General features: G+C 41.6%; 1 protein-coding gene across 1 annotated transcript; it reads right to left on the reverse strand.

The window, feature by feature from the left end:
• Positions 1-26,993: 26,993 nt before the first annotated feature.
• Positions 26,994-116,805, reverse strand: MYZAP (myocardial zonula adherens protein). The gene is made up of 15 exons (XM_048867034.2): positions 116,616-116,805; positions 108,158-108,247; positions 88,525-88,683; positions 84,506-84,598; positions 79,830-79,943; positions 78,739-78,891; positions 76,225-76,350; positions 75,204-75,332; positions 72,528-72,613; positions 71,482-71,587; positions 53,375-53,458; positions 52,768-52,868; positions 30,424-31,134; positions 28,938-29,160; positions 26,994-27,692 (listed from the first exon to the last, which is right to left on the reverse strand). The coding sequence occupies exons 1-15, from the start codon at positions 116,697-116,699 to the stop codon at positions 27,552-27,554; spliced, it is 2,400 nt and encodes a 799-aa protein (XP_048722991.2). The 5' UTR covers positions 116,700-116,805; the 3' UTR covers positions 26,994-27,551.
• Between the last annotated feature and the right edge of the window lie 27,374 nt (positions 116,806-144,179).

Here is a 144,179-nt window from a genome sequence, read left to right on the forward strand (position 1 = left end):
CGATATCACTACTAGGAATGTGCAAACATTACAGGCATAGATAGGCCCCTTAGGGTCATCCCTAAGCTCTGCTGCAATCAGTTTGATGATTAGAGTTTTAATACAGTGCTATGGGTATACAAGGACCCTGCAGAGATCAGAAGCATATAAAATACCCCAGCTACTTCCAGACTAGGAATGTACAGAATTACACGGTAATGTATTATATTGTGAAACAATTCCAACCAAAGGGAGCAGCATGACAGAAAGTGGGAGGATAATGAGCTTGAAGATGATGAAGAGAAAGACAGGAAGTTGGTGGAGGGGTCTGAGAAGTAGGCTGACAAGGTGTGAAGAATGGGAGAGGAAGATTATTTTAGCAATAGCATTTGAATAGATTGTTAATGAGACAGACAAGAAGGTAGGCCAGAGAGAAGGAGTCCAGAGAAAATGAGGCCAAAGTTAAGGCCTTTAGACTGGTAGGGTAACTCTTCCGGCCTGCTGCAGACTTAGAGCTCTTGGGTTAAAGCATATTTATCAGAGTTAAAAGCAGAGTCAGTGTTTCAATTAGGTAGGGCATTTCCATTCAGGAAAATTCATAACCACAGCTTTCTCAATCAACTGAGAGGGAGAAAGTGTGATAACATTCTTTAAAGATTGCACAAATGTACCAATGATCTCAGGAGCTGACTTTTTCCAGGTTGGTTTAAATTGAGGGACGAATGAACACTCTAAAGAGCATTTTCAGGCACCCTTTGGTTTTAAATCAGCAAAAGCAAGAAATAAGAGCTATTTTAAAAGGTCTTTAACATATGGACTTCCCATATCCTGACAGGAATATAACACTAAAAAACACAAGAAAAATGCTAATGAACTACACAGGCTCCTTCTTCATTGGGCAGTTCATACCTACCTAGACCTATCCTTCATTCAGTGGCTACAGCTTTTTCATTGGAGTGAAGGTATTTGGAGTTACATTCTTTTAACTTAAAGAAACAAATTAAAACTTGTGCTGTGTCGAACCCCCAGCAAGTTCTGAGATTGTAGCTCAAATGGATTTCCATGATCCAATTTGCCATTTACAGTTAGCATGATTCTATACCCATTCAGTCTTGATTCCTTCAGAACCCATCTGTCAAAGGTGAAACCCAAAACAGAAACATGAGCACAACTCTGTTGATTAATTTTGTTAACAGTTGTTGACTATTTAGTGGTAATTCTTGAGCTTGGCTAAGCAACAACTAAAGGAGCCCATACCATTCTACCAGTACATCAAAGAGGAACAGGTACTCTTCAGTGATACAAAGAGGATGAAAATCCTGGCCTCATTGAAATCAATGAGAATAATAATCAGGAGAAATGAGATGAACGTAAGAAACAGAATACTTAGGTTGAATATTCAATGAGGAAATATTACCACACATCTGCACGAAAATACTCAAGGTACACACACAAATCTGGTAGATGTGTATGCATTGGTCAGTTTAGGACCCAAGTGGGGAGATGTATGTAGAAATAGCAGATTGCATAAGACTGCATTGTGCATAAGTTAGGTACATATAAATATGAGGACACAGTTGTATGCATATAACTTTGATAATCTGGCCAATAGCGTAATGCCCACTTATCTGGGTGCACAACTTCCTTCTACAAGTTCAAAAACGTTTATTTTTCACCATCCTGTACTTCTCAAACCTGCAGCACCCACACACCAGAGAAATCTCACATAAAAAGATGTTCCTGTGCTCAGCCAATATGTAAACTTTGTGATAGTGGGTTCCACAAGTGCTGTAAAAGAGGTAGCCTCATGAAAACCATTGCCATCGTCCCTCTGAGTTAGTAGCATGCTCAGGTCCATGAACAAAAGCCCCTCTTTCCAGTGGAGTCCTCCCAAAACCACAAGGAGCATGGAAATATATCTTAAGTAATGCATCTTAAAATTTTCAGGGTATATTATAAACACAGCTGCACAAACATTAGCATATGAAAAAAAGAATTTCAGCCAATTAGCACGCACTCCACCATTTAAAAGCCCCCCGGTGTCATTTTTGTTTCAGTAGGAAGAACTTAAATTTCAATTGTAACTACTCCAGAATTTTTCTTTCATGGTAATCTGCTTTTCCCTAATTTGAATTTATTTTATTTTCATTGCAATAGATGTTTCTAAAATGTAACATCTGGCTAAAAACAAAGAGTCTGAGCACTGTTTGGCTTTGTCTTCTGTTTATGAACCCAAGGTGAAGTACATATCAAAAGGAGAAAAGTTGTCATTGGTTTAATTCTACCTGCAAAGTAATTTTTTTCTGAGGTAGAAATATTGCATTAGTTTTCTGTGGGATTCAAAGGCACAACTCATCCTGAACAAATAACATAAAACACTGATTGATGTATATATACATTTTCACGCAGCATATTTATTTTCATACACTGCTGAATTCCGCTATTACAAATTAGGAAATATTTATTGTAAGTTCCTCTTTGAATAATATTTCATTCTGATTTCACTAGAAACATGTTGACATTTTATCAACAAGATTTTCACCATGTGTATGTTACGAAAGTCTTTTTAACAAAAACTATCATAGTTTATGAAAGATGTCTCCCTTGGTTGAGTGTTCAGAGTGGAAAGCAAATGATAAGGGGACTTTAAAAGGGTTTTAATAAATGTGTTTGTGGGAATGTTAATAAGAATGAATTAAACTGCAACTGTCAAATATTCTCTTTATTTAGGCAGTGCCTGGTCCATCTAAATGCTTTATTCAGAATATTTATGTAATTTCTGCTTCACTGTGGAATAAATTGATGCTAAAGGAATTAGAAAAATAAATATAAAAAGATTATGTGAAAATAGCATTGGCAGTTTGAAATAAATGGAAAAACTAAAGCGACAGCTGGCACTTTGCCCTAGCATCTAGTTCTGTAGTTGATTTATTACAGTCTTGCAGAGATGGTAGCGATAGATGCCCTTTAATGGGATGTCAGTGCTTCCACTTCCAAAAATATGGAAAGCTATAAAACTTTACAGGTATCTAGAAAACACATTTTTTCCCTCGTGCCTCAGGGATTGATCTACTGCAGTAGAAATATCTGAAAGCATCATGGGGTTTTAAATTAAGCCTGTTGAATCAAAAACACCACTTTATGCAGCACTTTGGTGTTCTTTAAAAGACTCCCGTTCCAGTTCTGACCAAGGTCAAGCATGTGATAGGATCACAAAAAATGATAACGCTAACCTCTTCTTGTATGAGGATATCACCAGTGCTTGGCTGCAATGAATGTGTTTCCTCCATACGCGCAGGATGTTTAAGGTTTTGAAGTTAAAACAAGCCTCATGTCTCAGATTAGAGATGCCACAAGAAAACTCAGCACTAGTAGAAAAATCTGATGGAGGCCTAGTAGAAGCAGTGGATGCCTTGGTACTAGCCAGAGGCCCCGATAACTAAATAGAATGGTACTTTATGGCCATAAAGAAATTCTTTACTAATCTGGGGAGCTTTCCTTGGTGATTCTCAATGCCACTTTAGGCTTGGTCAGAGAAAGCTGCACTTCTTGGGCTCTGAAAACTGCTAGATGCTCAAGTCCAGATTCTTTCTAGAAGGGTGAGCTCCTCAGGAGAGACCGGGGAACTTTGTCTGAGATCCTGCACTGTATTCCTACCGATCAGCTATTGACTCTTTCTTTTGCACTGCACCAAAGTCAGATTCTTCATTCTTGCTTTTGAGGCCCTAAATAATCTTGCCACACCCACCTCTCTGCTTTTATTTCTTCCTGCTCCCCCTCTACACTCCTCTCTGTTCCTCTCATTTTACTGCTCCCTTAGTCTCTGTCTCCCGCTTTGTTCCTTCAAGCCTACTGACCACTATATTTGTGAGCACAAAGCACCCATCCTCTGAAAATCAGGACCCTTTACAGTGTCTCAAACTGGACACCCAGAATAACTTGTCATTTTTGAAAATTTAGGCTGTCAGAATCTCCCCTTTTCCTGCAGTACCCATTCTCCCTTTCTTGAACTATTGTCCCATGTCTTGCACAGGTTTGTCTTTGTCCTGTCTACTGTAAACTGTTTAAGGCAGAAAACGTCTTACCCTGTGATTGTTAAGGGCTATTTATATTTACAGTGCTGTACAAGTGGATCTTATTTATAAATAGTTACATAGAATAGCCTATTTGCTCCAGAAGATGCTGCAGCTACGTGAATATGAAAGCACATTGTTACCGTACAATGGATGTGGGTGTGGGGCATGGTGAAGGAGTCATATCCCTTATGAAATGCCATTTGACCTATGAAGAGAGCTACTAAACAGGCACCAGCAGACACTACAGTTGACCCCGATTTGAAGAGAGAGTAATTTTTCCACTTTTTATCTTGTTCTCTGCTTGTGTACAAGCAGCTATTCCTATTCATCATTTGAGAGCCCAGTGAGCATTTCGAAGATATTGCTGAACCTTTTTCTAACTTGATGGAGGTCAGCTGGTGAGGATCTTTACCTGTAGAGCATTATTGATCAGGACATCGAATATGGATAATTTATCAGATGACCTCCAATTATAATATTCATTTCTATAAATGGACCTCAGGGCACACCTTCTGTATATAGAGACCACCACTTCAAAGGTAACAGACCATGTTCCCCTACCTTGCTTACCTATTCACATAAAACGCTGGAAGGCTACAGAAGCTTGTCTGGCAGAAAATGAAGACTACTTTATAGTGCCTTTCTCTCAACAGCTCGCTCCAGCCTCCACTGCACTGGGTCCCACATTCACCTCACACAGCTTGAGAAGTACAGTTTACTTTTAGATTTGCTCCACATTGGCTTCTTCTTTGCTGAGGTCATTCTGCATCAACACTGATGGTATGAAATAAAGAAATCTTAGGAGGCAGCTGAAGCAGAGTTGTCTGGGCTGTTATGGAACATAAGATCAGTGAGTCGGGGGTTCTTTTGATTGATCACAGCCCCTGGGTGTCTGAGCCCAATAAAGTCTTCTATTCCTCCTGATTTTTAGGGAATACCTACAAACATAGCTGGCCTCACATCTGTCCAGCATGCACAGCTTTGCACCATTCATAAACCGTGCGCAGTGGCTGCATACAGCACTGACAAAGTGACACCTCCCTCCCTCTACCACAGACGCATCTGTTCTGTCCTCTCTCACTCTGCTTATCTTGTGTTGTGTTTCAGGCCCTACAGATGCCTATATCTACAGTACAGTAAATAGGGCCCCTGCAGGTAGATCACTGCAGGAACAAACACATCGTTATTTTTCCTAAAAGGAAAAGTTCTTGGAGTGGTACTTTAAACTCCTGAGCAGCTAGTTAGCTCCACCTTCAAGACCCTGGCTGCTTCACCTACATAAATTGCTCTTGTCACAGCTCCGCAGGGCTTCCGTAGGAGAAAGAGTGAAGGGAACCACTGGAGCAGCCCTGGTTTAAAACATTACAAAATAAGAAAATAACTTCCTGGACTGGGCATGATGGGTCACATTCACCCACATGCATAGTGCCCACATAAGGCCCACATCCAGCAAAGTCTCTCTGAAACCCTTCCAACAGGCTTTGTGCAAGCTCGCTACATGAGGTGAGCTTCCCCTTATTTACATATTGCTGTAAGCCACTAACATGGTGTTATTTCAGCATGGATTTCTCACCCAACGCTAGCTCATTCAAATGAACTAACAGTGAGCTTGGCCATTAACCCTAATAACACATATCAAACAGGCATACATCTCATACGTCCTGGCTCAGTTCTTTGCCACGATGTTTGCCCACCCTGAACAGTAGATTTACTTTCTCAATGTATTTCATCAAATGGTGGACGAACATCAAGCTGCTGGCCCTCTCTGGCTCCTCCAGTGGGACTGGGGATTGAGCTCATGGCCCCATTCTGGCTCCCTGGGTAGCTAAGGCAGTAGGAATCATAACTATACCACGATGAGCATATGACTTGTATGCAGCCACACAACTGAGTTTGCATGTTAGCCTGGATTCTGTCACAACACATGCATTATATAGAAATGCCAGCTGTCCACAAGAAAAGCCCGGGCTGGTTCATGAGGAAGAACTGAACAAGTGAAAGGAGGGAGATAAATCCTCTGGCAACATTAGTGGCAACCTTACAGCTTTCTAGAGATAAAGCTGAGAAATTTTGGCTTAAGAAAATGGCTTTCTAGTGCTCCCCTGAAAGGGAGGGCTAGGCGGAGGCATTCCTGTCAGAACGAGGCCTCAATATTCTCCACAGCTTGCATGCTGAATTTCTTTGCTTTCCAGAGTTGCAATTCATGGTGGCCTTTTAACACTTGTCAATTTGCTTAATATACAGCACTTTAGGTGACCTTACTGTATTATTTTTATTATTAATAATAGTCATGCTTATTACTTTAGTGCTTAGGGGCAATCAAGGTCAGGACCCCACTGTGCGATGCACCCTACAAACGCAGAGCAGAAGACAGGCCCTGCACTGAGGAGTTAAGTAGACAGACAAAGGATAGAGGGGAAAGATATAACAGATACACAGAGCGATCAGTGTAATGGTGGCAAGTGTCACGCTAGTTCCACTAATTCAGGCGGGGAGGAGGGTTAGGGAGGTGGGATTTCATTAGGAGAGAATGAGCTAAACAGAAAGACAAGGGATTGCCTTGCCTTCCCTACACTTACTACACAGAATACCTTGAATACGACAAATACTGAGGTTATCTAATTACAATACTTATTTAACCATCAGAGACATTTGTCAAGTTTGTAAGTGTAGCAACAGTATATTGCACAAGATGGGTGAAGTCCTGGTTCCTTTGGCGTGAATGATAGAACTCCCACTGATTTCAATGGAGCCAGGATTTCCCCTGAGAGTTCACAAGAGTGAAAATAGTGCTAAGCAGGATACAAACAGCGTATATCACAAACCCTTAAACTTGCACTTCCCCTCATTTGCATGTGGTGGTTTTATAGTGTTGCAGATCAAGACGCCACCACAGCGTTCTGGAGTTCGTTTAGCTTATGCAGCAATGAGGCACACTCACTGTTTGGTTTTCAACCAAAAACACTGCAGGGGTTGAAATTAGATAAAACCTCATAATTCCCCAAGTTTTTCCCCTCAGTCTCTATTGTAATTACCTGTTTGTTGCAGCTCAGTTAGCAATATTTTTCTCAGTTCCAAAAAGGTTTCAAACTCTGTTTCCTCAGCTTCAGTTACACACACAGTACAAGACCTGAAATTCTGTCTCCCTTATCGGTAGAGCTTAAACTGCTTCCCCCCGCAATATGTAAGCAATCTTTCAAACCTGTTTATGGATAGATTGCACCCCAGATAAATACAGCCACATCTCCCAGTGTTAAACATGGGAGGGTTTCATTAATTTTCTTGGGGCAGCACACCTGATTGACATCAAATTCAGGCCCTCTGAGCCCCAGCTACATAGCAAAGAGAAGGAGAAGAATAATTCTGCCTATGGACTGTGTGGATGGGCAGAGCCTAACCAGGAGCTGTGAGAAATCTCACACATGTTTGGTTTTCAGGGGTTCATGTGAACCTTTCCTTTGATTCTCGATTTTACGTGGTTTTGTCCTCCCTGAGTTTCACTTTGAGTTTGAGGTTTGAACAAAAACTTTAAAAGCTCAAATTGAAACTCAATTGAAACCACCACGTTTCATTTTCAAAACCATAAATGGGCTCCAGGTTGATTGAAAGGTGCAGATTAAGGAATTTAAGTGGAACCTTCAACAGCTCTGGGTTCATTTTTGAGTTTATAACAAAACTTGAAAGCAGGCAAGTTTCATGTGGTTCTGTCAGGAACATTTCACACAGCAGTTCTCTGGGCTTACTTTTGGCAGTGGGGGGACAAATTTTCTCCCCTCTCTTGCCAAAGATGTTGCAATCCCCTAATTTGCCAAATTATATTCCTTTAAAATTTCTGCTCAGTGGATCTCCTCCTTGCTCTCTCTGGAACAGGAAAAGCATAAGACCTTGAGGCCACAGATCTTTAAAATTCAGCCCTCAGAACTCAGTTTTAGAACATCAGTAACTCGTGGCACATACTAACACGTCATGTTGTCATCGCCAAAGGTCTCATTGCAGAAGATGGCAATCAGTTGGGGGCAGAGTTGGAGACTGCCACTCAGAACAGGGTGCTACAGGATGCCTGGTTTAGCATTCTCTAGGCACAGGAGATTCGTACACTCAGAACAGGGAACAGCCTCCACAGCTGCAGAGCACAGGAGGCCCAGAGAACTTCCTAAGGCCAGCAGCTGTGGAAGGAAATTTTGGCTGGATTGATCCATTATTGTTGATGCACACGAGGCATGAAACTCATATTCAGGAAATGGTGCATAAGCTGGAAAGACTTGCTGACTTAAATCATATGTTTAGTTATGCAACTGTATAGTAGTTGGACCCAGCTTTGATGTGGAAACTGTTATATCAGTATTGTTGGTATAAGTAAAAGCTTATGCCAGCCTTTCCACTCAAATCGTCCATTACATATATACATACACACATAAATACACACACACACACACACACACACTCTCCTCACAGCGGCCAGAGCAATTTCCCACATCATCTACATTAAGCCATTCGTCCAGTAGTCAGTACTTGCAAAAGTTGTTACAAGCATAACCTATGTAAAGTTAAAGATTTCTCCTTTTCATATTATGAATGAAGCAGACATGGTCCAGCATTTACTCTCACATGTAAACTATTTACCATTCCAGACTACCCACCAATCTGGCAGTCTGCCTAGCAACATAGCCAAAGTCTATCTTCCAGAGGTATCTTAGGTGAGCAACATGCAGATATCGAAACAGAACCAAAACTATGCAGCATCTTTGCACTTTGCAGTACTTTTGTATCAATCGTGAAGTGCAATGCTGGGGACCAGGAGATCTGTTACTACTCTGCTTCTGGCTTTCTGTGATTTCTTGTGACACCTGGGCTAACTCACCTGATCTCTCTGTGCCTCCTTCTGTAAAACAGGAATAATCCTTATCAACTTCATAGGGGTTGTATGGTTTAATTAATTAAAGCCTGCAAACTACTTTAATATCCTCCGATGAAAAGTGCTATGGAAGTTCAAAGCATTAATGGCATCAGCACAGACACTGGGAAGGTTGGGAGGATATTTGACCCACAGCTTTCAGCAGTGTCTTTTCCCCCCTTCATCTATGATGAAGAAATAAAATAAGGTCAGTTCCAGTCCTATATGAACTGCTGTGTGAAGCAGCAGACTCGACACTCTCCATTCCCTCCCCTGTAGAACCACCCACCAGTTCATGAGCAGAGTTGCTCACCAGCTGCAAGACAGCAGTAGCACCAGACACCCAGCAGACAGCGCCAAGGAGGAAGAGCCAGCTTCCTTCCTGCTGGCTACAAAGGAAGGTGGAAGAAGAGTCCTCTCCTCACAACCCTACAGCACCTTGTCAGAGGCAAAGAACACCCATCAGACCCACTTCCAATGAGGATGAGGAAGGAACTGCTGGGAAGATGACAGATACGCCCTATTGGGAGACTGTGAACTCCCCCACACACAAAAAAAGAAAGGGGAGTGGGACAAAGAGCACTGGGGAGAGATGGGAACAGAGGACACTAATGGGGGAGACCCAATATTAGGTACCACGGGAGACAGGACGCTGGAGGTGTCAGAACTCCAGGGAATGGGGATGCAGAGCACAGGGGAGGGCAGAGCACTATGGGAACAGCTGAGGGTCACACAGGAAGGGACAGCGAAGAGAGAGATCTTGGGATACAGCCCTGATACAGGGCACTGGATGACACTATAACAGAAAGATATCCACATGTGCACACACACAGGTGCATATGACTTTATGGTGTAAATATATACAAGGTGCTAAGGGGGGGCTTTTGGGAGGACAGGAACTGAGCTCAGCTGTGGAGGCAGTTCTTTGTATATTTGGGGTCAGAATTACTCCATTTGTTCACTGTCCCCCCAAACATTCTTTGTGGTTCCACCCACGGTTAGTGGGATCTGGAGCAATTTGACCCAAGGTCTGCAGTTTGGCTCTATCCCCATCCCTAATGAACAAAGGCTGTTACAATCTGATGGTTTGGGGATGGCCAGTGGGAGGTGAATTTGGTGAGACAAGTGGTCTCAGCCCACTTCCCAGTGAACGAGTGTCCACATCACAAGAAACAAGCAAGCAAACACCACCAATGGACTAATTAGCAACCCTGCACAATTGCGAGCAAGGTGTAAACAAGCCATGGAGACTCAGCTATTGTTTATTCATAGAGGTGATTTCTCCAGGGTATGGTTGAGGGGACACATTGGCAGGGCAGCGTAGGGAAGCTTTCACTGCTGCTGCCTTTGCTATACCTGTTCTGTGACAGAATAAGATTTCGTTCTCCAGAACTACCAATCCAGTTCTTCATCTCACCTTTCAAAACCTCTAAAGAGGAATGGGAAAGAGAGAAATGTCCGAACCAAAGAACACAGAAACACACAGTGTCAAAAGAGGGTCGGAATCCAGCTGGATCACATGTGAAGGAAGGTACTATATTCAGGCAGTCCAGGAAACAATGGGACCCTTCCAGTCACTCACTCAAGCAAGTAAATATCAAAGCAAGAGCTCTCTCCTTCCCATTTAATATAAAATATACATTTCTGAATATTTTTGCTTATCTCATAAAACTTAAAGTGGAATTAAATGCTTCTGTTAAGCAGGAAAAAAATTCTACCGAAAGGATTTCATTCCATGTCCTTCCTTTGCAATTGTGTAGTCCTGAGGGCCCAATCCTATTCCCAATGGAGTCAACAGGATGTTTGCCACTGACTTCACTGGGAATAGGATTGGGCCCCTTTTTTGTAGCAGAGAGTTAACTAAATGTAGTTGAAGCTATATTGTAGGAGACAGGAGTAAATCAAATTATGTGAAAACATTCCCACGGTTTTGATTTACTTCACAGAAAGAAGCAAAATATTAGACATCTTATATTACTTCACATTTGCCTTGGGGGCAGTATGTGAGGTAAACTTGCTGAAAATTCTAAAAATGTAGCAATAAGCCCTTTCCACCAAGTTCTGTATGATTGTTGCTTTGTGGAGAATACATTTTTTTCTTTTACAATGCCAAATGGTAATTTCTAATCCCATCTCTATTATAGACAGAGGCCAATAGATTTGACTGGTTTAGATTGCTACTCCTATGCAAAAGTGAAATTGTAAAAATAATTAAAATTGTAAACAGGACTTGCTTGAAGCAAGAATACTTGGAATGGTTGTAGTGTTGCTGACATCTACTGAGGAAAAGTGAAATAGCACCTCTTGAAGAGTTGATTAGAGGGAGGGAGTTGGACTCTGCTCTTGTTTTTCAAAAAATCTGCATTATATTATTTATCATCATGTATTTATTTAATATTTATACTCTGAGCACTCAAATGTATCAATCAGGATAAGGTACCATACAAACACATACTAAGAAATGGCCAATACCCTGAAGAAATTACAATCTAAGTCCGTGATCCTGCAAATTGTTCTTGTGTGGGTACAGAAGTCTGAGTGCATGGAACAACTTAACTTGCAGGGAAAGGGCTTAAAAAGACTAGTGCAAATGAAGGCAGAATCTGGCCCTGAGTGCAAAAGAGTGAATGCCCATGCTGCACAGCTGATAATACCTGTAGAACATGATGGACATTCAAATATAATTTGCCTCATTGTGAAAAGGGAATTTCAGATAAACTACACCAGAAACTAAAAAGGATAAAAATATCCTCATTGTGAAAATGTTAATTCAAATAATGATACAAAGGGGACCTTTTGGGTAGAAGATAATTTTCTGCTGCTGTAACTGCTGCTCATGATGCATGATCATTAAATGCTTTCAGTCAATTCAGGAATGTAGTAATGTTTTTGCTAGGATTATGCATCTCATAAAGTTCATTTTTCCCAGTCCGAACATGGAACAATTTAGTATTATCCATTATTACAGCGCTTATCTAGTTACGAATTTTATTTACCAAAAAATAAAACAAAAGGTCTATATATCTATCTCAGTATATGATAATGATTATGAACCCTTGTTTTAAAAAAATGACAGCTACATCATGCAAAGGTGTAATAGCTCTAAAAATTCTTTGAGAATCTTGATGACTGTGATCAAACTTGTGTATATCCCTTCTACTGGGCAAAATTCTCATCACTGAAGTTATTATAAATTTACAGGAGCATAGATGAAATTAGAATTTGACCCAGTAAGTGTTTGCAGAACAGAGTGACACAGTCACATTGTTAACAAAACAGCTTAATTAATTTACCTTTTATAACACACACACATGCACACACTAATTTGAATGTGTGATTATTACATTCATTAGGAAAAAACCTAACATTCAATAGGGCCAGGATTTCACTCACTGCCTCCAGTATATATTTCTCTATATGTGTAATTCTCTTTTGTTCCTGCATATTGTTTAATGGAAATATACATTAATGGAGATCCATATCCTGCATATCCTATTTGCATAAATGTATCACTCAGAGATTTTTAGTTATGCAGAACCAAATCTTGCTTGCCTTTTTCACATATGTAGTTCCAGTGATTGATGGAAAGCCTCTTAAAGAAATATTATACATTTATACTCTTAAATCCATCCAATTTTAAAGGACAGCCCTTACATTCCAGAGCACCTAAGTATTTAGTGGAGTGAAATCCTACAGCCTGGCCTTTTAGCTTCTATAACATTCCAATATAATGTCTCAAATAAGAATTACATTGATTAAAAATTGAAGGAGGAGGAGGAGGAAGACACAGCTGAGCAGCCCTTCATTATAAACTGAACAAAAATGACTTCCTTATTGAATTATAAATCAATTTCAAATTACCTAAAGAGAATGTTGAAACATTTGGCTTGTTAGAAATAACCCAGTTCCAAAGATGAGTCCCTAAAAGAGCTTGTTCTGGATTGGGCTCAGATTAATATCAACATTTTGGAGATTCTAATAACAAAAGACTGCCAGAAATATGTTATCTATCAAATGTACACAGAAGAAACATGTGAGAATATTAAGACCAGATGTCACAGATATCTTAGAAAATACTTATACTCTCTAAGTACTGCGCAAGGCTAGACGTCTGAAAAGTTATACAAGATAAAATTAATGTAGCTTTTTTCAGATTCCTTCCAAATACCTATAAGTTGTTATAGACCAATTTATGCTTGATGACACCATGGTGGAAAAGAAGGTTTGTATGTTTTTTTGCCAGTGGCTCTAACCCTTAAGAGTCCTGAGCGACAACAGTTCAAATAAATAAATAAAGTCACCTTTCCTTGTCTGTTATTCAAAACATCAAGCTCTGTTTTAGAGAAAATGTATCAGACTGTTCAACTATCCATCACCATCCAGCTGTTTAAATTCTAATTCCTCCTCTAATGACCGGGAGACATTTTTTTTCTACATACCTAAGTGAAAGGGGCCCAGTAGAAGAGTGACTGCAAATCTTACTCAAAGTAATTAGTGCATTAAAAAAAAAAAATAGAGGCTAAAAACAAAAGGCCATTTAGATCAGGGTTTTGTGACCCAAAATTGGATCACCAGAATGCATCAAGGGGTCACAGTATTGGCTGGGCTCATCTCTCCACCCCAGGCATTGTACTCTGGTGCACGGGGTCACAGCACCACTCAGATTTAGTCAAGCTGCCCCTCCATCAGGGGCTAAATTTGAGTGAGTGGTGCTGCAATCCCATGCACCAGGTCACAATGTCACTTACATAAATGTGGCCTGGCCAGCGTCGCCGTCCCCCAACAGGAAGGCTGGGCCAAACCTGAATAGCACTGCAACCTCGGAGGTCACAACACCAGGGGCAGAGAGCCAAGCCCAGCCAGGCCCACAGGACAGGAACCCCATCTTCCATATTCCGACACTGCAAGACAGTAAAATCACCAGAGTTGGCAGTACTGTATTTCTCATTGGAGGAGTTTTTTAAAGTCAATAACCAATAAATAAACCCAACACAACAACTTGGCATGCATGGATTTGAGCACATTCTTAAAATTAAACACATGAATCAAGGCCTAAAATATTACAAGTGAAAAAATATGCATCCTCTTCACAATTATAAGATGTGAAGGCACACATGGCATGTATTAATGGCTTAGTGTCTTCCTTTTGAATAATCTGATATCCAGTTTCTGTAGCAAGTGGAATAGGGTTTACATTGTTTTTTAATTTCCTTTGTTTACTAATAAAGAGCAGTCAATGTGTCTTATTTACCTCATGGAATATAGCAGAGCAAGAAGGGATGCTTCAGTCTCCATCAGTGGAATGTGCTGATGGGAGTAGAAGGAGGTGCTGAGGTTTTATTTACTTATTTTGTTAGTATCTTTAGGCCCCAGGGCCCCATTCCTGCTCACCTTGGCTGAAATTCAGATCAGGGCTGTCAGCTTGGGAGAGCATAATACCTTCAGGTTATGGACCATTTAGAAGTTTTTCTCAGCTCTCACTGAAATTTTTTCCTTGGCTCAGTTAGCCAGTGAAGGACACAGTGGTTCCCCAGGTCCCTCCAGTCATTCCCTATTAATTCAGTTGCCACCTCTGGTGTCAACTTCAGAGACTGCACCCTAAGAAGGAAGCTGTGCTTGAATGCCTCATGTGGCGTATGATCCTGCAACCCTTCCTCACAGATATAGTCCTCCACTACGAGCCTTCCTGTGAGTAAAGGTGGCAGGACTTGGGTCCTTCATGTTCCACAGATGTATTTCCCTCTCATGCTGGCATAAATCCATTGACATCAGTGGACTTTCACTCATGTAAAACTGGTGTATAACATTCAGCCTCTTAGTTGGGTGCCTGATCCCAGGCAGCCCCAGGACATACATTATTACTATAAACATTTAATCACCATAGCTTTCTAGGTGACAATGCATGAATTTCATATCAAGTTCCATGATGAAGAGCAAATTGACTCAGTGCTCCTGAACCTCAGCAATAAAGCTACTTACTTAGACCTTGATTCAGCAAGGACCTTCAGCAAATACTTAACTTTAAGTACGTGAGCCGTCCCATTACTTATTCATGCCCCTAACATAGGTTAAGAGAACGCCAGCTAGACGAGATGCCCCAATGATTGCCTTACTCAGGCATAGGCTGGTCTCTGGCAGTACTAAATTGCACAACAACATCAGAACCTTTTGGAGTTGCCCTTTCCTGCACCTTGATTTATCGACAGCTTTAGAATTAAAAAGAAAAGAAAAGATACTTTTCTGCTTGTTACGTTTCATATAATCAGACATATCAGACCGTAACCTCCTTCCCTTTGCAGGCGGACTCTGGCATCTGTGGAATGCCGTGGTCATTTAAGGTTAGAACCTGAGCTGCTGTTCTCTTCTCCCCCAACTGAAGGACTTCAACTGATCCTCCATGTGCCTAGAACCAGGAATTGCATTTGGAAGCTGGAAGAGCTGCAAGTTCAGGTTACAGTCTATGTCATATCACCATTTGGATCCCCTCACAAATGCCAGAGTCCTCCAGCAAAAGGGGGGTCTGATATTTCTAATGAGAAAGAAGAAGCAGACAGGAAAAACATTTTTGTGGAAGAAAAGAGTGATACTTCATAAAAGAACACTAGTGGGCAAACCTTGTAATGTAAAACTTTGCAGATTCCCTTTATGATAATGGCAATAGACTTTATGGGTCAAATCCTCAGCTGGTGAAATGGGATACAGCTCAACTGAAGATCCAACTGAGGATCTGGCCCACTTTATTTATTTTATATAAGAACTGTGGTATCTTAAGTATAATATCTGTTTACTACTATGATTTTATAAGACAAACATATTTTAAGTTGTATTTAAACACTGCAAAACTTTAGAACTGTCTCTTGTTAATACTGATGTAAATCAGGGATTTAATCAAGGTTAAGATTTTTTCTGCATCTTAACTTATACTATTGTATAATGACAGGTTTCAGAGTAGCAGCCGTGTTAGTCTGTATCCGCAAAAAGAAAAGGAGTACTTGTGGCACCTTAGAGACTAACAAATTTATTTGAGCATAAGCTTTCATGAGCTACTTATGAAAGCTTATGCTCAGACAAATTTGTTAGTCTCTAAGGTGCCACAAGTACTCCTTTTCTTTTTATACTGTATGTCAGGCAGCTTTTAAAAGGCATATATGGAATAGATTGCTGCGTATTTTTAAAATAGTTAATTAAAATTACATCCCTGCAAAACTTTAAATATCACTTTAGAAATGAAAAATAAAGACACCACATTTAGGAATGATTTAAAAATGTAAATATGCTGGTATTAAGTATCCAATATTCATCAGGCTAAAACCATAAAGCACCATTAAACGGACCTTCACTATACTACGTGGGAGTTTGCAGGTCAAAAGAGGGGTCAAGGCAACCAATATGAACACTTTTCGCCTATATACAAAGAACGCATTAAAAGAAATGTAGGCATGTAAATTATTTGTGCTTTATATAAAAACAGCTTGAAGTGGGTTTTACTACTGTTTTCCATCAGCACTTTTCAGTGAGTTATCTTCCTTTTCTTCAGGAATGAGTAAACTATCACTTGGGGAGAATGCTATTAATAAGTAAGAAAATTACCCAGAGAATCCAGTCCCTGTGGTGAGATTGGATGGCAAAGATGGCCAGGGTAACTTTGACAGTCAATTTTCAGAGTAGCAGCCGTGTTAGTCTGTATTCGCAAAAAGAAAAGGAGTACTTGTGGCACCTTAGAGACTAACCAGTTTATTTGAGCATAAGCTTTCGTTAGCTACAGCTCACTTCATCGGATCCGATGAAGTGAGCTGTAGCTAACGAACGCTTATGCTCAAATAAATTGGTTAGTCTCTAAGGTGCCACAAGTACTCCTTTTCTTTTGACAGTCAATGCATTTCAAATTAAGGGCCTAGGTGGCAGTCCTCATTGAAGTACAACTTCCGTTAATTTCAATGGGAGTTACAAGACAGCATAATCAGGCCTTAAGTTTTTCCCCACATATAGAAGTGAAGAGTATTGGTGCCTCATAAGAGAGAAGTATTTTTCAAATATGGAATGAGACAGTGCAACATATATAGAATTATAGACATCAGTAATAAGAAACATTGGTTAGCTCCTCCAGTTCTACCCTTCACCAATGCAGAATTGTTCCCTATAGTGCATTTATTAGCACTTTGTCCAATTTAGTTTTAAATATCCTGCCTCTGCACAGGGGGCTGGACTGACCTCTTAAGGTCTCTTCCATTCTTACATTTCTATGATTCTGTGAAAAATGGGACTTTCCCTTAGGAGACTATTCAACAGCTAACATACCTTAGAGTTAGGAAGTAATGCTTGATATTCAATCTATATTTTCCTTTTCTTAATTTCATCCTCTTGCTCTTATTTATTCCTCCTCACACCCCAAATACACCACTCTCAATACTTCCTTTCCCTCATCAGTGTTTATACAAGAATGAAATGAATTACATTGCATCAGCTACAATGCTGACAGCTTATGGTGCACAGTTTTAACAGTAAGAAATCAAGTATTCTAATAAATATGAGGTTTATAATTAATTTCCCCTACTTATAAGCTATAGATCAATTAGCAAGAAGTGAAATTGCAAGAGTGAAGCTTTTAGATTATCATACTTAAGGTTGATTTGTAGCTTTCTCTATACTCCCCTACCCATCATTTTTATAGTATATAGAAAAGGCCTACAAAGCACAAATTGCATTTTGTTTAATTAACATGGAAATTTTAAACAAAGATTCAGATGAGAAAAACCAGGATAAGTTACTGGTTATTTTTAGGATATCAAAGCAGAAAATGTATTTTACAGATCTCAGAGTTGTGATAACGTAAAATAAATTCTCTACATCGTACATATACCTGCAAACCTGCATCTCACTAATTCACTCCGCCCACCCCCCATGATTGGCACACACAAGACAGCAGACTTTTCCCTCTTTTCAGCACACTTTTGATGGCAGAGGGCCACTTTGGGCATCTCTACAATGCAGCTGAGAGGCGTGATTCCCAGCATGGGTAGACAGACTTGTTCTAGCTCTGCTAGCTTGGGCTAGCCATGCGAGCACAGACCATATTCTTAACACTATTACTTTCACAGAACTAAGCAAAATCAGAAAAGACCCTTTTAAAAAGATATTGGGAAACAGCTTTTTTTTTTAAAAAAAAAACTGTAATCTTCTTTCACCATTTTAGTGGGCTGCATGGCTGGAATGAACTATAGTGCATGGCCAGGGTTTTCAGAAAAGGCCCTTCCACCCAAGGAAAAGTTCAGTTGCATTCTGCTTTAATAGCATTTGGCAAGCTTATGCTATTGTTTTTGTACAAACAGAAGTAAATTTGATATGAATAAAAAACTGCATTTAATGTGAATGAAACAAAAATCAAATTCTGTAACCTTCAAAAGAAATTATATACTTGAATGATTAACTATGATGTATTTATAAAACTAGAATAATTGAAAACAGGATTTTAAGGTGATTCATGTAGGCTGTGCTGAAATATTTATTATTGCAAGTCCAGAAGATCTGTCTGGGTTTTGTCACTGGAAATGTCTAAGCTCAGTGTCCAGATGTTTATTTAAGTTGCTCCCACATAGTTCTAATGTCAATTACCAGAGGTTATCAGAGAGCATCACTGTGTATCTTCCTTGACTAATATTCTCATTTCTTCTGCATCTTTGATGTTTTCTTTCATTAAAATTCCTGGCCTACAGCCACAAAAATCTGCTGTGCTAGCAAAAAAATGGTCTGCCGGCATGACATATGATGATGCCCTATGTCTGTGCAAGGATAATATTTATCATCAGCTATCATTTAAGTAGTATTATAATCAGTACAGTGCCATTTTGGAACAGCTAAAATGAATAATATGAAATTAGGGGCTGAGAACTTATAACTAATATGAGACAACATAAGTCAGTAAAGAAAATATTCTTTCACATAATGAGGATTTTGGGAATCCATATATTTATCTTATTCCTTAAGTGGGAGGAAAAACCAACTGAAGACAAAGGCATTTCACACATAATTAGGAATGGATCTCATGGATCTGTAACTCCAGAAAACACAATTGCACCAAGAAGCTCTCCTGAGACATTTAGGAAACTGTGGAACTTTCATAGTAACCAGGAGGCAACAGAGCATTCATAATCTAACAGAGACTTGAACACGTCTGTCATCTTACACACAGACCTGAGGTCTTTCCTAAATTCAAATGAAAATATGAATAATTATTGTCTTGCAGGCTAACTGCTTTCTTTGAAAGCTCATTTATGCTCTTCATCCCCTTGGAGATCAGCAGTCTCCTTTGGCACGTATTAGTTATGAATAGGGCCTTATCAAATTCACATCCGTGAAAAACACCTCACGGACCATGAAATCTGGTCTTTTGTGTACTATTACCCTATACCATACAGATCTCATAGGGGAGACCAGCGTTTCTCAAACTGGGGGTCCCAACCCAAAATCGGGCCATGGGGGTGTTGCAAGGTTATTATAGGGGAGTCATGTATTGCCACCCTTACTTCTGCACTGCCTTCAGAGCTGGGTGGCTAGAAAGTGGTGGCTGCTGGCCAGGCACCCAGCTCTGAAGGCAGCACTGTCAGCAGCAGCGCAGAAGTAAGGGTGGCAATGGGCAGCTGGAGAGTGGCAGCGGCTGGCCGAGCTCTGAAGGCAGCAGCGCAGAAGTAAGGTTGGCAATACCATACCAGGCCATCCTTACTTCTGCGCTGCTGCTGGCGGGGGCTCTGCCTTCAGAGCTGGGTTCCTAATCAGCAGATGCCGCTTTCCAGCCGCCCAGCTTTGAAGGCAACACTGCCACCAGCAGCGGCGCAGAAGTAAGGTAGGCAATACCACAACTCCCCTACAATAACCTTGCAACCCTCCCACTTCCCTTTTTTGGGTCAGGACTCCTACAGTTACAACACGGTGAAATTTTAGATTTAAATATCTGAAATAATGACATTTATGATTTTTAAAATCCTCTGACCATGGAATTGACCAAATGGGCTGTGAATTTGGAAGGGCCCTTGTTATGAAAAATGTATTACAATTAAGGCTCTCAAGCAATTTAAAAAAATTAAACACAGGATTAATCACGCTGTTAAACAATAATAGAATACCATTTATTTAAATATTTTTTGATGTTTTCTACATTTTCACATATATTGACTTAAATTACAACAAAATACAAAGTGTACAGTGTCCACTTTCTATTTATTTTGATTACAAATATTTGCACTGTAAAAATGATAAACAAAAGAAATAGTACTTTTCAATTGATCTATTACAAGTACTGTAGTGCTATCTCTTTACCCTGAAAGTGCAACTTACAAATGTCGAATTATGTACAAAAAAACCTGCATTCCAAAATAAAACAATGTAAAACTTTAGAGCCTACAAATCCAATCAGTCCTACTTCTTGTTCAGCCAATTGCTCAGACAAACAAGTTTGTTTACATTTGCAGAAGATAATGTTGCCTGCTTCTTGTTTACGTCACCTGAAAGTGAGAACAGGCATTTGCATGGAACTGTTGTAACCGGGGGCGTCGCAAGATATTTACATGCCAGATACGCTAAAGATTCATATGTCCCTTGATGCTTCAACCACCATTCCAGAGGATACGCGTCCATGCTGATGACAGGTTCTAATCAATAACCATCCTAAGCAATACGGACCGATGCATGTTCATTTTAATCAGCTGAGTCAGATGCCACCAGCAGAAGATTGATTTTCTTTTTTGGTGGTTTGGGTTCTGTAGTTTCAACATCAGAGAGGTGCTCTTTTAAGACTTCTGAAAGCATGCTTCACACCTCATCCCTCTCAGATTTTGGAAGACATTTCAGATTCTTAAATCTTGGGTCGAGTGCTGTAGCTATCTTCAGAAATTTCATATTGGTATCTTCTTTTCATTTTGTCAAATTTGCAGTGAAAGTGTTCTTAAAACAAACATGTACTGGGTCATCATCCAAGACTGCTTTAACATGAAATATATGGCAGAATACAGGTAAAACAGAGCAGGAGACATACAATTCTCCTGTGTGCAGTCACAAATTTAATTAACCCCTTATTTTTTTTATTGAGCGTCATCAGCATGGAAGCATGTCCTCTGGAACTATGGCCAAAGCATGAAGAGGCATATGAATCTTTAGCACATCTGGCACATAAATATCTTGTGACACTCGTAAATGTAAACAAACTTGTTTCTCTTAGTGATTGGCTGAACAAGTAGGAGTTGAGTGACTGAGTGAACTTGTAGGCTCTAAAGTTTTACATTGTTTTCTTTTTGAGTGCAGTTATGTAACAAAAAAGCCTACGTTTGTAAGTTGCACTTTCATGATAGAGACTGCACTGCAGTACTTGTATGAGGTGAATTGAAAAATACTACTACTTTTGTTTACCATTTTTACAGTGCAAATATTTGTAATCAAAAATAATATAAAGTGAGCACTGTACACTTTGTCTAAGTCCCATTCAAATTCAACAGGATTTAGGCTCCTAAATCACTTCAGCGCTTTTGAAAATTATATCCACAGTCCCTATGACAAGGAGCTTACAATCCAAACCAAGTGACAACTGCAGGGCCAGGGATAACAATCACATATAATATTTTTTTGCTAAAAAAAGTTTGTAATAAAATATCATCTGCCCCTCAATCTGGGCTCACCCACTTCGCAATAGAAGCGGTATTGGAGCTCTACATGGTTACCACAGCACATCAGCTCAGCCCCTGGCTGCCACCAGCCTTCTGCAGTCTGGCTCAGACCCTCTCATCACTGCCAGTCCTGGAAGGACAGAGCTTTACGCAGCTGCCACATACTCCCCCAGCAACTGGACGCTGTCTATACAGGGAACCTGAACATCAAGCCTTAGTAGGCATACATTTCTCCTTACTCAGGCCTTTCACACTGCACTTCCAGGGAGGACTCAGCAATGTATTATGAAAACAATCACCAACTCATAAATCTAAGTAACATTGTCATGGAATTGTGGGTTTCCTGCCACAGAATTTGAATTTGTGTCACAGATTAGATAGGGCCTGGGGTTTAAGATAGCAGTGGGGGAGATGGTAGAACTGCAGTTCAAATATTGGTGCAGCAGAGGAGATTATGTTATAACCAGCACAAGGCTAATCCTATCACTACTGGGCAGTCTTTTAAGTAAAAGATATCACTACCGTGAGGGTTTCTCTTAAAAGACATTTCTATGATCGACATCAAAAGAAAAGTATAAACAGAAATCTTTCAGCGAGATGGGCAGTCAGCAAAAGTATACAAAGGGAGTCTTATAAAGTGTTCATCTTTAGACTAAGACTAGATTTTGGATTGCAACAATTTAAGCCTGTTACAAATACACAATTATATTGGACACCTTGATCTAATAACTAACTACATTAATACCATCTGTGTACACAGAGAGGGAAGAAATATAAATATCTAAACTAAACATTATGGACTTCAATGACCTCAGTGATGACTTCAATGGATGTGCACTGATTTACACTAGGTGATGACCCAGTCCATAATGTCAAATTTAAAATGTAAGCTGGAGGGATACTACTTAGTAGAAATTCCTGTAACTTCCCATGGTAAGAAATAACTCTCACCACATACTGGTATCAATTGCCAGTTGTATTTCACTGTTTTAATATGAGTGTTTCCATTTTCCTGGTGAATTTTCATCCTAAAGAGCCATGGCGGTTTTGGTAAAATCTTTTATTGGACCAACATCTGTTGGTGAGACACAAGCTTTTGAGCTTACACAGAGCTCTTCTTCAGATCTGGGAAATGTACTCAGTGTCACAGCTAAATACAATGTGGAAAAGATTGTTAGACTGTTGTAACAAGCCAGAAATCTAGTGTGTCTATTCAGTCCATAATTTTTAGTATCTAGCAAAGTTATGCATTTAAGCTCCCAGGCTCATCGTTTGAAGGTGTAGTGCAGGTTTCCTCTGAGGACAAGGACTGAGAGGTCAGATGCAGAGTGATCGCTCTGTGAAAAGTGTTCACCCAAAGGTGATCACTCAAAATCTGGCCACTCAGACTCAGAATGAATCTGTAGGGGAGGAAGTCAGCCTGGTCATGGGATTTCAGCCAGGGACACACCACAGCACAAGAGCAGGAGCTGAGGAAGCAGATGTTGAGGGTAAACCAGGCTAGCAGTTGGCAGAACAGACCTTATGATGGAAGAGAGAGGAGCAAAAGAGTCAAGGGTGGAGGAGAGTGAAACATGGAGAGAATCAACAACCATATGGACAAAAGACAGGGACAAGAGGACAAGGAGGAAAGGGCTGAAAGCAGATGAGAACTCATTAAAGCTGATGGACTGGGTATTACAGAAAGGCCAAGACACAGGGCATGCTGGGGGAGCTCATGGGCAATGCTGAGACCAGATGATAGTCATGGGGGAAATCAGCTAGAGAGAGATCAGAGGAAGAGCACTGCTAGTTGAAGAGCTAGGCAAGTCAATGGCCTTTTTAGTGAATGAGAGAATTGAACCAGGGCTGTGTGGTACAACAAAGAGATGAGGGTGAGGAAACTTTCAGAGAAGGGGTCAGGTGGGTCATCAGCGTGGAAGCTGAAGTCACTAGAGAGAGATAACAGGAGTCAAAATCAGAGAAGCAAGCTGATGGGGAGGAGTTGGGTGGATGGTAGATGACGGCAACACAGAGGGGAGAGGGAAGAGTCAGATGCAGGGCTGTTCAAAACACAGAGTGGGAAATAGCGAGAAGTTGGAAGCAGCAGGAACAGAAGAGGAGAAACTCAGCTCCCTCACCGTGTCTGATCCAGGGCAGGAAGTCAGAGAGAAGGACAGGCGTTTATGGCTATGTCTGCACTGCAGCCGTGAGGTGTGATTCCCAGTGCTGGTTGAGACTTGCGCTAGCTCAGCTCAAGCAGGCGCACTAAAAATAGCAGTGTGGATGTTGTGGCATGGGTGGCAGCTTCAGCTAGCTGCATGACCTTGGACCATGGGGGTCAGGTGAGCTTGAATCCAGGTGGATAGCCTGAGTTCTGGCCCGTGCTGCAACATCCACACTGCTAGTTTTAGCCACTTGCTGGAGAATGAGCTAGTGTGAGTTTGTCTACCTGCGCTGAAAATCCCAGCTGCAGTGTAGACATACTCTAAAAGAGAGGGCAGCTGCAGAGCCAGTGTCAGATGAAGGGATTCTAGTCTCTGTGAGGGACAGGAGCCTGGAGGGAACAAGATATGGAGTGGTCCTAGATGGCTGTGATCTTTTCAGAGATGGAGTGGGTGTTCCAGAAACAAGAAGAGGAGAAAAGGAGTAAGATAGATGCGTGGTTAGGAATGACTGACTAGAGGGGCAGAGGAAGTTGCATAGATGGGTGTGGGAGGTGGAGAGGATGAAGATGGAGGGAGGACCAGGGCTGGAGCAAATCTCACCAGAGATGAAGGGGAGGAGGTAGAGGAGTGTGTGGATGTGAGAGCTGGATTGGTGCTGAGGGAAGAAGGCGAGCCTTTTGGGAGCTGCACAGCTTGGAGAGTCAGAGTGGGACAGTGGGGCTGAGGAGGATACTGGGACAGAAGCCTCTTCATAGTGGAAATACGTAATAGGGTGCAGCAACAGTACTTAAGCTGAGAACCTGACGTGATGAATATTGTATCCAACTGAAACTGAAGAGGGACTTTATATATGCAAAATCTAGTCTCCAGAGCATCCTTACTCTTAAGAGAGACCTGAGATCTACATTGACTAATAACTTGACATTTGGTGGCGCTGAGCACCTGCCACTCCCATGGACTTCAACCGAGGTTGCTAAGTTTTAACGTTCTGAAAAATCAGATGTTAAATGGTCAAGATTACGGGATGTCCCTCGTAAAAGATGAAAACTTCAACAGTATCCCTTAAGAGCACAGTCAGACATTGATTCATGAATGACTGAATGCCACTTATGAGCTGCCAGCACTTCCTGCACCACCTGGCTTTGTCCTTGGGAGATTCTCTGCTTGCCCCTCCCAGTCAAGAACTGAGCTTAGAAGAGCAAACCAGATAGCAGTTTAAAGTGGTATGGTTGCAAGAATCACCAGTAACTAATGCATAAGAAGGTTTAAGATTAGTGTGGGTGGGACTTACATAATTAAACAGGAGCAAAATCCAAACTCTTCTGGCAAGTTTGCTCCTAAAACCCACAGGATCACAAATTAGACATACTTACACAGTTCCATCCCTTTAAACATGGGGCACTGAGGAGCAGAGTGTCTGCTATTCAATCTTTCAATATACTGGAAAGTTAGTTTATTGCAATTGTGTCAGAAAACTTGCAGGATTCCCAAACTTTTAAACAAATATAACCAATTTCCAGTCAGTTTGCATTCTAATATAATTTTTAAAACCTGAAGATTCAACATATGTTTTCCTAACCAGTTCAACTGAGTTATTTTTGTACTAAAGGTTAACTGTCACTAAACAGAATAAAATTTTAAAAGCATGCATAACAGAAGTCAAAATGCTGAAAGTTTTGGATCTAATCGGATGCTTCATTATTCCAGAATGTACAAAACAACTATTCTGATTACATCCTGCAAGCCAAGGCTTTTCTCCTTTTCGATTAGCATCCTCCAGTTTCCTAATACAGCAACACAATTTCAGAATTATCCTTTAGATCAGAGGTGGGCAAACTACAGCCCGACTGTCCTACCCAGCCCTTGAGCTCTCGGCCAGGGAGGCTAGCCCCCGGCCCCTCCCCGTTGTCCCCCCCTCCCCTGGGGTGATGCCACCGCACAGCAGCTTGCACCCGCCCACCTCCCAGGCTATCCAATAAGCCTGTCCTGCAGCTCTGAGCAGCATGGTAAAGGGCCAGGAGGGTTGGATAAGGTGCAGGAGGTCCCGGGGGGGCAGTCAGGGGACATGAGGCGGTTGGATGGGGCGGAGGTTCGGGGAGGGGGGCGGTCAGGAGCCAGGGAGCAAGGGGGGGTTGGATGGGGGTGTGGTCCCGGGAGAGCAGGGGACAGGGAGCAGGGGAGGTTGGATAGGGGGTGGGGTTCTTGGGGGGCAGTTAAGGACGGGGGTCCTGGGAGGGGGTGGTCAGGTGACAAGGAATGGTGGGGTGGATAGGTTGTGAGTCCCGGGGGGCCTGTCAGGGGGTGGGGGTGTCGATAGGGGGCAGGGCAGTCAGGGGATGGGGGGGTTGGATGGGGGTGGAGTCCCAGGGGTTGGTTAGGGGAGGGGGCGGTCAGGGGACAAGGAGCTGGGGGGGGTTGGATGGATCAGAGGTTCTGAGGGGGGGGAAGTCAGGGGGCAGGAAGAGGGATGGGGAGATAGGGGGTGGGGGGCAGGCTGTTTGGGGGCACAGCCTTTACTACCCAGCCCTCCATACCATTTCCCAACCCTGATGTGGCCCTTGGGCCAAAAAGTTTGCCCACCCCTGCTTTAGGCAATAACCTTGCTAGCTATGATTTAGCTTGTTACTTATGTTTGGAAGCTAGAAAGGAATCTGATGTTCAGGGTCACATATTTGAAGGACACAATGCTTGAGGCTTCAGAAACATGCATCTGTACACAAGACAGGTAGCTATGTACGATTTGCACAAAGCGTGTTTTATGGGTGTGAGCTTACTTTTACAAGTATGGCACTTCCATGGAAAGGCCCTTAAGTTTCCAGGTGTCAATCATTCAAAGCAGACTACACTATAGTATATTTAACACTAGTGGACAAACGAAAGTCTTTTTACCTGCCATGGCTTGAGTTCTCCTACTACAGCTAATGCTATTCCCAATAACTAAGTCAGCAGCAGGGACCTGCATTCCTTATGCTGCAGAGGAGTTTTAGAACCCAGATCTTGGCAAGGAAAATAAAGAATTTTCTATTATTTTTTATCTGAGCTGTATTTCTTTGCAATTAAGAAAAGCTTTTCACTGGGGCTCTCCACTTTCAAACGTCAGTTGAAGCAAAGAAAATGATGCTGTGTTTGAGAGATTTTTGTTCTTCAAGGGTTGGCTAGTTTGCATTACTGAAAAAACACCCAAGACTTTATTTCTTCCAATGAAACTAGAGGAAGGATCTCTTCTATTAATTTCAGCAGACAATAGTATTCCAAAAGTTTAATCAATGTACAAAAATAGTATGAAGAAAAAGAACACCAAGGCCTTTAATAGAAAATATTAGTCTTCAAATTAATTAAATCGTTAGATTTGCTTAAAAAGGATCACCATAACTGGAGAGAATGTCCCTTAGAGCCTGAAGAGGATTTAAGTTATTTTATAACTCAGAGTTCTTATCTATTCACAATAGGTTTAAGGGTGGAAAAATATATTATTCCTTTTACGTTCATTTTCCCTCCAACTATAACCATCTTCTTGTAGACACTCTATCACTGCTTGAACAGCTACTTTAGCTGAGCTATATGAAGCCCAATGGGCAATTTTCAGAGGCACTGAGCACACACTCTGCATATGAAAATCAGGCCACAAACACCAATATGATTTGTACTCAAACTATTAATCCCTTCCCAGAGCTGCAGTGCCACATCTCCTCTAGCAAACACAACAATCTACAAGGCCAAGAATCCTGGTTATCGAGTTTTTAAAAGGATAGCGCAAGAGATCAATTACACTGTCCATTGCCAGATATTTTCCTTTTTGAACTCAGTCTTCCAATGAATGGTAGTCTTCCTCATCCCTCACTTCTCTGTATTTCATTGAAGTTTCCTCCTCAGGTTCATACCTGACCATTTTAATATTCAACCTTTCTGCTAGTTTTTGTGCGGCAAGTTTTGCTTGCATTTCCTAAAAACGAACACACACCGGAAGGAAAGAGAGACAAGTTAAACTATAATTTGTTATTCATCCTGGATGTCAAAAATCTACTAGCTAAAAAATAGAAACATTACAGAGTAACTTGCATGATCACATTAAGTGTCAACCCAACTATTCTTAGTATCTGCAAGAAACAGTGGACATTTCCTTAAATTTAAACAAAAAGATCTTTAATATTTTGATTTAGAAATGATTCCATTTTATTACTTGAGCAGCAGTTTCTCCATGCTGCAATTCTTACATAAGACCTGCTTCCACTTGAACAAGATCAGGCCTATGTAGAGATGTTGCCTACCAGAGTCATGTGAGAAACAGAACTCCCAGCTCCAACAAAGACTGTGGCCTTTGGCAACTCCTATAATTTCTCCAGTTCCAATTTTTCCACCCCCCTGTAAAAAGTTCTTGTCTATTCACAATAGGTCTTAGGGCGGAAAAATATATTATTCCTTTTACATTCATTTTTCTTCCAACTAACACCACCTTCTTGTAGACACTCTGTTATTGCTTACTACAGTATGTTGAACATACTTTAGCTGAGCTATTTACCTAACTCTCAGGAACGCTGAGATTATTAATTGGCAAGTGCTTGTAAAATATTAAGCAGCACCACACTGAAATTAAATAGCCCAACACCAATAAGTTTTTACTAGCTGTCCAGTTTTAAACGTTACCAGTCTGTCATCATATGGAATTCAATGCCAAAATCCAGTGCCAGAGGAGATCTCTGTTCAAAATGAAATTTCCTTAACCTCCAGTGACTACAAAGAACTTGGTCGTTGCCAGTCACAGTGCAAAGAAAATCAACGGTAATTACGTGCTCGCATTTTTCAGATCTATAACACTGGATACTTCTTTTGCCTTTATTAGCATGAATGGGGCATCCAGCATACACTAGTGACTGGTATGCTCGTTACCGAGCGTACTTTTTGAGTTCAAAGCACAGAGGTGACAAGTGACACTGCAACGAATTGATCATTACTATATGCAAAGAATAAGGCTAAATTTTATTTACTGCTTGATAAACAGCTCTAAAGACTGAATTTGAAAACACCACTGACAGAATCAAATAGAAAAATTAATCTGACCTTCTAAAGAGAGTCTGAGAGTCTCGACTGACTAACATATGAAAGGCATACCCTTTATACCGTGGCTTTCCAGAATGGTCTCAGCAATATAATTACATTTTCCAGTCCAAACAGTAACACTGATTCATACCTCATATATTTCTTTTTGCTGTGTCTGAAGTGCTACTGATTCTTCTACAGATAACAGTTGGGTAGGTGCATGATGAAGTGGTGGCAGCCGGGCTGCTGTGATGTCATCCAGATGTTTCTTATCTCTAAGACGTCTTTCTTCTTCGGAAATTGAAGATCCAAGTCTCCTAGGTGAACGACTAGGTGAGGAATCATGAGATGAGCCACTCCACTCAGCTGGTAATCTAAAAGGGATCAAATGTGAAGTTGCGACCCATATTTGCAATGTGAATTTAAGATGTAGTTTTTAATTCTAGAAATAGTCATTTCTGATACAGAAAGACTAAGAAAGAGACAGTATAAATCAGGTCATATTATAATGTACCACATAAGTGAACAATAAGTTGAACTTTCATAGTGCTTCTTCATGTAAAAAGGTAATTAATTTTCACAGCACTTTTACAAGGAAGGAAACTTTACCAATGAGGAAAAATTCATGGACAGGTTAAGTGACTTCCCCAAAGCCACACCGTAAATCACTGCTTTCGCAAGGATTAGAATGGAAGAGTTCCCAGCTCAGCAATAAGTCCATTAGAATATGCTGCCTCTCTCAATCTACTGAATGCTATCTACTTCAATTAACTTCCCTGAGGTTGAGGACATTCATTTTTTCACAGGAAATGCTCCAGCACATTGAAGGATCGTGCCCTACTTAAGTACAATCTCTCTCTACATACATGTTTCTAATACTAACCATAAAATCACATACTACACAGACACCTGGAGTCACTCTTTCCTGCCTTCCTCTGTGAATATCTGAAGTTTTTAATCAATGGAAAAAATGAACTAGTGATTTCATACAGCTTGTAATCTTCTAATGTAGTGATCTGCAGCTACAATAGGTTAATCTTTTCAATTATATGAAGGCACTATGATGATGCTCCATGATGCATATCAATTGTTTCCAGAATAGCACCTAGTAAAGGTGCAAAACGCTATCATGTCACCAACTTGTAGCAAATATTCTTTTCGGGGGGAAAAAATCTCTGCCAGAAGTTGTACTTCTAGTTCTATGTTTCTGTGTATTTTGTGCCCATAAAATAGCAATGGCTGGGAGTCAGGGAAACTTCAGGCAGTCACTGTTGAAGTTTCCAGACAATTTTGCCAATATAGAAATTAAAATTCAGAGTGATCCTGAAAAAGCCACCTGCTATTACAGTTCAATTGTAGTCCTAAAGGAATATTTGCCAGTTAAGTAATAGCTTCGTAGCGTGAACCAAAAAAACCTTTCAGGATTGATGATGATTATTTATTACTCGTGGAATCAGGAGACTAAGCGACATTTTTTGATGATAACTTTTGAATCAGGATTTTAGCCCCAGTCTCCAGATGTGGGGGACTAGCACATTAAACTAGCATGACACTAAAGCATTTACAGTCGCCAATTTTATATAGATAATAGTTAGCCCTCCTATTTATGAGAAACTTCTATATTCTGCAATACTTACACGTTGGTTTTAAATTTATTTTTAGCTCTTGGGTTCTTAGCTCTTGATTCTAGAACTTCAATATAATGTGGCTTTTTTGATGCCACGGTGGGAAAGCTTCCAAAGGGATTCTTCTTAAATTTAGCAATGTTCTGTTCTTTTTCTGATTTTCTTTCATTGTTATTCCCATCTCCAACTGCAACTCTTTCAAAGGCACCCACCAGCACATCACCACTGCTGCCTGAAGCATCCACTGGACTTTCTGTTTCACCCAGAGAACTGTATTTAGGTATCTGCTGATCAATTTTCATCAGGCTGATTGTGGATGAATTTAAATTGGATTCACTTTCGTGAGATTTTGCATGGTCTTCTATCATACTCTCTATTTGATTAAGTTTTTTGTGGCCCTTTGAAGAAGCTGTACGTGTGTCTCTTTTCTCGGTACATTCAGCTTCCTTGTCTTGCAAAACAGTTGTAGAAGTTTTGTTTACAAGAGTAGCAGAGTTTTCATAAATAGATGAGAAAACTTTATATGTTGATTTGTTCTCACTCAGGGCAACTCTTTGCTTGTTTGTATTAATCGCCTCTTGTTTTGTCTGAAACTCCAGTCTAACAACAGACAACAGTTCAGTTGTCCTCCTTAATTCTTCCTGCTGTGCTATGGCAAGCTTCAGCTTTTCAACAAAATCAGAGATCTTTTTACCTTTATCTGGAAGTCTATAAATAAATGTCCTAAAAATAAGAAAGAAATAGTTATGTGACAAGCCTCAGTCTTATTTCTGATATTCACATATGTAATATCAGATGGATAAAGTTAATAGTTTCATGAAAATATTAAAACATTGCTGGTTCCATGACATTAGAATTCTAATGTTTTCAGAATGCTTTAAGTTTGCATAAATGCATGACATCTGTAGTTTTATAAGTTCATGACTATAGCAGAAAAAAAGTAATCATTTTGCCAAACCAGTGAAGATTATTCTGAGCTGAAATAATGATTTGACAAATATTTTACAACGATTTCATTTAAAAGATCACAGAACTGGGAGGGGAAAATACAAGACTGAAGTGAACTGTGCTATGATTACTGAAGATATTTATCAATTGACTTTAGAACTGTGAATTTATAAAACTTGAGTATACTTCTAAAACTGTTGTCTTGACAGCCTTACCCAGAATAGTCTTCACAACTCTATTATGTTATCAAAGCTATCTGTAGCAAATTAATCACAGAAGTGTGTGCGTGTGAAATCCAACCTATAAAGTGATGTGATTCTGACACAAATGAGTAGCATTCACAACCAGTAAATTGGGTCCAAGAAAGTTTTACTAACTGATTTTATGGAAAAATCAAGTGAAGTATCAGTAAGTAGATCTCTTAGGTGTAGTCTACACTAGAAAAGGTTTGCTGGTAAAGCTATACCAGCAAACCCTCCTAGTGTATACACAACTTACACTGGCGAAAATCTGTTTTTGCCACTATAGTTTATATCAAAATAAGCTATATTAGCAAAAGCACTTCTATGCCAGTATAACTGCATCTTCACAAGGGATTTTGCTGGTATAGAAATGTTGCAAAAAAAACCAAAAAACCAAAATGCCCTTACCAACACCAGAAAAGATTTCAGTGTAGACCAGACCTTAGAGAATAGGGCTAAAATTGCACATTTGTGCAGGATATATGTTTGTTCTAGTTCTTCCTTTTCCCCACTCTTTAGTTTTCCTTCACTGGAAGGAAAAAAAAAAAAAAGATATGTCTTTATACTAAGTTAGCTACCTCACTGTACATTTTTTAGAGGGGACCAGGCACAGAAGTTTCTACCTCACCATAGCTAGTTGTAATCAAAGCCCCACTGATTGGGGTTTACCTCAACTAGCTACACTGAGGTATAAAACTACTTGTGTCTTGTCTCCACTACAATTTTACATCAAACTTGCTATCTCAATGTGAAACAAGACATATCTTTTTTACAATGAAGACATAGCCTAAGTTTTAGACACCACCCCGCTATATTTCCCCCATAAATTGATGAGTGACACCCTCCCCACTTTGGCCTTTACTCATTAACTCTGTCTCTCACACACACTCTTTTTATTGAAAGAAGACTTGAAAGCCTCCTTAAAAACCACGTATTTCTGTAGATGACATGTTATATTTGCAACTCATTAAAGCCCTGACCCCGCAAACATGTAAACACGTGGGGTGGTTTTACTTATGTGAGGAGCCCCACTGACTTTGAATAGAGTCACTCATGCTTAAGTGCTTGCAAGATCAGGCCCTACTAACGGAAAAGCATCACTTATTTATTGTTCTTCACTGGTTCTTGCTCTCAGACTCAAGATCTAAGTGATCACCATGTGTTGGGTCAGGAAGGAATTTTCCCCGAGGTTAAATTGGCAGTGACAAACTTTTTCACCTTCCTTTGCGGTGTGTGGGTGCAGGTTACTTGCTAGGATTAACTGGGTCTACTGAACAATCACTTTCCTGGCTTTGGGCGTTGATGTACCTCACTCCCACCTATTCTCTGCCTGTGGCACCTAACAGCCTAGTTTCCCGTAGACTGTAATACTTTGGTCATTGGGTTTAGCATGTGGGTGCTGGGTGGCGTTGGCGGCCCGTAATATACAGGAATCAGACCAGATGATCCGGTCAGCCCTTCTGGCACTGAATTCTATGATTGTCTGATTCTGTATTGCTTGGACTCCCAAATCCTTCTGTCCTCTATCAGTGCACTCTCTGTGCTTGGCACAGCCCCTGTGAAGTGGCCCCTTCAATAGGGGAAAATTCTTACGGCTGTTGGGCCTGTTCTGCCCACCAAGTCCAATCTGTGACCTGGCTGTTATCCCTCTCACAAGAACTCGGCTCCTGTCACTGTGGTATCCACCATCCAAAATGACAGCAGACAGTGGGGGGACAGGTGCTCCTGCAAAGTCATTGGCAAGATCAGGCTTCACTGTGTCATGTCTGCGTGTCTTGGAAATGGTGGTGGCTGTGGGTGGGTGAACAGGAGGAAGGCAGCTATGAGTGTGCACACGCGTGTACGAGTAGGGGGGATGATAGCGGTGTGTTGGTCTTGCGGTAGTGGTACCTCTATTTCTGTGTGTGATGGAGGTGGTGGAAGCTAGGGGCTAAGGGACAGGACGCAGGGCAGCTCTGTGTGTGTGTGCGTGGTACGTGTGTGGGGGGATGACAATACCGATGGGGTAGTGGTGTGTCTGTGTGTGCGTGCGCGCGTCTGTCTGTGTTTTAGGTGGTGGCGGTGGTAGTTGGGGAGATAGGAGGCAGGGCAGCTCTGTGTGTGGAGCAGCGATGACAGCAATGTGTTGGGGTAGCAGTGCGTATCGCCGTGTGTGGGGGCTGGGGGGACCGGAAGCAGGGCAGCTCCGTGTGTGGGGCGGGGGGGGAATGAATGAGAGCGGGGTGGTGGGGCAGCTCCGTGTGTGGGGCAGCTCCGTGTGTGGGGCGGGGGGGGAATGAATGAGAGCGGGGTGGTGGGGCAGCTCCGTGTGTGTGGGGGGGGGGAATGAGAGCGGGGTGGTGGGGCAGCTCCGTGTGTGGGGCGGGGGGGGGAATGAATGAGAGCGGGGTGGTGGGGCAGCTCCGTGTGTGGGGCAGCTCCGTGTGTGGGGCGGGGGGGGAATGAATGAGAGCGGGGTGGTGGGGCAGCTCCGTGTGTGTGTGGGGGGGAATGAGAGCGGGGTGGTGGGGCAGCTCCGTGTGTGGGGCGGGGGGGGGAATGAATGAGAGCGGGGTGGTGGGGCACCAGTGCATCTCTCGGTGTGTGCGGGGGGGGATTAGGAGGCAGGGCACCGGGGGGGGGGGCGGGGATGGCAGCAGGGTGTTGGGTGGAAGGCGCGCGAGGGCAGCTGTGTGCGTATTGGGGGCGGGCAGCTGGTCACGGCGGGAAGCCGTTACGCCGGTTACCCGTCTCCGCTGCGCGGGCCCGTGGCCGGGGAAGGACGGGCTCAGCCCAGCCCCGGGGTGGTGGCCGCCGGGCGCTATCCCGCGGTCTCGCTCCCGGCGGCCCCGCGCTCACCGAGCGGCCAGCAGCCTCTCCTGGCGCCTCAGCATCTCCTGCAGCTCTTGCAGGCTTCGGCCCCGCAGCTCCCCGCCTTCCCCTGGCGGCGATGACATGCTGCCAGCCGGCCGGGAACAGGCACCTGTCGCTGCAGGGGGTTCCCCAGCGCCGGCTCCGCCAGCGGCTTCCGCCGCACACAGTAGGCCGCCATGTTACCGGAAAGGACGGTACGGCAGCAGGGTCAGAGTTTATTGAAAGGCGGAGCTGTGCGCCGCTGATCCCTGGGCCCTTAGCCGGTCGTCCCGCCCCTCTTTAGATCCTGTTCTTCTACCAAGCGCACACCCAACCCAGGCCAGATGGGTCCCGCCCCCCCCATCCGTCACGCCTCCATTTCCGTCCACACACTGTCACCCCACCCCCGTCTCTCTCGCGCCCCCATCCCAAACATGCCCAATCCCCCTCCTCTGCCCCTAAACCTCCACCCACCTTCCCACTGCCGGACCACTGACCAGACACCCCCCGCTCCATCAACCCCTGCACCCCCCACAGACATTATACCCCCATCAGTTCCCCCCCCCCAAAACGAGTCCCAGGCTCCTCCCTCCGCACAACCCTTCTCCAAACCCTGATCACCTCCCGCTCTACATGACCCCTGCTGCATCCCATGCACACAAATATACCAACTCATCACCAAACCCCACGCTCCTCCTCCCTCCATGCCCCCTTATCTCTACCCACAATGACTTTGGGGTCTAATATCCCACGGCCCTGCCAACTGCACTCCCACTTTGCACAGAACTCCGCCCTCACCTTCTAGATAACCGTGTAAACGGTCATACATTATAATGCAAATGTACTGTTTGTCTCTACCATAGATAAAACTTTGTGGGGCACTGTGTCTTAAAAATAAACGGTGTCAAAGATGATGTTGGAGTTGCGGATACAGACTAACACAGCTGCTACTCTGAACCCAGTTGTGAATGCGATCCTCAGTCACCCAAGTGTGTTCTACCTGTTCAGACCAATGATGCAGCCAGCTTAGAGTCTGCAACGTTCTCTCTACCGCGATCCTGATGTCTCACTAGATATTAATGCAGTGTTGTAATTCATTAGGGACAAATGCTATTCATTCCTCCCTCCATGACTGTAGGAACAAAGATGTAGAAGAATCAGTGTGGTGGTTTTACTGCTCCAAGGGCAGGATTAGGGTGGTTACTCAAGTCTGAATTGTGGGGACTTTTACAAAGTCCCTCCACCTCTCAAATTAGCTCCTGGTAATAGCTGAAAAAGCAAAAACGATGGGAAAGGACAGCATCTATACTCTTCGTTCAGCACCCTTAGCAGCCTGCATGTATCAAAGTGGAAAAGTTGTTCCTTTCGCTCCCCCAACCTTGGTGCTTTTGCGGTTAGAAAGCAGACGCCTACAGCCAGATAGAAAATGTCCTCATTCCTGAAGCCAGGCATTTTGTTAAACTTTCTAGTAGTACTTTAAATAAACAAACAAGAATGACAGAAAGTAGCTGTCTACCACCCCAAAAGCAACATTTATATAATGCTGTCATATTCACTCAATTATTGTGCAGTGGGGCAACCCTTGTAAAGTGACTGGTGTAAAGAAGAGATACCAGCATGAGACTCAAAATGGCAATTTTCAAATGCATCTGTATTCCCCCAAAATATTAACACAAGACAACCAGCAAAATAGGAGAAATGCACTCAAGACTACAGGGAGTGGGACTTAAACAGCAGGAACCAGGAAGAAAGGGGTGGGTTAAGAGAAGAAGGAAGGGAATTGAATGAGGATGGTAGGGTGGCGCCAGTTTCCTATTTCAAGCTGAGTGGTGCAGATGTTTGAAAAGATCTGTGGCTTGTGAACCACAGGTTGCTGACTTCTGCACTAAATAAATCAAGTGACCCAATTGAAGCAAAGGGCCCTCAGCCCATCAGAGTTCAACTCAAGATGGATCCCCATGTCACACAGTCTGCATTCTTGAATGTGGTTATTACGTTCATTGGAAGAAGCACATTTTGTAGTAAGCTGGATGAAAGAAATAGTAGAGAACAGCAGCAGATACTTGTGTCTGGTGTTCAACAGTCAGTTTACTGAAAAAGTAGTGAGGGTCTAGATTTCTTACTAAAACTGATTTGCACTTTTCACTGGTAAAAAAATCTAGCCCCTTCCATTTGTTTAAATGGACATTATCTTTTAGCTGACCATAGGATCTTACTAGGACTCAAGATTTTTAATTGTCAGGGATTGCTTAAGTAAGGGTAAAGGTGGAGATTACAGGGATTTTTGCAAATTGACATTTTCTATTGACTATTTTTAGTTCGGCCACAAATTTACATTTTGAAAATACAGGTTTTTATAAAATGTAGTGACAATGAATACATTTCTACCTTTTTAAAAAAATTCCCAAATGAGAACAGATTATTTGAAGTAAATAAACATTCCTCTTCACAATGCAAGAGCTAAACCTTGCAACACAAAAGAAACCAAAAGTGAAACTGACCTCATTGACTTTCATTGTCCAAACAGAGAAATGCAAAATCTAAACAAAGAACATAGATGAGACTTGTTATGTCAAACTTGTTTTAAAATATCTTTGTGGGTAATACACAAGGTAAATATAGAACTTCAGACTCTGTTGGTTTGCTTATTTTGTTTTTTCTCAACTGGTTGTTATGAGTGCCATGATATTTATTAAACCCACTCCATCTAGTAGTAATAATAATAAAGCCATTAGCTGAATGGTGGTTCCCAGGTGGCAGATTTGGGTCTTTTAAAGTTTATCCCAATAGAGGCCGCTTGGTCCAAGTACGAGTAAAGAGACATTTCTCAGAGATTGTTAAAACAGTTGTTTTATGAACAGGATGAACTGAAGGCCAATCCCAGAGGGATTGAGAGAGGAAGCATGTTAAAATGACTATCCACCCCTTTGTTTGCTCAGCTGGAAGGTGAATGGAAAGGCTGAGGGCTAGGGGAAATGAGATTAATCAAGTCGGCAGCTACCCATTGGAAAAAAAAATACCATGATCAGGGTGAGAAAAACCCAACTAAGTGACTAGTGAGTGGACTGTCTTAGTGCCCCCAGCCCAGATCATCCCGTCCTACAGAAAATCCTACAGGAGAAGGAAGAAATCTCTGTTTGCCCCATTTCTCCCTGATCATTCAGTCAGGGGAGGCAGGTTTTGCCTCTGACAAATAGGCAAGAATACTCCCCCTCCCCAATTTAGGTGATCCCAGGGAAGCTGTAATAGGCCAAATAAAGGCTCTATTCCCCTGCATCTGCTCTGAATTCTAGCCCCTCCTCTGGCCAACTCCCAAGCCCCAGTAACCCTTTAGACCTATAAGTGGAAGTTTTTTAACTTACTCTTCACACAGCCAGAGGCAGGATGATGCGTATCCCTCAGCTCACCCCCTCCTGCCCTATATCTCCACCTCTTCTCCTTGTGCAAACCACAGAGAAAAATGTGGCAATGTCATGGAAAGAGAATGCCCCCTTTTTCTGTAGGGGAACAGGGAGGCGCACATACAGAGGGTTCTTTTCATGCACAGGTCTATGCAGGATGATCTACAGCTCTATCACTATTATACTTTGAGTTGCTGCTGTGTAACTTCCGTTCAATCATTATTACATGTGCAGAAAGGTAATAGCATTTACAATTTATATTTCTAACTCTGAACTGCAGCACCACCGTGCAACAGTAGGAGAAAAGGTGATGGGAATGAAATCTCATGTTGCAAATTACCAACATGAATCATCAGCGATGATGTGCTGGATACAAAACATGTGAGTTCCCCTATGGCATCACTCATAAGGACAATCACTCAGACTGTGACATTCATCTATCTTTAGCTAGCATCATTAGGAAGAATACTGAGTAGATGATGCCTGTATTAGGATAAGATTTAGAATTCCCTTTATGGTTTAAGTGTGATCAGGAATTTACGTGGAGGTCATCAAGTGATCCACCTATAGAAAAGAATGGGGGTGAATATACATTTCTGGTCAAATTTGATCTTGTCACTTATTCAGCAGAAGCCATTATGGATGCCTAGGCAGTGGAAAGTAGATGCTAATGCTCAAAGGTAGAAGTGGATCTGAAACACCCTCACCCTCCCAACCCCTACCCTTACCTCCCTGCTATGAACTGGCATCCGGAGCAATTGCAGGGAAGGGGAAGGCCGTGCATTCTCATGCCTTGCCAGCTGGGAGTACAGAGAACTGTTTTGCAGGAAGGAAACCCCCCAAACAGCCCTGTTTCGAAGACAAGTAGATCTCATCAGACAGAACGTGGTCAGCCTAATACAATCTAGGGACTTTGGCCACTTCTTTTTCTACTGGGGTTCAGAAGTAACATATTTAAGTTGCACATCAGTAGGGTTGCTGATTTTGATATGATGAAATCTCCAGGAATACATCCAATGACAATCTTTAATTAAAGATTAATCTTTATTTCCTGGAGACTCCAGGCCAATCCTAGAGGGCTGGCAACCCTACACATCAATAGTATTTTCACAGCTTCTCTTGAAGAACATTCTCTTTGTATTAGAGCATGTTTTGCCTCCACATTAGAGGGGAATATTTCTTCCAGTCACCAACTGTTTTCTTGAACACTTTGTTCAGCACTCATATAAGGTGCTTATTATTTCACAGGATTGGTCCCTTTGTTTCTTATTATAGTAGATTTTACTATGCTCCCCACTTTGGATATTGTCCCAAGAGAGGGTGCTATTAATAACAGCTGACTGAAGGCGATAGTCTGTTTTCTGTCATGTCTGAAGTCAAATGCAATTTATTCCTCAATAGTATGAGAACAGTTGCTATGCAATTCAGTGTTATTTGTATGGCAAATATCTTGGAACCTACAAGAAGATCCAATTATAAGAAGAGCAGCAGAGAAGAAAATCCACTCTTCTGATAAATAAAATAGAATAAATGAGGTGACAGATGAGACAAGGATAGGAGAGAGGAATATTGCTCTTTATATAGGGAGATTAGGCTTTCAAGTAATTAGGCAATGTATCCAAAAGTATACTGTTTGACATATTATACAAGTCACTGGGGACATTCTGATAGAGATAGATGTTTGCATGTGTGAATTTTTAATACTTCTGGAAGGTACCAGAATGAAGCTCTCCATCCAAAGGATAGAAATAGGAAAAAGGCCACAGGATTAAAGCCGGTCAATGTTTTTCAACTAAAAAGTTTTATTGGAAAAATGTGGATGCATCAAAATTTTTGATTTACCAACTGGGAAGTTCTAAAAAAAATGAAAATCTTAATTTAAATTGATATTTCAAAGCAAAACTAAAAATGTTAAATTTTGACTGGAAATGCCATTGACTTTTGGGTTTTGGAAACAAAAATTTCAGTTTTCCATTTTTTATTTTTTTCCTGGTATCTCCTACTTAAAAAAAAATAAAATAGATGTTTCCATTCTCTGCCCCTCCACCCACTAGTGGTGTGTGTTCCTGCACTGATGATGGTGATATCTCCAGCACAGCCTATGGGTTTAGTAAAGGGCCAAATCCTACACTCCTAAGTTTCTACACTTTTTAACCTGCTCATCCACTCATAAAAACCCCCAATGTCAAAACCTCTCCAGCACATCAAAGATCTTCAACCTATCCTGAAGGACGATCCCTCACTCTCACAGATCTTGGGAGACAGGCCAGTCCTTGCTTACAGACAGAACCTGAAGCAAATACTCACTAGCAACCACACACCACACAACAAAGCCACTAACCGAGGAACCTATCCTTGCAACAAAGCCCATTGCCAACTCTGTCCATATATCTATTCAGGGGACACCATCATAGGACCTAATCATATTGGGCACACTATCACAGACTCGTTCACCTGCACATCTACCAATGTGATATATGCCATCATGTGCCAGCAATGCCCTTCTGCCATGTACATTGGCCAAACGGACAGTCTCTAGGTAAAAGAATAAATGAATCAGACGTCGAGAATTATAACATTCAAAAACCAGTCGGAGAACACTTCAATCTCTCTGGTCACTCAATTACAGACCTAAAAGTTGCAATTCTTCAACAAAAAAGTTTCAAAAAACAGACTCCAAAGAGAAACTGCTGAATTGGAATTAATTTGCAAACTGGACACCATTAAATTAGGCTTGAATAAAGACTGGGAGTGGATGTGTCATTACACAAAGTAAAACTATTTCCCCATGCTTATTTCTTCCCCCTACTGTTACTCACACCTTCTTATCAACTGTTGGAAATGGGCCATCCTGATTATCACTACAAAAGGTTTTTTTTCTCCTGATGATAATAGCTCACCTTAACTGATCACTCTCGTTATAATGGGTATGGCAACACCCATTTTTTCGTGTTCTCTGTGTATATATCTTCCTACTATATTTTCCACTGCATGCATCTGATGAAGTGGGTTTTAGCCCACGAAAGCTTATGCTCAAATAAATTTGTTAGTCTCTAAGGTGTCACAAGTAGTCCTATTCTTTTTAAGATTTTAGTAGTGCATTTTGGCAATTTACAGGAAAACCAGAGTCCACGTCTGAGAGGCACACCAAAGCTATCAAAATTGCGCATACAAAAGGACATCTAAGACGGTATTAGCTAAGCTATAACACTTTACAGAACTCATCTTAAGAAACCAAACTAATAATACTGCTCATCATTGATTAGTCACTGGTTCTAATCTTTGCTATTGCTTGCATATTTATAAGGCTCTTTGGATGCAACATATTATTTGCTTCATTTAAAATATGTTTTTAGAAGACAATATACACTCAATGTGTGTGATGAATAATGGAAATTTAAGTTATAAAAAATGGGCCAATTTATTCTAGTGGTATAACTCCAGTGAGGTCAATGGAGCATCGTCCCTGATGTACTTGGGATCTGTCTTAATCTGTCCTTGGTTTAGACAACAGAATGGATAGTCATTTTTAGAACAGTTTTTTTGTGTTTGTTTGAGGGACAAGGGACCATTATGCCAGTTATTTTGCATACAAAACAAGTTCTCTTTTCTTTAATTAAGAGCCTCATCTATTTGATACTTAGCTCAAAGAGCAATTTTCAGTCTTAAACAAGGGAGTGATTTCCTGTTCTCAAGAGTGTATCTGCCAAAGGAAACAGTAACAAGAAATTCCAAGAGCCAAACAAATCACTTTCAAATTAATACATGTTTTGCACCTATAAGGGTTTGTAGGATAAGTTGTTTCTATGATTTTTATGGTAAGCTTATGTTATATTCAAATTAGTGTTGAGACACTAGAGTATAAAAATTCCTATAAAATACACAATATTTATTGCTGTTTATCCTTTTCAAATCCTACATACCATAGATATTAAAATGTACAATGTAACTATTATTTATACAGTGTATATGCAAACTGAATCCCCAAGTGCTTTCTTGATTTACATACAAGACAGCTAACAACATGGTTTAAATTACAAAAGAATATGGGCTACAAACACTGTATTGTGATCTAAATAAAGTGATATAATTTACTCTTACATATTCAATGCACTTTATAGGACCTAGCTACATGGATCTCATTGACTATTTCCTAATTTCCAGTGTTGTAGGACACATTTATCCAAACCAGCGTTGACAAACAGGATATTGAAATATGAAAACAATTTTTACAGTTTGACTTACGTTCATATACTCAAAGGCAGAAGGACCCACTTATCACCTAGTTTGACCTCCTAACAGTGGAACTATGCTGATTTACACCAGCTCATGATCTGACCCTAAATCTTTAGCTGATCTCTGAGTCACAAACTTTTTTCCCCGTCTCCCTCCTTCTCCACTTTCATCATCAAGACCACACAGTACCCATCAATCAAGTTTGAACAAAATTCAATTATAAAATCCTTGTCTGTTTTTAGTCAGTGATTTCTATGCAGCATATCAGATATCAAGATGTCCTTTAACTAGGACTGAAGAAACTGTGTACTTCTCATTTAGTTTAGAAATTAATCCATATTTCAAATTATTCTATAAATTATATTTTTAAGAGGAAACTTCTACAAGGAAGACCCAAGGCTCAGTTGCTCTGAAGCAAGCCCAGTGCAGTTTCACAGTCAGAGTGGTTGATTTTTTTGCTTTACTCAGAGTTAATGAGGCCTGTATGACATATTCAGAAGAGATTCCATTGAACCCTTTGAAAGCATAATGAATTTCCTTTTGATATTTATAATAAAATACTGCCCAACCTTTCCCCCATTCTCTCACAATCTCCAAGCAAATGCCATTTGCTGAGAAACTCCCCAAATGACTCTTGTTTCTCAACCTTTGCCTGTGTAACTTCATTGGGCTCCATTATGACTTAGGGGGGAAAAAGGTTAACATCTTTTGTAACCATGCACCTTTCCCCCATCTTTTAATTCAGTCTTCATCCAGCCACCTGAAGTTTAAAGATTGCTCCCATATAATAAACCAGCCTCATCACATGATCAAACTGCTTGTGGAGCCATCTTGCCATGTAAGAGGTCAAGAGGTGCTTGTGTAATGGACTGTGACTGCGAACCCATGAGGACACCAGAATCACAAGTGCGGTTCAATTCAAAAATCCTCAACATCAAGAGCAGAAGCATCTATCCCTTGAACAAAGTAAAAACATAATGAGGGCCTATCAACGCTTGAAACACTACAGCGACATAGCTGCAGCGCTGTAGTATTTCAGTGTAGGCACTACCTGTGTGGATGGGAGGGGTTCTCCCATAGGCGATCCACTTCCCTGAGAGTGAGTAACTAGGTCGATGGAAGAATTCCATCGGCCTAGCACTGTCTACACTGGGGTTAGGTCGACTTAAATACATCTCATATGTCTACACTACAGAATAAGGTCGAATTTATAGAAGTCGTTTTTTTAGAAATCGGTTTTATATATTCGAGTGTGTGTGTCCTCACAGAAAATGCTCTAAGTGCATTAACTCGGCGGAGCGCTCCCACAGTACCGAGGCTAGAGTCGACTTCCGGAGCGTTGCACTGTGGGTAGCTATCCCACAGTTCCTGCAGTCTCCGCTGCCCATTGGAATTCTGGGTTGAGATCCCAATGCCTGATGGGGCTAAAACATTGTCGCGGGTGGTTCTGGGTACATATCGTCAGGCCCCCGTTCCCTCCCTCCCTCCGTGAAAGCAAGGACAAACAATCGTTTCGCGCCTTTTTTCCTGAGTTACCTGTGCAGACGCCATACCACGGCAAGCATGGAGCCTGCTCAGGTAACCGTCACCCTATGACTCCTGGGTGCTGGCAGACGCGGTACGGCATTGCTACACAGTAGCAGCAACCCCTTGCCTTGTGGCAGCAGACGGTACAGTACGACTGGTAGCCGTCATCGTCATGTCAGAGGTGCTCCTGGCCACGTCGGCTGGGAGCGCCTGGACAGACATGGGCGCAGGGACTAAATTTAGAGTAACTTGACCACGTCATTCTCTTTAGTCCTGCAGTCAGTCCTATTGAACCGTCTTATGGTGAGCAGGCAGGCGATACGGATTGCTAGCAGTCGTACTGTACCATCTTCTGCCAGGCAGGCAAGAGATGAGGATTGCTAGCAGTCGTATTGTACCATCTTCTGCCAGGCAGGCAAGAGATGAGGATGGCTAGCAGTCATACTGTACCATCTTCTGCCGAGCAGCCATGAGATGTGGATGGCATGCAGTCCTTCTGCACTGTCTGCTGCCAGCCAAAGATGTAAAAGATAGATGGAGTGGATCAAAACAAGAAATAGACCAGATTTGTTCTGTATTCATTTGCTTCCCCCCCTCCCCTGTCTAGGGGACTCATTCCTCTAGGTCACTCTGCAGTCACTCACAGAGAAGGTGCAGCGAGGTAAATCTAGCCATATATCAATCAGAGGCCAGGCTAACCTCCTTGTTCCAATAAGAACAATAACTTAGGTGCACCATTTCTTATTGGAACCCTCCGTGAAGTCCTGCCTGAAATACTCCTTGATGTAAAGACACCCCCTTTGTTGATTTTAGCTCCCTGAAGCCAACCCTGTAAGCCGTGTCGTCAGTCGCCCCTCCCTCCGTCAGAGCAACGGCAGACAATCGTTCCGCACCTTTTTTCTGTGCGGACGCCATACCAAGGCAAGCATGGAGGCCGCTCAGCTCACTTTGGCAATTAGGAGCACATTAAACACCACGCGCATTATCCAGCAGTATATGCAGCACCGGAGCCTGGCAAAGCGATACCGGGCGAGGAGGCGACGTCAGCGCGGTCACGTGAGTGATCAGGACATGGACACAGATTTCTCTGAAAGCATGGGCCCTGCCAATGCATGCATCATGGTGCTAATGGGGCAGGTTCATGCTGTGGAACGCAGATTCTGGGCTCGGGAAACAAGCACAGACTGGTGGGACCGCATAGTGTTGCGGGTCTGGGACGATTCCCAGTGGCTGCAAAACTTTCGCATGCGTAAGGGCACTTTCATGGAACTTTGTGACTTGCTTTCCCCTGCCCTGAAGTGCATGAATACCAAGATGAGAGCAGCCCTCACAGTTGAGAAGCGAGTGGCGATAGCCCTGTGGAAGCTTGCAACGCCAGACAGCTACCGGTCAGTTGGGAATCAATTTGGAGTGGGCAAATCTACTGTGGGGGCTGCTGTGATGCAAGTAGCCCACGCAATCAAAGATCTGCTGATATCAAGGGTAGTGACCCTGGGAAATGTGCAGGTCATAGTGGATGGCTTTGCTGCAATGGGATTCCCTAACTGTGGTGGGGCCATAGACGGAACCCATATCCCTATCTTGGCACCGGAGCACCAAGCCGCCGAGTACATAAACTGCAAGGGGTACTTTTCGATAGTGCTGCAAGCTCTGGTGGATCACAAGGGACGTTTCACCAACATCAACGTGGGATGGCCGGGAAAGGTACATGACGCTCGCATCTTCAGGAACTCTCGTCTGTTTCAAAAGCTGCAGGAAGGGACTTTATTCCCAGACCAGAAAATAACTGTTGGGGATGTTGAAATGCCTATATGTATCCTTGGGGACCCAGCCTACCCCTAAATGCCATGGCTCATGAAGCCGTACACAGGCAGCCTGGACAGTAGTCAGGAGCTGTTCAACTACAGGCTAAGCAAGTGCAGAATGGTGGTAGAATGTGCATTTGGACGTTTAAAGGCGTGCTGGCGCAGTTTACTGACTCGCTTAGACCTCAGCAAAACCAATATTCCCACTGTTATTACTGCTTGCTGTGTGCTCCACAATATCTGTGAGAGTAAGGGGGAGACGTTTATGGCGGGGTGGGAGGTTGAGGCAAATCGTCTGGCTGCTGGTTACACGCAGCCAGACACCAGGGCGGTTAGAAGAGCACAGGAGGGCGTGGTACGCATCAGAGAAGCTTTGAAAACCAGTTTCATGACTGGCCAGGCTACGGTGTGAAAGTTCTGTTTATTTCTCCTTGATGAAACCCCCCGCCCCTTGGTTCACTCTACTTCCCTGTAAACTAACCACCCGCCCCTCCTCCCATCAATCACCGCTTGCAGAGGCAATAATGTCATTGTTGCTTCACATTCATGCATTCTTTATTCATTCATCACACAAATAGGGGGATGACCACCAAGGTAGCCCAGGAGGGGTGGTGGAGGAGGGAAGGAAAATGCCACACAGCACTTTAAGCACAGCACTTTAAAAGTTTACAACTTTAAAATTTATTGAATGACAGCTTTTTTTTGGGCAATCCTCTGTGGTGGGGTGGCTGTTTGGCCGGAGGCCCCCCCACCGCGTTCTTGGGCATCTGGGTGTGGAGGCTATGGAACTTGGGGAGGAGGGCGGTTGGTTAGAGGGGCTGCAGTGGCAGTCTGTGCTCCAGCTGCCTTTGCTGCAGCTCAACCATACACTGGAGCATACTGGTTTGGTCCGCCAGCAGCCTCAGCATTGAATCCTGCCTCCTCTCATCACGCTGCCGCCACATTTGAGCTTCCGCCCTCTCTTCAGCCCGCCACTTACTCTCTTCAGCCCGCCACCTCTCCTCCCGGTCATTTTGTGCTTTCCTGCACTCTGACATTATTTGCCTCCAAGCATTCGTCTGTGCTCTGTCAGTGTGGGAGGACAGCATGAGCTCGGAGAACATTTCATCGCGAGTGCGTTTTTTTTTCTTTCTAAGCTTCACTAGCCTCTGGGAAGGAGAAGATCCTGTGATCGTTGAAACACATGCAGCTGGTGGAGAAAAAAAAAAAAAGGGACAGCGGTATTTAAAAAGACACATTTTATAAAACAGTGGCTACACTCTTTCAGGGTAATCCTTGCTGTTAACATTACATACATAGCACATGTGCTTTCGTTACAAGGTCGCATTTTGCCTCCCCCCACCGCGTGGCTACCCCCTCAACCCTCCCCCCTCCCTGTGGCTAACAGCGGGGAACATTTCTGTTTAGCCACAGGCAAACAGCCCAGCAGGAATGGGCTCCTCTGAGTGTCCCCTGAAGAAAAGCACTCTATTTCAACCAGGTGACCATGAATTATATCTCACTCTCCTGAGGATAACACAGAGAGATAAAGAACGGATGTTGTTTGAATGCCAGCAAACATACACTGCAATGCTTTGTTCTACAATGATTCCTGAGTACGTGTTACTGGCCTGGAGTGGTAAAGTGTCCTACCATTAAGGACACAATAAGGTTGCCCTCCCCAGAAACCTTTTGCAAAGGCTTTAGGAGTACATCTAGGAGAACCGAGAATGCCAGGGCAAAGTAATCCTTTCACATGCTTGCTTTTAAACCATGTATAGTATTTTAAAAGGTACACTCACCAGAGGTCCCTTCTCCGCCTGCTGGGTCCAGGAGGCAGCCTTGGGTGGGTTCGGGGGGTACTGGCTCCAGGTCCAGGGTGAGAAACAGTTCCTGGCTGTCGGGAAAACCGGTTTCTCCGCTTGCTTGCTGTGAGCTATCTACAACCTCATCATCATCATCATCATCATCTTCTTCGTCCCCAAAACCTGCTTCCGTGTTGCCTCCATCTCCGTGGAAGGAGTCAAACAACACGGCTGGGGTAGTGGTGGCTGAACCCCCTAAAATGGCATGCAGCTCATCATAGAAGCGGCATGTTTGGGGCTCTGACCCGGAGCGGCCGTTCGCCTCTCTGGTTTTCTGGTAGGCTTGCCTCAGCTCCTTCAGTTTCACACGGCACTGCTTCGGGTCCCTGTTATGGCCTCTGTCCTTCATCCCCTGGGAGATTTTGACAAAGGTTTTGGCATTTCGAAAACTGGAACGGAGTTCTGATAGCACGGATTCCTCTCCCCAAACAGCGATCAGATCCCGTATCTCCCGTTCGGTCCATGCTGGAGATCTTTTGCGATTCTGGGACTCCATCATGGTCACCTGTGCTGATGAGCTCTGCATGGTCACCTGCAACTTGCCACGCTGGCCAAACAGGAAATGAGATTTAAAAGTTCGCGGTTCTTTTCCTGTCTACCTGGCCAGTGCATCTGAGTTGAGAGTGCTGTCCAGAGCGGTCACAATGGAGCACTCTGGGATAGCTGCCGGAGGCCAATACCATCAAATTGTGTCCACAGTACCCCAAATTCAAGCCGGCAACGTCGATTTAAGCGCTAATCCACTTGTCAGGGGTGGAGTAAGGAAATCGATTTTAAGAGCCCTTTAAGTCAAAATAAAGGGCTTCATTGTGTGGACGGGTGCAGGTTTACATCGATTTAACGCTGCTAAATTCGACCTAAAGTCCTAGTGTAGACCAGGGCTCAGGGGTGTGGATTTTTCATACCCCTGAGTGACTTAGCTGGTCGACATAACTTTTTAGTGTAAATCAGGCTAAGTTATGAAATAGTCTGAATGATTGCTGCTATCAGCCGCTAGAGGGAGTCATGATCACATGCACTAGGCAAGCATACCATATATGCATTTTTCAGAGTAACAGCCGTGTTAGTCTGTATTCGCAAAAAGAAAAGGAGTACTTGTGGCACCTTAGAGACTAACCAATTTATTTGAGCATGAGCTTTCGTGAGCTACAGCTCACTTCATCGGATGTATGCATGTATGTATACATCAACCACCATTAGAAGAGTTCTGTGTAGCTCGAAAGCTTGTCTTTCACGAACCAAAGTTGGTCCAGTTTAAGATATTATCTTACCCACCTTTTCTCTCATCATCATCTCTGGCACATATTAATGTATTTGAAGATCCTGCCAATAGTTTCATTTCTCATTTATAATTCTGATAAATTTCAAACTGGCTGTAAGATGGTAGAAGCCCAGTTCAGCCAGCTTAGTCTTTCAGAAACCACCAGGGCACCAAGTCTCAGGCACCACAGTGTAATTCAAGGAAAGATCCTCCACACAAGATTAAAACAACAGTTACCACTGATCTCAGGGTGTGAGTAGTTTCAGTGTACTTGCTACCTGGTCACATGACAATTCCTCTGGTTTGCAGTATAAATATAGCTCCTCATTTCAGGGGTCTATAGAAAGTAACCCATTTTTCATAAAAAGTAGGGGGGCTTGTCTTCAGGCCCTTTGCCAGTGGAGCGATTTCTATGCCTTTTCACTACGAGAAACAGATTTATCCCTTCACTGGCATTAATGTAGAATCAGTATTTTAGGATTTTTTTTTAAAACAAACATTTAAGAGCTACTTCTATGGTAGCACAGATTAAAATAAAACACTTTAGATAAGCAGATATTATACAGATCTCCATCCAACTGTATTTGAAGTAATTTATACATTCCTTGATTTTTTTTTGTGTGGTGGGGGAGGAAACAAACACTTAATATACTGAACTTTGCTTTTTAGAAAATGAACACTTTCAGTGTTCAGAAGCTGAAGTCCAGGTTCACTAGGCCCTACCTCTGCAGATTCACACACACAGTGAGATCTACTGTGTATATGAACTTGCAGAATTGGTGCCTTAGTTGATATTCCATTCCATTGCTTTGGTCTCTTCGAACAATTATTGTTTCTGCAAGTGTTCCAAACTATCCACACCAATGCAGACACTTGTGATTCCATACTGCAAAATGTGCTATTTTATTTGCCAGTTACAAAGTGCAATTTCAAGACAAACTTCTCTAACAAGCATCCAAAAACATGAAAAACTTGGGAGTAAGCAAGGCATTTATTACATGTAGATTATTGATAATTTTAATTAAAAACACGACCTCTTACTTTGTTTCTACAGCTGGTGCCAAAGTTTAAAATCTTGGGTTAAGGTTGGGGAACACATTCATTTTGTGAAACCCTGAGGCATGCCTATTGTCGTCCAGTAATAATATGAAATGCTGGAGCAACATTAAGTAACAGTACATTTTTAAAAATAAAACGCAGCTGTGACTATAATATAAAGTTACTCTGTTTAAAAACTAATTTTAATAAAACCATAAGAAAACATTAAAAATAAAATTAGCATTGTTTTTTAAATTCTGGGATTATAAACAGGGTGTGAAAAATCATCTCTGTATTAAAATACTCGCAGGTAGAGCAGATGGAGTAATTTCTGCTGGTACATGGAAGCTGGGCATGAGATGTTAAGCCAAATTTTGAAGAAATGGTCTTCTGAATCAGAATCCAAAATCACATAATAGAATAATGCAGCTACTGCCTTTGAAGGCAAAATTCTGCTCTGTAGTTATCATTCCTGTTTCTGGGGCAAAATGGACCAAGAACAAATCCAAATCCAAATGTAGGGCCTTGACTACAAGACTTGGTCCTGATTCTACAAACATTTATCACTGAATATAATTGCTTACAGCTAACTGTAGTAGAAACGGAGGTCTCAATCCAACAAAGCAGTGACGCTTTAGTGCTTACTCCTGAGAGTAGTAAGCAATACGTTCATTAGCAAGTGTTTGTAGGATCAAGTTCTTTGATAGTTACCTAAGGTACACAACTCCGCTGTAAACATTCTGCAAAAGAATGTTGGATACTGGTGAATCTTTTTTGGGCAAACAGAGCCCTTAGGACTGTAACAGGTGACCCATCCAAGAAGAAAAGAGATGGCTTGCAAATCAACACCCTTTTGCAGGAGAATTATAGATTTTACACCTAATTATATTAGATTGAAAATAAAATAAATTACAGCTTCATTTTACAAAAAGATTTACAACACACAATCAGAAAAACTATACAACTGTACAACAGTCTCTCCTTCAATGTGTTTGAAATATGTAAAATTGCACTATACAGCTTCCTCTCAAGAAGCAATACAGATTGCATTTTCAATCTGCTCTTCTTCCAAAACCCCATGCAAAACACTAATGTCAGTAGCAACTTCAGATATGGAGCTACTAAAAAGTTGCACACAGAAAATGTTGAGCAAGACTCTCTGCGGCTAGTCTTCTCTGTGGCTGCTTAGCTTAATTCTTATCAGACGTCAAGCTGCACAAGGCACTTGCTTATTTGTAAGGAATGCATTGACTTGCGTGTTTAAGATGTATTATTCTTCACACTAAACTCCAGGACTCTCTTGAATGGGGTGTACGTCCTCACAGGTCTTGAAGTTTCAGGAGACCTTCTGCTGTCGATGTTTGTACTGCTAAGAGATGGAAAGACATTTTAACTGTCAAAGTCTGTGGGGTTCAACTTGTTTTGCTTGACATGTCAATTTGGGCAGCTAGACACAAGTTCTTTGCAGTGAAGTTTATGTACTGAAGGTTCTTTTTGATACTAGCTCTAGAAGCTGTAATGCACATTAGATACACCCCAGATGTCTTTTTAAATGTCACGAAGAACTCTTGGTAATCTTATGCCAGATAATAGCAAGTTTGGGATGTGAGCATCAACAAATCACATATTAGAATATATACCAACACAGGTGCTCTAATTTAGCATGCTGAAGTCTCCCTAAAGCCATAAAAACTAGTGACATGGAATTAAAAAATAAAGTTGACTGTAAAAACGTAGTTTCATGAAAACTAAACCAGGTAGATGTCACAGATAAATTTAAAGAATGGGAGAAATCTGAAAGCTATGCAAAGGCTGCTTTGAGATCTAAAGGGGCCCCAAGAAGCACCACAAAGAAGGGTTTGTTAGCTTCATAGTGCCATTAAATTACACTCTAGGCTCAAAGTTGCCAAACAAGCTGAAAAACGGACATGGTAGTTTTTATATTATGAGGGCAAATTATATTAGACAAGATAGTTTACTGATTTCATGTGCCTACTTGCATTCCTCAAAATTAAATATTTACTTTGCAGGGCTGTTAAAATGGATTATTGTACTGCTGGGCATTTTAAAAATGGCAACGCTATTGGGCTTTATTGTTCATGGACAATTACTACTTTTTATTTTAAGTGAGTTTTGAGCAAGTTCTGTCCCCCTCCTGATGCAAGTGCACGGAGCCTTGGTTATAGAAGAACTAACATGGTTCCAGTGGAGCATGTAAGAGAGAGAGAGTGTAGCCCATACAAATGGGCTGTGAAGACACCCTTCCCCTCAAAGAAAATAAAGCAGTTTAGATGCAGGCTCAGGAGATAAAACAAAACTAAGCAGATCCAGTGGCCAATCCCCATGCAGGGCTGGGGGCATGTAGAAGAACTACAGCAGCCTTAAAAGGAGCTCTACTGCCACTACTCAACCTTCAGAAGGAGTTGCCACTTTTTCCTCCCACCCCTGAAGCTTGCATTGGTCAGGCTTGTAACAGGATTCACCTAGCTACATGCATATAGTCCAACAGTTAATATGTTAATAGTTATATTGTAATAGCTTTCAGAGGAGCTCTTACTGCAAACAGTGATCAACAATACGTTATTTCCTATATTAGGTTCCTGTAGTATCTCAAATAATATCTAGCAATTTTAAGCTAACACTGACTTTTTAAAATAGTGATGGACCATGTATGTTACGAATACACAACATTAGCCTAATCTGAATTATGGAGCAGCCAAATTCCAGTACTGCCTAACATACTTTACGCAACCCAACTGAAGTGCTAAAGTTCTGCAGCTATGTTCTGCTGCACTCACAGTAGGAAAACTTGAACACTATTTTTCCTATAGGTCACAAGAACAGTTATTTGATATCCCCCCAAAAGGTGGAACTCTAGGGGGCCTAGGTTTAACTCCCTGCTCATTTCACCCTTTTGTAGTTAAATACTCCAGGAGCCTCTACCATGCTCCATCATTTAAAGGAAAGAGACATGTTTGTTGTAGGTGTCAGAAATTAAGTCAATGGTAAATACCATTTCCATGCTACACACCACTCTGTATGCCATGAAGAAAAAGATCATTAAATAAAAGTACATTAGCCATTAGGCTGCAGATAAGTTCTTGAGAAATTACTGTTGGTAGATATAAGTGCTGTTGTTCCAAATCCATATTCTGGATAGATTTATTGACAGTGATTTTCTGTGGAGAACCTTTCCAGTAAATTATCTGAAGCTCTGAATACCTGGATGGAAGATCACATCCTACTCCGATCTCTCTTGTTTCTACATTAGTCCTTGGCTGGGTTTCCATTAAGTAGTCCAACCTGTCTTGTAATTCTTTATTCTGGAAAAGAAGGATTTTCTTCATGACCTTTCAAGTTGCATTTTCCGAGAAGACAAATATGTTTTAATGATTTTAGCTCATTAACATTGTATTTTCTCTTTTAAATTAATAAAGTCCAGCATAAGGCTTTCTTCATCAACATTCCAAAATTATTATTTAGAATACACAAAAATTTTGGAAAATAAAGTTACTGTGACCGTAAAAACACAAGTCAATCAATGCCCTACATACAGAATGCTAGATTTTTTAAATGTCTCTATAGTGTAAATGCATAACTATGTTACAGAAGTTCAACATGAATGTGAAGATTATTTGTTTATTACATGCATTCATGATGATCCTGATGTTACAGATATTTCTGTTTCCATATTCAAGACCAGTTACTACATACAGTGAATTTACATAAATAAAACATCAGACAGCATAGCTCCAACTCTAACAGTTCTCGTAAATCACATCAAATCAATTTTAACCCTTAAAAGAGTAAAGCTAATTTAAGTCCTTACCTCACATTCTAGGAAAGAGATTTTTTCTAGAAGCTGCATTATAAACAATTCCTTTTGCTTGATCTTTTTCTTTAGTATTTCGATCTATGAATGAAAAAAAAAAAATCAGGAATATCTTAAGGCAAAGACGTTAAAAAAAAAAAAAAAAGAAGAAACAAAAGACTATTCCACAAACCGAAACCAAAACTCACTGGATTTCAGTGTGCAGCCAATATTGTACTTTCTGTTCTAGAATGTGTACATATTCCAAAACAGTTTGAATTCAAAAGGGTCAACTTGGGTGGTTTACACCATAATCACAGACATGCACTAACATGGCTTAATGCAGATGCCATGATCATACATGTGTACTAACATGGCTTCTGACACTTCATGCATTTTTAGTCTTTGGAAAGTAAACAAAAGTTTTCAAGTAACAACTAGCCGATATAAAAATATGTAAAAAAATAAAAAACTAAATTACAGGGTTCAGGGGACTCTGCTCTCAGGTTTTAAGCTCACCCAAAACTTTTATTACATGGTGCTAATCTCTCGCCCTTATTTGGCATAGCATGAAAATTCAAATATTTCTATATGAAAACTTTTATATTTCATAGTTGGGGGAAAAAGTCATCATCAACAATTGCTTGTCAGATTGATGATAAAACAACAAAAAGAGGCCACCTCAACAATAATGTGACATTTTCTGGGCTCTGTAGGGAACAATATTAACATCAATACAGTATTAATAACTTCAGATTCCCCCCTTCATTAGGGCAACCTTTCACCACTCAATTTGTGCAAACTTGTCTTAAAAGCTAATTTACCCAGCTACAAGATGATCTCCCTGAGTAGTGGGATCTTTGCATATTATTGTAGCAATTTTTAATCACACATCCCTCCCAGCCACTACTGCAATGGGTGTGGCCAGAGAAAGATGGGCATGACCAGGATGCCACAGAGCTCCCCAGTTGCAGTACCAGTCCCTTGGGGTCATTGGTAGATGGCTCAAGGCTGTTCTTAAACTGGGGGGCTGGTTTAGAGCAAGTAGCCTCTGAAAGCCTCTGTTGTCTCCACTTCTGTCCCCCTGCCAAGTTATGCTGATGCTGCTTGCCTGCAGCTGAGGTTCTGGCCCAACATGTGCATTTCTGTCTCTTGTGAAGGAGTATTTTAAGAAACCTGTTAACTGATTGCTTAAGTGAGTTCCACTGAAGTCGATCTGTATGTTGTTTAGAACAGAACACTAGTATAACAGCTCAAAACACAAAATGGAGTAGACAAGATTGAAGAGATGAACACTGAAGGCTTTGCAAAAGTACATTCTAAGAACCTAAAGGAGAAAAAGGGACGCTGCTTGTTGTGAGTGTGTGAATATGATGTAGTTTCAGGCACAGGAGAGAGATGCAGCACCAAGAGTGACAGAAAACAGTTCAGGTTACACCTACATTCCAAAAACTACACTTTTCAAGAACAGCTTCAGGTTAACTAGTTGTGCCACGACAGTGGAACTGGTATAGCCTTAAAACATTGTTTTAAAACTATACACAATACAACTAAGCCATGCTAGCAGTGATGGTTTTTAGTATACAGTTTCCATAGCATAGGCTAGTACAAAGAGAGAATTTTGGAGGGAGGCTTGAGAGGAGCAGAAATGGACATTTTCCAGTACTTACTACATGTATGTAAGAAGTGATACCTGAACACTTTACATAGAGTGCTGCAATGCAAAACCAATGCTACATTCAAAGTACATGAATTACTCGATTGTTCCAGATTTGTATGTTGTATTAAAGGGCCATTGTCTAGTCAGACTTTAGACCTGAAATTTAGGTTATTAGTAATATACTAATATGTATTAGTAATAAATAACAATACACCAGACTGTACCCCTTTAAGAACAAAATGACACTACTCAGTTATTCATCCTATTAACAAATAAATATTTTAAAATTAGTTTTTAAGTTATTAATGGTATTTTGTAAACTGTTAAGGATTCCTTAATGGTCTGCATGAAGAGACACTGACAAGTTTTATGTTACTAGAACCACTCCCCTAGATTATTAAAACGGAATTTTCTTTTAAATCTAGTTTTTTTATTTACTATATATACTTTGTTTACTTAATTTTTTTTCCAGCCTGGACAATAATAATGAAGTCAAATTAACTTTCAGGTAAAGCTGGTAGAAATTTTTCAATGAAAAGATCTTGGGTGAAAAACAAAAACAAAAAAATTAGTGAAATTTTGACTGGCTCGGCTTTCAGCTTCTGAATGCTGTAATGTTTTGCTTCCACTGCCTGGAAATACTTAAGAACAACCTTTTCTGGTGGTTTTTTTGAAAGGTCACATTTCTGTTTACATCCCAACTATATTTTGGAATTTGAGTCAATGGTGCCTCTCTAAAATAAAATACAATTGTTGGTATAAACATAGCTTTTAATCTAAAAATAATATATTTTAAAGGGTGCAGGTCATGTCCTAGGTGCAGAAGAAGGGCTGAAAGCCAATAATATTTACTGAATTCTGCACTCTGTATGAAGCTAAGTCATGTCAGGACTTAAACAGTTAAGTTCCAGTCCACCTTTACTGAATAATCAACCATTTAAAAAAAAATCAAAAGATCACACTAACAATTGCATTCTGGTTTCACTGAAGTCAGGATGAATTTTGATGTTGGACTTCTGTGGAAGCAGAATTAGACATCAAGTTAGAGTTTTAGCAAACCTAGGCCCCATTCCTGCCTACTTCTGCATGTAGGTATATATCCTCCTGCTCATGGAGTACCCATTGACATAAGTGATTTTACTGTTACCCGTAGATGCTGGAATACAACATATGAAAAAAAAGTCACTCATGCAGATTCTTCTTTAGACCTGCTATACTAGTATACAACCTAGCACTGTGCAGATGAAGGAAGGGGAATGCTACAGGAGCTGTCACTCAGCAAAACTGGATATGTCATAGCACAAAAACCTGAACATTTCCCCCCCGCCCAATTAAATTCAATAGTTTGGGCCGTGAGCCAAGAAAAATTTCATAAATGCCTATAACTGTTGCCACAAGAAAATTATAAAAATACTCATGAGCAATAAAAATAGGTATTTTCTATAAAATTCTCATTAAACTGAATGGATTTTATCCTGTCAGATTGCTGAATGGCTGTGACCTTTACATATAAAATTTTAAGGAAAAAAAAGTAAAAACTATTTATTCATAGAAGTGCAGTAAAATTTTATTTTAAATTAATTAAATTTAAAAAACAGCCAATCAGAAGGCAACTGAAGTTCCAAATAATTCAATTTTCCACTTATAACTGTCACTGTGGTACACTGGAGAGATAAGGTGTTTGAGGTAATATCACTAATATGCATCAGAGTAAAACAAATTCCAAAAGCCTGTCCAGCTCTCTCTCCCTCTTCATTTCATCTCCCCCCCCTTTAAATTTTTTTTATTAAACTGTTTTTTGCTATTAAAAACCCCTTCTATGTAAAGCTCTCCAGCATATCTGAAAATAATCAATAAAAAAGGTCTCAGAGAAAGAGGAAAAGAATCTGAAAAATTCAATTTAAATATTAAATACAATGGCCATCACTTTCACAAAATATCCATTGCAAACCAATATAAAAAATTAATGAGTGCAAAAAACCCCAAAACAGTTCTAAAGAGAAAGACCTGGAAAAGGTTAGAGTAAAACACAGATGAATTAAAAAAAAGGCAAAGAACTTAAAACATAAGATTTGTGAAGACAATAATAAAAAGAAGTACAGCTAACATGGGTATTTATCTTAATAAAAGTGATGTGTCTAATTTGTATTTTTAATCATTTATTTTCAATAAATGTGTCATACATAGAAGTGGCAATTCAATTATTGAAAAAAGGCAAGTGTAAATTCCATACTGTAAATTTTTCAACTAAATGATAATGATAAAATACACAGCAGTGAAGAAATGCTATGATCAACTCATCCATTTCTTTGCAAATAAGGGGTTTATTTTCAGTTCAAGCTGGTGCTCCTTCATCTGTCTTTCACTTTAAATAGCAGATTCTTCTCTGGCTAAAATATAGTTCCATTAGCATTGTCATTTAAAACTAGATTTTAAGTGATCTTTTCAGCTTTCATATCTTCATATGAAAGTAATGTTTATAGCACCTGCAGACACTTGACAGCTATTGATCCTGGTCTTTAATTATTGCTATGTCTAACACTATAATTATAATTATAGTTCAGCCAGCATTTTTGTTATAAGTGGGTTTAGTCTTCCCACAATTTTGAAAGTGGAATATACTGACAGTATAAATTGTTTTCTTATGGTGGTATTTGGCATTAACATTCTGTTCCCCTGCCATGCACAGAAGGAAATCATTTTGGTATCAGACATCTGTATGCGTAGTGAGAGCAGACTTTCAGCTTGAAACCAAGTACAGCTGTGTAATCAGAGGACAATTTTTCCCTTACTGAGGCAGATCCTGTTACTGGAGATATTACACAGTAGTTGGTGCCAATTCTGATTTTTAAATTAATTTGGAAAACAAATGTTTTTATTTAGAGTAGTAATCTAATTGGACACCAATAAACATTTCTGAAAGCCAACTAGGGCCTTACACCTCTACCTTTTCATAACAGCTTATTTTACTGGTTCACAGAGTGATTATAATTCAAAGCCTTTACACCATGAAAGTTAAAATTGAGCAAAGAAGATGGTTCAGTATCACACTGTCCGGTACAAGTACATGTAGTCTGATTAAAATGGAATCTACGTATATATTCATATATATTCCACATCTACTCAGAATTAACACTGTATATACAGATCTGAATGATCTGAAAATGGTCTAGGGAGATTATACCTAGAATAACAATGAAAATGCTAGAATTAAAAGGAACATATTGAAATCCAGAACAGAACACTAAGATGGAAAGCCTGATGGATTCTTCCACCTCTCCCCAACATGGTATTGATTGATTTTCATTCAACTAGTATTCTATGATTTGGCATCAGATTTACTGCATTTGTGTTCCAAGGCAGGAGCCACTAACGGCTCTGGAGTTCTGAACCATACACACCAACAGCAACATTTCTTGGCTCATTTTAACATGGCTTTATGGCTGCAGTTCAATTCTATTCATCCTTTTCTTCAGTTCCTTTGGAGGACTGTGCTAAAATTGTAATCTACTAAGTATAAAAGTGTGTAAGAAAAGCAAAGATTCCTATGGCCTAAAAGCTTATTTGTTTATATCAGTAAAAATAATATGGGGTAAGACCAATAGAGGATCTGGTTGGACCATGTGGATTACACTTGCAGTGAGCTGTTACACAAAATACCTGACTCCCCAAATCCTATAACACTGTTATTTTATATATTATATATAAGTGACACTTCATTCAATCCAAGATTTTAGGTATGTTGACTAAAATGATCCTAAATCCATTAGGGGTGAAACACACCCAGCAGTGGACAAGCCACAGACGTCTCTCCACTGTGAAGGGAGGAGGACAGAGGTGTGGAAAGACTTTGCACCCCCTGAATGTGGCAGAGTTATTCTCTGTGCCAAATGCACATAGGCCAGCATGGAGGATGAGCAGGAATGTAGCCAGTGAGCTTGCAGTTATTCTGACCCTTTGAAAGGGACAGTCAGGTTCTTGGCAACTGCTGCAATCCAGGACCTGGAGGAGCCACCACAAAGGGGCTATAGAGCTGCTGAAGCCTTGTCCAGGAGCTGACAGTGGATTTAGACCTCCACTAAGAGGCCATTCACTGCATCTTTGGATAAAAGGTGTTAAATTCCCACCCTATGGCCTTTCATGTTGGGAAAAGACATTAAGAAGCAATCAAACCTGATCGTATAAAAACTTTTAGGGTACTATGATACCCCGATGAGGAGATGCTACATTTAAAGGAAACATGGGAAAGGAAGCAACAACTTTGGATGAGTATAAAAGATATATTAAATAAAGCCTTAAATTAAACACAATATATATAGGTACAGTACATTGATATAAGTAACACTGCATAAAGTGAAAGTGTGATCTTCACTATGTTAGGAATGTAACAAGGGTATTGGCTCAAATACGCATACTTTCTGGTAAAATGTTCTTAAAATAAACAGAAGGGATACTTCAAACTTCCATAGTGCTTTCCTTTTTGCAAAGAGCTAGACAAACATTAACTCATGGAATCTAATCTAAAACACACACAACATCCCAACACACAGAAAGAGATGGTCTCTGCCATGAGCACTGGCAGTGTAAAGTAGACACACAGTATGTGGGGCAAAAGACCAAAAAGCCATGAAGTCAGTTTTCATGTAGGGATATCTTGCAGAAAGAAGTGGGTTTTAAGCAGCCTATTCAAGGCATAGGTGAATATGCATGGAGAGAGAAGGAGCATGACAAATTAAAGATGATAATCAGGCTGAGAGCCTGACAGGAGGGATGGCAGAATTATCCACAATGAAAGATGTGGGTGAGAAGTGGAGCAGTTTGGGACAAAAAATAATCCTCCAACTCTTCTCAGACTCACTCCTGGATCCACTGCAGTCTGGCTTCTATCCTCTGCATTCCACTGAAAGTGTTATCACCATGGTCTAAAAAGGACACCTTTCTGGCTAAGACTTAGAGCCTCTAATCCAGGGGTTGTCAACCTTTCAGAAGTGGTGTGCAGAGTCTTCATTTATTCACTCTAATTTAAGGTTTTTCGTGCCAGTAATACATTTTAATGTTTTTAGAGGGTCTCTTTCTATAAGTCTTTAATATAACACTAAACTATTGTTGTATGTAAAGTAAATAAAGTTTTTAAAATGTTTAAGAAGCTTCATTTAAAATTAAATTAAAATGCAGACACCCCGGACCAGTGGCTAGGACCCAGGCGTGTGAGTGCCACTGAAAATCAGCTCGCGTGCTGCCTTTGGCACGTGTGCCATAGGTTGGCTACCTAATGGCCTAATGGTTGGCTACCTACCTGCTCTAATCCATTCTTATCCTTGATCTTTACTTAGCCTTCAGTACTGTTGGTCACTCCCTACTAGAAATCCTGTCCCCCCAGGTAGTTTTCATGGCATTGTCCTCTCACCATTCTCTTCCTCCTTCTCTGACTGCTATTTTCGTATATCCCATAACCCCTCTCTGGGGGAGCCTCACAGGGCTCTAACCTAGCACTCCCTTTACACCTTATCTCAGCTGTTCTTATCTTTTCTCACAGTTCTACCAACATCTCTACATAGAGTCACAATTGTTCCTCTCTTCACACCCATACTGACTATTTCTCTAACACTGTTATTTGTATTACAGTAGACCCTAGCGATCCTAATCAGAGCTGAAAGCCTCACTGGGTTAGGGGATGCACATCATTCTGGATGGTTAGTCATCAGCTCAACTTTAATATGGCCACTTTAAAGCCCTTTATTTTTCTTCAGTGCTCACCATCTTACCTCATTTTCTGTTGTCATTGAGCGCACCCCCATCCTCCCTGTCCTGCAATGTCACAGTCATCTTTCACTCTCAATCTCTCAGCACACATCCAGATCATCATCAAATCCTGTATTGTCTCTCTCTCCACACTTAGAAAATCCAACCCTTCCATTTCATCCCATCATTTAAGATGCTTGACTATGCTCTTCTCTCTCATCTTGGATACAATGACCTCCTCAAATTCCCTTCCTTGCTAAAACAGACTATCAATCCTCTCTTTGAAAAATTGTTCCCCTGACATCTCCTGGCATAGTCACCCCAGTTTAAACCTTTCACTTTTTGCTTCAAGGCCCTACAAAACTTCACCCTGAACTACATCTTGGAACTCTACTTTGCTCTCTTTCATGTGAGCAAAGATGCTGGTTTTGACACCTACTTAATTTCTTTTGCCCTCTCCTGTCCTCTTCTATACTGCCCTCTGTGCATGGAACAAACTCTGAAATTCAGAGCATCAGGCTCACACTCCTCTTCCCAATCTCTTTCGCAGACCCACTCTATCTGAAGCTCCAAACAAGATTGTTTCTTTTAAATTATTCTCAATCTAATACAACTCCTTCCCCTGGTTCTCCCAGAGTGTCCTGTCTGTACTGAAAAGTTAATATTAGTTTTATACAATTTGCTCTTGAGATGGTGAGACACATCTGAAAGGAAATAGCCAGAAATGAAAGGTTAATGGTAGAAAATTAGATTTGGGAGTCATCAGCATAAAGCTAGGACTCTGAACCCATAAGAGTGAATAAGATCATTAAAAGAAGAGGAGAAAGCAAAGGACACTACCCTGGGACAAAGATGTGGGGAAGGAGCAGAAGAAAATCTGCCAAAAAAAATGCTGAAGGAGCGAAGAGTGAGGTTAGAGAAGAATCAGGAGAGTACAAAGCAATTCAAAGCCAAGGAAATGAGAAAAATATTTTCTCTTTTTTGTCATTCTCTAAGAGAATGATAAAATAATTGCCTTTTTTAAAAAGGGGTTGTGTAAATGGCACAACCTTGACATATTGGTTTTTTGCTAAATATGATCCATTTCAGAGCTGGAGGCTTGAAAATGTATATTGATTTATCAGGTTGGAGTAGATCCAGCAGTTATTTAAATTCACCCAAGATTTACCACACAATGATATCATCCAGTTGAAGTTATTTCTCAGTACATCACATTGTACATTTATATGAGTATTGTATATTATAAAAGACATTTATATTTTACTGTTCATCTGCCATTAGTGAATTTGACACCTGTAACATGGTGATACATGACAAACAAAAATGGACAAACCAGTTATAAACATGACTAAACTTATTACAAACACACAATGGACTAAACAATACAGGACAGACAAGACATCACAACATTGACTAGAATGCTCAGCCTTTGTCATCTTTTTAGGGAGACAGTGGCTGTACAGGAAAGACCAGATTTCATTCTAAAAGTCTAATGTTTCATTCAACTTTATTTTTTAAATAAGCCAAGTTTATTGTATTCTAGGCATTAGAGCTGAGATTTTTCCAAGGGGCTCTATCAAAAATCAATAAGAATGAGCATCTTATTCCCTTAGGCCCCATTAAAAACTCCAGACTCAGATAATATCTTCTACTTTTTTTTATCATCAGTTTTCACACTCTCTCTCTCTCATATATATTATATACACATACACACACATACACATATACACACACACATCAGTAAAAACAGATTTAACATAGTTGTAGTAACAGATATTATTACTCAAACTAGGTTTAGCGTAAATTATTGCACTAATTTAAGGGACTTTCTAATCTGTCTAGTTCTAGCAATATTAAACCAGTGTTTGATCTCAATCTACTGCTACAGTAGCTCTGAGGAATCACTGGTGTTCTAGTGTGTAAGAACTGTTTGTACAGTGTCTAGCATAACTGGGTACTGACCCCCTTGATTAGGAACTACCATAATACAATAATAACGTGGGTTTAAGTATGCTAGCTGGTTTGCTGCTCCAATCCAAGTTGCAGGCGTCAATGCTTTGCAAAGTGGATTCTATAGATGAAGCTGGACCAGAAATGACAGATTGCCTCTGCCACAAATACATGAATGAACGTTTCCACCAAAGATCTCTGGTGGTTCTATTTTTGGTTGTCTGTTGAGGTCTAATACATTCCATGTAGGATGTTGGACTGTATAGCTTCGTTTTTTAGATTCACTGAGGCATTCCACAAAAAGAAAAGGAGTACTTGTGGCATCTTAGAGACTAACAAATTTATCTGAGCATAAGCATTATGATTCTCTGCCATTTATGCTTTGAAGTTGCTCTTCTTAAGCCATGTTCCCATATGGCTTTTCTTTCTACATGTGGGCTCCTTTGTTGAAAAATATAGAGATGTTGTATCCCACACAAGTATAGAGTTTTGTTAGTAAAAATACAGCATCCCAGTTTGGATGGTGATTCCACAGTCCATGTTTCAGTGTTGCTTCTTTTACAGTTTTAAAAGTATTTCCATATTAAAACTGGCAATACCATATAATATGCCTGGAGTTTCTGAAACGTCTTGAGTAAGCAGTTTTCAGCTGGTCATATAGCCTTTTTTGTCACGCTTCCTTCTCTTTTCCATTTGTTCAATATAATGTGTATCTTCATTATTTGGGTTAGGATTCACTCCTTAGCAGATCGTATACAAATATTCTCTCTTTCATGCCAATTTCTGCTACAATAAAAAAAGGATATAGCTTCTTTTTCTTATGTCTGGCCGCCACTTATCTTCCAATGAATCTCAGACTAAATGTGGAGAACAGCTCGTGTGCCATGACCTGGAGACAGTTCAATTCAGTAGGTTAGGGGAATGTCATTCTAAATTTCTATTCTGTAGATATTTTCTTGCCAAGGAAAAAAACCCCTTCTTTCCCCTTTAAATCTCTCTCTCCCCCAAAATGCTCAGTTTCAAATTTCAAATTCAATCCTCTCTCAGTGATGAAATGCTTTATTATGTCAAATAAAGTCCCTTGTGTAATGAAAATGTGATCTTGTTTTTACAGCATAATACTCAAAAGCAAAGGAAAGAAACTTCAAATCTTTTAAATGTCACCAGGTTGAAATTTAGCACATAGTCACTCCGCCTAGATGAATACTTTTGTTTGTTTAAAAAAAACCTAAAAATAATTTGATTTAAATTTTTATGTTTCATTTTAAGTTCTTTTAACTTGTTGTTTTTCTTAATAAAGTCCCTGCAAAAGGTTTTGGGGGGACGGAGGCAATTACAGCTATTCTCCACCATGGCAAAAGAAGGAAAAGATCACTTTAAAGAGCAAGATTTCACCCATGTCCATGCATTTAAGTAGACAAAAAAAGTGAGGCAAAGGTTTGGCAGCAACACCATTACCAGGTCAGAAGCACTGCTATCATCTTGCCTCAGGTCTCATAAGTCTGCATCTGCCTGTCCAGTTCTGTCTCATCTTATTGGTGGCTGATCTCTCCAGTGAAAGTGTTTGGAAGAAAACATTTCTGCCCACTTCAATGTAACAGTTCTGCCTAAGAGTTTCACCATCTTTGACTTTCTTTCACTGCATTAGGCATTAGCCTGTCTGGTTAATAACCAAGTGTTACTTTAAGATGTATATACAGGGAGAGCAAGAAGCAGACTATTGATAGTCTCTCAATTTCTCCCATATTAATGCTCACTTCGATTTATCCACTGAGATCCAGATGATCCACCTTCTCTGACACTTCCTTTCCTAAAAGAACCTGCACTGTAAACTTCCTAAAGTTGGCACAATTTCTTCTTAAAAATATAAATATGCCATGCCACCAGACATTGAGATTCTCCACCTACCATGGTGCTGGGGTCTTTCACATGCAGCCATTGGCATGGTAAGTAAAAAGGAAGTACAGTATATTGTGTAACAGGGCAGGGCCAGATGACTATAGGAAAGTAATGAGAAACAGGTACATTAGCTCTAGGCTAAACAAATCCCTGTTACCATGGTAACCAAACGGCAGTTGCTTCAGGTTAATCAAGACACCTGGCTAATTAAGATCCTTCTAGAAAGCAGTGGAGACAGCTAGGTTGATTGGGACACATGAAGCCAATCAAGGGCTCACTGGAACTAGTTAAAGGCCTCCCAGTTAGTCAGTTAGAGGTGTATGTCAGGAGTAGTAGTAGGAAGTTGTGCTGCTGGAGAAACTGGGCAGGACCAACCCGATCAGGCACAAGAAAGGGGGCCCTGAGTTAAGGATAAAGTAGATGTTGAGGAAGTGGGTGCTGCTGCGGGGAAGTGGCCCAGGGAATTGTACTTGTCCTGTTTCAAAAAGTCAGCTACAAATAGCTGCTACTATTAGGGTCCCTGGGCTGGAGCCTGGAGTAGAGAGTGGGCCCAAGCTCCCTCCCCCGCCCCCACTCTCCCCGATTAATCACAGAGACAATGAGACAGACTGTGCGAGGGAGGGTTGCTTCTTCCCACCTCCCTTGCTGGCTTATGATGAAAACGGCTGAGTAGGCTCTGACCCTTGCCTCTAGAGAGAGAAGGGCAATGAGGAAGGTCACAGTTAGCCTCTGAGGCTAGCATAAATCTGCCTGGAAGCGTGGGACCCACTGAGACAAGGTTGGAGCTTTGTCACAATTGGAAACACATTTATTTAACAAGTAAGTTCTGCTTTGAGAAAATCTGTCAGTGTTATATCATCTGCGGTTCTTCCCTACTTAGAACACCAGACTTTACCATGCAACAACAACAGCTGGCAAGAAAGTTCTCTAACCAACTATTCTCTTTGTGTCTCACACAATAAAGAAACCCTATGAGGCTGCAAAATGGCTTTGTGTGGGGTCTAAGGCAAAGAGATGTTGAAGATCACAGATCCAGTCAATTTCCATTTCATCTCTAATTTAAACATTTATTTTCCTCTGGCAGTTAGTTTCTGTGCTTCTGTTTAATTTATGTCCTGAAATTACAACTAGTTTGTCTAGCTCAAGCTGACTAAACTTTTACTATAGCATGTAAGATGAGGGTTTCTTTTAAAATAGGGAGAACTTTGGCGAAAACACTCCTGGCATGTCGAACACAGAAGGCTGATCTTGGGCTTGATTTTTGGTCCCACTGAAGGCAATGGCAAAACTACCATTGAATTCAATGCCAGCAAGATTGGGGCCTCTGTGAAGAGCAGGGTTTAATAGCATTATTTTAAAGTGACTCCTTCTGCATCAACTCTTAGTCACTCTGTTCATCTGTCCTCACTGCCTCCTACATCCATGCTTCACTTCAGACTGCTCCTTTTGGACATGTCTAGACTAGGGTTGACCACAACCTGCTAACGCTTTTTTTTTAAATGCTGGACACTGTCTACATTTGTGTTTAAAAACATATTAGTGAAAGTGTACTAGCTAGCATATTTCCTAATCTAGACAGTGTCTCCTTCAGCCCCTTCTAGTTTCATGCAACCCTTCTTGCTTGTAGCATCCCCTTAATTATTGTTTGCCAAGTGTCCTCAGTCTCCTCCTACAACAGAACTGAAGATCCACCTATTATGTGGAGCACTCTAGCCATAAAAACTCATTTCCAGTCTGTGCTTGCTCAGTTTTGGATACTTCTGTATAGAACCTGTATTTGCTTTTAAATTATATAGACTCCCTGGGGCAGGGTCTCTTATTTATTTGGCACCTTCTACACATGGGGCACATGGAATATATGGGATTTCACACAAACTCTTGGTACAAAGAAAGGTAAGGGCTAGCACAAAGCTGCCTCTATATAGGAATAAGTATTGCACTACAATGGAGCTAGGCTGAAAAACTGTTAAAAGGAAATATGTTAACTTTTTCGTACAGGAAAATCTTATGGCAAAGGGAACAGGAATTGGGAAAATAGGCAAAGAAATTGGGTAGACGGGTCTAAGTTTTGATATTTGCTTCTCAAGGTCCCTCAAATCCTGGTGTGCACAGTGAAAACAAATCCCCACGGGGTTGACAAATCTGGTCCCAGGTGCCCCAAAGTTGGAGTGCAGTCTTGCCACCAGAGCTATATCCTATTAGAACCTAAAGGAATTGGATCAGGCAGTGTCAAGGTTCTTTCCCCACTCTGAACTCTAGGGTACAGATGTGGGGACCTGCATGAAAAACCCCCTAAGCTTATTTTTACCAGCTTAGGTTAAAACTTCCCCAAGGTACAAACTATTTTACCTTTTGCCCTTGAACTTTATTGCTGCCACCACCAAAGTCTAACAAATATATAATAGGGAAAGAGCCCACTTGGAAACGTCTTTCCCCCCAAAATCCTCCCCAAACCCTACACCCCCTTTCCTGGGGAAGGCTTGATAAAAATCCTCACCAATTTGCATAGGTGAACACAGACCCAAACCCTTGGATCTTAAGAACAATGAAGAAGCAATCAGGTTCTTAAAAGAAGAATTTTAATTGAAGAAAAAGTAAAAAGAATCACCTCTGTAAAATCAGGATGGTAAATACCTTATAGGGTAATCAGATTCAAAACATAGAGAATCCCTCTAGGCAAAACCTTAAGTTACAAAAAGACACAAAAACAGGAATATACATTCCATTCAGCACAGCTTATTTTATCAGCCATTTAAACAAAACAGAATCTAACGCATATCTAGCTAGATTACTTACTGAGTTCTAAGACTGCATTCCTTTTCTGTTCCTGGCAAAAGCAGACAGAGAGCCTTTGTTTCTCTCCCCTCCAGCTTTGAAAGTATCTTGTCTCCTCATTGGTCATTTTGGTCAGGTGCCAGCGAGGTTATCCTAGCTTCTTAACCCTTTACACATGAAAGGGTTTTTCCTCTGGCCAGGAGGGATTTTAAAGGTGTTTACCCTTCCCTTTATATTTATGACAGGCAGAGATGATGCACTGCCTGTCTGACTAAACAGTACAGTCTCCTGGGATTTAATGATCATCCAGTTGGGATGGTACCATATTAAGATACTTATATGGCCCCCATTACCCTGGTGTCTGAGCGCCCAACAAACTTTAATGTATTAATCCTCACAGAATCCAGTGATACTGTTGTAATAAAGATGTTCAATTCAGACCTCAACTATCCCTCATTTTAAAGAACGCCATTGATCTTAGCCTCTCGCCACTTATATTCCATACAGATTGTTGCTCCTTCAGTTTTATTGCTGAAAATAATTTATAGCAGAATAAATAATAAAAACTGAGTTTACAGTGTTATTTATACTGAAAGAATGAATCTCATAGCATTTAAGTCTACATTTAGGTGTTAACAGGTTGAGAGGTAACTAACAAAAGCTTATTCTGTAATCAAGCAAGCAGATGCTTACCTGAGCTTCTCACTTAGCTCTGTAGTTTAAAGCTTCTTGTTAAAAAAAAAATACATTTTGCTTCACCTCATACAAGCATTGTTGATATTTCTAAATTTAGATACCATATATTTCTGTTCTGGGGTTCCTAGAGTAACCTGTTTTCTCAAAGCCAGGCCACAGGGATGCCAAACTGCATTATAAAATAATTTCCTAATTGTAAAATACTCTTTTTCAATGATACTATTGAAAAGGATGTCGTCACTCTTCATAAGATGAACACATCCCTATGAACAGTAGGATGGGTTTTTGTTTTTGAATAGAGACAAGCCATGAATGTACTGCAATAATGATTAATAAGGTACCTTAATAAATTCTACCTCCCCAAGTTACGAGCTATTTCCTTTTGCAGTATCTAAATAATTCAAAAGACTAACAGAAGGGGCAGTTCTGGGTATATTCTGTTGCACACTCGAGTATGCCCAAGTCTCTGAACCTTACTTAACTGTAGAAGTCTAAAATCTCCCATGTTTAGGAGATACATGAAGCCATCATTTAATTTACTTTCAAATCAGTGGTGCCACTGTCTTCATAGTCACCATTTCCAGGAGTACAGATTCCTTCACCTCACCAAAAGCAGAAATTCTGGTGCTGACATCTCAGGTATCTGTTAGCAGCACTCATTCGCTTACGCAATGAATCCACTCCAAGAAATTCCATTTGAAGCTTTGATTTCAGAATGGACATAAAAGCATGACCATCTATTGTGCTTTATCCACAGGTAAATCAAGTATTAAAGGGCGTGCACAAGCAACTGGAGGGTGGGGGGGAAACCATTAACACCCACCTCTTCCCCATCATGGACTGTTCCTTTTTTGAAGGAGCTCTAGTTTCTATCATATATAAGACTGCTTCGCTCTAGCCTTTTGAATAAATACAACCATTTGAATACACAGTTAAAAAAAAAAAAAAAAAAAAGGCAGGCTGACATCAGTTTAGATGTAGCCTGAAACAGAGTACTTCAGAATGCTGGGGAAAGCATAAGTTAACCCATATCTTCATGCAGTTAAGGAAACAGGGTTCCCAAACCTATTGCAGTATGATCATCATCTGCTGCAGAATCCATTATGAACTGCAGAAAGTAGAGAATGCAGCGCTAATTGTGCTCTGGGATCTGCACAGAACCCTGACTGTAATGGAACTCTATGTGGGCACAGCAATCCACACACACACACAGAGTTCACTGTAAGTTCAGGGCTCAAGCTTGTATTTGGCATTATCTGATCTGATGAGGGTTGACCAATCACAAACCCCTACATTGGGAATGCCAAAAACGGTTAGTGGTGAAAAAGGAGAAAAAAGAAAGGGAAGTTAGTTCACCTTAGAAGAAAATGAAAAAGAAGGTGCCACTGAAAAGATCCATGTGAAGCTCATGATGAAACTGATTAACAAAAGCCAGTAGTTTCTTGTAGTTTTACATTCCTTATGGCTGTGTGACAATATGAATTTTCCCCAATTGCCATAATTAAAAAAAAAAAAAAAAAACTATTCAAGGCACCAGCCTTTTATCTTAACTAAGTGGAGACTTGCACAAGGGCCAAGAAATGACTTGATAGGTGTCTCATGACTTTCTATTCTCTAGGATGATGACAGTGATTAAGTTATACATATGAGCAGAAAGCTTGTTTTAAAGCTTTAGCAGTGATACAAAAAGGTATTCCAAGATGAATATACTCTTCTATATTATAAGGATCCAACCAGACAAACTCACCCTTCAGTTATTTTACTGAAGTTTATGAAGTTACACTAGGAATGAATTTGGTCCAATATTTTTGTATGCTTTTGCCAAAACACTCAATATGGAAAAACTGTAGTTGTAGAACCTCTAGTGAGCCAAGTAGGTACAACTATGTTGAGGCAAATTCCTAACAAGTTGCACCCATGCAATTTAGTACATATTTTGCAATAAAGAGCAAAAATTAGCTCATCCTATTTAGCGTTTCTTCACAAATATTCCTGGAATCACTTTGCCTGCCCTGCATGTCATGGCTGAAGAGAGAATTCTCGTAGTTTTGTGAAAGAAGAATCTGCAGGGTGCTAGTTTGCTTATCTAAACTGAAATGAAATTCTAGTAATAATTCTTAATATGTTCTGCCAGAAATCCATTAAATAAATGAGCACTGGAAAGAGAGAAAATGAATCCTGTCTATGCTGTGGTAGAAAGGTTTTAACAACAAGTTTGGAGTGGTTGGTTGACGTGTAGGTGGTGAAGCCATGAGTTAGGCAGGTCATCCAAGCGAAAGTGCCAATAAAACCTTTATACCACAGTGTTATGCACTCAGTATATGCCACAAATGTTACACCCAGAAATAGATATTTTTGTATACCCCCCCCCCCCGCAAAAAAAAAAAGTGCTTAGTGCTGCTGCTCAAAACAAACAAACAAACAAAAAATGTTAAAATGACTTTTCTCATCTTTGGAACTAGGAAAACAAACTAGGATACAGAAATTTTCATAGCAAAGCAGTAATACCACAATGCTGAATTAAGGGAAGAATTCCTATTCAGATCAGCAACAGCATCCATAATAATTTTCCACCATGTTGAATGTTTGTCCAAATCTAATTGAAGGTGAATCTTCAGAGTCCTCCCTGACTACAATATTTGGGCCCAATACACTAGTGCAATTTGGCTCCCCTGTGTCACTCCAATTTAAACCCAATGCCATAACAGCCCAGCCTGCCCTGTCTGGACTCTAGCTGGCCTGGCTGCTGGAACAGCACGGGGGCACAGGCCGCTGGTAAATCAGAGCGGAATTCACATGGAAGACTGCTTTACCTTCCACTGGAGACCAATCCAGCCCCATGTGGTTCCAGGATTAGAGAAGCATAAGGGTAGATTAAAGCCACCTCTTCTGCACACTATCTTTCATAGGTATATTACTAAAAGCAAATAATCCTTCATCTTTTTCATTCCACAGACCACTTGTTTAGAGAAGGAACCAATCTCCTCACCCATCCACCCACCCCACATCCCCAACCCCAACTATTTGTGTTCATCATGTCTCCATTACTCACTGCTTAATTCTGAAAGAGTTTCATTCCATGGACTACCGGGAAGGGATCCAGAGCTACCACTGATACAGACTATAGCCTGAGAACCACTGGTATAATCCATTTTAACTTCCTCTTTCTGCTTTGCAATATACAGATGCATAGCTCATGCACTATTCACGCAGTAAGCAACATGGTGTAAGAAGGTAACAGGCTAAACAAAGCAGCAAACAACATGCAGAGCTTTTGGTAGTGGAACAGGCAGAAGGACTTAGAAGAGAGCTCCCTCCTGGGCTATGTATTCAGCTTTATGGTGTACAGTGTTAAAACCTTCAAAAAGCTGTTTATGGAATGTATTGTTTTACTAGAGCTCACCTCTTCAACCATATGTTTGACTTTCTTCTGTTGGCAATGGACCATGTCATCCAGATGTTTGATTCGTTCTCTAAGACCAGCTGCAACATCTTCCAGATGCTGTGACCTGATATAAGTTATAAGAACTAAGTAAATATGTAGGAAGCCACACAATGTAAATAAAAGAACAACCAAACCAAACAAAAAATAAACACAACGCCAAAGTAGATCAAGAAAAGGAACCTCATTAAATAAGCCAAATTCCACTGACAAATGTCATTTCCTATATTTGTCTAAAGTTCATTTTTATGGTTATCTGTTTGGTCATTAGTCATTGTCAGACACCACCCACTTAGCTCACCTTTACCTTACATATCAGAGCTGCCAAAATTTAGAGAAGTTTCACAAGGGATACTTGTTCAAACAGAATGATGATCTGGGATCTTCTAGACAATCAGCCCTGGAGAGCTGCATGCACATTATGGTCTGTTTTAGCACTTACAAACCATTATCTGATTAATCCCCACTTCATCACCAAGAGGCAGATGTTACCAAGGAGAAAAAGTAAGAGTTCACAGACTGTGCTCACTGAGCTGTCCTACAGTTCAACATAGGATGTGGTACAGAAATTACTTTTTTAAAAATGTTGTGACTATACATACTAGAGAAAGAGATAATTAAGATATTGATTGCAAGGATCCTAGTGGCCTGATTTTGGGTGCTCAGCACTTCTGAAAAGAGTCTGGCCTTTGTCTTTTATATCTATTTTAAAAAAGCATAGCAGCTATGCATGAAACTATATGGACCTAAAAACTGATTTCTCAGCAATGCAATGTACTCTACCTAATCCATCATGATTGCACTCAACTTCTCTCATAAATAAAGCTGAGAAGGATGAATTTTTGCAAAATAAATTCTCTTGCAGTTTTCCTACATAAAATAAGGCAAATATAATTTGGGAAGGAATTATCCAGCTGGAACATATTACAACCAAAGTTAATATAACAGATTCAGGTTTGAAATTTTTTTAACAATGCTAGAAATCTCAGTAAGGAGTAAAATCTCACCTCTGTCTGTCTGAATGGGTTTGAGATTTTGCTCCAGATATCTGGATTTCATGTTGTACCAGTTGTTTTTGTAGCTGGTGGCGTTCCTAAACAAGAAAATGTTATTTCTCCACTTCTTCACATTGTAAATTTAAGTACATTTTATTGTGATTTAAAAAGGCCCATAATATGTTAAACAAAAACAGAAGCTGATTCAGCTACAAGTTATTACTATATTACAGAACCCTGAATTCTCAGCTGAGCACAAGATAAATGACAATGTTTTCAGTCTTCAGTGCCACTGTCAAGGGGCAGCTTTGCTTGCAATTTTGTAGGTAAGTGAGACTCTGAAGGATAAAGACGTGTGAGCTGAAATGCAACTCTGAAAGAACATTATCTTTCTGACCCACAAAGGGACTCCATCTCTCTAAAATTCTTACAGGTCGAAGATATGATTGCATTTAAGGTCTTGGATGCAGAGCTTAAATGAACCACATGACCACTGTTGATAAAATGAATATAAAATTTTCCATATTGTTCCTCCAAAAGGATCTCCTGATCCAATGTATTTTGGCAGAGATAGGAGGCGTCTCCCTATTTTTCTCCCAAAATGTCCCTACTTATCCTGTTCAAATGTTACCCAGCATGAGTGCTGAGAGGATCTGTGCACTTGTAGGGTCTGATCCTGCTCTACAAGTCAAGGTAAGTTTTGCCTTTCATGTCAATGAGACCAGGATTGGGGCCTTAGATAACAGCCAAATATTTAAACAGCAACACAAGCAGAACAGCAGGAGTTCAGAGCTGACTACATAAATTAATTAACAAAAAGTAAAGTTCACATGCATTTCCTAACACCAAGGATCATAATGTACCACTTTACTCATTGAACACCACCTTTATCACTATGAATAACGCCACTAAACGCAGTGGGACGACCTGTAGAGTAAGGAATTACAATCTGGCCCAAAAGTGATTTATCCAACATTACTGCTAACTGATAAATGAAGCTATTTTAATTTATGTCACAGCTAGATCTTAAACTGAGAAGAGTCCACCTAAATAGTTATAATCCAGTCAATGCACTTTTGTTAGTTGGGTAAAGAGGACATTAATATACTACATATAGTTTAAACAAGGGTTAGTAATCCCATCTAGCCAGCAAGTGTGGATGGCGATATTTGTTTCTCTGTATTAGCAAATAATTAGTAGTTATATTTAAATTGAAGCTAAAGCACACCAAGACCGTAGTTTTTAAGAATTGAGTTTTATTATGTTTTAGGATTAAACTAACCAAAACCTTACGTTCCTGTCACCACTCAGGATTTCTAGTGAGTCCTTACTTCTGCATTTCTGTCTTTTAGACAGTAAGTTCTTTGGCAGGGATTGTATTTATTTTCATATATTGAACAATGCCAGACATGCTAAAGGCACTAAACAAATAATATTGCAGACTCCATTACTGAATATAATGGAATCACTGATCATTTCAGATTAATAATTACAATGAAATTTCCCTTAGTTGACACTGGGGGAATAAACCTGTTTCAGACATCAGGGAACTTCCAACAGACAAGGTTCAGATAATAATTGTATGTGTAAGTAGAGGCACTGCACTACTAGACTTACATTAGAACAATTATCTCAAAACCAGTGTGAGTTTTGCCCGGAAACGAAGTCCATAAAATAGAAGAAGGCAGGGCTGGAGATATAAGGAAATGACAGAAACTGCTACAACTTGTTCTACAGCAGTGCTGCTAACGTCACAAGAGATAAGTATCTGGCAGCATTTCTGCTTTGAGGGCGTTACAAGTCAATTGTAAAAATATGTTCAAGGCTGCAGCATGGTAGACCATATTTGAACCAAGGAGAGAAACATTTGACAATATTGTGTGCAGAGAAGTAAGGAAGAACCATTTTATATATCAGAGGTAGACTAAAAACTGAATGTCTGGGGTCACTGTAGTAGTTTGTATTTTGAAAAATAATAGTATTTTTCAAAATACTCTGAAAAATAATCAAAAATAAGTTATGTGCATGGAAACATAGATGGTTGTTCATGCACAGAAAGTTTGACATCAAAATTCAAAAGGAATCTTAGTCTGAAGTCTTAAGAGTTTCATCCTGATGTACAGGAACCCTGAGGTGCAATTCCAGTTAAAACTAATTACAATAATAGGTTTTTCCCCGATGCATTTAGATAAAAATGTTTTCATATATATGCATTTGTTACCCAGGTCAGCGGTACATTTATAAGATTTTATGTCTAATCACTAAAGGACCATAAAGGATCCAGAAAAACTTGTACAGGCTATTAGGAGATAAAATGTGTTTGTTTGTTTAAACTGTCCTTTCAAAATAAAGATTAGCCCCATGTGTGTCTCAGCTCAAAAGCAGCCGTGAAAGTTTTTGCAAGTAACAGCTCCCACAAACAGCAGAGTGGGCAAAGGGTGCCAACTTGCCATGGTGTGTCCTCAGCAGTCCAAGTGCTAAGAGCATGGACGGATGCAATAAAGGGTTTTTTATTTTATTAACAGGAAGAAGTGGTGCGTGGGATAGAGGCCATTGGAGGAGAGGGATGTTGTTGACTCACAGGGGGCTGAAGAAACAGGTGCACTCCTATACAACTCTTGCATTTTTGCTAAAAAGAGCATAGATATTGGCACCCATACTTTAACATTTGTGAGCAGAGAACATTACCTCTTCCATGCGCTGAATGAACCGATCCAGCTCTCCAATCCTCTCGTCTTTTTCCTGTATACTTGTCTCTGTAATTTGCATCTTCTTATTTGCCTCCTCAATGGCCTTCAGAAGTCTATTTGTTTCTGCCTTTGAACAAACAAGTTTATGTTCATATCCACAAACAATCAATAAAATTGATGAATGAAAAGTAAGGAGCTGATTTCTGTGTTATACAATAGGGTTGTTTTTTTTTTAAAAGTAGACTCAATAAAGCCAATAAAGTTAGGTGCCCAAGAACTGAGACTTTTTGCAAACCAAACATCTAGCTTTAGCATCGAATATGAGTTTTGTGGCACATAAAATGTGGGTGATCAAAATAGTGGCGTTACATCCCTGTATTAAAAGGCTTCTCAGCAATTAGCTTTAAAAACAAAAAAGGTTTGCACACCACTCCCCTCAGTGGATGCACACGTACTCAGTAATGAGAGAAGAAAATGTACTATTCCCAAGAACAGTATGTTTAGTTCCCAAAGCCTGTCACTTTTAACTGCATTTATATCTGTATCACATTAAGGCTGGAGAGCTTGACTTCAGTTTCTGTGGCGATCAGTGAGTGGTGTTAGTTAACCTTGTTATTGACCAGAAATATACAAAACATGATCAGAGGAAGCTTTTGGAAGGAAAAAAAAAATGTTCTCAGGATTTCTCTACTGAAATTTATTTTTTTCCCCTCTTGAGATTTCACTAAAGTCAGAGGATTTGTACTTTCCATTTTCTTAGATCAGGAGTAGAAAAACCATCCACTTTTTTCATTTTGAAATTTAAATTTTTACTGTCCATTATGTTTAGACACCCTATTCTTCAGCTTTAAAACTCTAGTGACTATGAAAGTTTAAAAGTTGCTGTGACAAGACATGAAATGAAAAGAAACTGGGGTACAAATAAATTTAAGACTTCAAATTAAATTATATTGACAAATGTAAGGACTGCACTTCAAACACTGAACTGAAGAACACTGTTACAAACTGGCTGTACATACTATTAGAGTTTCTTTCTCAGCTATATGTTTCTGTTCTTCTTCTTGTAGTTTTTCTTCATACTGGCTGTACAGTCTTCTGGTCATCTCTCTCATTACATCAGCATTGGCTTCTTGAGAGCATTCTACCTATAGGAGCGAACAAAAGAGAACTTCTACAGCTGAACCCTCTCTCGGTGCACCATTGCTGGAGACAAGAAAAATGGAGCTCAAACCAACCAAAAGGTAGAGATGTAACTGATGTTGATAGGTAGAGCCTTCCCTTAGCATTGTTACAAAATATACTCTACTATTAGGCCTGATTTACACCAAGTCCACATTACAGCACTCTGGCAGTGTAAAAGGGCCTTTCAAATGGGTGTAAGTTACAATTACACCAACTTTAGAGCCCCTTCACACTGCCAGAGTTAACATGCCATTAATGTAACTGAGAATCAGGCCTGACTCTTTATTAAGTTCTCTCATGACACCCTCTCACACACTTGAAGTTTGCTCCCACGTATGACAATTAATTCAAAATTCTCTAATTTTACAGGAGTATAGCTTAGAAATGAGCCTGAACCAAAACCCATATCCAAATGCCCATGCACTTTGCACTGATCAAAATCCAGATCCAATATTTACAGTTTTGAGCCCATCTGCGCTGTAGACTGAAATAAAAGCTAAATAAAACTAAACTAAATAGCTTTGCTAGGACTTGATTCTCCTCTTACTTGCTCTGCTGCAAATCTGGAGTGACACCATTACAGTCATGGGAGTTACCCTGATCTAAGTGAGAGGAGAATTTAGGCCTACAAAACTATTAACTTAGTGTTATTTACATTGGTGTTAATCATGGTAATAAGAAAAGAATCAGGCACTTAGTGTTTAACGCTGGAACTCTAGTGCTCCTGGTTATAGAAGATCTCTGTTTTGAACATCTGAGTTATCTTGTTTCAAGGACTGCAAGATTTATCAAACCCTTATACGGTCTTACTCAGTGGGAACAAACTGTTCAAATGTTATTGCTCTGCATAAAAATAAAAAGATATTTTGTCTCTGAAGAGGGACAGATCTCTCGGAAGGATTCCATTTGCATTGTAACTGCCTTCTGTGGCATCTGACCCAGATCTCTACATTAGGACAGAGAGCAAGTTTTTGCCAATGCAATCTAAAGGAACAGGAATTAAATAAACTTTAATTAAAGTATATGCTGAACCCCCAGAGTTACAGTAATGTGGTTAGAAATGACAAAACTAGGAAAGCAGAGTTGCAACAGTTCAACCCTAACCTCCCTAAAAAGTGTCAAAGTCGAGTATAATTTCCCGTGCCACCTCTCCCACCTTCCTTTGTTTACAATTTGGGTGGCCACCGCAATAACTAACAACGTTCTCAAGTGAGAATATAAAAGAAATGATTGTAACAGAGAGGAACATTCCTGACTGGCAGTAATAAGGGTAGTTGGTAATTTTTGCCTTTTCACAGCCAACCCCCACAATACCAAATTCTCCTATGTGCCCTCCCCACCCCCAAATTAAAAATCAGATCCTGTAGATGTTTCTGCATATGACTTAACAAGCAACTTTCACTATGCCAGCATGTGCTTAACTTTTAGCACTTGCTCACATTCCATTGATGCCAACTTGCTTGACGTTAAGCACATGCTTAAGTGCTTCACTGAATTAGGACCTACAGGCTGAATTCTGCCCTCAGATTCTACACATAGCTTTCCCTCACTTCATGTTTGGGCCAGGACATGTCCTCAAGATTAGAATAAACTACGAATTTCTGTTTTGAAATCCTGATTTCTTTTCCTCTACGCTCTTCCTCTGATTATCCTTTCCTTCTTTTTATTCCCTACAGACCACAGCAGATGCAAGCACAAAAACCTTGTAAAACTATTGTTGAAAGGAAATTAGAACATAAAAATACATTAGTAAGCTGGTACCCTCCCTCTTTAGTGTGATGGATCTGGGCCATCTATCATTATGCACCAATGTAGGATACAAGAGACCCCAAGATAATCATCTGTTTCTGACTTTTTAAAATGTCAGTAAATCAGTGGTCACCTAATTTCATGGAAGGGATTTAATGTATTTTTAAAAATATTTCTGATACTGCATGATTGTTCCAAGTTATTTGAAATGCTGTTAACTGCTCTGATATGATTTAATGAAAGCTTCCAAATGCAAGACAGTGGGACTCATAAAAAAGGCCCATATGATAACTCCAGCTTGCATTTCATTCCCTTGTGCTTACCTGAAAACCTGTCCCACAACTAACTTCTCTTTTCAGGGTAATTTGCTCTTAGGGTGCACCTCTGTTGCCCAATAAATACTGTACATGTGAACAAAACATAACAGATTTCTGATGAAAAACTGTGAAAGGTACAGTACTGGCTGTCAATAACACTCCATGCATGGTCGGTGAAGAACTCTACACAAATGTGGCCAAATCTCTTTTTCCAAGAAATTAATCTCATTGCCTCAGCAATGTCCTTATTGTACAATATGAATAAGGGGAGTTTACATACCGTACCTTTAGTTTCAGTAGCTGATTTTCAACTTGGGCTGTTTCCAGCTGTTTTTGCTTTTCTTTCAGTTTTTCCATGGACTGCTCATGTGTGTGTTTTAAATTCCTTATTTGATCCCTTATATCTGTGTTCTCCAAACTAACATCCACTAAAGTTTTCTAAAATGAACACAACGAAATGAACACAATTTGCAGTAATAACAATAATTAATAAATAAAAATCATAATTCGACCAACCTACCACAAGAGACTTTTTGCAATATTTAGAATATTTTAGAGTTTACGGTTTTGTTGACATCGTGTTAACATAGTTAATAGCTTTGGCTCTTTAAAGTTATGGTTTCCAATTATTTGCTTTACGAAAAAAATCTCTCCATAGGAGCATGTTCATTAAAATGCAGTCCCAGAGAGCTTTGTGATCAAGAGGAAGAGACACACATGCATTACAGTGCAAACACCACTTCCATTTGATACTGTAATACAACTGAAGTGAAATGTTGGATTTTCCCCTCCATTCTTCCCCTTTCCAAATGCCAAATTTTAAGATAATAAACCTGAAAACACTGAAGTTTGACACAGGGAGGCAGGAGAGTCGAGGAGGCTAGCTGGGATGGATGCCAAGCTGAAAACATTTTTATAAACAAGAAAAATGATCTTTGTATGTTTACAAGAGTGGCTACTCAATATTTGTAAAATTAAAAAAAAATCATTGAAATTTCCATCAATAGAAAACAACAATGGGACAAAATCATGTGATGTGTCATTGATTTGTAAAATATGGAAAGAGTCTCAGTTTCACCTTTAATTTTCCATTGAGCAAAGGCTAATGGCTTTCACCAGCTGCAATGGAGTGAAACAACACTTTACTGTATATTAAAGGATAGCCTTTTAGCCAGCAAAAACTCCTGGATTTTTCTTAACTTCATCATTTTTCTGTTTTAAATGTTCTTAGTCACATTTGATGGTTAAGATCCGAATGTGTATCTAACCATCATCCATCCCTCGTGTATACTGTTAAACTGATAGCACAAGAGGGAGTCTAGGATGGTGGCTGATGGATCAGGCCATTCTCTTTGATAGAGCTATTAACAGCATACCTGCAACTCAATTGATGCCGATGTCAAGGAGCTGTTCATTTCACTGAAGCTATCCAAGGCTGCAGCCTGCACTTGCATATGACTCTGTAAGGATTCTTTTTCAACATTTGTTATCTAAACAGATTAAGAAAAAGACATAAAAAACAATCCTCACATTTTAAAATTCTTTCAAAAGGATGATAGCTGCCACCAGTTTAGCACTGGAGAGACAAGAGATTAATCTCTAGGTAAACTTTTCTCTATTGGAAATCCTGTGTTAACCAAAACTTCATTTTAAAAGCTTAAATTTTGGCCTTGGAAGCAAGCTATGCTGAGATATAGAAGCAGTTTTTCAGTGTCTTCTCATGGTGTGTGCCATCATGCACATTAATCACAACAAGGACTCAGGCTCTAACTCTTGTGGTCACAAAAAGAGAACTTTCCTCTAGCTAAACTTGGTAAAAGAAATTCATCTTTGTGCAGAGGGAATTCATCCCTTTTGGTGCTTAATTGGGGCTTACCCGGTGCATAGGCCTTGTGCTGACCCTGTGCACAGAGGCAAATTTCACCCAATAAGAACTCCTGCAGAGTTTTTCTCACCTTGAAGTTGTACTTTGCATATTTTTAAATTTTGCCAGTTTTCAAAAAGAAAAGATTCTGGTTTATAAAAAATATTTGTGTGTCTAGAAACTGCTGTGAGGATCTCCACGAAAGATCAGAATTGCAAATGCATGTAAGAGCATTCCAGCAGGTGAAACAACACTCATACTCATTTATTGTTATTTAGATAGCATGGTAAATTTTCACAATACTTTAGAGTAGCTAAAATATACAGACCCCCAAATTGACAAAGTTCCTGCCCCAAACAAACACAAACACACACAAACAGATACAGGACAGCTGTTTATTAGCACAACTCAACGATAGGAGTAGGAGGATGTTTGGCAGTTGTTTACTGGGAAAGCTGCTGTAGGCACATGGGGTGGAGTGCAAGAGGACATACAGTCAGGAGCAGGTGAAGGAAAAAATTGGAGAAGCTTAGAGAGAGGCGTGGCTGGAGTGCAGGGAGCATGACAGTGTAGGAGGAGATGAGACCAGGAATTCAGGGAAGCAAGTAAAAAGCTTTGAAGGTAAGAAGCATGAGCTTAAATGTGAGAGTGATCAGTGGGGAGCAGCCAACACAAACATTTACTATGTTTGAACTTTTCAAATATATATGTGTGACAGGCTGGATCACAGAAACCCCCTTGGGGCTGCCACCTGATGTGCCAAGACTACTTCTGCCCCTGCCTTCCGTGTCAGCTTGGGACTCCAGAACCCTGACTGGCTGTGCCAGACATGCTTGCAAGCAACAAACACAGACCCAGGTCTGAATTACGTCCCACAAACTGCAAGCTTAACTGAGAGCAGCTTACAGAAGTGTGCCTGTCTCTAACACTCAGATGCCCAACTCCCAATGGGGTCCAAACCCCAAATAAATCCGTTTTACCCTGTATAAAGGTTATACAGGGTAAACTCATAAATTGTTCGCCCTCTATAACACTGATAGAGAGATATGCACAGCTGTTTGGCCCCGCCCCAGGTATTAATACATACTCGGGATTAATTAATAAGTAAAAAGTGATTTTATTAAATACAGAAAGTAGGATTTAAGTGGTTCCAAGTAGCAGACAGACAGAACAAAGTGAATTACCAAGCAAAATAAAAACAAAACACGCAAGTCTAAGCCTAGTAAAGTAATAAAACTGAATATAGCTAAAATCTCACCCCCAGAGATGTTTCAGTAAGTTTCTTTCACAGACTGGACACCTTCCTAGTCTGGGCACAATCCTTTCCCCGGTACAGCCCTTGTTCCGGCTCAGGTGGTAGCTAGGGGATTTCTCATGATGGCCGCCCCCTTTGTTCTGTTCCACCCCCTTATATATCTTTTGCATAAGGCGGGAATCCTTTGTCCCTCTGGGTTCCCACCCCTCCTTATCAATGGAAAAACACCAGGTTAAAGATGGATTCTAGTTCAGGTGACATGATCACATCACTGTAAGACTTCATTACTCACTTGCCAGCACACACGTATACGGGAAGACTTAAAAGTAAAACAGAGCCATCTACAGTCAATTGTCCTGGTTAATGGGAGCCATTAAGATTCCAAACCACCATTAATGGCCCACACTTTGCATAACTACAATAGGGCTTCAGAGTTATATTTCATATTTCTCATTTCAGAAACAAGAGTGATACATTTATACAAACAGGATGACCACTCATTAGATTGTAAGCTTTGTAATGATACCTTAGAAGAGACCTTTTGCATGAAGCATATTCCAGTTACATTATATTCACACTCATTAGCATATTTTTATAAAAGCATTTAGGGTACAACATCACAATATGAAACCAACCAACCTTAAGGTGTCTAAGAACATAAAGGAAGATACACCAGACCAAACAGTGCCAATGATTATGAACCAAGGTCTAAACTTATCATGCATACAAGCAAACAAGGTCTACCTCTAGATAAAATACACAAGCATCGTGGACCAACCTTCATCAGTATTTAACAATTAGCATTTACTAGCCAAGCCATGCACCAACTGAGCGAGAGCATACAGGAGAAGGCAGTGCTCAAGGCTCACTTCATAGAGGTGTGTGCACATGTAAAAAGTGATCAAGGAAGGACTCTTTTGGACAAATTGCAGAAGAGAGGTTAGGTGGGGAGGACCTAGAAGAAAGGTTCAGTGACCAAGGGCAGGATTTCACTTGTGCACAGGCAAGAGTTTTAGCAATAGGGATAAAAGTGAGGGGCAGTTTTTGGAGATGCTACAGACAGAGAGAGAGAATTTATGGCAAGGGCCCAGAGGTGATGGGAGCAGAAATAAAAGGATTCTAAAATGTTGCCAAGTATGAGAGCCTGGCTGTCTGGGAAGACGGTGGGGCTGTCAAAAGCAACAGATAAGATGGAGAAAAGGAGGCTTAGGGATAAGAAGTTTAGTCTGGGGAATGTAAGATGGTGGTTAAACACCCAGAAGGCAATACTGAAGAGACACTGGACTACACACTTAACTATCACTATGTCATTCCCTTGAAATGCCACACACAATTCATTTGACTGAGCCAGGACTGCATGACCTGAAAAGAGCTACATGTTACTGCTCTTCCTAACTACCCAATTTATGGCATTGGGATCTATTGACAAGCTACCATTACCTGAAAAATGATCCTATAATCATTAACTAGAAGGGGGAAGCTCAGCACAGGGTAGATGGAATTCCATAGTGCATTTGGCACACTTTACAGAGACAAAAATGGTGTGTGCCCAGAGTGCCTTTGGCCTTGAACAGCCCTTTATATTATTGTAGAAGTCCAAATAAACAAATAAATAAATTCATCCAATAATAGATCCCAGAGACATTTACATTTCTCCCATATTTCAGGCCAAATCCTGATCTCTTTGAGGTCAAAGCAAAAACTCCCATTGGCTTCAAGGGGATCTAGTTTAGTCCTTATGGCAGCATTTGGGACACAGTTCTCTGATCTTTAGCTACTTTTTGGACTCTGCTTCCCTTCTACAGGGCACAGAAACTGATGGAAAAAAGATTAAGTGAAAGAGAAGCAAGTATTCATATTTTCAGACACTCCCAAGTATCAGGAAGTAGTCCAACAATGATTTTTTTTTCCCCTTTCAAATTTTTAAGTTTGCTTCCAAACCTATAGAGATCATGATGCACACTCTAGGATAATGACTCGCAGAAGCTAAAGGCTCTATCAAGATAGCATTAGAGCACATAAGTTTAAGTCCCACTAACTTAAAGTTAAGCATATGCTTAAATGTTATCCTTATTAACAAGGCTTTACTGAATCAGGGCCATAGAAAGTAATGTTGCAATTGGCATCTATAGCATAATTGTTGAACCAACCAGTTTTTTGAACTAAAGAACTCAGTTTGTATGGATTCAGGTAAGAGCAATTTTTAAAGTGCATGTGAGGAAAAAAAAAAAGGGGGGGGGGGACAATTTTCCTGACACCTTCACTATTATTGCTGCAGTGGAACATGGAGAGGCTTCAGCAGAGAACTGAGGCTGCAGCACTTTTAGGGCAATCAAATATATTTAAATACTGTAGTAAGTTACAAAGGCTGGAATTTAGTTTACTGGAATGACCTGTTGAGTTGCAAACGTGACCTCCAGTAAGCAACAGACGACAGATTCTTGTATAACCCCCAGTGAGTTAATTTGTCAGCCCACAGAACAGTAGCTTTCTACGATAAACACCATCCTCCAGTCAGTATTAGAATATTAATCATACATAATCACACAAGCAATGTAATTAACAGTAGGCTTTATTTACAAAAAGCAGGTAATGGGAGTAATCTGTCAGGCTCCCTTACATGACCAGACACGAAGAAGAGCTCAGCATAAGCTCAAAAGCTTCTCTCTCTCGCCAACAGAAGTTGGGCCAATAAAAGACATTACCTCACCCACTTGACTCTCTAATGATCCTTTACAGACAGAAAAAGCCTCTGCCCTGTTTTCATTTTGCTTGAAAAATGCAAAGTACTGAAGGCATGAAAAATAATGAACTTAAATGGCTCTAAAACATGATTTGTTTCATGCCACATGCTGTCTTTCATAAAAAATGTTTGTAGGTAACCTTGTTTGGTTCACCTCTTATGACATCATTACAAATAAACGTGAACTTACTGTCAATTCATTTGTAAGTTGCTGTATTTTCCGTTTCATTTCACCATACTCTCCATACATTTTCTTTCTTACTTTTTCCAAAGTTGCTCTCACCTGTAGTCAGACAAATTATAAGCCTTTGTTATTCAGCCTTTATTACAAATATAATTTAGATTAGAAAACAGACAACTATGTTCTCCAAAGACCAAGATCACCTACAGTATCACCATTACTAAGCCAAAGATGGCTCACTGTGACATTGGTATCTAAGACAACTGTGTAGTAGCTGAGGGTTTATTTACCTTTTAAGGCCCCTCTCTGTATAAACACTGATTTGCATTAATTTAGAAACATAATTTCATCACTAGATTCCAAAAAATAGGCTATTCACCAATTTAATTTTAATACAAAAATTAAACGTAATTTAAAATAACTGCAGGTATAAATTGTTATTTCCTATATGTATTTTTAACACTGGAAACAAAACTGAGTTAGCTACGTTAATCAAACATGAACAGAAGCAACTTTTTAGCTCAAGATTAACTAGTGTTTACAACAGACACAACTAAATATATAAATGTTCTCTTACATGCTACCTTCCAGACACATAGTTAGAGGTCGCCCTTTTCACTCAGTTATGATTACCTACCAGACTGATTAGGTACTGTACAACAGTGAGCATAGTTGGGCCTATGCACAGCTGGAGTCAGGTCAGGAGGTACCGAGAGGTGGCTGCATTCGTGTGTACGTATGTAATAAAGGGGTTCTCAGGACAAATTTTTGGTGGCCTCAGAGTGCGGCCACCAACTTTTGCCGATGGCCGGTCTCACACTTTTTCCTAAAATACTTATTAGCTTTAGGAAAAACAAATAAATATGCACATACACATGTCCAAATCATTGTAATTTTTTTAATGCTAGCTAGTAAGTCTGCTGTGAAAAGTGATATTAAACATACAAGTATCAATTTTCACAGCAGACTTACTTAGCCCTGCCAAGCCTGGGGACAAATTAAGCCCTGGATGTGGGGCCAGGGGAGGCAACAGGGGACTAGAGCCTGAAGCCCTGCTGCCAAAGCTTCCTGCTGCTCAGCCATAGCCCAGGACTGGAGCCCAAAGCCCGGTGGCCAGAGCCTGCCACTCCAGGGCTGAACCCCAAAGCCTGAGCCCCATCACCCCTGGGAAGGTGGGGAACTCACTGGGCGCCTGCTCCTCCAGCATTGTGCCCCAGGTTTCTCCAGAGTGGGGTGGGGCCCAACCCCTGTTAGTGGCCCCAGCATCAACACCAAGACAGGGCATCCAGGAGCAAAAGGGAGGGAGAGGGGACGCTACTCCCTCCCTCCCTTCTCCCCTCTCTCCCCCAGAGGCTGTGGCCACAAGAAATGTCCCTGGTGGTTGCATTTGGCCACGGTGGCCACATTTGAGAAACACTGCTTTAGGGGGGTGCACTCTCAGAAAGGGGTTTGTGCTGCATGGCCATGCCCCAAACCATGTAGTCCTGCCCCCTTTGGAACATGCGCAGCTGAAAGCACCAGGAACTCTCTCTCCTTCCCCTGCCACACACCATTCCTTGTGTTCAAGAAATAACTCAGTAGAGTCTCTCCCCACTAGTGCACCTACCCAGAGAGCTATGATTTTTAGTCTACTTTAAGTTTAAATGTTAAACATCACCTTATATGCATGTATGTAGTGAAGACAGACTAACACCTTGTTGGGCTGCAAAGATGCAAGTCATTGGGAGGAGGGGGGAGCGAAGCTTTTGAATTGGTTTAGTTGAACGCAGCTTTACATGGAGAGAGAGAGGATCACACCTTCCCCCAACCTCTATACACAGCACTGCCAGAATCAAAGCCTAAAAGTTTGTTCTTGTCAGACTTTTATATTAGATAGATAGACCGACCCACCGACCTTTGGCTGTTTTTGAGAATCTGTTCAGACAACACTACTGCCATCCTTTTGATTGGAGGACATACTCTTCATTCTAATACTTGTCTGGACCGAAGGCTTTGATCCAAATAATAAGAGTGCATTTACATAGTATCATACTTCAATTGGCACAAAATGACTGGGGAGGGTGTGGGAAGGGATCTGAAGTTTTAAACAGGATATGTCTGTGAGCTGGTATACCATGTGAGAGGAAAAAAACAAAAACAAAACGAAAAAAAACACACAATGATGATGACAGCACTAGGGCAAACCAAACCAACCCAGCAAATCCAAAGACATGCTGTACAATTGTCCAATCAAAGTTCTTTGAGGCAGCATCTGTCTCTGTTCTGTGTATGTACAGTACCTGGCACAATGGAGTCTGGGTCCAAGATTGGAGCTCCTAGGTCAGTGGTCTCCAACCTTTTTATGCCCAAGATCGCTTTTTGAATCTAAGTGCAACCCAGGATCTACCCTGCCCCTTCCTGAGGCCCCAACCCTTCCCACTCACTCCATCGCTCGCTGTCCCCCACACTCACTCACTTTCACTGGGCTGGGGTAGGCATTCAGGAGGAGGCAAGGGATGCACGCTCTAGGAGGAAGTTTCAGAGGAGGAGGGGGCTCCGAGCTGGGGCAGAGTGTTGGGGTGCAAGAGGCGGTACAGGGTGCTGGCTCTGGGGGGGGGTCAGGGCTGGGGTGCAGGAGGGGGTTTGGGGTGCTGGTTCTGGGAGGGGGCTCAGGGTGGGGCTTGGAGTGCAGGAGGAGGTTTGGAGTACAGGAGGGAGTATGTGGTGCTGGCTTCAGAACAGGGCTGGGGATTGGGGTGCAGCCTCCTGCCAGGCACCACTTACCTCCGGCGGCTCCCGTGGTAGGTGCAGCGAGGCTAAGGCAGGCTCCCTGCCTACCCTGGGCCCACACCGCTTCCTGCACCCTTGCAGCCACTGGGGGGAGGAGGGGAAGGGGGCACGTGGCTCCACGTGCTGTCCTTCTCTGCAAGCACCACCCCTGCAGTTCTCCCAGCCAATGGGAGCTGTGGGGACAGTGCTTGCAGTTAGGAGCAGCTCGCAGAGGGAGAACCCTACCCCCCGTCAGAATGAGAGCATTTTCACTCACTTTTCACTGGTGTAAATGACCATACAAGGGACAGGTCAATGGTGAATTGAGCCCAGAATATTACAAAAAGGGCAAGTTTCCTCAACTACAAGAAGCCACTGGTAAGAGAGAGTCAATGATCCCCGACTATTAGAAAATGGCCTATTAGCATAAGAAAAAACAGCCTGCAAGGGCCTGTAAGCAAAAACAAGCAGATATTAGGAATCAATGTTATTACATCCCCTTAAATTGTTAGCCTGACTCACAGTGATTCTCTCTTTTATATGAAAGTTGATCTCTTGAACTTGAAATCAGTATAGCATCATCTGCACTGGCCAGCTTTACTCCATTCCATGGGTGGAATGGAGTAAAGAGAGAAGGACAGATTATTTGCTTTGTGCTAATTAGCAGAATTACAAACTAAACCTAGAGGGTCAAAGATCAACAGGTGAAATATTTAGCTTCAGCATGATTTGGCACAGTCTTACCAAAGCCACTGAATTTACACTTCTATTTCAGGAGAGCTGTTATTTATAGTTAGCTATGACATGTTAGTTTCTCTTATTATCCAATACTTTCTATACAGTAAAATTTGTGCAAGAGGCCACTGTTATTAGGCAACCCCTTACCCTGAAGCTGCCCCAAAGCATCCTTAAATGAATTTGCTACTTTACCATTTTTAGTAACCCACCCAGAACTGGAGAGGATGGGTTTGATCAGTCTTTCAAGGGCAGCTTAAACAATTTTCTATGTATTTGATTTCAGATTATAAGGGCTTTGGAACAGGGACCCTATGAGTTGTTTGGCAGCTTACTTGCTGAACAGAAGCAGGACTCTAGTGCTCCGGTCAGTGTATGTATTAGCTATTCCCCTTGTACCCAACCCACAGAGGATGTGAGTCTGTTACAGTCCCCTGCTACAGAACAGAGGGTTTTTTTACTCAAGTTGTAGAGACTCAATAAACAACAACATTATAGAAAGGATATTTGAGAACATTTTTTAAAATTAAAAAAATATAACTCACATCTTTAATGTAATTCATCTCTTCTTTCAGCTGATTAGCTGACCACCCATAAACCACCATTTCTTTCTTATGGTTATTGTCAGTCCTGTGCACCACACCATACACCATGCCATCAGAGAACTTCCCTGTAGACATTCCATTCGGTACATGGTAGGGTTGCTATTTAAAAACAAAAAACCAAACACCTTTTACCCTAAATAATACTAAACACAAAAACAAATTCAAAACAGCAAAAGGGAGCATGCTACAGACCTGCAAAGAAAGATACAGAAATTCCTTAGGTCTTATATACTTGCATCCTCAAGGAAGGATAGAAGTTTCATTAGTCTTAACAGAAATTATATGTGTATGTACAACTAGAGGACTGGATTTCTGGGTGAGAGAGAGGAATGAGGTTATTAAAAAATTAATTGTTCAAGACATTGACTTACTCAAATTCATTATCGGGAAATTATATATATATATATATTATATATGTATGGTTGGATTTGGAGGCTAGGGATAAGTAGATGTGTAGGCACAGTCCATAACAGCTGTTTTCCTTTGCCTGGAGCTGCTCTCAACTTTTGTTTATAATTTACTTTCAAAACGTTTCTTTATGCACCCTTTAAAATAAAAATATCCTGGAGGAAAATCCAGGAGACATGATATATAAGATGTTTTATTGCTCATTTTAAAACTTTTTCATGAAGAAATACATGATAGATGCAGTTTTTACAACTCTCTTATGCAATGTCAGTGCAAGTCTAAATATTTTGCACTATAATTCTTAAACTTTTATGAATAAATGTGGGTCATTTATACATATGAACCCTGATTTAACGTAGTTCTCAGGAAACATCTGAAACTGAAACTTTCAATTAAAAAAATATATAAACTGCATTTAGGATATGGATTTTAGATTACAGTGGTTTGATATTTAGTGCTCAAAAAAAAAAAAATCAGGACTTACTTGTACTATATTTTGTTTATATTTTAAGCAGTCCAGTTCACGTTTGAAGCTTTTTTTTTTTTTAAAGGCTGGCATACTCCCATGGTACCCCAATACTTCAGTTCAGGTTCTGTTTCTCCTGCAGGATTTAGTAACATCAGTACTGCAAGACTTGAAGTAGGGCAATGAGCTGCATGGTATTTGCACATATTTGTGTAGGTGTTAGGTATGTTATCAATTCTTGTAAGGGGGACACAGAACTCTGAACTCAGGTCCCAGTAGGTAAAAGTACAGAGGAAGTTAAACTAAAAAAATATATATGCATGTGTGTGCCTCAATTTAAGAGGGACACTGAGTCCCCAATTCAGGCTTTCGACACCTCTGAAAAAAATTAGATACAAGGTGTCACAAATTGGGCACCCAAAACTGAAGTGCACAAAATCAGTGAACACTGCTGAAAATATGGCTGAAAAATATTTATGCATCTGCTTAACTCTATGCACATGAACAGTCCCATTAAACTCAGCACATAATGTAAATGTTTGCAAGATTGACAAAAAACATACATTTTCAGTTTTTTTCCCCCTCTCTATATACTTAGCAGGACCTGGTAGATTTGGGAACATTCCTGAATGTTGCCCTTAGTCCCTCAGATAAAGATTTTGTAACCAAACACATATTCCCATTCAACAATAAGAACTTTTAAAGTTTTTAGGTGTTGAAACTTATTAAGTTTTTAACACCTCCACCACATTTCAACAGTCTAAATATTCTCCTTCCCCATCAACTGAGGGATGAGAAAGCTGCAGCTCAATTTTCAGTCTCTTATGATGTCACATCCCATTAGCTCTCCAGTTCTTCAGATAACACAGAGAAATAAACACCGACCCAGCATGCTCTTTCTAGTATAAAAAAGCTAAAATGCTGGTGGGGGATGAAGAACAAAGGGGATTACTGGAGTTCACCTTTAAAGTACTAAAATTAAAGGAACCAAAAATACATCTCCTGGAACTATTCACAAGACAATGAGCTGGCAACTGTAGTACATAATCAATTTGTACTGTATTCTTAGACACAGTACATGAGTTAATCTCTCTGTTTAGAGATTGTTTTTAAAGGATACCTGGTACTGATTTGGAGCAAGCTAGTTTGTCTATATTAGATAATCACACACTACATTAGCTGTGTACGTAACTGGGAAAACAACATTTACCATACAAATGAAAAAAGGAAATATTGCTGTAGCTTTGACATTTAAAAAAAATACATAATTGTGAAATATTTCCAAGCTTCTGTTACACTGATATTTTCTCCTCAATATCATATACAAATATCACCCAACCCCCTCCCACCACATTAAAAGAACATTAAAGTTACAAAGATCGAGCCCTCGAAAGTTAGGAAGTTCCAGAAATAAGGTTGCCTGTGTAACCTTAATTCATAGACTTTGTGCATAAGCATGATGATACATTCTCTAATTCCATGTTCACATGCTTCTTTTTTCAACAGTACCTCTACTTCATTCATTGCACAAGATGGACCTGCTCAGGGGATGAATCAGGATTGTGTAGTAAAGGTGGCTGTTGTCTAGAAGACCACTGCCTCATTTATTGTACTAGTTAATAAGGCATGGCAGGAAGAGAAGGATGGTCTTATGCTAACAGCAGTTGAATGGTGCCCTGGACAACTGGATTCTATTCCTACCTCTGGCACACAGAGTTCTGGTGTGATGCTGGGCAAGACACTTAAAAAAAACAAAAAACACCACATCAAACATTTCATGGGTAGTCATTACTTATGTGTTCCTCATTTTCTGAGTGCCCAGCTTGAGACCCTGGGGTCTGATGTGCAGAACACTCACACTCTGATTTGCTAAACTCTCACAGCTGCAACTGAAGTCAAGAGGAGCTGTTATTTGAAACTATCAAGTGCTGTATCATGCTAAGCACCTGAAAAAAATCAGGTCTTAGACATCTCAAATTGAGCATTGCATCACTACCAGTCCCAGTCTCTTTGCCCTGACATTCCCAGTTCCTCCCTCCCAACTCTTCCCACCCCTGTATTTTTGCCCCAATCACCTCTCTCCCTGGCTTTTTGTAGCAATCTCTTTGTCCAGCCAGCCCCAATTCTCCCATGCACATCCTTGCTCCTTCTCATATCTCAGTTCCCCCACGCACGTCCTGGCTCCTTCTCATATCTCTTCCCCCACCCCATCCCCCACTCATTCACCCCCCACTGCTTTCCAATCCCAGTCTCCTCCTTCAACCACCTTCTGTCTCCCCCCTCCTCTAAGCACGGAGTCTGATCTCAGTGTTGTCATTCCTCCCCAAATGGCTCCCAGATCCCCCATTTTATTTCACCAGCTCCCAGTCCCAGCCTCCTTGCCAAACAAGTCTCAGCCTCCTCTTTCTCCCAACCCCAGCCTCCCTACCATCTCTGGCTCCCAATCCCAGTCCCACCCCACAACTCCCAGTCAGTTTCTCTCTTCCCCCTTTCCTCTTCCTGTCCCAGGAAATCTCCTTGTCCTAACTACTCCTTTCCTTCTTCCCTGGTCCAGGTCTTCTCCCTTCTGTATTCCTCCTCCATGCGGTCTAACCTCATTCTGAGAAATGACTGAAACTTATGAAAAATTCAGAAAGCATTTGACAAGGTCCTCATCAAATGTTCTTAAGCAAATTAAGGAGTCATGGGATAAGAGGAAAGGTCCTCTCATAGATCCCTCACTGGCTAAAAGATAGGAAACAAAGGGTGGGAATAAACAGTCAGTTTTCACAGTGGAAAGAGCTAAATAGCAGGGTTCCCCAAGGACCTGTACTGGGATCAAAACTGTTCAACAATGACCTGGAAAAGGTGGTAAGAGTGAGGTGGTAAAGTCTGCCGACAATGCAAAATTACCTTATATGGAAGCTGTTCCATAACCCTAAATCACTTTTGTTGCCCTTCTCCATACTTTTTCCAATTCTAATACACCTTGTTTGAGATATGGTGTCCAGAACTGCATGCAGTATTCAAGGTGTGGGCATACCATGGATTTATACAGTGACATTATGGTATTTTCTATCTTATTATCTATCCATTTCCTAATGGTTCCAAACACTATGAGCTTTTTTGACTACAGATGGACATTGAGTAGATGTTTTCAGAGAACTACGCACAAGGACGCCAAGATCTCTTTCTTCAGTGGTAACAGCTAATTTAGAACCCATCATTTTGTATGTGTAGTTGAGATTGTGTTTTCCAATGTGCACTGTTTTGCATTTTCAACATTACATTTAATCATTTTGTTGCCCCATCACCCAGTTTTGTCAGATCCCTTTGTAACACTTCACAGTCTGCTTTGGACGTATCTGTAGATCATAAGAAGAGCCATACTGGTCAGATCAATGGTCCATCCAGCCCAGTATCCGGTCTTCTGACAGTGGCCAATGTTCTTATGTTCTATAAAATCATGAATGGTGTGGAGAAAGTTAATAAGGAAATGTGATGTACTCTTTCATATAACACAAGAGCCAGCCATTGAAATTAATAGGCAGTAGATTTAAAAAACCACCATCAGGAACTATTTCTTCACACAAAGCACAGTCAACCTGTAGAACTCATTACCAGGGAATGTTGTGAAGGCCAAAAGTATAACTGGTTTCAAAAAAAGAATGAGATAAATTCATGGAGTATAGGTCCATCAATGGCTATTAGCCAAGATGATCACGGACACAACCCTATGCTCTGGATGTCTCTAAACCTCCGACTTGCAAGGAGTTGGAATTGGACAACAGGGGATGCATTACTTGATAAATTGTCCTGTTCTGTTCATGCCCTCTGAAGCATCTGGCCCTGGCCACTGTCAGAAGACAGGATAATGGGCTACATGGACAACTGATCTGATCCTGTATGGCCCTACTTATGTAAATTCAGGTTGCAGTAAACACCCAGAGCATGGAAAATTTCAACCCAAATGGTTAAAGTGATCACAAACTTGTAAGCAACTGTAAAAAGAGTCTTATAATGGGAAATGTTGGGCAACCTTAATAAAAAAAAATGGTGCTAACAACCTCATCTACTACACAAACGCACGTGCACTTGCAGTGCAACTATCAACATACAATTCCACGCTTTAAAAAAATAAAATACAAAAATCATCACAGGCATATTTTTGTATGCCAATAATCAAAGCTACATAATCACATACTACTCTACCCGTCATTAAAAAAACATTTACTTTGTTGAAAACACAAAGAAAGCAAGCTTGTTTTACAGGAACTGGGTGAGACATGATTTAAGACTAGCTTTACATTTCCTGGGTTATACAATTCGTTTGGTAGTTTCATATCAACGCCACCTTAAATAATTACTTGCATTAGAGCATTAAAGAATAATTTCCGTCTCCCAGATGCCCAAAACAATAATCATTTCAATTGTGGCAAATTACTTCAGAAAGTAATATGCTTCTAAGGACCTGAACATTATCCATGGAACAGCTACTGCCTAGCAAGTATAGCTTTCAAAGTCACACAACTGGTTTATCATCATTTTAATGGAGCTCTAGTAGCTGAACTTCTTGATCTCCAGTAACAAACTTCTACTGGGTCTCCAAAATGTTACAGGACTCATTTAAAAATCTTGCTTATAGGCATTAACATGGAGATTAGGCAGGGAGCTATACAAATGACTGATTTTTTCGAGTTTGCTGGCAGTTCCAAAAAGACAGAATTGTTTAACAAACTGAAAAGTTAACAAAAAAAAATTGCTCTGAATTTTAAGATTTGTTTTAAAAATTACATAAAATGAGGACCTTTATATGAAATGTCACTTTGAATAGAAAAAGTGAAAATATTTTGTTTTGAAAGCGTGGAAACAAAGTGTTTAGATTTTTTCTTCCTTGTTTTCAACAGAAACAATTCAGCAAATTCAACACAAAATCATGAAATGTTTGGGTTGACCCAAATGTCCATTTTTGCTGAAAAATTTTTCAGTTGGAAAATTTCAACCAGCTCTAGTTATAAACTTTCTGGCCACAACTGGGCTTTTCCTATATGCCATGGAACATATCTGTGCAGAATGCCTTGGGAAGATCTTTCCTGGCAAAGATCTAGTAGATTCAAACTAACCAAGATCTGTATCCATCCAAACCACATGGTCCCCCAAATACACTTATTTCCCATTACACACACAGGTGAGTAGATTTACATTTACAGGACAATGGAATTGTACATATGACATGTAGGTATATATATTACACAACCACTGCTTACACCTCTAACCATGCCTTTTTGTTATCACCACCTGCTCCAGGAATTGTGCCTCCTTTCAGGCTGTTCTGTAAGTTTAGAACAGTGTCCCAAGCTTCCTCCCTCTTTCTCCTCTCTTACAAAAGAGAGAGTTTAAAAATTCCTCTAGTTTGAAAAGCATTCCACATCTAATAAGTACATGACATTGTACATTTGTTCTCTGCTTTACACTGTATTGTTTTGGTTTATAAGGATCGGTTTCAGTTTTGGTACAGGTTTCAGAGTAGCAGCGGTGTTAGTCTGTATTCACAAAAAGAAAAGGAGGACTTGTGGCACCTTAGAGACTAACCAATTTATTTGAGCATAAGCTGTTAGTCTCTAAGGTGCCACAAGTACTCCTTTAGTTTTGGTACAGTTTTCCCATTGTTCAATGCTGTATAAAATTGACGGCACTATCTATGTTACTTTCCCTTTTACTGTCATTTTTCTCATCTTTTCCCTCCTTCCCTCCACTCAAATCTCTTTCCACCCCTGCCTCTCCCAACTCCCCCAAAGAAGTTGGTAGTTCTATCATTTAAAGTTTATTTTTTCTAAACTATTTGTAGAAGGGTATAAGGGCACTACCTGGCCACGGTGCACCAGGGTGTTAATCACAATTCAGCTGCCTGTTTCACTTGCACAGCTACTCAGGGGAAGGGCTAGTGAAGTGGCCACCTGAAAGGCAGAAGGAGAAGAATTCCTTGGGGAAGTGCAGGCTCACACTCAGGGGTCAGAGAATGTCTTACCAATTATCTTGACTTATTTTACATTCTTGCTATAAAACACTTACCATCTTTCAAAAGAGGATCTTGCTGACTGCAACTGTTTTTTCTCATGTTATTCCACCAGCATGCACCTGACATTACCCACCTCTTCCAATTTGCGTTCTCCGAGCACTTACTTACCCCCCCCCCCCATCTCTGGTCAGTGTTTCCCCATCAATATTTTATCTTTTTTCTCCTTTTCTTTCTTGTTCCCCTGTCATACCCCCTCCCTACCATATTCTCTTTCTCCCAAATCCCCAGGGTCCCCCTCTCCCTAACCGAGCACCATGGAGCGCTAGAGCCTTCACAGACAGCAAAATCTGTTTAAATACATGTTTACAGCCACACCTTTTCCGCATTCCAATACAGAGGGGAGCCAGGCTGGTAGATCCTCTCCCCCTGCTCATGTATTCAGTGATAAAGGAGTAGAAATGGTAATCACCACCTCTCTCTGCTGCATGGTCAATGGTGAGGCAAGTGATAGATCTCTCAGTTGGGGATATTAAAAGTCAATGTGTGTCTTCAAAATGTTCAGGACCAGATGAGCACTGGTTAGGATCATTGCATTCAGCTGCTGAGCTTACTAAGTAAAGTTGTCAATGCTGGTGGACTTTAAAGCCAAGATCCAGCCTAACCACCCCCATTTCTGGTCAAAACCATCACATTACTGCTAGAGAAATGTAAAGGAAACAGTTTTAGCTACCACGGCATTGCCACACACTCATCACTGTGATATCAGAGCACTCCCTGAGCAGATACTATAGAAAAAGCACTGCATTTTATTTTAAAACTATTCTAACATGCGAGCTGCTGACCTGAAATTACAGGCTTATTTTGAGTGATTTCTGAGTCTGTGCTGCAATGTAAGTTAGTAGTGAGAATATACCATTTGCATGCACAGCAAATGCTACATGAATCTACAGTAGCTTCCAGGGATATGCTTTGACTTGATGTGCAGTAGCACAGACACAATACATAGGGTGATGTCTAATAACGATCTTCTTTTCTTTGAGATATGCTATTTATTATTCAGTTCCTTGCACTATTTTAAATAGACATAGACACCTGAGATGTTGCAAAATTCCTGCTAATTACTAGGTGTCCTGTTTATCTCTCAACCCAAATAATAGACTGTTTTTATGGTGGCTCTGCTTCATACCAAACTGCCTAAGGTGCAATAAAGTTCTATTCAGAATATAAAGTGCTGCTTTTTGCTTCCTCTTTTATAGGCAGGCATGATGCCTATTAATTTACATGTACAATAAGAAACACATGCCAAGGAGAGCTTTCCCACAATCAATATCCAATATTCCATTTTAAAATCAAATCAAAAGATATGTTCTAGACTTTCCTATCACTTCAGATTCCTCCTAAACAAGAGGGCAGGGTACACTCTAGGCATCCTTTTAAAAAAAAAGGAGTAAACCAATCTAATTTAATGATTAAGACACATCTTGGTGTGTTAGGTTGAGAACCACTGATCCAATTTACCATTGTGGGCCGCATCCAATACTACCTATATGGCCCTGAGGATGTCACATGGGCCACAGTTGTGTGCTGACTGGACCACAGGTTGAGAACTACTGGTTTGGATACACAACAGTGGATTCATGTAGGGGTGTGGGTGCGTTTAATAAGAACTTAAAAGTTTTAGCAAAACCTAATTGTCAATTACCTGTAATATCTCAAATCAATTCCTTTGGCATCTACTAAAAGTAGTTAAAATAGGTTTCTTATTTCTTCCTATTCCCAGAGCTACCAGAGTATCTGCTATATCAGTTCTGTCTCCCTTTCGTTTAGAATACGAGTTACCAATGATATAGACAGCGATAATGTTCACACAGTTGATTAACTTAGATTTCCTGTAAAGAAGAATAGCATCTTTATTATATCTATTCCATCAGCCAAAATTGCTCTAATGTGATAGATTATTATTTTTTATATTACTTTGGTGTTCATGAAACTCATATTACATTCAGCCTCCTTTGCAGATGCTACATTATATTTTTAAATGCATTATGGATATGGAAATGTGTCAATACATATCTATACAAGCATTATTTCTTGAAATACAGCATATATGAAATATAGACTGAAAGAAATACACCAGTTAACTTCTATGATTCTATAACATTGCCAGGAACTTTAGAAAATTCAAAGAGTATCACAATTAGCAAAAACTATCACATATCTATCTACCAGTGCAGTAGCTGATTTTATAACATATACTGTAGCCTAGTAGTACCGAGCTGTTATATACTGCTTGTCATCAGTAGATCTCAAAGTGCTTCACAAAACCTACTTTAGCGGTGCTCAACCCTAGAGAGACTATGTCTCACCCAAAGGAGGTGCAGAGAACCCCAAAATACTCAGAGACACGTTATGAGATGACATTAGTGCAACTGATTTTTCACTTCTTACTAAAAGAGTATCAGCTAGAGAAGACTGTAATCCAGTGCCATACCATGGTATTTTTATAACTCTTTGGCACTCCCTTTGACACAATACTACCCCTCTAGCTCTTATCCTTCTCAAGCAGCTGGTAGAGATGGGAAGGAATCCTGGGAATTATCCATTTGCTCATCTGTTGCCTTGTCACATGGAAAGCATTCTGCTGTTTGCTCTTAGACTCCACAAGAGTTACATGTGGTTCAACAGTCAGGTAGAGCTTCGTAGATCAGAGTTGGGCAGTGCCACAGGACATGCTACCTCACCCTTTCTCTTTACAAGCAGTCCTCACACACTCTTACTTAAGTTCACCACAGCATATTATATTTGTCTCATGCAGTTTCATGTCCCATCACCATAAGGCTTTTCCCAATCTTCAAGGTACTCCTTGACAGAGGGATGATGGTCTCACTTTTGAGATCCTGAGCTTCTTTGCCCTTCCTTCCAGCCTTTGCCCCTCTCTTCCGTTTTTTTTTTAAATGTCCCAGCTGATGAGCTGAATCACCTTGTTAGTTGTTTAGTCATCCAGTCCCTAACCAATTATCTCCTCAATTTGGGGATATTTGCAAGGTGCATTGAAAGATGAGTCAGCCTTAAACTATTCACAGTAACAGGTTCTTAGGCCTTCTCCTCATTGCATTGTTAGCCTGAGCTGCAACTTGAGTTTTGCACCTAACCTGACTCCAGTCCATGCAAAAATCTCTAGCTCAATTTAAATGGTGTTTGAAGCTCATGCTAGTTAGAATGGGAATGCAGTATCTTGAATTACAACAGCTCAACAACTACTAATTCAATCACTCTGGGCATGTCTACACAGCAGTTTAAGCCCAGGCTCAATCTAACCTCCACCTTTGTATCCTCACTGCAAATATGCTAACCTAGGGCTCTTTCCCAGGGTCCCAAGCAATGTTCTCTCTATTTTTTTCCATCCATCTGCAGAATAAATTTTGTTATGTGCACCGAGGTGATGTATGCCACCAGTAGAAGAAACAAAAATCCTAGATATAATATATATTTTTTAAAAGTTACCATAGGGATAATTACTCCAGCCGGGATAGGTTAGGCATTTTAGATCTCACTACTCAAAGAATTAAATTTAAGTGTAAGAGAGAAATAAAAATTATGAAATGCATAGACCAGTCAAAAAACTAAAATAACATTTTGAAAGAGTAAAATTACACACACACACACACATAGTGTGTGTATGCTGGCTGCTCGGGAAGTTTGAGAGACACCGTGCACTGTCTCTTTAAGGCACTCACTGAAAGCTCTTCTGTTCCCCTGAGCCCTGTCTCCCCACCCTGGCTCTGCAGAGATGGGGGACATGAGCAAGAGAGAGGGAGAACACGCGCTCACATGCACACTGGCTGCTGGGGAAGTCTCTGAGACACCGTGTGCTGTCTCTTTAAGGCACTCACTCCACCCAGAAGGCCTGTTCAGACTTCAGCAGCTCTCTCCTGCTCAAAAGTCCTGAGCCCTGTCCCCTCTGTCCTGCTCTGTGGTGATGGGATACAGGGGTGGGGGACAGGGACACCCTGACATCAGCACCCTCCTTCCCCCCACTCTGCACAGCCAGCAGGAGGGTCCCAGGAGCAGCTGCAGGAGCAACATGGCTGCAAAAAGCAGCAGAGAGGGGCACCTGAACACATGCTGCCAAATGCGTGCAGCTCTGCTAATCAAGTGCACAGCATTTGAATCTCTCCTGGCAGGCCGTGCGGCCACGCAGCTTAGAGGGTACACAGGCCAAGACCCTTCAGGGCTGGAGGGTCTGAGCCCATATTAAGTTGGGACCTAGGGTCCGAGCCCCATGGCTTCAGCTTGATGTGGGTCCTAGAAGTGCTCCTGGGTATCCCAAAGTTCCTGGCAGCAGAGGAGCAGCAGTGCAGGCAGCCAGAAGTGCCATTACTGTCTGGCCGAGCATGCTACCCCTTTCAGCTCCTCCCACAGCAGCGACTCTGGCTCCTCCTCACTGCTGTGTGGAGCTTGCCCAGAGCAGGGAGCAAAATTGACAGGGAGGAGGTGGCTCCCTGTCACTAGGATGTTGGATTAAAAATGCAGTGTAGATGGTTGAGACCAGGATTCCCTGCCACAGGTCAGTTAAGTCCCAGTAACCCTTGGTGTACATTACTGTGTACACATAGCCTCTGTGAGGGTGTTGTTTTGCAGTGTGATCACTCTCAGTAGGCTTGAGTGGAGCAAGTTGAGTGTTCTAACTGAAGCTAACTAATGCAGTAAAGACAAGCCCTTTTGCCTTCTATGACAAGATAACTGGCTCTGCGGATGAGGGGAAAGCGGTGGACGTGCTGTTCCTTGACTTTAGCAAAGCTTTTGACACGGTCTCCCACAGTATTCTTGCCAGCAAGTTAAAGAAGTATGGGCTGGATGAATGGACTATAAGGTGGATAGAAAGTTGGCTAGATTGTCGGGCTCAACGGGTAGTGATCAACAGCTCCATGTCTAGTTGGCAACCGGTATCAAGTGGAGTGCCCCAGGGGTCGGTCGGTCCTCGGGCTGGTTTTGTTCAATATCTTCATAAATGATCTGGAGGATGGTATGGATTGCACCCTCAGCAAGTTTGCAGATGACACTAAACTGGGAGGAGAGGTAGATACACTGGAGGGTAGGGATAGGATACAGAGGGCCCTAGACAAATTAGAGGATTGGGCCAAAAGAAATCTGATGAGGTTCAACAGGGACAAGCGCAGAGTCCTGCACTTAGGACGGAAGAATCCCATGCACCGCTACAGACTAGGGACTGAGTGGCTCGGCAGCAGTTCTGCAGAAAAGGACCGAGTGGTTACAGTGGACGAGAAGCTGGATATGAGTCAACAGTGTGCCCTTGTTGCCAAGAAAGCCAATGGCATTTTGGGATGTATATGTAGGGGCATTGCCAGCAGATCGAGGGACGTGATCGTTCCCCTCTATTCGACATTGGTGAGGCCTCATCTGGAGTAGTGTGTCCAATTTTGGGCCCCACACTACAAGAAGGATGTGGAAAATTGGAAAGAGTCCAGCGGAGGGCAACAAAAATGATTAGGGGACTGGAACACATGACTTATGAGGAGAGGCTGAGGGAACTGGGATTGTTTAGTCTGCGGAAGAGAAGAATGAGGGGGGATTTGATAGCTGCTTTCAACTACCTGAAAGAGGGTTCCAAAGAGGATGGATCTAGACTATTCTCAGTGGTAGCAGAGGACAGGACAAGGAGTAATGGTCTCAAGTTGCACTGGGGGAGGTTTAGGTTGGATATTAGGAAAAACTTTTTCACTAAGAGGGTGGTGAAACACTGGAATGCGTTACCTAGGGAAGTGGTGGAATATCCTTCCTTAGATATTTTTAAGGTCAGGCTTGCCAAAGCCCTGGCTAGGATGATTTAGTTGGGGATTGGTCCTGCTTTGAGCAGGGGGTTGGACTAGATGACCTCCTGAGGTCCCTTCCAACCCTGATATTCTATGGTTCTATGATGCTACAGCATGGAACAAAGATGGGTATAAAATTCAGTAAGTGCTCAAAATAAAATTCTTAGATTAAGGCCTTGTCTACACTATAGAGTTTTGTCAACAACAAAAAGTTTGTCGACAATCAAAAAGCGTTACAACCTCATCGCTATTGCACGTTCACACTACGCTCCCTCTGTCTGCAGGGCACGTCCACAGTTGGTGCTCTAGCATCGACAGTGCACTGTGGGCAGCTATTCGCTTCTGCAGCTAGGGCTTGTGGGAAGGCGGAGTGGATCGCAACACATCATGGGGGCAGGTTCAACATCCCATGATGCATTATTTTCTGTCCCAGCATTCCAGGGTCTTCCGACTACATTTTGTGACATTTTTCCAATGGCCTCTGTTTACTCAGCACCTGCCATCTCTGTGTGAAAGGATGGATCCTGCACTGCTCCTGTTGTTGTCACTGTTATGAACATATAGTGGATGGTCATGCATTATATCATGAGCTCTCAATCTGAACAGGAATCAGAGTTGCCTGACCTGCTGTATGCCATGGAAAGAAACACCAGATGAACTTTTGGCATTCACGGAGCAGCTGCACACAGTGGACTGTTGCTTTTGGGCTCAGGAAACAAGCACTGAGTGGTGGAAGTGCATTGTTATGCAGGCCTGGGATGACGAGCAGTGACTGCAGAACTTTCGGATGCGCAAATCCACCTTCCTGGAACTGTGTGCGGAGCTCACCCCAGCCCTGCACTGCAAGGACACCAAAACGAGAGCTGCCCTCTTGGTGGAGAAGTGCATGGTGATCACAGCGTGGAAGCTGGTGACTCCAGTCTACCACCATTCGGTCACGAATCAGTTTGGAGTTGGAAAGTCGACCGTGGGTGCCGCGTTAACACGTGTGACCAGGGCCATTAATCACATCCTGCTACGAAGTACTGTGACTCTTGGCAATGTGTATGAACTAGTGGATGGCTCTGCAGCAATGGAATTCCTTAACTGGAGGGGCGATAGATGGAACGCATATTCCAATTTTGGCCCGGGACCATCTAGCAACAGAGTGCATGAATAGAAACTGGTACTTCTCTATAGTATTGCAGGCTCTTGTGGATCACCATGGGCATTTCACTGACATCAACGTGGGCTGGTCCGGGAAGGTGCTTGACCCATGTATCTTCAGGAACACTGGCCTGTACAGAAAGCTGCAAGCAGGGACTTTCTTTCCAGACCAGAAGATTCGGGGGGTGGGGGACAGGGATGTTGAAATGCCCACAGTGATCCTGGAAGATCCAGCATACCCCTGACTCCCAAGGATCATGAAGCCTTAGAAGGGAAACCTGGACAGCAGGCAGGAGCACTTCACCAACAGGCTGAGTAGGTGCAGAATGACCATGGAATATACATTTGGCAGATTAAAAGTGCACTGGTGATGCCTTTATGGCAGATTATGGGAATGTTTTCCTCACTTAGATCTAGTCATAGCTGCCTGCTACATAATCTTTGTGAGGAGAAGGGTGAAAAGTTTGACCAGGGATAGAGCACAGAGGCAGCTTGCCTGACTGCTGATTTTGAGCAGCCTGATACCAGGGCTATTAGAGGGGCACAACAGAAGGCAATTCGAATCAGGGAGGCTTTGAGGAAACATTCTGATAATGAGAACCAGTAATGTATATTTCTGTTCAGTAATCTGTTCATTATTTTGAATTTTCTTATTTTGCCTAACACTTGCGATGTTTCCCGAATGGGATGTACCATAAGCAAATGATTAAACAACTACATGCATATGTTTTACTACCAGCAGCTATCACTAAGTGTGGAACACAAATAAAGACTGGTTATCTTTCAGAGAGAGTTTGCTTTGATTAAATATCAATTAACACATACAAAAGGCTTGGTGGGAAGGGAGTTAGCAATGCAAGGCAGTGGATGCTCTCATAGCTGTGCTTAAGTCCAGCTCTCATTTTGGAAGCTGTCCAAAGAAGTGGAGTGAACAGGATACTGAGATGTTTCAAAAAGTTGGAAGGAATGTGTGGGAGGAGTTTGGGAAGGGCGTGGAAAACAGTTCGGTATTGGCCGGGGGGGGGGGGGACACAAGCATGCATCTGTTCTAACTGAAGTGCGATGAGGAACTTCAGCATCTCTGTTTGCTCCTCCATGACTTTTATCATCTGCTCATGGGCCTTTTGAATGCGCTCCACACGGTCCTTTCTATCCCATCTTTCCATTTTTCTCCCTCCATTCTCTTTTTTTCTGCCTCAGACAATTGGAGCACCTCACAGAACATGTTCTCCTTGCTCCACCTTAGTCACTTCCTTATCTGATGAAGGTGCTCCGCCAGTGTGTAGGTGGTTCCCCTGAATGCCACATCTGCAGAAGCACAAGAAACAATAATATAGAGAAGCATGATTGTTAGTGCATGCACAGCACTGCATCATGACATTAAAATACACCTCTTTTCACATATGAATTGTTTCTCACTGTTCCCTGGCAAGCAACAGCTCGGTGGATACACTAAACATGGTGAGTTTGGCCCAGAGGGCAGGTGGTTGGGCGTTCAAGATGGGGCAAAGGGTCTACTTTTTTTTTAAAAAAAAAACGGGATCACTGGAGGCAAGTAGGGACAATATTGTAAATTCTGCCACCATTTTCCACAGGTGGGGATCACTGAAGCAGATATCTCACTCCTGGCGGTAAGAAAGAATGCAAGGGTGCATCTACTTCACGCATTCAGCTTCAGACCTGGATCCTATGCTGCTTGCCTGTGTGCCGCTTTGGTCCCTGCGCCAGTGATTGTCGATTGGCCCAGGAAAGTTTCTTACAACAGAGGAAGGAACAGAGCAGCTCTGCCAAGGAACCTTCGACAGAGGATTGGCGAGGACCTCCAGGAAAGTGTCCTAGCGATCTCTCTGGAGGATTCCTATGAAATCTTGGTGTGCATCAACACACTGTACCATCACACTGCTTAGCTGCACAGGGGAATGTGAAGCATGCTCAAAACACAGCTAGTCTTGTACATTTCTATCCCTTCACCCACTTCTACCGGATACAGAAAAAAGGACACCTATATGTCAAATAACCGAGCGGCATCAGCTCAAAAAGATCACTTACCAGGTGTCTGCTCTCCAGCATCTGGCTCGCCAGAGATGGACTGCTGAGACTGGCTAGACACCTCCTGTGAGGAGAAGAGTTCCCGATTCGCAGCACCACCGGACGACTCTGCCGTGGGCTCCACATCATCCTCCAAGTCCACCTCTAGGGTCCATGACTTTGTCCTCAGGGTTAGGTCCACTGTCCACCGCCTCTAGCCCCATCCAAGTATCCACAGGGCTCTTGGCAGTGCAGATAGGGTCCCCGCGAGGATGGCGTCCAGCTCTTTATAGAAGCAGCAGGTCTTCAGCACAACACTTGAGCAACCGTTTGCCTTCCTCGCCTTATGGTACACTTGTCTCAGCACCTTTATCTTCGCTTGGAACTGCACAGTGTCCTGATCGTAGCAGCCCTTATCGCACAAACCATATGAAATCTGCCCATAGAAATCTGTCAAAATTCCTTCAGCTGGAGCAGAGCTGGGACTGGACAGCCTCCTCTCCCCATATACTCAGCAGATCCAAATGCTCCACTGTGGTCCAAGTGGGAGACTACTTGCCCAGTGGAGCCGCCATAGTCAGCGGAGAGAATGTGATGTGAGCTCTCCATGCTGAGCAAACAGGAAGTAGAATTTCAAAAATGGCCTTTAAAGATGGAGGGGATGATGCTTGTTTACCTAGGTGCAGGACAGTGGAGTTCGAACTGCTGACCTGAACGGTCAGGATGGTCACTGTGGGACCTCCCGGAGGCCAATTACAGTGACAAAACGAAGCGCTGTGTCTACGCTGACATTTGGTCAATAAAAACTTTGCCGCAAAAAGCTCCATGCCTCTCATCGAGATGGTTTTATTTTGTTGCCAAAACAGGTGAATTTGGTCAGCAAAAGTGGCATTGTAGTATGTACACCTCTCCTATTTTGTCGATAAAAACTGCCTTTTGCCAACAAAAATCTGTAGCGTAAACAAGGTCTTACTTTCATATCCAACACTAGCATTTTTCTGAATGTTTTTTGACAATATCCAGTATTTAAAGACAATACAACATTGTTATCAAACAGCTTTGCTGTCCAGTGACGGTCATGCAGTTCCTTTCGGTTCTTGGTACTGCAGAGCTGTATTTGCATACTTTAATTGTTAAATGCAAGCCTGCAAACTGAACAGTCACCTAACCCTTGTCTCTATTATCCCCATTTATAAGAGCTAAGGTTTCCTGTCTCACAAAGGCATTCTGAGGATTAGTTAATGTTTGTAAGGCACTTTAAGAGTAAAGGTAATTTTATTAACGTTGAGTCAGTCGAATATGGGTGGATCAGCTCAGATATCTGATCACAATATCTTGAGAGATATAAAAGTATCTTATCATTCTGCAAATAAAATTTAAAAAAAGAATAAATAGAGCTCTTTGTGCATTCCCAGTTAATAAGCAACCAGGTAGGGTTTATACAAGCAATGCATTACAGTGACAATAAAATCCATCAGTAACAAATTACAAAATTTTCTTAAAGGTCTTAGGTGAGAACTGATTCACAGTCAGTAACTTTTTGCAGTTGTATGTTTATATGGTGATATGCATTTAGCTATCTACAATGGCCACAGGATACAATCTGATGGCATTGGGGGGTAAAATGCTCCACATGTTTTTGAATATTTAATTGCAATGCCCACTGCCAACTAGATATATACTCTTGTACATACTCCTGAATATCAGCAATTATTATTGACAAGAATTACTTACCTTTGGAAAACTATCAGACTGTTATAACAATGCAATAAGATCATACAGCTGGTAGATAATTCTGAATTTAACTAATATAAATCATGTAACAATATGTAGAAAGAATCCAGTGTCTTGGGAATATGTAAACAAACTTACCACTTTGCATTCTAGACTGTACAGAGGATCAATACAGTTGCTCCCCCTTAATACATTCTCTGGTATAAAACTGCCAGGCTCAACTTATGTTAAATTTGCAATTTGTATTTATAGTTGTAGAGGGAGGAGGTGGGAAATCTCATTTGCTTCCTTTAAATTCAAGGCCTCACAGTGAAAAAGACTGTCAGAAATAAAAACCTGTCTCAGCTCTGACCATTCATGGGCCTCTGACACTTCTTTTCATTATTGTGTCCCCACATAGTACAGTCAACATATATCCTCCTTAAAAACAAACTAAGACTACTCTTAATGTGGGTGGACCCTACATCCATTGCCCTAATTAATTAGCAGGAATTCCTTGGGTATCAGATACAAATGAGGAGAGGATTTAAAGTGGCAAAAAGTATTCCACATGGTACAACTACTCAATTTAAATATTATGGGTTTGATTCTAATTTACACTAAACTATCTTCAAGTGAGTGTAAGTCACATTTATAGCCACTTTAAAACCCCTTTAACAACACCACAGTGATGTCAAGGGGCCTTAGCGTAAATAAGAATCCAAGCCTGTATCTTTGCACAATAGATACTTGATAAACGCCTTATATTTTGACAATTTTGAACAAAATTAAAAGTAGAGAAAACATTTGTCTCTTGCTAAGTCAGGCTACAGAGCTGTAACTCACGAAAGCTTATGCTCAAATAAATTTGTTAGTCTCTAAGGTGCCACAAGTACTCCTTTTCTTTTCGCAAATACAGACTAACACGGCTGCTACTCTGAAACCAGGCTAAAGTTGTGTTAGTTTAGAGATACTATTAAGTAGTTGTGTTTTGAGGGGATCCGAGTGCCACATCACAATTCAAACATTGTTCTGCTAATGTCCTGTTTTGGTTTGGTTTATTAAAAAGTGTTCATGTGGTCAAATAGTAAAAGATGCCCAGCTTTCCTTTTTAATCCTGGCTTAAGACAAGATAAACATATTTATGGCACTAAAAATCTGGCACCAGGTGCTTTTTTTAAAAAGGTGTTTACGTGCCTAAATAACTGTAAAAATCTGGTCTTTAAAGCTTGGTCTTGCACCCCTAAACTCACAAAGTTTTGCCACTGCTTCTGTAGGAACAGAACTGGACCCTTTGTCTCTCTCACCGCACTGCTCTCGTACCATTTTCTTCCCAGAAGAACCTGGATTTCCTTCTTTTGTATTTTTCCCAACAGTATCGGTCTAACAACTTACACTTCACTCCCCCCCCCGCCCCAAAAGTCATATGAAGGCCAGTTCAAACTCCCATTTTTAAGACACCAATCTTGCAAAAAAACTTAAGCATATGCAGAACTTTACACAAACAAGTAGTCCCACTGAAACCAATGGGGACCATTCATACGTTTAAGACTTTGCAGGATCAAACCCTAAGATGGTAAACTATTCAGGACAAGGACCTTGCCTTTGCAGGCACTTGTATGGTGCCTAACACAATGGGGCCCTGATCTTGATTTCGGCTTCTGTTACAAATATTAAATAATAAAATCTTGCAAGTACCTCAACTGCCCATCACCTAGAGCCTATGTGTTGCAAAACTGTTCTAACCCTTATACCTCCAGGCACAATTTTGCTGCCACCAACTTCAGAGCTCACCCATACCTCAGTTTTGAACACAGTATAACTTTTATGTGAAATGTCAATTTTCTTTTCTTAAATTTGCAAAGATGTTGAAATTCCCATCAATGTTAATCTTATTTCTGTGGAAGGGATGAAACAAACACATTCTGATTGTTACTGATTGCGTGCTGGTAAATGCCAGCCTACACCCAATGCACTTACTTTTTTTGTTCTTTCCGGTTTATTTGCTCCTTGTTCAGAAAATGAGCCTTCATCAGGTGGCACTGTTAGGCGTAATCTACAGACATTCATCTAGAAAGAAACAAAGGTTTTCTTTCAGTTTTAAGAATGCTAAGAAAGGTCATTTTAACAGACCCCTCTACAAAATAAGATGCACTAGTTTTTGAGTTTTCATCCATGCCACAAACAATGGAAAAAGTTACTTTCTAATGGCTGGGTTCTTTAGCTGGCAAGAACTAATTCAAGGAGAACATTACATACCTGAAATAATAACATGCTGTTGACTGAAATGGGGTTTTGCTATGTTCACCCAAATGACATTGGGGATTGAAATACACTAACACTGAAAATAGTTTTCTTCAGTTTCTCTGCCTTGGATTGAAATTTGGCACATCTTTGATCTTTAAAATGGGAGATTCAGTATCTGAAAACACAAAATGCTTTCTAGAACAGACCCTGTTTTTATGTCGAGGACATACCAATAGCTTGATCCTGGAAACACTCATGAGTTTAGTTCCACTGAATTCAATGAGATTAATCACATCGGTAAATTATGCACATGGCCAAAAGTTCATAAACTCTTTCATAAAAAAGTGTAATCAAGGTCCCTCTTCCTATGTGATCTTGGAAAAGCCACTTCCTCGTTGGTGAAATGGGGTTAATAATACTATTTTCCCATCACATTGTTTCCCTTTGTTGTCTGTTTAGATTGTAAGCTCTTTGAGGCAGGGACTGTCTTTTATTACAAGTTTGTTCAGTGCCTAGCATGACAGGGTCCCAGTCTTGGCTGGAGCCTTTAGGTGCTACAATAAAAAGCAATAATGATTTCTAAGCAATAGATACCAACTATTGAAATACAAAACGCATTCTGTCCAAACAAAAATCCCAGACTCTCTCTGACATCTCCTTGTGGATGTCTAGCTCTCAAATTCCCCTCCCCACAAAAATCCCTCCCTCCCGCTTTCTCAGCCACTATGGACACCATTACCGTCCTACCTGTCACGCAGGCCCATAATGTGGGTATCATCTTGGATTCTGACCTCCATGTCTAATTCTTCACAATTCTTTGTGCGTAACAGGTCTAAGCTATGGCCTTTCCTATCCATTCACACAGCTAAAATGTTCATCCAGGCCCTCATGCCTCAATTACTACATCCTTTTCTCCAGCATTGAAAAATGCAATCCTGTTTCACTCAGTCACTGAAATTGCTACTGCACAGATCATTTTCTCAGCCTGTTGCTTTGACCAGTTCATCCCTCTATTAACTCCCCTTGCTCTGTCACTTTGAACATAAGCTACTGGTCTTCACTTTCAAGGCCCTTTAGATCCATTTATATCAGTGATACTCAGACCTCAGTGGTTCAGGAGCCAAATTAGTGATCAACATTACCCAAAAGACACCATCACATGAATTCTTTGTTTCATTTACTATAGTGCTATATATTCATATTTCAACAGTATGACGGGAAATATTTAGTTTTTACTCAGCAAAATAACTCACCACGTATTATTTTATCAACTACAGTTGTTTAACAACATAGTAAAAACATCCAGATTGGTTAATAATTAAATCACAGTGTTTTAATATCATGTGCTGCAAAGAGCTGCAGGAGACACATTAAAGAGCCACTTGTGGCTCACAAGCGAGACTCAGTCTGACTATCACTGATTTAGATCTTTAGATCCATTTGCAAAACAATTTTAAACACAAAAAGAGCTCAGTGCCATTAATCAGCATTCATTATCAAACCTACAACAACAAGCCAAAGTGCATGTGATGAAGGAAGTTAAATTTGGTAACGAAACATTTTAATTTCCAGTTTCCAGAGGAATAAACAATGTGATTTATTTTTAAACGATGAATACAACCTTGACTGTGTCCACGTACACTGGCTTTTGACACTGATTAGGTGGTATCTGTAACTGTCATTAAAGAGAATTCCAGATTCTTCCTTTCAGCCATTATAACAGAGAACTTTAAGGCACTTCCTGTTTATAAGTTAATAACCGTACCCTACACTACTAAACTCCTTGACTTTGGAGTTTATTGGCACAAAATATGACTATCAGGAAGCCCATATACACCTCTTATCACCCCCTTTCCCCCACCCATCCCCTTAATTTTTACTTTCCACTGTTCTTTCCTCCCATCAACTTAGCAAGGCTCTTCTCCCTAATACATATTCATTTACAGGCATGAACCAGAAGGGAGAGGTGGGCAGTCTTCCAATATAAGCAAACAAAGACAAACATTTATGAGTGTTCTTGTGGAGACAAGCACCTTCCTGACCCCTAGGATGGCAAGGGAACACAAGGGAATTTAGGGGGTTGCAAGGGAAGGTGATGAAAGAAAGAAGGCCAAATCTTGCTCCCAGTGATTTCAGACCAGACAGAATTGAATACAGTCTCCCTTTCAGTGATTTGACAACCTCTATTTCTTTGATTTTAGGTATTTTTCTTGTTCACAGACAAGAGAACGATAAACAGAAGCCTACACCATCTTTGAAGCAAGCAAAGTGCATGGCATTCAACAAAGGAGCCAGTCAGCAGTTGATTTAAATATTCACAGTAAAATTATTTGTCAGTAATCATACTGAAATTATACAAGTCCCCATACGCTGACTGGTGAATAGTGACTGTCTGCCAGAGTACAGGGAATGAGATTCACATGCTATTTGGTTACTGCACCCAAACAATAATTATGCAGACCCACAATCAGAGTGCAGGAAACTGAATAACTGGGAAGAGTAATAAATTAGGGTTAGCAATTGCACAGCATCCCCAGCTCTTTGACTGGTTCTTTCATTGGTTCTTTGGTTGGCTGAGACCACGGATATTTATATTTTTCCTTTCTCCTCTTTCTTTTTCTTTAAGTTTAAAAAAAATTCAAGGTAGCACCCTTTTCATACTTCATTCTCTATTATCCCCCCAAAACATTACTGTATTTATATTACCATAACGCCTAGGAGCCCTTCTTTTCTCTGCCCTTTATTTCCCCATCCCCTCAGGCGCATAGCAGTACGCATATGCACACACACTCCAGAAGATCATATTTTCATCAGTATTTCTGCTCTGAGTACTTCAAGCAGCAAAGTGAAACAAAAACTTTACTGTTTCACATTTCAGCTTGCAATGCTCACAGAATACTAAAGGCCAGACTGTTGTAGAGTTCATCAGTTGACAAGACTGGGATCCCCCATCAAATTCTACAGACCCTTTTGGAGACATAGATGAAGAAACTGCACATCATCACCCCGCAGAAATGGAATTTTACCAAACAGGACTGTACCCATACTTTCACAATCACCATACATCCCCAATTAAATCAGAACCCATGCACCAATCCCAACATCTCTGCAAATGCCACAGAAAACAATCACACATTTTCAAACAGAACCAGTCACTAGCCTTTTGGACGAACACCAGCCTGACGGTTTGTCTCAAGGGGCACATGAAAGAAGTAGCTGCATGACGCCATAAAACAGATTGGGCATATACTTACACAACCTCACTTGGGATTCCAGAATCTCTGATGCCACAAAGCATTGAACCAACTCTCCCATTCAATTTTAATAGAAAATGTAATTGAAAGATTTTTTTTCCCCCCACACAAGTTACATACACATGTGGCCAGATCCTCAGCTGATGTTGCCTCTTGGGGAAGTAGCGTTTTGCATTGTTTGTTCACAAATTTATTGGTCAAATCAAGGAACAATTGTAATGAGCTCCAGAGGGAATCAACCCCAGCACTCTCTAGCTGTGGGGATGGTTGCAGAAATTCCTCAGAAAAAGACGGGGTACCTCAGATACAGACTAGGGAGAGACTGAACTAAGTGCTGGGTGAAGGGCGGAGAAATATGACTGAGCTGAAAGTGAAGAAGAAATGGACTGAAACACTGGGGTTATGTGGAAAGACCCTTTCAGTTGCTATAACAAGTACTGTGTTGCTGTAGAGCTTGTAGCATAGACGCACCGGTACTCTGAGTAGGCAGCCAAGTTATGGACTGGAAGCATTCGCCCATCTACCTCCATGTCATCATAGAATATCAAGGTTGGAAGGGACCTCAGGAGGTCATCTAGTCCAACCCCCTGCTCAAAACAGGACCAATCCCCAATTTTTGCCCCAGATCCCTAAAAGGCCCCCTCAAGGATTGAACTCACAACCCTGGGTTTAGCAGGCTAATGTTCAAATCACTGAGCTATCCCTCACAACAGGTTAGAATGAAATTGACCGTATCATGCTATTACTGAACTCCTGGTAGATGTAGGGGTATAACTTTGGTTTTATAAAGAATCAGAAACAATCTAAAAAAATCCATCACTTGTAAACTTTATAATTTGCAGTGACCACAGTTTTAGCAAACTACTCAACAAAGAAAGTAATCCCAATTTGGCCAATACTATGTGCCCACTGTTTACTCTGCGATAACCACCAACCTATGAGCAATATTCCCAGAGCTACGCTGGATGTCATCTGTGAGACTGATGCACACACAGGGAAGCAAAGACAGGTTCACTACAGCTCTTAACATTAGTTTGCCAAATGGAATGGAAGTTAATAATTGGAGACTTATTATATCATGCAGGATATCACCAAAGATAGTTTGTTGCAATATAGCACTTAAAAAGAAAATACTGACGGTAAGTTTAAAATTTTAGACTATATTAAAAAAAAATAGGGCCCCACTTCCACAATCCTTATTCACACTGAGCAGCATGCTCCTTGAATAAGCAGGGGTCTGCTTTACACAAGTAAGAGTAACAGACTCAAACCCTGAATGATTATTTTGACAAATGTTCTGCAGACTTTTTTTTTCTAAGCAAAATACTAGTGAAATATGTGGAGCCAGAATGCCAGCAATAGGCTTAGAATGACCAAAATGATATTTTTCTAGCAAAGTAATATTTGTCTATTGATAATCTGTCCTTCCTAAGATCTCCATATTGCTCCCACTGGAGTAAGACGCTCAATATTGACCCAACTACTGAAAATGTCAAAATTCCCACTGACTTTAGAGGGTGTGGGATCAAAAAGCCGGAGATGTTATTGGTTATGCCAATAAAGATACAATTGCTTCTGGCACTCAAGTGGTTTGGGGACTGGAATTTTGTCGAGTAATTCCCTGCTGCTTGCCTCCATAGACTTTTTTTGATCTTTGCTCAATGGGTGAAGCTTAAGAACCACTCACTCTGCATAGGGTCCGAAGTTATTCTAAACTTCTGAAGACAAGACAAGAAACAAGTCTTTAGTTTCAGTCAGTGCAGAAAGATTAATCTGGTGATAAGGTACAATTGACAATCTGTGGAAAAAATGTAATTATAGCCACCTTTAGATTCATCTCTAAAACAACATGATTAATGGACACTTTTCCTGTGATTGCAGGTAGATGGAACTATGACATCTTGTGTTGGGTGTAATTTTACTTCATTTGTTATTCCAAGTGTTTTCATTCCTTTTTTGAATAGCCATGTTTGGGAGCTAACATTTCACTACAAAAGAGAGTTTTACTTGCAAATTAATTCCGTTGTTGCCACTAGAAAAAGGGACTACATTCTTACAAATTACCAGAACTACATATTTTTACTTTGTCCTGGAATGTAGGCTAGAGTAGATTAAGTAAAAAAAAAAAAAAAGAAAGAAACTTGTATTCTAAAATATACTCTCAATATTAACCTGTTTAGAAGAAAAATATCAAACATGAAACTTATTATGAATAATGAGGATGGGAATCACTTTATTCTTAAGAATTAGGAAGTAAGGCCACATTATACTATGTAATTCTCCACTAAAATATCTTATTTCCTTATTATTACTATAATAATAAATAATAGCAGTTTCCAAAGCTTTCTAATTTTCCGGTTTAATAACTTCGCTTCTCACCCACCATGAGTCTAAGTTTGTGTACTCCTTATATTTGTGATGAAGAGTGAAGTCAGAGAGTTAACTGGCTCCTAGCATACAAAGGCAGATGACTTTGCTACAGCAACTTCACCAGTCTCACTGGTTACTGTATGCAACAGGTGTCATGATAACATTCCTCACTGGTTTTGTGTTCTCTGATGAACAGGTGGGTGTTGCTGTTAGATGAACAGAGATAACTATTATGTATTCCAAAAGAACAGCTCTGTGTTAGCTTGAAAGCTTGTCTCTCTCATCAACAGAAGTAGGTCCATTAAAAAGATACCAGCTTTGTCTGCACAACTTCTGTTGATCACGGGTGTGAAAAAACACCCCCCCCGACCCGCATAATTTTCACTGTCAAAAGCATCGGGGAGAACAGCGCTATGTCAATGGGAGAGTGTCTAGAGGGGGAGGGATAGCTCAGTGGTTTGAGCATTGGCCTGCTAAACCCAGGGTTGTGAGTTCAATCCTTGAGGGGGCCATTTGGGATCTGGGGCAAAAATTGGGGATTGGTCCTGCTTTGAGCAGGGGGTTGGACTAGATGACCTCCTGAGGTCCCTTCTAACCCTGATATTCTATGATACTGCCAATATAGCTACCGCCACTTGTTGGGGTGGTTTAATTATGCCAGCAGGAGAGATTTCTCCCATCAGCATAGAGTGGCTACACAAGAGACTTTACAGCAGCACAGCTGCAGCTGTACAGCTGTGCTGCTGTAAGGTCTGTAGCGTAGACATAGCCATTACCTCACTCACCTTGTCTCTCTAAAAAGATTAGTCACACAACAACACTGGTTTGTAATGACAAGCTTATCACCTGATCCTTGTTGATTTATTGCCACTACAGCAGGTAAAGAATGTGTGTCCTCTCATGATAACAGCATATGTTGTTATAGTACTGAAAAAGCTATTTAAAGTAGGGTGGGTGTAGGAACATTCTTGTCACTATATCTGCCAGAATTTTAACAACATTTAGAAGACTTGCCAAGCAGATGCTTACATCATCATTACCGATCTTATCTTGATTATGAAAGATTCCAAAATATTTAAATATTGTTCTATATAAAAGGCTCATGGGTTTAAAGCAACACCCACTAGCTACAGCATCTAAGGCATTAATTTAAGCATCCTTAATCTGTTGTCATCTGCATGTGAAAGTCCTTGATTCTTTAAATCCAGCTGGATGTTTGTAAACAACTGCACACCTGGAAAAACTGGAGCCACAATATTATGACTAGTAAAAGAAAACCTCATTGTAGAGCCCACAAAATTTGATCCTGTTTTCAGTAGATAATTCGATTGGAACAGAAACAAAGATGAAGCGCAGATTGGGGGGGGAAAAAAGAAGTCTGCCAAAATACATAGAGGGAAAGTTTTTGCTCTAAACTAATTAGTGAAGATTTTTAAAAAAAAACACACAACAACCAAAACACTATTTTGCAGTATCCTGCAATATTTTCTTTGAACTGTTCTTCTTTGAAATTGTGCATCTTGATGTCAAGTGTGTTCTCTCTCTAGAGTAGAAACATTAATTCTGAAAAAACATAACATAAAAAACGAAAAGCACAGGTCCAGATCCGCAAAGGGAGTTATACCCCTAAATACCTTTGAGGATCTGGGGCACAGTATTTCTCTTGAGACCAATACGCTTTCTTTTACAGCTCTAGTCTTTGCCATGCAATAAAATATATTTTGGCACATTTTTCTTCTATTCAAAAGAAAAATCATTAGTAAACTACATCTTCCTGTACACATGTATAGCTAGAGGGCAAACACTGCTGGACAAATATATGTTCTGCCCTTTAAAAACAATCCTTATTAAAGTATGTACATTAAACCAAGTCAGACTTCTTTCTGTCATCCGATGAAGTGAGCTGTAGCTCAGGAAAGCTTATGCTCAAATAAATTTGTTAGTCTCTAAGGTGCCACAAGTCCTCCTTTTCTTTCTGCTCTGTTCTGTAGCCTTTGTCTAACCCTGCTGGCTACGCGGAGTAGAAATGGGGAACTAGACATTTGCCCTACATTGTAAAAGCTCCTTTAGCGAATGGGGGAGAAGAAAAGACTCATGGATTCTGCTGCGCTCTCCACAGAGCAGAATGCCCGCAGTCTCTCCGCTCCTCCGAGCCAGCGCTGGCCGAGCCTGGTGTTGATAACCGGACCCCGCACACTAGGGCTCACGGTTACCATTGGCGAGTGCGGATTTGGGCAGCCGCTTGTGGCGGGAGGAGGGTGAAACAGCAGAACGTTCCCTAAGCCAAGGCGAGTTTCGGGCACTAGCGCCCACCCCTGCCCGAAAGCCCAGCTCAGACCAGCGGGGAGCAGCCCCCGCACGCAAGCCCCAGGCGGAGCCTGGCCCACACGGTGCCCGCTCAGAGTTAGCCCGCAGGACTCTCTGGGGTCCCGCGCGAGGAGCGGCCCCAGGCCTGGCTTCACCCCTGGCTCGGGGGCAGCAGCACCGCGCGGGAAGCAGCCCGGCGGGACCCAGCGCCCCCCGCGGCCGAGCTGGGCAGGCTGAGAGGCCGCTCCCGGGTGACTCACCCGCTTCTCGCCGGGGTCGCTGCCGCCGGCGGGCGGCCTGGGGACGGTGGTGGTGATGGTGAGCGCGGAGCTGTAGCGCAGCATCCTCCTTCGCCGCCTTCCCCCTCAGTGACTGGCGCCGGGCCCAGCCGCCCCGCTCCGGCCGGGGCCAGCAGGTGCGGCTCCAGCCAACGCCCCGGGGAGGGGCCGCCGCGCCCGCCGGGCGAGCACGGTGCTCCCCGGACTCGTCAGGCAACCCGCGTTTTAACGCTCGCCGGGCGCCTCGTCAGCAACGCAGCGGGGCGGCCCCTGTGTGCCCGGCCTGTTCGCGGGGGGGTGCGCGGGGCATGGGTGTGTACAGCAGGTGTGTGCACTAGGCATGGGTGGGTGAGTGTACAGGAGGTGTGTGCACTGGGTAGTTGTGGGTGTATGTACAGCTCTACAGCAGGCGTGTGCAGCTGGCATTTGTGGGGGGGGGGGTGCACACAGCGGATGTGTGCGTCGGGTATTTGTGGGGGGGGTGCACACAGCAGATGTGTGCGTCGGGTATTTGTGTGCGGGGGGGTGCATGTAGGGCATTTGTGGATGTGTGCATACACAGCAGGTGTGCACACTGGGTAGTGTGGTTGTGTGCATGCTCGGCAGGTGTGCACACTGGGTATTTGTTGGTGTGTTCACAGCATGGGTGCGCACTGGGTATTGGTCAGTGTGTGCACGCACGGCAGGTGTGCGCACTGGGTATTTGTGGTGGGTGCTTTGTCTGTTAGTTATTACTTGTATTTCAGCAGAATCTAGAAGCTCCACTCATGGACCTAGCATGGATTTATATCCTATTTGTGTACAGTGATTGTTCATAGTGCATAAGTATTTGTATGCATATCGTATGGAAGCATAGTGTACGTATGCAGAGTGAGTGCTTGTGTGTATGAATGCGGATATTGTAAATGCACAGTGTATAAATACATATGCATTGTGTGCCTGTTTGAATATATATAGTGTGCCTATACTTGCATGTATTGTATTTATTTGTGACAGATAGCCAAGCATTCCATCTTTTACACTTAGTATTCTGTCTTTTACACTTAGTAAACAGTATAAGACATAGTTATTTACTTGTAGTGTTGTAGGTGTGTTGGTCCCAGGATCCAGGGGGCAAAGTGGGGGAGGGAAGGTAGGCATGGTAATTTTTTTTTAATTGAACCAACATCTGTTGGTAAAAGAGATGCTTTGGAGCTCCACAGAACTCTTCTCTTGTTTCTTTCACCAATAGAAGTTGACCCATTAAAAAATATTACCTCATCCAGTTTTTGTGTTTCATTAATTATTTATGCAGTCCCATAAAATGATATAGCATTTTACAGACAATAAGATATGGCCCATTCCCCAAAGAGTTTAGATTCTAACAAAGGAGGGGAGGGGAGAGAAAGAGACAATAATAAGGTTTATATACCTATAGTGGGTTGTTGTTAATTACAGGTTCTGGGTTAGTTTGGTCTTTAAAGCTTATTTAGCTTAAAGTCTTCGATACTTGTTTTTCCCGTTTCATTTTACTTCCTTCTTTCTTATTCTCCCTCTCTTTGCTTCTGAGAATAGAACTGAAGCAATTATATAGCCTGGACAAACACAGAAGTTAACTGTCAGTAGTATGGTGCACAGCAAATGAGACAAGGGAACTGCAAAACCCCTGTCTCATTCACCATGTAACTTTGTGTATGTATACACACACAGTTACTTTCTTAGGCTCTGTGTGTCTGCCTTATGCAGTGTAATCATGGTAATAGGACGTCACACCTGAGGGGCAAAAGTTGTAGAAAAATATACCATATTTGAGATGTACGTAATAATATAATTAAGGCTATCATTATTAGCTTTGGTGTTTTCTGATTTCAGGAATGCTAAAGAAGTGGAATTAATCTGAAATGGAAAAAGGAAAACTTTGCAGTGAACTATCAAGTTTTCACCCCTTCTACCTCGAGTGTCCCCCTGCCCACCGTCACCCTTTCCTAGCACAATATAGAGAGCCATCTGCAGAGTTGGGATCCATGTGGACGGAAAGGAGTTGCACAGGCTTTTGATAAGGAGTAGTTAAGGTCTCAGGTTGGCAGTAGTGGGCTAGGGAGGACCCATCCCATCCTCCCCCCATCCTCACACAAATTCCCTGAAAAAGGTACTATAACTTCTGCAGACTCCCTCCAGAATGGGAAGCTCTCTTCAAGGTGATCAGGGGACCTGTGCTGTCAGGGAGGGGACCTCCATACAAATGGCCTTGGGCTCCTGTGGATAAGCAGGTTTGAAGGCCTGACCAATGGCTCTTCCCACACAGGAAGGAAGTAAAACTTCCTTCTCTGACTAATGAGGGGACAACTGCAATGAAATCCTTCCAGTTCGCCTCCCATGGGCGTTTCTGCAGGAAAGGGCAATCCAGCCTTCAATTAACAAAGACAGAGTTTACGATGCTGTGAAGTGTACATGTCTACATGTAGGCATTTTAAAGGGATGGATTCTTCTTCCGCAAAGCAGCACCACCCATATTTCAGGAAAGAAAGGTCAATCGCTGGCAAGGTGTGAAGGAAGTAAGCTGTGGAAGGAGGAGTGATTGTTTGGCAATGCCTTGTCAAATGGAATGATAATGCTGTAGGATTCATGAAGAATCATAAGTTTCCACATCAAGGCATGGACTCACACATGGGTTATGAAGCCAAACAAAATCCCATTTTTTATTGCTACACAAAGGGCTAGTCTACACTAGACTTGCTGCAGCTGTACCGATATAGCTGCTCCACTGAAGCACGACTAGAGCAGACGCTCTATGCCGATGAGAGACAGTTTTCCCATCAGCATAATTACTCCACCTCTCCCAGTGGCGGTAGCCATGTCAATGGGGAGCTTCTCCCACTGTCCACACCAGCGCTTAGGTCTGTGTTACTTACGTCACTTTTCCACACCCTGAGTGACTTAAGTTATACTGAAGTAAGTGCCAGTATGTACAAGCCCAAAGAGTGAAGTGTTATACTTAAGCTTCTGAAGAGGATTCACTTGCCAGTGAGATTAAAGGATATGCAGCCTTCATTGTCCCTTACCCATGAATTCCATTTACAGCAAAGACTATCACATGAACAGAATCATGGAAGGTATTTAGGAACCCAATTCAACAAGATATTTAAGCATGTAAGAAGCCCCACTGACTTCAAATGTAATAGTGGAAAGCATTTCTGTATATGTATTTCAGTTTGCTGGGTTCTCACTACCCCTTCTCTACCTTATTGAAGTTATTTTCAGTTACTGTAGGGTTCAATCTAAAAAGGAACCCCTGGGGTTAATTGCTATTTATATGATAAATTTCATATTTATATGAAAATATTAATGAGAATATGGAATTGTGTAGCAGGATTGCATTGATTTCTCATTATCTACTGTACTTCTAATAATTACACAGCACCTTTAAACTTACACAGCACCTTTCTGCTGAGGTTCTTGGAGTGCTTTATAAGCATTAATAAAGGCTCAGAACATTCCTGATAGATAGGTGAAGAATAATAACACAATGATATTTCTTGAGTGATTTCTTGAGTGAGTGATTTCTTGTGTAAGAGGTAGGAACCACAAAAGAGAATGTCCCACAGAGGATTAGTCACTCAAAGCCTCAGCTGGAGTGGGTCTGAGCACCTGCAACTCACCTAACCAAACAAAACAATGCCAATAGAAATGGGATTCAACTGCATTTGTGCATACATGTAATTGTACGCACTTTCGCAGTGTGTGTTTGTAGGACTACTCAGAGCAATAAACGTATCAGGCAGATAATGATTTCAGGATCAGGTCCTTAATGATCATTCTTGAGCAACACGCAGTCTAACAAGAACTACAGCCAAGGTTTTAAAGCATAACGAGTGTATTTGGTTGCCCAACATGTGATACCTTAAAGAGACCCAATTATCAGAAAGTGCTTAGCATACATCCTGTGAAAAATAATCAAGCAGCTTTAAAGTTCTTAGGCCACTAAAGATTCTAATTTGGGGAAGATTTTGCTATTGGATATTAGCTCTCTCTCTCTCTTTCTGTATATATCAATTGTACATGCACACAGAGCACTGGTTAGGTAGATTTAATAAAATTTAAAAGTGTAATTTATAGATAGAGAAGCGTGTGTATATACATACATACACACACACGCAACTTCATCCATCACTGAGAGGTGGCCACCTCATGGGTGCAATGTGGTCAAAAAGTATAATGCTATAAGTTCTTAGGGCTTCAAGTTTTATGTTATATCCAGAAGATGAAATCTCCAGTGGCACGTGTGACACCCCGGCACCCCAATATTCACCACTATCACGTAATTAGGATATGTTTTGTACAAAGTATGCCTTGTGAGGTATCATTCTAAAAGTCTTGATCTGCAAGTCATTAATATCTTGTTGTATTGTATGTGCGATCATAGAATCATAGAATCATAGAATATAAGGGTTGGAAGGGACCCCAGAAGGTCATCTAGTCCAACCCCCTGCTCGAAGCAGGACCAACTCCCAGTTAAATCATCCCAGCCAGGGCTTTGTCAAGCCTGACCTTAAAAACCTCTAAGGAAGGAGATTCTACCACCTCCCTAGGTAACGCATTCCAGTGTTTCACCACCCTCTTAGTGAAAAAGTTTTTCCTAATATCCAATCTAAACCTCCCCCACTGCAACTTGAGACCATTACTCCTCGTTCTGTCATCTGATACCATTGAGAACAGTCTAGAGCCATCCTCTTTGGAACCCCCTTTCAGGTAGTTGAAAGCAGCTATCAAATCCCCCCTCATTCTTCTCTTCTGCAGGCTAAACAATCCCAGCTCCCTCAGCCTCTCCTCATAACTCATGTGTTCCAGTCCCCTAATCATTTTTGTTGCCCTTCGCTGGACTCTCTCCAATTTATCCACATCCTTCTTGAAGTGTGGGGCCCAAAACTGGACACAGTACTCCAGATGAGGCCTCACCAATGTCGAATAGAGGGGAACGATCACGTCCCTCGATCTGCTCGCTATGCCCCTACTTATACATCCCAAAATGCCATTGGCCTTCTTGGCAACAAGGGCACACTGCTGACTCATATCCAGCTTCTCGTCCACTGTCACCCCTAGGTCCTTTTCTGCAGAACTGCTGCCTAGCCATTCGGTCCCTAGTCTGTAGCTGTGCATTGGGTTCTTCCGTCCTAAGTGCAGGACCCTGCACTTATCCTTATTGAACCTCATCAGATTTCTTTTGGCCCAATCCTCCAATTTGTCTAGGTCCTTCTGTATCCTATCCCTCCCCTCCAGCGTATCTACCACTCCTCCCAGTTTAGTATCATCCGCAAATTTGCTGAGAGTGCAATCCACACCATCCTCCAGATCATTTATGAAGATATTGAACAAAACCGGCCCCAGGACTGACCCTTGGGGCACTCCACTTGATACCGGCTGCCAACTAGACATGGAGCCATTGATAACTACCCGTTGAGCCCGACAATCTAGCCAGTTTCTACCCACCTTGTAGTGCATTCATCCAGCCCATACTTCCTTAACTTGCTGACAAGAATACTGTGGGAGACCGTGTCAAAAGCTTTGCTAAAGTCAAGAAACAATACATCCACTGCTTTCCCTTCATCCACAGAACCAGTAATCTCATCATAGAAGGCGATTAGATTAGTCAGGCATGACCTTCCCTTGGTGAATCCATGCTGGCTGTTCCTGATCACTTTCCTCTCATGCAAGTGCTTCAGGATTGATTCTTTGAGGACCTGCTCCATGATTTTTCCAGGGACTGAAGTGAGGCTGACTGGCCTGTAGTTCCCAGGATCCTCCTTCTTCCCTTTTTTAAAGATTGGCACTACATTAGCCTTTTTCCAGTCATCCGGGACTTCCCCGGTTCGCCACGAGTTTTCAAAGATAATGGCCAATGGCTCTGCAATCACAGCCGCCAGTTCCTTCAGCACTCTCGGATGCAACTCGTCCGGCCCCATGGACTTGTGCACGTCCAGCTTTTCTAAATAGTCCCTAACCACCTCTATCTCCACAGAGGGCTGTCCATCTCTTCCCCATTTTGTGATGCCCAGCGTAGCAGTCTGGGAGCTGACCTTGTTAGTGAAAACAGAGGCAAAAAAAGCATTGAGTACATTAGCTTTTTCCACTCTGTCACTAGTTTGCCTCCCTCATTCAGTAAGGGGCCCACACATTCCTTGGCTTTCTTCTTGTTGCCAACATACCTGAAGAAACCCTTCTTGTTACTCTTGACATCTCTGGCTAGCTGCAGCTCCAGGTGCGATTTGGCCCTCCTGATAACATTCCTACATGCCCGAGCAATTTATCATCTATGTGACATTATGAAGTTTGGCTATGTATGTGTTACTGAAACATGTTGTGAGGTTGAAAACACCCACAAGCAGCCTTTCACATACAACAGTAAAAAGGCCAAGCGATATTAATGGCTTATTGAGGAAATGCACACAAGGACAAGGATTACCCCAGGAACGATGTACAGTAGAAACCTCTCAAAGATAGCACTACACAATGGGAAAAGAGCTTTTCAGCAAGTGGGAAGAAGATATAAAAGGGGGGAAATGACATCATGCTGGGACCTCACTCTTCCTACAACACCACACCTGGAAAAACTTGAGGAACAAAGACTGAACGGGGGGGAAGTGATGGTCCCTAAAGGGATTTCTAGCTGTGTATGAAAACCTGGGAAACCCAAGCTGCAAAGCGAAGGCAGCTTGTGCCTTAAGAATCTGCCAGCCTGTTTATCACTCAGGTAGGATATGAATTAGCAAATTCTCACCCTATCTAGTATGTTAAGCTCAGTTTGCGGTTTTATTTACTCAGTAATCTGCTTTGATCAGTTTGCTATCACTTAAAATTTATCCTTTTGTAGTTAATAAACTTATTTTATGTTATAATCTAAACCAGTGAGCTTTGACTGGAGTGCTTGGGGAAAATCTCTGCTTGGTTTCCACAAGTGTGCACTGTTCTCTTCGCATTGAGGGGGAAGCGGACTGGGTATTAAACCAATATACTGGCCAGATTTGACCAGGGCAGGACAGTACTGCTTTGGGGTCCCAGGCTGGGAAGCTGGTGGTTAGAGAGCCTGTGTGTAACTGCAGCTGGGTGTGTCCCTGCCTGTATGAATGCTGGTGAAAGTGCAGGCTGGAGGGCTTTGCAGCTTGTCGCAGCAGTACAGTGTGAGAGGGAGCCCAGGCTGGTGGGTCCAGGGCGCTCAGTGGTACCTTAGTTCCAGGTGGCACCCCGGGAGGAACCCATCACAGCACGGTGCCCCATTCCACCACACTGTGGCATTGTTTCAGTACCGACTCAACTGGAAGAGTAACACCTGCAAACTAACCATCTCTACTTCCTCTTCCTGTAGCATTTAGATTATCCATGTAGATCTCTAAGTACAACCAGGCCTGACAACCTGCTTAACTGTAAGAAGTGAAAAGGTCACAGCTGACAGTGATAAGTTGCAGAGTACAATGCAATGATAGAAGATACTGAAGTATAAACACTGGCACAAAATAAATGAGTAATAGATTTATTCCCATAAGCATACACAAAAGAGGTGGAAGGACAGTTTAGAAGTAGGGCTGTCAAGCAATTAAAAAAAATTGTGATTAATTGCACTGTTAATAATAGAATACCATTTATTTAAATATTTTTGGAGGTTTTCTACATTTTCAAATATATTGATTTCAATTACAACGCAGAATACAGTGCTCACTTTATTTTTGATTACAAATATTTGCACTGTAAAAAACAAAAGAAATTGTATATTTGAATTCACCTAATACAAGTACTGAAGTGCAATCTCTTTATAATGAAAGTTGAACTTACAAATGTAGAATTATGTACAAAAAATTACTGCATTCAAAAAACAAAACAATGTAAAACTTTAGAACCCACAAGTCCATTCAGTTCTACTTCAGCCAATTGCTCAGACAAACAAGTTTGGTTACAATTTGTAGGAAATAATGCTCCCCATGTCTTGTTTACAATGTCACCTAAAAGTGAGAACAGGTGTTCGCATGGCACTGTTGTAGCTGGCATCGCAAGATATTTACGTGCCAGATACGCTAAAGATTCATATGTCCCTTCATGCTTCAACCACCATTCCATAATACATGCGTCCATGTTGATGACGGGTTCTGCTCAATAACGATCCAAAGCAGAGTGGACCGAGCATGTTCATTTTCATCATCTGAGTCAGATGCCACCAGCCGAAAGTTGATTTTCTTTTTTGGTGGTTTGGGTTCTGTAGTTTCCGCATCGGAGTGTTGTTCTTTTAAGACTTCTGAAAGCATTCTCCACATCTCATCCCTCTCAGATTTTGGAAGGCACTTCAGATTCTTAAACCTTAGGTCGAGTGCTGTAGCTGTCTTTAGAAATCTCACGTGGGTACCTTCTTTGTATTTTGTCAAATTTGCTGTGGAAGTGAGACTGCTATAACATGAAATATACGGCAGAATGCGGGTAAAACAGAACTGGAGACATACAATTCTCCCCCAAGGAGTTCAGTCACAAATTTCATTAACGCATGCTTTTTTTAAACGAGCATCATCAGCATGGAAGCATGTCCTTTGGAATGGTGGCTGAAGCACGAAGGGATGTATGAATTTTTAGCATATCTGGCACATAAATACCTTGCAACTCCGGCTACAAAAGTGCCATGCAAATGCCTGTTCTCACTTTCAGGTGACATTGTAAAGAAGAAGTGGGCAGCATTACCTCTTGCAAATGTAAACAAACTTGCTTCTCTTAGCAATTGGCTGAACAAGAAGTAGAACTGAGTGGACTTGTAAGCTCTAAAGTTTGACTTTGTTTTGTTTTTTAGTGCAGTTATGTAACAAAAAAAATCTACATTTGTAAGTTGTACTTTCATGATAAAGAGATTGCACTAAAGTACTTGTATGAGGTGAATTGAAAAATACTATTTCTTTTGTTTATCATTTTACAGTGCAAATATTTGTAATAAAAATAATATGAAGTGAGCACTGTATGCTTTGTATTCAGTGTTGTAATAGAAATCAATATATTTGAAAATGTAGAAAGACATCCAAAAATATTTAATAAATTTCAATTGGTATTATTATTTAACAGTGCGATTAATTGCAATTAATTTTTTTAATCACAGTTAATTTTTTTGAGTTAATCGCATGAGTTAACTGTGATTAATCAACAGCCTTATTTAGAAGAATGCATGTCATTTTAAAAATGAATCACATAAATAGCAACTTTACTGAACAAGGGGCAGGACTCATGACTGCTGTGCAAGTGAGCAAATTAAGACAGGTAGAGGAACAGAAAACAATAGACACACCCATCACTACTACTACAGTTAAGTTGTGGTATACTCCCTAGATGCGGTATCAAAGCTGTTCTTATCCCCCCAGCCCTCCCTCTATTCCCCCTTACACTAGTAATGAATGCATCTGGCATTTGTGCTATATAAGCAAATTGGCCTTAGACAGCAAGAGAATCTGGCCCATTGTTTTATCTTCTTTTTATACACCAAAAAGAACTAAATAGTCCTACGAGAGAAACTCACTACAGTATAATGAGCCATATTCACCTTGGTGTAAGTCCCCTGATATCACAAGAGTCCCATCAGAATAAGCTTGGCCAAGTGATTCTAGAAGAAAACCTAGCAGGAATTCCCATCTTTATCAGAGATTCAAGGAAAATTCCTAAGCAGGCCACAAGACCAAGATTTCCCTGGCTTCCCCAATAAATAAATCACTGCAATAATAGAAAGAGGAACATGGTTAGTCATAGCTTAATTTATTATCACAGAAGAAAATATCTCATTGGACTTAACTGGTGTGCAGTAATAGGAGGGCAGTTCACCAGGGGATTGCTTGGGTTCTGCCTTATTTTGGAATTTCAGGGAGAAACACCTACAAGTAGCTTTGTCTGGAGAAGCATTACCTAGAAATACTTTCCATTGCAAGGGTTTTGCCTAGTGAGGCATTTATTTCCCCCATTCACTATAACACAACCCAGTTTCAAAGTTGTACTTAGCAGAGATATGAGGAGTCTCACATAACAGATACAAATGCGCCCAAGCTTTGGAGAAGTTTGGATCTGTATCGGGGATTTCAGTTCATCTCATTACATAGATGGGGCTTAGCCCCCAAATTCATAACTGGACTTCCACAAAATTAAGGTGAGGTTGGTGCCATGGTTTTGGTCTCCCTCAAAAATATTTTCAAAGTTTGTGTTTGATTGCAATATAATCTGAAGCACGGTCAGAAGGGAGACTAAATAATCAACAAATAATTTACCAATAGCGCAATTTGAGTGAATAAACAAGTTACATGGAGAAATGCACCTTTAATGAGAGATCCACGAAATGAGATCACACACCCAAATAGTTTGAAACTTTGCCATGTGTTTTACCAGTAAACTTGATCAGCCACTCCCAGGATTTCCAATGCATCATCCTTGCTTGTCCATCTGCTCAGCACATGGGTTAGGTTTATTTCTCTTTCACCTACCTCTTTCAGCATTACAGCACATCACCAATTAGCAGGAAGTCAATTGAGGGTAGAACTACCCTGCTTCTGAGTCCAGGTAACATAGTACAAGACCCAGTCATTCACCTTCAAGCCATATACCACACTTTGGGGTCCAGCCAACATCAGCCATTAAACCAGTAGGATAGGATTTCTAACATACATAGGCTTGGAGATGCCACAAGATCCAGATAAGCCTGAGGCTTGCATAGGTAAAATATTACTTTCTGAAAATGACACAGGGTTTGTCTACATGGGGAAATTGACCAAAACAGCTGTTGTGGAATAAGCTATTGCACAATAGCTATTTTATTCTGGACTAATTAATGAAAGAGTAATTATTCTGGTCAATTTCCACATGTAAACAAGGCCTCAGGAACAAACAAAGAAGGCCTGATCTAAAGCCTATTGAAATAAGTGGAAAGACTGCCATTGATTTCTACAGGCTTTAGATCATGTCCTCAATTTGTTCCCAGCCCTCCCAACCACCAAGCTTCTTCCTCCATCTGACATTCCAAAACATTATTATAATGGAGACACAGGGTAAGTGAGTCCATGAGAAAGTGCACTGAATCTAAGTGTAACACGGAAACAACAGCAAACATTCAAAACAGTATCAAGTGTTGACCAGGGTATCTAAAAGATAACGCTATCCAGAGTTGACCCTAGATCAAATGGTACCCCAGGCGAGAAGCGTCTTTGCACCTCCCCCCTCCATTTGTTCAACATTTGGATACCTTGTGAGATTCTACGAAGATGCAGAACATTCTAGGAGGTTAATGAAAAATGAAGCCACATACAGAATACCTGAAACATGTTGCTTCAAACATTCTATTTTCCCTTTTGTCACGAACAACATGAACAGCACCCCGAGCCCAGAACCCCTCAAGCCCAGCACCCAAGGCAGTCGCCTGGGTCACCTGCCCCTAAATCCAGCCCTGACACTATCCAATGACAATTCCTAAAATTCAGACTTCATACCCTCTTCTTCAACAGTCGAGAGAAATCCACTCCTTACTCCTTCTCACACCTTTGCTCCACTCAAGTCTCTGACCTAACAGCTCCTGCTGTATGAATATCCCATTCTCATCTTTGTGGTTATCCATACAGCCTCTTATGATTACAACCATCTTCTCATTTTACAAGATTTATGCTAAAGTTAACATTTTCTGTAGCATTAACTGGGAACTCAATCTAAGCAACAACAACAAAAAAGCATTGAATTCCCTCCCCCACTTTACCATTGTAATTTCCCTTATAGACCTTTTTGCTATCATCATTCCACTACGTTTGGGTATTTTATGTTCTTGAGCTATTCAGATTCGAAGCTCTGTTGGGTAGGGACACCAGGGCTTTGTAGGGTGCTCTTACCTATATAAAACCATGTGCACTCAAAGTAGCTACCCATGTGCCCGAGAAACTTTTTAGAGAGCAGTTGGATCAAGTTTAGCAAGGTATCTTGTTGGACCTAATTAGGGTGGAGTAATAGGAGGGTAGATCACCTGTGCCTTGTTTGGGCCAAGACCTCATTTTGGGCTCTTGAAGAAACAGAACTAAGACTGGTTTTGGCTAGAGACGGATTCTCTAAAGCACTGTATCTTGCAGGAGTTTTGCCTGAATGGGGATCCATTGCCCACCGGGCTTTTCCCCCTAGTAGAAGGGGTACAATGGTATAATTGCTTTTTATGATTTGTGATGTGGGCTTTGGTACAAATTAAACATTGACACATAGAAGGGTCAGAGACTTGGGACTGCTGTATTTACCCCAAGCCACAGGTGCTGCCATATATAAATAATAACTGAAAAACTTCCCCATTAGCTTTGTCTGACTCATGTGGCTGTAACTCAAATTCCTATTCATGGCAATTTTGTGGACAAGAAAGTAGACCCAAAACCTAATATTGTGTTTCAGTTTGAATAGAGATGTTGTACATTTATTTTACAACCACGTTGTTATAAGAGAGAGCAGTAAAAACAGATCAGAGAGAGGTGTTTAAAATAATGAATGGCTTAGAAAAGACCTGTCTGGAACTCCTATTTTCCCTTCACCATAATACAAGATCAAGGGGATATCAGATAACATTAAAAGGCAGTTGGTCAGCTTCTGGTCTCATTTGCATTGATATAAGTCTGGTAATGGTCAAGAAGTCAAGGGAGTTACTCAGGATTTATCTGAGTGTAGCTGTGATCAGAATCTGGCTCCATAGATTTAAAATTTGAAAAAAGGAATTATTTGAATGCAATATATAATTACCTGTGGAACCCTAGGTTATTACTGAGGCAAAGAACTTCAAAGAGAGGTAAGCCACACAAGCATATGAAATTAGGCTATGGTCAGATAAAAGGATTTGTTTGTTAGGATGAAAATGACCAGGGCTAGGGTCAGAGAGAGATTTCCAGTAGTACAGTATTACACAATTGGCATGAGACATGATGTGGGAGATGGAGAGGAGGGTTTGTCTTCCTATGATGAATCATTGGTAATTGGCCACTGTTGCAAACAGGATCTTGATCAGTGGACTATCGCTCTGTTCCATCCAGGCAACTCCCCTATAATTTAGAAAAATACTAATACAGTAACACAGGGCAATCCTGCTCCATTTGATTTCAATAGTAAAAATCCCATTGACCATCATGGGGGCTGGATTGAGCCTCTAGTGGTAGGTATTTTGAGATAAAATCTAAACTAGAGAGATAGGAAACACCTGGTGTTTGTTTTATTTCTAGTTTATTATTTGAGTAAATATTTGGGGAGACAATGAGCAATTTAAAAACCCCCTTTCAATTAACTGTTTTGTGGTATATCACTTGTTTATGTTAAATCATTTGGGGTGCAAAGTTCAGCAGAAAATTCTGACTGCAAATTTGACAACGAGCTCTTGTAAAGAAGGTAGGACATGTTTCTTTCCTGGTTATTATGATAAGCTGTCTTCAGATTAGTGGAGGGGCATCATGCAGTTTGTTAGTGTTTTGGTTTTCGTATGCTGCTGTATAGTTTCAGAATTCAGATGAATTAAAAGAATAGACAGAAATTCACCCTTATGGAATATTCCTGTAGAACTGAACAGAGAAGGAGAAACTCTGGAACACTCTGCAGAATTTAATTGAAGATTATTTCCCTGCTATAGAATTCTACTGTATGAGAAGCCTATAGAAAGGCTCTTTGACATAAAAGAGCATGCATAGCTGCTCCATAGATAAGGCTGAAGCTATCTTCCCAATCAAAGGCTGATTTTTAACAGGTCTTCCTTGTTACAACTTCCACAAAAAAATATCTGACCCCCTGGAATTTCATTTGCCACCTCACATCCTAAGGAAGTTGGTAACACTCAGAAAGGAGATGAGAAGGCTTCAAAAATATCCCTTTTGTTCACATTTTCAAACTTTCCTCCCTTTTGGGCTCATGATGGGTTGGATCCTCCTCTGTGGCGCAGCTAATGCATGTCAGTGTAATGTGGTCTGATTTAACCAGCCAATTTCCAAATGCCTCAGTGTAATGGTGACATGGAGCTGATGTAGCATGGAAAAGAGGGAGTGGTCAAGACATCCTTATATTATACGGATCCTCAGGGTTTTGGCTCCCTGTGCCCACTGCAAACTGGCATAAATTACAGCAGTCTTTAGGCTGGCTTAATGCTGTGCAAGGGGACCATATCTGCATGTTGCAGTGCCAGGGAGCTTATAAGATTTCCCATGATCTAGGAATTTGATTGGTTTACAGGGAGTAAGGAGAAAGAACTGAATTAATACACTGACTTTTCACCTTTGGGGCTGTCTGGCTGAGACAGTAACTGAACATTTGACAATGACATCCGAGCCTGGGATTTTTAAAGGAGCCCTTGGGAGTTAGGGACCTAACTCCTCATGAAGTTCAATGGGAGTTGGGCACTAATGACCTTAGGCTACTTTCTTTTTATGGATCTGTCTACACAGTCGCTTGAGGGTGCTTCCCAGTGTGTGTGGACAGACCTGCACTAACTCTACTGGAAGGAACACACTCCAGACAACAGTGTGGCCATGGCAGCATTGGCCATGGCTTGGGCTAGCTGCCTGCCCGGGGGTACGTATTCAGACAGCTTGTCCAAGTTGCTGAGGCTACACTGCTACGTTTGCTGTGCTTAGCTCAAGCAGAGAAAGCGCATGTTTGGCTCCCCCATTGGGAAGCACCCTCCCAGCTGCTGTGTGGATGTAGCCTATGACACGTAGATGCCCCCATCACTGCAGTATCTCTGCACTTCCCAACTTTAATGGATTTATCCTCACAACATCCCTGTGAAGCAGGGCAGTGCTCCCATGCCCATGTTACAGTTCTGATGGCCTGTCTGAGGCCAGGCCCAGGAAGGCAATGTATGATTCACTGTTCCCAAAGACTGCTGTGAGAGCACTCTAACCCATGCAGGGAGTCAAGTCGGACCGGGGGCGGAGGGGGGTTATCCCCATATAAAATTAAAGTGCCATTAGCAACCTGATGGAAATAATATTCCCCTCATATTTCCATAGTGAGAGTGGAGTTCAGCCTGGTGCAGAGGGCAGCATATGACCCTCTGCTCAGTATGAATAATTTAGTAGTTGTAGCACTGTGGTAGCACCTAGAGGACCCAGTTGAGGTGAGGACCCAATGTGCTAGGTGCTGTAAGAACACCTATCAGTTCTGTCCTTCCCCTGAATGATCTAATAAACAACACAGACGAAGGCGTGGTCCATTTATTCCCTTCCTTTCCAGCTGTAATACTGGAAAGTAAGGGAATAAATGTGTGAGAGATGAATGTCTTTGTTTTGGGGTACTTTACCTGCAATGCAATTTTCCAGACTCTAGCAGCCAACAGACAGGATTAAGGTCAAATAATTATGAAGCAACGCTCTCTGCTACCACCTACTGGATAAATTGCAAGACTGACATTGATTTCAACAGGACCAGGCTTAGGCCGAAGGTCCAGACCTAAAGTCTAATGAAATATAACTAACACAAAAAGAAAATAAACAGAGGGCATTAATGGAGGAATGAATTAGCCTAAAATATCCAGCTTAATCTGAAACTAACATTTACTTCTTTCCTTTGATGTTTATGGATCTTTTATTTTAAGGCTTTGTTCATTAAGGCTTTGTGATAAGTGCATCTTCAATTTGAAATATCTCACATTAACACTTTCACAGTTTGCATGTTTACTAGAGCTGGGTGAAATTTTTCATTCATATTTTTTTTTAAATGAAAAATGACCTTTTTTCAAAACTAAAAACTTTCATGAAGTTTGTGTATTCATCCTCAGCTGCTAGGAAAATACAGGTGCCATAAACAAAAAGTGCAGGAGACCACTTTGCTGAAGAGGCAAGAAAGAGAAAATAAATATATTTTGGAATCGATCCCCCACTTTGCAAGGAAAATGCTGTTCAGAGTAACAATTCTTAGACTTACTTCACAGTATGAGGGGAGGTAACTGGGCAGGAGGGTGAGGCTTAAGATAAAGAGCTATGCACAAACACTCTCTTCCATCATGCAGGGATTTTGTACCAGTCACAGATCTGGGGCTGGCTCTTAGTTTATTTTTCCATATTTAACTGGCTGGCAATCAGGAGGGCAAGAGGTCTCTGTGCAAGGAAGGTGATGACTAAGGAGCCAAAAACCTAGAGTTGTGCCCTAGAGGGACCAGGGCTGGGAAATACAAGTGCATTTGCCCTGAACTGTGACAGAGTGCTCTAAGAAACACCTCCACACTCAGTGTGAAAGTCTGAGGGGAAAGATGGGCTTTGCAGCATGTTTGGAGGGTTAACAAATCTGAGCTTTGGCTTTGTGTCTCTCTCTCCATTCTTTACTTCTAGGCTCATTAATCACTGAGCTCTGCCCTGAGTGAGGTCCTTCCTTCTGCACAAGAGCAGAATCCCAAACACAGCTAATGTCATGCTAGCATCTATTGGAATCAATGCAAGTTCAATGGCACCAAGATTGAAGCCTTGGTCAGCAAGGCTGTACATGACATGTACATTATGTCTGATGAATCAGCTTACCTATTTGTGCTGGAACATAGTTCCTTACACAGGTTGATTCACTGCATTTCCTGGCAGTGAATGGCTGGTTTTGCCTCAAGCACTGTACTCCCCCAGCCAGTGAGGAAATATCTTCCCTGCAGGTCATTATTGCTTTACTCCTAAGGGCATTCTGCACCAAAAAATTAAAAATTCTGGGCACAATATTTAAAAATTCTGAAAAATTCTGCAAGTTTTATTTGTCAATAAATAAATGCAGGGGCTCCAGCATGGCAGTGCACAAAGATAGGAGATCAGCCTGCAGCCTCCCCACACCCCATCCCGGGGACATGGACTCAGTGGTGAGGCTGCACCTGACACAGCACAAGGCCGGGGCCAGCCCCAGAATCACCCTGGGAACCTGCCCCTCTGCACCAGGTGTGGGGCAGGCAGGATCCAAATGTGGAGGGGCTCAGTGTGGGGGGATCCAGGTGTGAGGTGAGAGGATTCTGTGTGAGACAATTTTGGTGCAGGCAGCTCAGTGGGGGGGGGGTTAGGTGGGGGGCGGGATTTGGATGCAGAGAGGCTTATGGGGGTGTGTGTCCAGGTGTGGAGGCAATGGGACTCTTCAGGGGCTTCCAGGTGAAAGTGGTTGGGGCTCAGTGGAGGGGTCTGAGTGTTGGCATCTCAGCAGTGGCATCTGGGTGCTGGGGGAGTGGGGCTTGGTGGGGTGGGGGTCTGGGTGAAACTAATTGGGGTCAGGGCATGGGGGTCTGGATGTGGGGGCTCAGGATGGTGCATGGGTGTGGGGATCATCAGAGTTGGGGTTTGAGTGCAGAGAGCTCAGTGGGGGTCCAGAGGCAGGGGGTCTGGGTGCAGGGAGCACCAGATGCAGGGGTTGAGGTTCAGTAGGGTGGGGTTCAGGTATGGGGGGCTTGGGAGGTTCTGGGTATACAGGGTGAAGCTTGCGGGGGTGTCTGGGTATGGGAGGTCTGGATGCATGGGGGCTGGGTGGATGGGGGAGCAGCAGAGTGACCCCTCCCCTCCCCAGCAGCTGAGGAGCAATGGGGGCAGGAAGCAGGGGAGGATGCTGAGCTTTCTGCAGCTGGGGGTTTTGAGGGGTGGGTCTGACACAGCCTCAGCCACTCCTTGCAGGGGAAGAGGAAGTCCCATCCTCTTCTGCCTTCAGCCCAGCTGCGATTAGCAGCTAATCCCAGCTCAAGGTAGGAGTCAAAGGCTGGGTTGTCACCAGCCTTGCAGTGATTTACCTCTCCACCGGCTGAAATGATGTACCTGCACAGCTAGGGAGTGGTGTGACACTCCTCTTGCAGCTTCCCTGTCAGAAAGTCATTTTTCTCCAAGAAGCAAAGAAATATGCGGGGGACATGAATTCTGCACATGTGCACTGGTGCAGAATTCCCCCAGTAGTATTGCTTTAGCCGATTCATGGTGACCAACCACCATAGTTTAGTTCAATGGATTTCATTAACATCAACCACTTAAGCTGGGTTGCTTCGCTCTCAACTGAGGGTTGACAGTAGGGTGACCAGGTGTCCAATTTTTGACTGGAACATCTAGTCTAAAAGGGATTCTGGTGGCTCTGGTCAGCATCGCTGACTGTCCGGTTGGTGGTGCCACACATCCTCACCAGCAGCCTCCCTGCTTTCCTCCGCACCATGTGGCTCCTGGGAAGCAGCCAGCATGTCCCCTCCCCCCCCCCCCCCCGGCTCCTATGCTAGGGGCAGCCAGGGGACTCCACACACTTCCTCCCACCCCAAGGGCCGCCCCCGCAGCTCCCATTGGCCTGGAACAACGGCCAATGGGAGCTGCGGGGGTGGCTCCTGCACACAGGGCAGCATGTGGAGCCGCTTTGCCGTGCCTCCATGTAGGAGCCAGAGCGGGGACATGTCGCTGCTTCTGGGAGCTGCTTGAAGTAAGCACCACCTGAAGCCTGCAGCCCTGACCCCCTCCTGGGCCCTCCAAACCCCTCATTTTCAGTCCAGAGCACCCTCTTGTACCCCAAACCCCTCATCCCCAGCCCCACCCCACCCGGAGTCCTCACCCTACCCCCATACCATAACTCCCTGCCCCAGCCAAGATCCTCCTCCCGCACTCTGACCTCCAGGAATGGTAGGAGGGAGAACAGCAAAATAAAGACAATGGATTCCAAGAAGGCCAACTTTAGGAAACTCAGGCAGTTGGTAGGTAAGTTCCCATGGGAAGCAACTCTAGTGAGAAAACCAACTGAAGACAGTTGGCAATTTTTAGAAAAGACATTATTAAGGGCACAAGAGGAAACTATCCCAATGCATAGGAAAGATAGGAAGTATGGCAAGAGACCATCTTGGCTTAACCAGGAGATCTTCAATGATCTAAAAATCAAAAAAAGAGTCCTACAAAAAGTGGAAACTAGGTCAAATTACAAAGGATGAATATAAACAAATAACACAAATATGTAGGGACAAAATTAGAAAGGTCAAGGCACAAAAGGAGATCAAACTAGCTAGACACATAAAGGGTAACAAGAAAACATTCTACATATACATTAGAAGCAAGAGAAAGACCTAGGACAAGGAAGGCCCGTTACTCAATGCGGGGGTGGGGTGGGGGGAGACAATAACAGAAAATGTGGAAATGGCAGAGTTGCTTAATGACTTCTTAGTTCAATTTTCACCAAGAAGGTTGGTGGTGATTGGATTCTAACATAGTGAATACCAGTGAAAATGAGATAGGATCAGAAAAGGCTAAAATAGGGAAAGAACAAGTTAAACATAATTAGATGTCTTCAAGTCACCAAGGCCTGAATAAATGCATCCTAGAATACTCAAGGAGCTGATTGAGGAGATATCTGAGCCATTAGCGATTATCTTTGAAAAGTCATGGAAGACGGGAGAGCTTCCAGAAGTCTGGAAAAGGGCAAATATAGTGCCCATCTATATAAAGGGAAATAAGGACAACCCAGGGAATTACAGACCAGTCAGCTTAACTTCTGTACCTGGAAAGATAATGAAGCAAATGATTAAGAAATCAATTTGCAAAACATCTAGAAGATAATAAGGTGATAAGTAACAGTCAGCATGGATTTGTCAAGAACACATTATGTCAAACCAACCAGATAGCTTTCTTTGACAGGGTAACAAGCCTTGTGGGTAGTGGTAGATGTGGTATGTCTTGACTTTAAGTAAAGCTCTTGATACTGTCTCACATGACCTTCTCAAACAATCTAGGGAAATGCAACCTAGATGGAGCTTCTATAAGGTGGGTGCAAAACTGGTTGGAAAACCATTCCCAGAGAGTAGTTATCAGTGGTTCACAGTCATGCTGGAAGGACTTAATGAGTGGGGTCCCACAGGGATCAGTTCTGGGTCCAAGTATGTTCAATATCTTCATCAATGATTTAGATAATGGCATACAGAGTACACTTATAAAGTTTGCAGATGATACCAAGCTGGGAGGGGTTACAAGTGCTTTGGAAGATAGGATTAAAAATTCAAAATGATCAAACTGGAGAAATGGTCTGAAGTAAATAGGATGAAATTCAATAAGGACAAATGCAAAGTACATCATTTAGGAAGGAACAATCAGTTGCACACATACAAAATGGGAAATGACTGCCTAGGAAGGAGTACTGTGGAAAGGGATCTGGAGGTCATAGTGGACCGCAAGCTAAACGTGAGTCAACAGTGTAACTTGGTTGCAAGAAAAGTGAACATTATTCTGGGATGTATTAGCAGGAGTGTTGTAAGCAAGACACAAGAAGTAATTCTTCCACTCTACTCTGTGCTGATTAGGCCTCAACTGGAGTATGGTGTCCAGTTCTGGGCGCCACATTTCAAGAAGGATGTGGACAAATTGGAGAGAGTCCAGAGAAGAGCAACAAAAATGATTAAAAGTCTAGAAAACATGACCTATGATGGAAGATTGAAAAAACTGGGTTTGTTTAGTCTGGAGAAGAGAAGACTCAGGGGGGACATGAAAACAGTTTTCAAGTATGTAAAAGGTTGTTACAAGGAGGAGGGAGAAAATTTGTTTTTTCTTAACCTCTGATGATAGAACAAGATGCAATGGGCTTAAATTGCAGAAAAGGAGGTTGGACATTAGTGTATCATTGCCCAGTCAAGCACCTGAATTTCCAGCAAATAGCCTTGAGCAATCCTTTCAAAATGAACTCCCTGTTATTGAACGTGAATAGGCAGCAATACAAAATAAAAGAGCAGCAGTTTGTTTGGAATCCTCACTAGCAACTACTCACCAGCAAATACAAACCACACAACAGAACGAGAGTGGTCACTTTAGATAAGCTATTACCAGCAGGAGAGTGGGTTTGTGTGTGGGGGGGGGGGGTGAGAAAACCTGGATTTGTGCTGGAAATGGCCAAACTTGATTATCATACACATTGTAAGGAGAGTGATCACTTTAGATAAGCTATTACCAGCAGGAGAGTGGGGTGGAGGAGGTATTTTTTCATGCTTTGTGTGTATAAAAAGATCTTCTACACTTTCCACAGTATGCATCTGATGAAGTGAGCTGTAGCTCACGAAAGCTTATGCTCAAATAAATTGGTTAGTCTCTAAGGTGCCACAAGTACTCCTTTTCTTTTTGCGAATACAAACTAACACGGCTGTTACTCTGAAACTTGGAATCCTTGTGATTTTGCCTCCTGCAGTTACAAACCTTAAAAACAAACAGAACAATGAATGTCTAATATCAGTGTGAGAGACAAGGTGGATGAGAAGGAAGGCTCTGGGTCGCGTGTAAGCTTGTCTCTTTCACCAACAGAAGTTAGTCCAATAAAAGATATTATCTCACCCCCCCTTGTCGCTCTACTATCATGAGACCAACATGGCTACACCACCACTGCAAACATAATACAAGTGTGCTCATTCTTTCTATGGATTTGTAAGTGGCACCTGGACATTTCCTGTCCTAGCAGTTCAGTCACATCACCACAACAGGAATCAGACATCTCATACCATTCAACCGACTGGTCAGTTAGCATGTAAATGCTGGTGGAATGACTTAGCCAAAAAAAAAAATAGTTGCAATGAGCATCTAAAAAAAATGACTAAGAAAACTCCAAGAAAGTGATGCACAAAGTAAAACCACCATAGCTAAAACACAGGGGAAAAGAAAGAGGAAATTACCTGGTTTGGGGCTTTTATTCTATAACAAATGCCATCTCCCTTTTCCCCACAGCTTGCCAAACAGCTAATATATTCCTTTCCCTGACCACCTGTGGAAGAGTTTGGAGAGGATGAAATTAGATTAATCCTTGTTTCCCAGAGATCAAGTGCTCCTGCATCCTGTCCTGATGCGCAGGGGTTCTCACAACACATTTTTTGGTGGCCTAAGAGTGCGCCCATCGCCTCTTGCCAGTGGCTACTCTGACAAACCCATCTCTCTGTCCTTGGCTCCCACAGCCCGTCAGTGAGAGCCCACCCCGAGGAAGGTGGGTCAGGAACTCACCAGCTGCCTATGGAGTCCCAGGCTCCCTGCGCCTCAGCCAAGTGGGAACGGGGAGCTGCCCAGAGGAGCGCTCCAGTGCCCGAACACCTGCAGACACGTCCACCAACAAGAGTAACCTCTGGCAGCGCACCAATTGGCCCCACGTGTCTTCAGAGGTGCTGCCTGGAGCCCCTGAGGAGGCTGCGTGGTGTAGGCCAGCACAGACACCAAGGCGGCGCATCTCACTGCCCTTAGTAACAGCTATTCAGGAGCAACTGCTAGGGTCTGCAGGGGGTGGCTTTGCTCCCCTACTCCCATCTCTGCTCCCCTACTCCCATCTCTGCTCATGCTTTGGAAGCCGTTGTGGCCGCAAAAAAAATCCGATGATGGCTGCGTTTGAGAAACACTGGCTTACATCACCTTGAAGTTTGGTGGCACTGTCACCGAGCAATTGGCTGCCCAAATGCACTGAAATCGAGACATGGTTCTAGGAGCCCATTTTCAGAAAGCTGAGGCCCAAGTCCATGCCCATATGCAATTGTGGGCCTACTTTGTGTGCACTATTATTGCCATTGCATGTACAAACTGGGTTCTGCATGCATGTATGTGTCTGGAGTAACGCATGTAATTGAAGTGACTACATCCATATATCATGTACATAACTGCATGTGCTTTGCCCAGGTTTCAGTTTTCAGAAACTTTGGTCCTTCATGTTTGAGAGCTTGTTAATTGCTCAGGCCCTTTGCCACCAAAGACCCTAGACTAATTTCATGAGGCTGTGTAAATATATACAGATATATGTGAATTCCTCATCATTCCAGTTGTCACAGCTTTGTAGCCCTGCGAAACAGGCTAGATTTCCCTATGAGGCAGTGTTTTCAATGAACATGCTGTAGTTCAAACACCTACTTACTCAAATATGCATATATTTAAATTAAACCTAATTAATCTTGTGCATGTGTGACCAACCCTCTCAGAAGCAGGCAGGATTCAGAAGCCTTTTTTTTTTTTTCCCCTTCAAATTTATAGTGAGCATCTTCCTGTCTAAAGGAAGGAGTTGGGGCTCTGATTATAACAGAGCATACCTGCTTCCCAGGTAAGGATTCTAACTTGCACTGTAGTCCATTCTCCCAATGGTGAACCAGGGCTGTTGAGTAGTCGATAGTCACATGGTAACAGCCTAGATTTCAGCGCTGGAATCCCTGGAATGGAATATCCCATGCCTGAGGAACGAGAGAGGCAGGCTGTCTTTACTCACTTGACAAAAGAGCCTGTCACAGTTAAACAAAGCTGGTAGCTCTTTGGCTGTCATACAAAAGGGTCGGGTTTGTTGGATGGTCTCCAGGATAGCGCTCATGTGTCCCCACAGAACAATCAAACAGAACTGGTATAAAAGAGCATTTAGTCTCCTCCTCCTCCACTAGCTCCTTGAAAGCCCATCCTTGGGGTCAGAGCAGTGACCTACCAGCTCCACGGCTATTTTGCAAACTACAAAGGTGCGTTGTTTATATACTCTACTGGGACTCTGAAGTTAGGAACAGGAAGGGCACCTTTCCTACACTGGTCATCTCGCACCAGGATCACATTTAGAAAGGGATCACATTTTCTGTACACTAAATCAGCTTGGCCATGAGTGAGGCTGGAGGGGAGGAGGCCAATCCCCATTCAAAGATCATTCTCAGGACCAGAGATGGGCTCATTCTCTCTCTACCTCAGATTGTTGGTTGAAAAAGGCTCCTAATATTGCTTTGGTTTCTGCCAGAGCAGCTTCACTCTTCTGCTGTCAGTTCACACTCATGAGACAGATTGAAAGGAATCACTGTCCCCAACAGGACAAGAAATTCTGGCTGGGCCAGTTAAAGGTGGAGGAAACAGTGACGTAGCAGTGGCAGAACAGGAAACAAATATAGCACTGACTGGAGGGACAAAACTCAGGTCAGCACAGACAAAGAAGGCTAGTGTCTGGGGGAAATTCTCCTTCCTGTGGCTACGCTGCATTGGTTCCAAGTTCAGAATTTCCTTTGAAGTTAGATATGCAGTGTAGTTGTAGCTGTGTTGGTCCCAGGATATTAGAAAGACAAGGTTGGTGAGCTAATATCTTTTATTGGACCAACTCCTATTGGTGAGAGAGACAAGCTTTCAAGCTTACACAGAGCTCTTCTTCAGATCTGGGAATGTCACAGCTAAATACAAGGTGGAGCAGGTTGTTAGTTAATGTATTTCAAGGAACCATTCAAAGAGACGCGGCCCATTAGTACATCTCCATTCATAGGCGAGAAAGGGAAGGGGAGAAAAGGCAGCTGGGGGTTATGGTTAGTGGGGTATGGGAATGGTTAGTGGGGTATAGATTGTTGTAATAATCCATAAATCCCAATGTCCCTATTTAGTCTATGGTTTTTAGTGTCTAGCAAAATCATCATCTTAAGCTCCCGGTCTTGTCTTTTGAAGATGTTGTGCAGGTTACCTTTGAAGATGAGAACTGAGAGGTCAGATATGGAGTGATCTCTTTGTGAAAAGTGTTCACCCATGGGTGATACAGAGTTTGTCTTTTATCATTGTTCTGTGTGAGTTCATTTGAGAGAATAGTGATTGTCTGGTTTCACCCATATAGTTGTTATTGGGACATTTAGTGCAGTGGATGAGGTATACTATGTGCAGGACCCATGGATCTTGAAAGGTGCATAGTGGAGGGTTTTGATAATTGATGTAGTGTAGATATTTCTACAGGTTTTGCTGTGAATAAAGTGAACTGTCTTGTCAAGCCTGAACGAAATAGATGTATTGCAAATGTTAGGCCTCAAACTTCCGTATTCTGCAAAATGCAAGCCTTGCAAAAATAAAGCTTATGCTTGTGACTTGTGGTCAGGAAACGAAGCAACCAGATAGCGATTTATGCTGACTTCTATGTACTTATCAATCCAAAATTACCCACATACCCACATTCAAAATATAATTGATGATAGAAAATAAATAGGCCTAAAAATTAAATATGCATCAATTATACAATTAGGGCAACCACATAAACAATGTGGCCCACCCTGATTGGTTGGTCTGTTCTAAAACATGGCCATCTGACCAGATAAAAAGACAAAGGCCTGGGAGTGTGTGTATGTTGTCAGTCGTACCTGACCCACACCCCCTGAACCGCAGGGACGTGCACTTCTCGACTGTCTGTCCATGGCCAGTGTGGAAAACGGCCGACTGAAGGGTAACGTATTTTTCGGACGAATGCAGGGTAAGTCCATGGAGTAAAGAAGTCTGGTCGCTCGAGCTGAACGGATCATAGTCGTATCGATACTGTTGTACAAAATCAATAGTAGATGGCTGATGCATAATAGCTTTGCATGTGTTATTGCTTGTCTTTTACGTAGTCCTAGTAAATGCATGTAGCGCTGTCGTTCATCAGCTTTATGTTGCCTTTTACACCAGGAATATAGAGCTGGTGAATAATAGCTTTACCTATGCTTGTCTTCGGGGCTTTTATTATAACCTGCCAGGACCAGCATATGTAGAGTCACTGTTCAGGAACTTGCAAATGGTCCACAATATTACTTGTACTTGGGCTTGTCTTCAATATAATCTACCTTTTGTATTAATTCTTATTCAGTGCTGGTCTTTAGTTTTCCTTTTCTTGTTTTGTTTATGCTGTTATTATAGTCAAAAATCATTAAAAGCCTTCCTTGAGGAATAATCAGTAGTTCTTACTTATTTTATATGGACACCACTTCACCTCATTACATCTGTGTTAGGTGGTAGGAAGTAGCGAACACCCGGGGGCGAAATAGGGTCCCGAGGCGTGCCTCTTTCTTCCTTTATCTCCGCAGTTTTGCATCCATTCTTTTCGCAGAGTCTGATTGGAGCTTGCATCTGATGATGAGCTTGGAGAGGTTGTGGGGTTGTTTGAAGGCCAGATGAGGGAGCTCAGGAAGATTTCTTTCAGGATGTTGTCCCATCGAGTTTAGATTGAAATTGCTTAATTATACCTAGTATGGGTTCCATTGTGGGGTGGCAGTTGACAAATAGGGGTGTGCAGTTGGATGGGGTTTTATATCTGGATTGAAGCAGGTTCTCTTGGGTATTTTGGTGGCATGTTCCATGATGCAATCTACTTCTCTGGTGGGGTATCCTTGTTTGGTGAAGACAGTTTTAAGTGTTAAGGTATATATCCTGGATTTTGTTCTACCATATTCTGTGGTATCTGAAAAAAGAAAAGGAGTACTTGTGGCACCTTAGAGACTAACCAATTTATTTGAGCATGAGCTTTCGTGAGCCACAGTGAGCTGTGGCTCACGAAAGCTCATGCTCAAATAAATTGGTTAGTCTCTAAGGTGCCACAAGTACTCCTTTTCTTTTTGCGAATACAGACTAACACGGCTGTTCCTCTGAAACCTGTGGTATCTGAGTGCATGACTGTAGATAACAGACTTTTTGATGGGTTTGGGGTGCTTACTTGATCTGTGAAGGTAGCGTGTGGTGATCCGTGGATTTCTTGTATATAGTTGTCTGTAGGAATCCATTGCTGAAGCTGATCGTGGTGTCCAGGAAGTTGGCATCTACTTCCTGAGCAAATTCAAGAAACAAATAATCAGCCCCAGAGGTCTCACCATCTATAACCCTTTGACCACTACATACAACTCCATATATGCTGAGCAGCTCTGCAGAAGGACTGCAGAAAAACTGAGGAACCACTGGGCTTCACATACTCCACAAAGGACCACCTCAAACAAGAAATCATCACATGCTCCCAAACCCTGGAAGAATCAGGAAATGCAAGAAGCCCAAAACTACCACTAAAAAAAACTTGATCACAGCCATCCAACACAAAAACAAAAAGCAGAACCAACTACAACAACTCCACAACTTACAGAACACCACTTCTGGGAGAAACCATGGCACCAGGACCCACCACATGGATACTAAATGACACTCCAACATCATCAAGATTATCCCTAACTGGAGCTGAATTATCTATACTCTTCCAGGGATTGAACTTCCGCCCCCACCACAGAACCTGATACCATTCTAACATGTGGAGAACTAAAAGAATTCTTCCACCAACTCCGCCTCAAAAAATTCTTTCACAACAATGATGGAACCACCCACAATTACCAGCTCCCCCGTAGCAGAATTATCTGAGTTGACACCCCACTGCAGATGAAATCCACTCATGATTATTACATTGATTGCTTCAGGAAAAAATGGACTGTGAAATCCTTAACAACATCACATCCACCACAATCTCTCTACCACCAAGAGGACGGCTATACAGTCCTTAAAATCCAACCACCAGATAGTGATCAACCACCACCCATCAATACAATTCTGTCTAGAGCACTCCCACACTAACATCAACTTCCTGGACACCACAATCAGCTTCAACAAAGGAACCCTACAGACACAATCCACTGATCACCACATCCATGGGCACCAACTCCATGGATGTTCCAGAGCTGGAGCACCCAGGGAAAAAAATTAGCGGGTGCTGAGCACCCATCTGCAGCCAGCTCCTCGCCTCTCATCCACCGGCATCCCCGCCAATCGACTCCCCCCCCCCAGCGCCTCCTTCCCGCTGTGATCAGCAGGAGGCTCTGAGGGAGAGGAGCGAGGATGGGGCATGCTTGGAGGAGGGGGCGGAACTGGGGGGAAGACATGGGGCAGA

This window comes from Caretta caretta, chromosome 10 (genome assembly GCF_965140235.1).
Source record: "Caretta caretta isolate rCarCar2 chromosome 10, rCarCar1.hap1, whole genome shotgun sequence".
Lineage (NCBI taxonomy): Eukaryota > Metazoa > Chordata > Testudines > Cheloniidae > Caretta > Caretta caretta.

Bases quoted from the DNA above. Each gene is read 5' to 3' on its own strand.
- MYZAP (XM_048867034.2), bottom strand. From the start codon at position 116,699: ATGCTGCGCTACAGCTCCGCGCTCACCATCACCACCACCGTCCCCAGG. The intron at 78,892-79,829 runs GTATGCTGTTAA...TGTTCATTTTAG, and splicing joins CGGCATCAATTGAGTTGCAG to AAAACTTTAGTGGATGTTAG. The intron at 76,351-78,738 runs GTACGGTATGTA...TCGCTCCTATAG, and splicing joins ATCAGCTACTGAAACTAAAG to GTAGAATGCTCTCAAGAAGC.